The 115025-nt window shown below is 33.7% G+C and overlaps 1 protein-coding gene across 1 annotated transcript; it reads right to left on the bottom strand.

The window, feature by feature from the left end:
• Positions 1-15396: 15396 nt before the first annotated feature.
• On the bottom strand, positions 15397-77423 carry LOC139093917 (lachesin-like). The gene is made up of 10 exons (XM_070644771.1): positions 76318-77423; positions 45499-45598; positions 30476-30612; positions 22128-22198; positions 21752-21836; positions 20957-21035; positions 20108-20319; positions 19092-19134; positions 16943-17005; positions 15397-16678 (listed from the first exon to the last, which is right to left on the bottom strand). The coding sequence occupies exons 2-10, from the start codon at positions 45554-45556 to the stop codon at positions 16545-16547; spliced, it is 882 nt and encodes a 293-aa protein (XP_070500872.1). The 5' UTR covers positions 45557-45598; positions 76318-77423; the 3' UTR covers positions 15397-16544.
• Positions 77424-115025: the final 37602 nt, after the last annotated feature.

Genomic DNA, 115025 nt, shown 5'->3' with positions numbered 1-115025 from the left:
ATTCTACCACTAAGTAGGAGAAGTAGACATAGAATATAAAAAAGTTTTCAGGCTTGTACGCTTGCCATATTTGACATATTTTTTGCGTGCATGTCTATGTGGTTTTGAAAATTTTTGTGTTTTTTTAAAGTTCAAGGTCTTCTTTTTATATCGATTTTATTTTATGAAACTAAAGCACATAGTTTACTTCCATATTTGAATTTTGTTGACGTGTCTCAAGAAGAAGTCTGGATGATAAGAAGTTTCAGCTGGGGTAAGCGTTCTTGAGAATTTACTAAATTTTGCTTTTTATGGGATGTAAGCAATACACTTTGTTGGAATTGGATTTTTTGTAATGGTCTATCAAGTGTATATCTTTGGGAGTGCAGTAGGAAGGGGGAATACAAGAAGATGTATAATTTATTTATGGCACTTTACCATTTAGTCGAGTAGTCTCCGATAGCTGAGTGGGACGATCATGCGACAGAGAATCGCAAGTTGTGGGTTCGAGTCCCACTCGGAATCTGTTATTCGGAGTTTTTCCTATTCTGTACTTATTGTGCGGAAGACCGAATAATTTCTGGATTGCACGTGTTGAAAAGGATGCTAAAGTCCTCAATATCCCGAACTGGCAGAAGGTTTCGAAAGATAGAGCTGTCTTAAGACATTCCCAACGCTCGACAACGGGCCCTCGTGCGCCCCAGCCAAGGAAGTAAATAAGTATACTTATTCTGTCAGACCAACACACTTGGTATTGTAAATTGGCAAGCTATAGGTAGTGACAGAGTCTGCTACGGAATGACATTCATGGGGACGATCATTGGATCAAATTTGAACCAATTCTATTCCCTAATATTATTTGGAATTATTTAAGGTTCTACACCTTCAAATTTTTAAAAAATCTTAGTCAATTCCATTTTGTTTACACAATCATCCCCCAGCCTTATTTCAAATTTTCAAAAGATTAATGATCAATCATTGTAGCTTATTTAGAAGGCAACAAATTATATCAGTTAAAAAGTTTCAAAAAAAAGCTATGGAAAATGAGTGGAGGTGGGGTGTTTACAAATAAGAAGTTAGACTGGGAGATTCTAAATTTTTGAGAAGATGTTGTAGCGCGTTATTTTCAACACTTGGTTGGCAACTCTATCATAAGAGTTGCGGCCTTATTAAGACCATTACGTCATTTTGACGTCTTGCGACGGAGCGATGTCTTAGTGAATATGTTGAGTTTTGCGGTGAGGCTATTGAACCAACAAGCTCCTTCTGTCATTTAACAAGCTTATGACCTAGTATATGATAAATGTTAAGGTTTTGTTCGAAATTCAAAATCTATTCAAATCGAGCGAATCAAGACAATTTTTCAAGGTGGCCAAATGACCAGTTAATTGGCAATTTTTATGGAAATTAACATATAAATTGCTATCTGTACGCCACAAGGACGTATGTCTTGTACCAAAGAATAGCTTCTTGACAATGCAGCCATTAGATAATAATTCACTGTGTCGCCATGCACAACTTCAATTATCACCATCATATGTAAACGACTTCGCATCAAATGGCACCAAACATTGCAACCAGATTCTTACCATGGTCATGTTACATCCCATAAAAAATCACAAAAGCTCTCACATTTCTGTAATAAAAAATAAATTGTGTTCAAAAATTTATCAGTTGCTGCATGACTACAATGGCATCGGTATCTTAAAAAGTCGCATGCATTTTAAATATAAGAATTTTCACTGCAGTCCAACAATCTCAAAAATCACATTATAAATTTGATTTTCATTGGCAGATATTGTGAGACTCTGTGCCAAATGTATTGTAAGAAGCAGAAGAAATGAAATTATTTTTTTGGGTATTCATTAATAAAAAGAGATTTTAAAGATAATTTTACAGATTTAAAGTAAATTTATTAAAGTTTCAGGATTTCATTTTAAAATTCAAATCAGGAATGATCTCAATGGATGCTTTTTCTACCATCATAATTTATTCATGCTTGTTTCTCTACTGAATTAAAACTACTATCTGACGATAGTACGTTACATAGATGCATTGTAAGATGTTGAACTTTAGTCCTTGTGATTTTCGTTACTGACCTCGATATTGTTAATGTAATTTTCAGGGATGTTTCTAGGATTAGAGAACGGCTTGGATTCTAAACACTTTCTGGAACGGATATGAGTAGAAATGTACGAAAATCCAGCCCAAGGTCGAGTTGAATCTAACTTGAAGTCGGATTTCATCGAATTTGGTATGAAACCAGAGTCATGTTAGCCTAGGTCCTAATTTTTTGCCATTTTTGGGGTTTTTGCCATTTTTAGTGCCTTTAGGGTCTTCCCACAATTTTAGGGAAATCTCATTTTTTTTTTGGATTTTCAGGATTTTTGTGAGCGCTAGAACTGTGTCAGGTCGGTAAGAAGATGAATTCAACATAAAATTGGCATGAACTCCGTACAAAGCTGGTTTCAATCCACATTTTTCGATTTTTTGGCATTTATTCTGAATATTTATAGATAGTCAATTTGCTCCGATGCTACAATAGGGGTTACTCGAGAAACATGCATCTAGTGACTAGTCTGGATCAAAAGAACTTACCTGGATCATTCTTCTTAGTAGGTTAATGTTTAGTCTCCGTATTATTGGGTTCTCTATAATATTTATGAATATCAGAGCTTGAAGTCAATCTGAATTTTGTATGGAATAGTCGACTCAAGTCGACTCTAATTGACTCCACTAAATAATAATTCAAGTCGACTTCGAGCTCAGATTAATATCCATCAATTGACTAATGTCAGACATCTGTGCTTTCAACACAATATCTCATAAAAATTCCAACACTGCATTAATGATGAATGAATCGAATTTTTTAAATAAACTAACACTCATGATAAAGTTCAATTTTCCAAATTCACGACACTCAGTGAGAAAACCTTGACTCGAAAATGAAGTAAATAAATAAGCAAGTAATGATTTATTGGCAAATTCCATTTCCATTTTAAATATAATATAAACTTCATTCTTCCATCAACGAGACGAATTTTTACATTCGATGTCTTCCATTGTAACCGTGTATATATACATTTTGTGCTTTTCGTTCTTCGTCTCCGAAAAAATATCTGAAGAAAAGTTTTTTGTCATAAAAATATAAAATTTAATTCTTTTTTTTCAGATGAAATAAAAATATTTTTTTTATATTTATTTATTATTTGTGGCTAGCATAAAATGAGACTTTGTTGTTGAGAATGACTTTCAATAAAAAAAAAAAATTGTTCATTCATGAAAATCAACATTATTAATTATAGGGAGAGTAAAGGAGAGTCGAAATGAAATAAAAACGAATCACGTAAAAACCATAAAATCAATGCTATCGACAGCTATACAATACAATAATTTTCATGGTGCAATAACTTTTTTCTGATTATTATAAATCGACACTCATTATTTTTAATATTCGTGCATTTTCCACGAAAAAAGCAGCAGCATAAAGTGAATGAGATCGAGAGGAACAAAAAAAAAAAAGTCTCACTCCTGGTTGGTGCTGAACATGAAAGAAATAATAATTAATTAATGTTACTAATAATGTCTCTCATGTGCAATAATCATAAAATCAGATAAATTCCACATAATTTACAATTAAAATTAATATCTTTCAATGATATTCTGTAAAAGTCCATTAACAGCTGTTCATTATTCTTTGAAAACTATTGTATGTAGATTTGGACATTCACATAGATGTAGTAAATCCATTGAAATAAAAACACATAAAAAGTATTTAGCTAATAAAGAAAGTTAGAGAAAGTAAAATTGGTATGGGATGCATGGATATGGAGTTCTGTTTGGAGCGCATAACTATGGATTTTTGGGAAATAATCAGACTTCCTTTTAATTTGGATTTAAGGAAAATAATCAGACATATCGAGAAAATTAAGGTTTTCAATTTTTTGTATGAATTGAATTTTTGAGGTTAAGTTTTCAAGTTTTTGTCTCAAAATAGAGAAAATTGACTTTAGAAATTATGCTCCTGTCTTCAAAAATTGGTCAAGGTTTGAGTCAATCAGTTCTCAATTGAACCTGGTACGCTGATTAGGATCTTCTTAAACTGGAAACAAAGTTAAGACAATTTCCTCTTAGTCAGTAAGGTAAAACAATCACGTAAAAACGGCCAAAAATATAAGCTTGACCAGATTTGATGAATACCAGTCCAAGATCGGATTCCGATGGGCCTTGATGAAATCTGCCTATGGAGTCCAAAGTCAGTTTTTTGTGCCATTTTACATGTACAGCCGGAATAAATATTCATTTGTTGCATTAATAGGATTTTTAGAGCTACAAATAAGAATAAAAATATCCTAATGAGCATGTAGCACAATGAGTGATGATTGTCTGTTTACGTTAAGTTCTGTTAAGCGACTTATGCAAATTTCCCATCCTAAAGTCAATAAAATCTCAAAATTACTATTTTGAGATTACAAAAAATTCTAAACGACCCCATCCGATTTGTACAGTATCTTAAAATTGCCACAACAAAATCATCAAGTGTCTCACAGTAGGAGTTAAATTCCAAAAATTGACCATTTTAGATAATGTTTATATTTTTTTAAAATTCAGCATGAAGAAAATTAGGCACAACTGAGAAAACAATTTTGCCATTTATGTCTATTGCTTTTACGGAATTTGGTAGGCTGCACTTTGAAATTTATAGGAAATAGTCCACATAGCATCCTTGAAAGATATTTGAAAGTTGATTAATTTGACGTTTATATATGCAATATAGAATGCGATAGCCAGCCCTAAAAAATGCATGTAGCAACGAACAATGGAATTCCGTCAATAGACCATTGACATAACAAACTTTTTTCATTTAACAATATATGCATCCATAACAAAGGATCGCATCAAACATTCATCAAACTGTAAACTTTTAATTGGAAAATTCCTTTAAAAAAAAAAAGAAACCTTCAGAAATTCATTAAAACGTCAATTAATTCATATCAAGGCTCTATGTTACAGTCATATGATTTCATTTCGCTAATTTCACAACCCCAACCAACGAGTTTAGTCTACATATGATTTTGACAGTTTAACTTTTTTTATACCTGTGGAGTTATATTCAATTCATTGCACCAATTCTATTATATAGCCATCATCGACAGACATCCAATCTGCTGAACATAAAACAGATTTTTTTCTTTACGTAGCACGAATTATCCTGAATGAAGAGAGAGAAAGTGGGAAGAAAGATTTTTTGCCTCTACATATTTACCATTAATAGCTACGAATATGTAAACTTTTCTGTCGTTGTTTATGAGCCGAAACCATTTGCTAGGATGAAGGGAAATAAAACTTAATGAAATCTAATAAAAATGAATGGAAATAAAAAGAGATACACAAGAAGTAAATCCCCATGCGGTGTAAATTCATATCGACATATTTATATCACCTCATCTATTCCTTCTCATTCGGTACGATTTGACAGCGGTGGGAGAACAAAATTTTTTTCCTCCTTTACTTTACTTTCAACATACCATTCGTCGGATATATGTTACTGTTGGGCTAGATTAATGCATGTATGTTCACCCATAACCATGAATAAAAGAAAATAAGTAGAAGACGAGGAGATATTGGAAGTAAAGCAAACAGCCTATAATTAGCAACATAATTAGCTATATAGCGAATCACAATATTCTTTCGTATTTCCCTTCATTTCATCGTCATCGTAGTCGTCTTGATGAATTAAAATTATAGATATTTCTATCTATTAAGGAAAGGAAATAATATAATCGATATAAAGAAAGCTGGCAGGCAAGCAGCATCACTAAAAAAGATTGGGGAAGAGATGTTGAGGGTTGTTTGGATGTTAAGTAGCATTAATCGGAAGATTGGAAGATGTGGGGTAGTTTGAATTCTTAGTAAGTTAGGAAGGTCGTAGCGAGGTTTCTTGTTGCTTTGGGAACAAATTGGAAAACCTTCCATTCCTCACCCTCCACAACACCCTATCTCTTTTTGTTATTTTTCAGTATTACGCTTCCAAGTTGAGTCACCCCGGGGAAATTCTCATTTTCCCCTGCTTATATAAGCATCTTCCCTTTATTTACGTTTCGTGGTTATTGATTGTATAACGAGGGTGGGTTCGCCAGGCCTCACACTCACAATTAACCTCCTTCGTTAGTAACGCACCGTTTGGCGGGGAGGTGGAGTAGGTGCTTGGGTAGGAGGCTGAAGGACGATGAACCTGTATTGTGCATCACTACGCTCTTTATTCCTAGTAAGGATAATGAAGGTCATGGTAAATGGGTTGATCTTAAGGTTTTTGGTGAAGAATGTGGGTTCAGGGGCATAGTCGGGGTAATAGTAGGCTGCTATCCTTCTGTGAAGAGGTTTAATTTCCAAATTGAATGGGAAAATCAATTAAAATTCAGCAGCCCTTATGCAAAGCATACTGATAACTCAAAAGTCTCAACCTAGTGTTACCGAACATAACACTCGTCTTGCGTCGCGAAACACCGAATAAACCACAACATAAATTAAAGCAAAACAATTTCAAAATAAAATCAAAAACTAAGTGATTGAATGCGATAAGTCAGAATCCTATAAATAATTTAAATACAAATAAAATGTATCCAAACTTTGTACATAATTAAGTTAAAATTTTAATGAATAAAAAGTTTATTTAAAAAAAAAAAAAAAAATTCTGTTACCGAACATCCACACGTCTCCCCTCCACCACCGACACAAAAATAAAAATGAAAGGAGCGAAAACAGCATACAAACATTTTTCCATAGATAGAAGCGTAATGGAATCGGAAAAGAGAATGATGTCTGCCAAAGAGCGCTCTATTGTAGCATGTACTATTGTTGTTATACACATAGCATTTATAGCAACAGAGCTAAAAAGGAGATAGAAAGTGAGAGGAGGAAGAAGAAGAAAAAAATTTATTGGAATTGAGGAAATTGGTCGTTAAAGATTATATTATACACACTATGAATATAGATCTTTTAATTAGTGCTGTTTTTCTCCTTTTTTTCCTTTACTCAATAGGTTGTCATGATGGCGTAAACATCTCTCAGTGCTGCTGGCATTCGAATTAATTTTTTTTTATATTCGATAACATAAATGGAACTCTTTTTGTGCTGTGTTTTAAATTCCTTTTAAAATTTTCATTCAATTGTGTTAATTTCCTCTTCGTTTTCCTTATGTTGCACATTTTTGTGCACTAATCATTTGCATTTGCTGAATAATTTTTTTCCCTTCTTCTGGATGCACATGCATATCCACCAAAAATTGCTCACATAACAATGTGCGCGCGTAAAAACGGCAAAAACACTCGGTGCAAATTAAAATTTGCATATTGTTAGCGGTTATTTATATATGCACATTCATTATGATGCTAAAAATTGTTTTTTTTTTGGACACATTTGGTAAATAAAATGCATCTATGTGGTTGGCTGTGGCATCATGACTGAAGATAGGACTGTCAATGGATGATTTGAGATTTAATTTAATCTCTTGTATAGTCAGTTAAATAACTGATAGATGAATGAATTGATAAATGATGATCCATTTGTAAAGCGTCATCAAGGGAGTTTTGTCACAATTTGAATACATGTATCTGTTTTTTAGAAAGTTCAAAATGATCTTTCTTCAAGATTTGGAGGTATTAAGTGATGTGGATCTGAGGCATCAATGGTGACAGGCTATTCTCAAGAATCCATTATTCATAATCAGTATTTCCTAAAAAAACTTCTATATTCCGAAGAAGGACTCGAACTCACTTCCTATGATTTCGAGTCCCATGCTCATAACTCTAAGCTATCGAGTCATATATGAGCTATTTGACCATATAGCAAAATGCCGTATATAACTTATACATACATCTTGTGCATCCCACTTTTTATTGTGCACTCTTAGTGATGAAGGCCTTTACAGGAAACGCATTTTAAAAATACAAGAATCTGAAGCCATGGAGGAACTTTTGATGACGTTCTATATTCCAGAAACCCACTTATTCCCTAAAACATCCCTTCAGATCTTCTGTCAAGTACCAATTTTGTGAATACCAATATATACCATCAAATCATATTTCAAATATTATTATCAGCTTTACTTGTTCATTTCTTAGGACAACAACGTGATTATTTGCCATTTACAATAGCTGACGTAAGTCGATGCAGCTTCTATAGCCCCCCTCATAAGTTGTCCACCCATACACAAAATGTATTATTCTAGAAATTCAATTGTTATTTTATCTGATCTTGAGCCCATAATTGCATTGCGTAGGTGCTGCTTTATTCCAGTGCTGTCAAAACTGTTTTGTGGACACTTTAGTGGTAAGTCACGACTGCGCTCGGTACGGCATGCCAAGAGACAAGACTGAAGGCTGCTAATTTCGACGGAACAATATTGTGTCGCGGAACACATTTAGGACAACACTGCTATGTATTTACCAATATTGCAGCACTATTAAACTATGCCAGACTCCCATTAAGCATGTCCTCATTAAATAACCATTAAAAATGCGCTGATATCATCCTTTAAAGTACATGTTCACTAAATAAATAATTTTCTACCTTTTCATACTAAGTATGAGTCCACAAATATTGTTTACAGCTGCATGTTGGTTATTTTCTTTTGTGTGACTCACTCACAGCATCAACTTATAGCTGCACTGTGTATTCACAACAACATTTTTTTATTCGTCCTAAAAGTACACTTTGCTTTCCTCATTTCGCCACTTTTTGCTCTGCTTTTGTACTATTTTCTGGCTTCACACTTTTATGTATTTTATACATTTGCCTAAAAAATTATTTTTTTTTTTGCCGAAAAAAATGAAAACGAGACTCTTGCTGCAGAGGATTATGTTGTGGAATACATTTATTTTGCTTGCGGTTGATTCATAGAAATAAAATTGTTCACTATTTTAAGGAAGACAATTTACGATGAGTTGACAATTTTATCTGGTTTAGTTAGCTTGATATTTGAAATGATGAATTTAAAATGTTGATTGTTGCTTTTATACTTACAGCACCATTGTGGGTTGTTATCTAGAGCAACTGAAAAGGTTAAATACACAACAGATACGAGGTTTTGTTCAATTAAATTTGGAATATATTTACGAGAGTTTTGGGTATATTTAATCAAATTTCAATTTCTTGGAATTATTTATTAAAATTGTTTCTAGAATAGAGAAGATGGAACTCAAATCAGCATAGCAATTCAGTCCAGTGGTGGGGAACCTTTTATATTTCGAGGTATGCTTGGTCGCAAGTTCAAACGAAACCATACACTGCATAGGGTAAATTACATTTCTAAAGTAAATATGCCGTGACACGCAGGCTGTCCACCACTAGAAATACAAAAATGGAACACAAATCGGCATAGCAATTCAGTCCAGTGGTGAGAAACCTTTAACTTTTGCGGTACATCGTGGTCGAGAGCTTCAAACGAAGCCACACTTTGCCCTCATGGCATTTCTAAATGGCAACCAGGAGCTCCAAAAGTTACTTGGTGCAGAACAGTAATGGAATGTCAGCTCAACGTGTGCCTATGAGAATCTGTATAAACTAGGTGACTATGCTCTGTCAACAGAGTCTGTTGAACGCCTTCTGTTGTAACCTTAGCTCCACATAGAAACATGGCTTGCATAAGTAAGTATAGCATTTCCAAAATGTAAATGTGCCACGGCACACAGTTTGCCATCACTGATTCAGCCTATAAGCACAAAAAATTTATGTCATAATGACCATAAAGTTTCCATTAAATTTGCTTTTATGACGCATCAAATTGACCAAACTAAATGGATTTTCTAAAAAATTCAAAAAATAAGATACTTATGGGATTCTGAGTCAACATGATGAGCATAAACGATTATGAAATTAACTTTTGTTTACCATGACATGAGGCTTTTTTCACTGCGCCGAATGATGGAAAATTTGTTCTCTTGGAGGTCGATGAAATACAAAATAATTAATCTTGTAATAAATCTTGTTTTTGAGTCATGAAGAAGTTCTCTTTTTTTGGCTGTGCGAGATTATGGTAAACAATCAGAAATAATGAGAACGGATGTGATCAAAGTTCCGTTAAATAAATAAGAAAAATTGTTGAGAATTTAACAAGAGAGTCAGTTTTAATCTGGAAAAAAGGCTTTTTTTCTTCTTGTACCTTAATACTTTTTTTTGGGAAAATTTTGTTGTGAAAAATTGAAAATTTTTGATATTTCACAAAAAAATTGAAAAGTTTTCTAATTGGAAGGTAACTAATGAGCCTGTTGAGGAAAAAAGAAAGTTTTGAGATTATGGATTGTTCGTTTTGTGATGAAATGGCTTTTGAGTGGAAGCAGGTTCAAAATGTTGTTGCCATTCAGAGCGACACAAAGCGGCGAACCGCATTCTTCGTCTTAAATACGGATCCAAATCACTCTTCACGATGCTGTCAGAGTAACTTTGCTTCTTAACGTTAATATGACGACGAATCGGTGCACTAGTGAACAGATTGTGCTGTTCGGGCATACTTTAAATGATTGTGTTGATATTTTGTAATATTAAGCATATCCCGCTTAATTAGGGTTTGACAAAGACCCCATTCCAGTACGTTATACATTTTTGATACACAAGCTTGTATTTAAAATCTCTACTTAAGAGTTTGTTCAAGATTGCAGTCCTGCGTTTTTGGTCTTCAGTTATTGACGAACTCTACTTAGAACCGAGTGGTAGTCACTTGCCTTAAATTGCCTAGTGTCGACGAATTTTCGAGACCGAGATCGAGACTGCAAGAGAAATCTTAGAAATTTCGATCACGTCAAATCTAGATTCCGAAAACGGAAAGTCTTGGTCTTAGTATTGATAATCCTTAAAGGCATCAAATCTAATGATGAATACTCTACGCTATCTAAAAGTCAATTGCTCAACAAAGGAATTCGAGCAAATATTATTAAATGTATAGATGTGATAAGCATTCTGACATCCATTGTAGAATCAACAAAATTATTTTATTGTCAAAAATGCTTTACATCCCCCATCAATCCATGATAAAGATGATTTGATATAACAAAAATAATTTCTCATTAAAATCATTTCAAAGCAATATAAAAATTAAAAACTTTTATATCTCGACTTCCATTTAAATACAATTCAGCAACAAAAGTTCAAAACACTACAAGTCTAACTAAATCCCAAACTTTTTCATCATCGGAAAAATCATTAATGTTGAAACAAAAAGGCAACTAGTCTTGAAGCAATACAAAAAAGTTTTCGAATCAGATTTTTTGGATTTTTTTTTTCATTTTTAGGCTCGGAATTAATTAGAGGAAGATGATACAGATGTGCATGTAGAGATATTCAGCCTTAAAGTATCACGTAAAACTAATTATAGGAAAATTGAATAAAACAGTAATTGATTGATTTTTCTGAGGTTTTACTGCTTTAAAATTGGGTTGGAAAAATCAGACAGAATGTAGACTGAATCAGAGCTTTAAATATTGATACAATGATATGTAGTTTATTGAAACTTTGTGTCTCTTGGAAGGACATCAATTTAAAAACTTGTCCGGCTATCTTTAAAATTATTAAAATTTCATATGAAGACAGTTGGACAGACAGTCTGTCTGAGTACTTTTCAGACGAGGTCAAGGTCGACTCGGATTTCATATGGAAATGTTGACTCAAGTCCATAAGAACTGTATATTGAAAACTGGATTAAGAATACATTTAAAGAATGAATTGGTGCATTATTTCATTTAAAGGATGCATTGTGCCACGTCCCCGAACATCCCCCAGCAGCGTAGTTGTTAAGAGCACTTGACATGTAACGGAGAGAACGTGGGTTCGAGTCCCACTCGAATAAGGTTGTGAGGAAGTGTATTTGAACACCTGCATGCATCAATATGCAGCAACACACGTTTTATCTATCACAGTCATAAGTAGATCCGATTCTGAGCGTATCTTACCAATACAGTGACATGCCCTAGAAATCACGTTGTTGTGTTCTGGAATTTGTCCATGTAGGAAGATCAACAATCTAATAACAGGTGAACAACCTTCACTTCACATTTGAAATACTTTAAAAAATTCAAAACATATGATTAAGGTCATTAGCATACCAAATGAAGATTGACAGCACTCACATTAATGTGAGTTTGTTGGGACGAAAACATCCAGTCCGTCTGCAACTGACACAATAATTTCATACTCAAAGGGCAATAAACTCACACTCATTAATGTAATATCATCAATTCCTACCTTTTTTCCTCAGTCATTTAGATCTATAAATTAATTAGTTAGAGACAACACAAACAGGCTAAAAACCTGAAAATTGCTTAATCGACAGGATGTGGGGGGAATTAAACAAATGAAATCAACAAAATTCAAATGGCTAAAAATCGAAAAATTCAACAAACATTACTGTAAATGCTATTAAAATCAGACACAGTTCAACCTTTTGAATAAAATAGCAAGCATTTGACGTAGCATCATTTAAAATTAAAGAGCACAAAAAAACCTTTTAAATCAGGCACACGAACCTTTTCGAATCAGACCTTAGAGTGTTTTAATTTGTAATTAAAAGCCTGCCGCTTGATGAAAAAAAGACTAATTACGAAAAAATATATATATATTGCAGCCAATTGAGCATGAAAATTTTCTGTGCTGTTTACAGTCGTCTTAAGTTCGTTTTGAATAATAAAGCAAAAAATTTATGCTGTTCATCTCTGAATGAAGGCTAAAAAATTATAAGTATCAACACTTCAATTTAATTAAATGTTTTTTTATTTCTTGTTAGTCATCACTTCATGTGAGAAAATTCATCACTCTTGGGATGAGAAAAGGAAACGAAAAGTTTTGTTTCTTTTGCCTGACAAAAAATTGTGGGTGGAAAATTTCATTTGAGAGCTCATTTTAGTAGATTTCATTATGTTCTCTGTTGTACCGTGAAATAATTTAAAGTTCAAGGAAAGGTGTATATTTGGAGTAGATAACAACAAGAGGATCTTGTTTAGGTGGAGTTCAACCATTCATTGAGCTTTCAAATTGCTTGAAATGAATTGCCAGCAGATTTTAATTATTTATTCTATGTTTCTAGTTAGATGATTTATTTAGGGTTTGATGGATGTTTCTGTAGAAGGTGACAAACTGCGTGAGGGAGCATCTGAGGAAGATATACTGGTCAAGTTGATCCCTGGGACCTGCCTTTAAAAAGAAACATCTAGGTGCAGGCAATTTTAAGTCCACATATACTGATTACTGGTAAGCGGCACCGGGATAACTTTAAAACTATAATGTCAATGTTGTCAAACATTCCTCCGCGATACACTTTTCTTGAGTGATAAGATGCAGAAATCGAACATGAAGTCAACGCAGATTTCAAATAGACTCCGTACTCGTGTGGCTTTTGCATAAAGTCTTGTAATGTATTACCGCGTGATTATTGAGGCTAAGTTTGCGCTGCATAAGGCAGACTACACAATTGTGTTGTAATTAAATAAAGCATACTAAACGATAATTGTTTTGAAACACATAAGAAGGGTGTAAGACTACTGAAAATTACCTGACGTACAAACGAGGAAGATCCCAAGTGACACAATAAGGTGAACTATACATTTTGTGACAAAAATGGATCTAAATTCGCCATCATGGTAGCTTTAGGGAAACTTTGAGTCTTATTGTAAGTATAGCGACGCATTATGTCCTAGCCAACAAGGTGTGCTGTTCGGGTGTAATCGTTAACCTATAGTAATTAAATAGGTAACTAATCATCATCATGACTCACATATGAACATCAATAAATTGCAATAAACAGTCAAAGTTGAAGCTAAATTTATTTCCGAATGAATAAACGAAGACAGTCCTGCAAAATACACTCATTTCAACCTGCATGATCAACTCTTTAAATAACTACATTCCAACATGCTACTTGGCTCCTTGAAGTCAACACCTTTTAAGTAGATAAGAGGACATAGATAAGAAGTCATCACAAAAGTGTCCCAATTTTAATGAAACATCCCAAACACTTAGCATGAAGATGTACTGAAACAATAATTATATATCACACAGACACACACACATTCTCCACAATCTAGAAACTGTATGAGACAGAAGAGATAAATATTTATACTTTTTATTTTTCCTCATCTTAATCCTTTATTTACAAAAAAATATTTTTATATTATTATAAGACTTAACAAAAACAAGAAGAATTTCTCTCATTTCTTGGTTGCTTGAGATGAAGAAAAAATAAAAGTTCTTTTTTTTCCCATATCTTATACAAAAAACAAGGAGCTTACATACTTCACTTCATTGTTTTTGTTATACTTTCTTTTTTTTTACACAATAATTTAACAAAATTACATTGCATTTAAATATTCATTAGTTTATATCTCTTCATCTGCTTCTTTTTTTTTCCATACGACTTTTTTTTTTAGAACTAATTATAAAAAATTCGTCCTTTGAGACCATTTTATGTGTCAAAAAGAAATTACTTCTGTATCGTTATCATATTTATTTTTCACTTACATATTTTCATACATGATGTAGACGTCTTTGGGATGTGATGGGGATTTATTATTATACATTTGGCTAATTTTTTTTGGGGATGTCTTTGAATGTCTATGGATATAAGGAGGAATAGTGGGAAAATGGAAGGGGGAGTTGTTATTGGGATATTCACATGATGTAGGGCAATAATAGTTCAGACTCTATAGAAGTCATTGAATTTTGATTTTATAGCGTATTCAGATGGTTTACGGTACCATAAAGACCATGAATGAATGAAGCCTTGGAATATAATTTTGAGCAGCATAATGTAGTCACTAGGGTGCTGCTAGGTAGCCGCTTTGAGAACAAGACAGTATGATGCTCTTGAACTGCGTGATAACTGCTTTCTGCTTAGTTTTTCAGCTCAATTAGCTGCATTTTAACGAATCTACACCGAAAGAAGCTAATACTCCAGGCGACGGCTTGAGCTAAATTTTCATGCTTATCGGTATAGTTTCCGAATCTAGATTTCAACATGTCAAGATGAATCTATCATTACAAGTTAAAAGCCTCTGTGTCCGAGTTGGTAAGAGACCAGAAATCTGTAATCTTGCCTTCAGTGAGATCATGAGTTCGAATCTTATCAGAGGATAAACTTTCAATATATAACTTAGGAAATTACCGAGATTGAATTCAAAGTTACAAGTTCCACTTAGATTTTTAATGAAAAACTTGATTAGACTTCATGTAAAGTTCGAGTCTTAATCGAGTTCTGCTCGATAAAACTTGAGTCATTTTCAAACTTCTACAAATCATCGATATGACTACATTTCGTGTAATTTTCACGACTATTCAACTAGGTATGGATTGAAAATGAATGAATGATGGATTAACTTGGGATCTATAATGTTAATTCGTTAAGTCTCTCAGTCAAGTCTTATTTTCGACAAATTTTTGATTCCGAAGATCGAATAGAAATTCAAATCGCATCCATGAACTCACAATTTATAGATCTCAATACATTCATCTTCCAATTGACCTGATTTATATTGCAGCAAAAATCTGCATTTGAAAAGGATTATTTGACTGTCAAACCAACATGCCAGAAAGACCAGCTAACCAACCTTGAAAGCAAATTTTCCAGCATCTTGCGTAATTTCAAATTCTATTAATATCAAAAGAACCTCGACTTGCTGGCTCAAAAAACAAAAAAAAGTTGACCCGAAAGAAGAATCTTTTGGGTTTAAGAAAATTACATTAAGAAAAGAGAAAAGGGATTAATGAGCTCTCAAACCTTAAAGTTCCATCCCAACTGTCTACATCCTGCATTTACCATTTTTTAAATGTGTTTCTTATTAATTGTATTTTTTTTTTTTGAGATTTTATTTTCATTTTTAATGCATTTTTCATTTATATTTTTTTCTTTAAATGTGTAAATACTTTTTTCATTAATTCGTTTAAAGTTATTCACTAAAACATTGTTTCATGCTTAACTCATGACATTAGGATTTAAACATTTTTTTATCTGCGCATTTACTCTTTTACAATATTTGAGGCGTAGGTAAGAATAAAAAGTTTTTTTTAGTTCTTTCTCATTTTTCCACAAAAAAGAGACATTATTCCTTTATAAAACAGCAAAAATAATTATTGTGTGTAATTTATAGAGCATCCATTTGCAATGTCACACGACTGACTCAACTATGAAGGCGTTGCCATCATCATTTCTCTCATTTCTTAATTTGATTTCTGTTCCGGTAATTAAATTTTGCTGCTGTAGTGAATTTAAAAGTTGTACGACTTTTTTTTTTTTTAGTCAAACTTCTTATGCCGTACTCTGCTATGGATATTAAAAGAGATAACAGAGCACCGGAGCGTAAATTAAAAACTTTTGCTGCGTTAAACTCTTCTTTTCTTCTTCCTTTCTTATGTTCTTCTTATTTCGTCTTAAAACGGGATAAAGTCATAGGGATGAAAAAATAAGAGCAAAGAAAGGAAGAAGCAAAAAAATAATTTTTTTTGTAAACTTTTTCATTCTCATTTCTTTTTTATTTTATTTCCTCAAACTTGTGGTCTATTTCATCCAACACTTTAATGTTAATTTATTTAAGAGGACCCATTAAAATTACATTAACTATTAAAACAAAAAATGATGACAATAAAAGTCCTAATGAGTAATAACTTGAACATAAAAATGTTGTGGCTGACGATGTCACTGCTGATACTGAAGACTCATCTGTAAGAAAATAGGAATGAGCATAATTTCTTTTTTTTTTGTGACGATGAGAGCGAAAAAATGAATAATAAATTTTGTCATTAATTTATTGCCTTTTTGCGACCAAAAATTATGTTGCGGGACACAACTTTTTTTAAGCGCAAGGAAGCAAGGAAATAAATTCCCGCCTTTTTTTTCAGAAAAAAAAAATAAGAATTATTCCTTTTCACTCTTGCTATGTAGCTAAAAAAATGTACAATGAACATAAAATTTTATGAACCATACCATTGATGACATTTAGTGTGATTTGAAGTGGATAGGAGTTTGAGGGACTGCAAGAATAATTTCCTGTAATGAAGAAAAATGATAGAAAAAAAAGAGTTGAAAAATTATTTTGCAAGAAAGTTTCATTTTTATGGTTTTCAATAATCCAGTAATGGATTGGGAAGGTCTTTCATTGTGCTACTAAGTTGTGAATTATTGAAAATGTTTCTGAGAGATTTTTTAAAAATTTATGCAGATTTAAATTTGCTTTTTAAAGAGTTTTAAGAGTTAATGTAAATTAGCTGATTGACCTAATTATTTTTCATTAATATTTGTGATTATTACAAAATATGAATTTAACAGTTCAAGTAATCTAGCATTTAGCTCAAGCTCTTAAAGTAACAACAGCAGAATTTGTGAATTGCAAGAAATCGCGAGAAAGACCGATAAATTCTTGGATTGGATGTGTTGAAAAGGACGCTAAAGTCCTTAATATCCCGATCTGGCAGATTTTACATTTCAAATGCAGATTTTATATAATTCAATTAGTGGCCGTTCATTTGTTACCTAACATGTTAAAACGGCTCTTTAGAATTCTCCTCTTATTCTCCCCGTGTAACCAGTTTTTCTTGAAAAAACTGTCACATAATCAAAGACTATCATCATTTCCTCTAAAACCAGTATATATAAAGTGATGCGCCAAATTGATAGCTTATTGAAGGCAATTAATTCCCAACTTGACTGTATTGCATGACTCAGGATTAATTATTGTGCCTAACTACAAATTGTATGTTGTGTGTCACGAATCAGTGATAGAAAAACTAATTGAATCCACCTTTATATTCCGGGAATTCGTGATGTAAGGGGTCACTTGTTTATTACACGAAAATGGATATGATTGAATCTCCCTATCCCCTTCTTGTTCTATGAAACGTAACAAAACTCAAACTATACTTCCTTTACGTTACGTAAGGAGTAAGTGAACGGACCCTAAGAGGCAGGAACGAAGTTACTTTATTCATTCGAAGATGCTCTCGATAATTTTGTTCAGACCCATAACAAATACATGAAATTACTCTTATTTCTGACCAGTTTCAAAATGGAAAAGAAGCAATTTTCTTAATTGCTGCAAATTGTCGGAAGTAGGCGTGCACCTAATGCGTCTTATCTTCTATGGCTAAGTTCCTGCTAAAAGGTTTTTATATTGACCATTCTACGACTTCTTCGACTACTTTAATTTATGAATTTACACCAAAACAATTAGCCCAACCACTTGACTAATCAAGAAGTTCCCAATCTTTTTTCAAAAGTAGCTAGTAGCTACAAAGACGAAAGTTACAGCAATAAACTCCCCAAATAAAATTATGCACAGAACTCTAAAAATTATCTTAATTCTTGAACTTTACTACATTTTTTTTAAACCAACTAAATTTTTAATGAATTTTTCCTGACATGCCTGAATACTCTCTTTATCTCAACATCTCTTCAACAACTTTAAAATGAATCCAAAACCGAATTTTTTAAAGGCATCAGAAATCCTGTTAAGCTTTCAATTTAAAAATTAAAGAACTTTTTCATCCCTTCAGCTCGAAAAATATTTTTCGAAAATGAATGCATTAAGAAATTTTTTTGCGCGGTAAGCCATAAAAAATATGCCGATGGAAATAATTTCCATTTCAAGCAACAAAACTTGATACTCTTTAAAGATTTTGAGCTTTTCTTCAACATTGTTGCTATAGATGGAATTGTGTAAGTAGGTTTGGAAAGGTTTTTTTAAATTTGTCGATGAATCGATGAAATGAGCAGTTCCCATGCCAACAAAAAGCAGACATATTGCGTCAATACAGAAGAAATTGCAACCGAGCGACAACAATTTTTTTTACGAAATTTCTGCCTCAAATCTAATTGATTTTATATAACACTGCCTTTAACATATTTTGCGTAGCAATTCAAATCACAATGTAATAATGTCAATTTTTGTGCTAAGCTTATAAGTAAGCAAAGTCATAACTCGACAATTCCTATAAATGAATAAGTGACGAAGCTCGTTCGATTACTTTTAACACGAAAAGCAGCAAGAGAAAAATTTGCATAAATTTACTCATCGCTCAAAATTGTTTTCCTTCCATTCAGTTTTTCTTAATAAAAAAAAAGCAAAAAAAAAACTTACCCGAGTCACGTTTGTTGACATTGTGTATTATGAGCGATCCAACCTGGACAGGTAACGATATAAACAACAAATTGCAAGTAGCGTCAAACAAATGATTTGATAATATTGTGACAAAAAAAAAGAAAAAAGAAAAGTGAAAATGGAAAAAGAGAGAAAAAAAAAAGAAAAATGATTGTTAGTTAAACAGTTCATTAATCAAATTTCGTTTATAGGAGCAGTTATCACACATAATTAATTAATTAGTTAATTGAATGACACACGAAACTGTTAAAGCATTGAAAATAAATTTCACATTCATGTTTCATTTGAATAGCTGTGAAGAGAGAGGTTGTTCATTAATGACGTCTATCGGAAATGTGGTAATATAAGTGATTTTTGTAGAGAGGTCCCCGACAAGTCAACGGGCAGGAAAATCAAATTTCCAATATAGAAACCGTACAAGCTGAATTGTCACGGTTTTTACAATGCGGCCCGTCATTTCCCAACATTTTCCTTGTTCGTCCCTAGTACTAGACACATAACAAGTGTGCGTCCTTAAACCTAGACATACGACTAGTATACGATTTGTCCTCTTTAGAACTAGACATACAACTAGTCATATAGAAACCCGTTCTCTCGAATTTAACAATTCAGTATCCATATTAGCTCCAGATTCTGATTTATACACTATTTGCACTTAAAGTACCCTTTGCCATTATAACTGCACGGCTGCATCAGTTTTAGTGATGTGACTATACCGTATCATAACAGTACCAGAGAAATCGGACCCTTATCCTAGAGCCTCAATCCTTTCTAAACAATCTTAGGATTATTAAATTCCTTCTATGATCCTAAAGATGCCCCCTCTAGAAGCTAATCCCTCCTGTCAAAATCTAGACTCAAACACCAAAAATCCATCCCCGTAACTTGCTTTCTGCCCCTTTCTTCCCTATCCTTCTAAACGATAGACGTCGTAAACAAATGTGAAATGTCCATTCCATAAACAAATTACGTCTTTGTTGAAAGGAAGAACTTACAACATTTGGAATATCACCATCGCTATCAGGCTGTCCGCGATCTAATTTAATTTTCCATTTTTGCTGATTTTCGCCTAATAATTGATGTGCATCATGATACCAGATTATGTATGATGGTGGTTCTAAAGCTCCTCGTACAACGCAATGCAAAACCACTGTGCTGCCAGCCTTCACATATCGGTCAGGATCACCAATTAACTCCGTCCTTGGTACTATAAATAAAAGTCAAGCATGAGGATTATTTTTTGTATGCATGAACTATTCTGAATAATAATTGTACGACTCCATATTTGAAATTTTAATAAAAATTTATTCAATTAATGTGGTTTTGTTGGCCATTGCCAAAAAAATATCACTTTTTATTTCAGCATGACTGAAAAATTATACAAAAAATTCACGCTTAGATCATTGAAGTATCACAGAATAATAAACGACAATTATGTGGTTATGCAAAAGCGTATTAATGAAATTTTTATGAAAATACCATTATTTGAGGAAGCATATTCTAGCATGAATGATTTAAAATATTTACGCGCGCTATAATACCATATGTGGAGCATTAACAAAACATGACTTTTTCTCTCTTTTATATACATTCAAATTCATTCTTTTTTTTTATTTTTTGTTTCTCTGAATTTTTATATATATTTTTTTATATTCTATAGCGATACACTTACTAGCTTATAAACATATAGACACACACAATCGTTATCAAAATATGGCACTTTTCCAAAAAACAAAAAAAATTTCACATGCTAAAAAGGAAAATTCATAGGCATCGGCGTCATGTTATTAAAATTTCAAATATGTGTTTTATATTTTTTTTTTGTGTTCATATACTTTACTTACCAACAACATGCAGATGAACTCGGGCGCTGACTTTTGGTTCGGTTGAGACTTGACACTCATATAATCCAGCGTCACGTGCCTGGAAGGTACAATGAATGTTGTTTTAATGAAGTGTTTTGAGATTAACGAGAACAAGAGCTGAATAAGAAGCCATTTAGTGCATTTTGAACAGCTTTAAATGACCAGAATTGATATTTATTGGGAATACACTGAGGTAGATGTGAGGTGGGAATGTTCTGGATATTTAAAAGGTAAATGGCTATCTTCAGGATGTAAATTGGAGCGTCGTTCACTTATGGCGTTTGGAAGTCAAATAGAAATGATGAAGGCATCAGCAGCTGATTTTCCAATAGACATCATAAGCATGATGACTGAGCAGACTGGAATTTGGAATATTGAGTAAGTATTGAGTCATATGTAGTCAAATCTGTCAATCCAATAGTGGGGTCTCTGTGGCCGATTAATTAGGCTGGATATCTGCATCACTCTTTGTGAGTACGTAGGTTCGATTCTCACCAGAGACCGATCTATCAATCATTGTACTGAGTTTAGAACTCGAAGTCGACTCAAATTTTATATGAAGTTGAGTCGAATTGAGTCGACTTTTTCATACAAAATCAGTGTCCACAATTCAGAGCTCGAGTGTAGAGCGTAGCTGATAGTACAAGGACTTACATAATGCTCATCGACATTACCAATAAGTGAACGACATCCCAGTATTCTTGCACAAAATTTAGGAATCATTTAAGCACTGAATTTCCCCACCCACCCAACATTAAATACACATTTACTTACTTGAACGTATTTAATTTGTAGCGTCCATAGGCCAGTGTTTTCAACATAGAACGATTGAAACCGTTCATCTGCTATAAAAGTCATTCTGTTATAATTGTTATTATTTCACGGTCGATTGCAAAAACAGGACATCATCAATGACAAAACCATTAGCATGGAATATGAAATGAATGGGGGAGTAAAAAAAGAGAGAAGTCATTAGCATACTTTTTTTCTCGATTTAATTCCATTATGTATATGCATAGAAAATATATTGGCAAATATATATATAAAATGGAAGTCGTTGAATTATTCCACAGATCGGCCATATTTTCTATACATTCAAAGTCTCTTGATGATAATACATTTTTCATCACCACAACAATGTTAAACTTACCTATCTACAGTCAATATATGGTCGTCTCTGACGCGAACCCATGATACAGATTTATTAATTATTTGCTTTACCTACAATAACAATAACAGTAAATCAATTAATTAATGATAATTAAAAGGAACTTTATTTTTTATTTTTTATCCGAGCAGCTCTTGTTGTTGTTATGCAGCAACCTCGGATCTTGTTGCATAGCTTGACTATAAAGGATTCTCTCTCCTTTTTTATTGTTATGATTATTATGTACAACGCCTCCCATTTTTTTTTCTTCTTCGTTCTGCTCAATATACAACAGACTATATTCATATTTTGTTGCATTAATAGCACTCAACGATTCAGCGCGGGTTTAATGAATTGAAGAATTATTGTTATTTAAATTAACTTGATGGAGAGAACCCCGAGTAAAAAAAGGGGAAAAAAATATTCAAATTAACACAATGTACGTACATATTTTATATTGTTGAGTATATTTACGATGATGGCAATGATCAATTTTATAAATAACAATATATATGCAACAACATTATTACTTTTACGCTATACAATTTAATATATATGTGTTACTGACATGCTATGTTTGCGCTCAATTGTTGTTGTTGTTACTTTTCATTTGCATCATTAGCTTACATCTTTAACAAATAAGCATTTCACTATATTATTAAAACATATAAACATTAACGATAAATCGATATTTTGTAATTTGTAAAAAAAAAATATCAACTTCAGAGCACATTTCCTCTGTCGTTCAAAGAATGTAAATTTCAAGGTCTTTTTGATGTTGTTGTAACTTTTAGGCTTTTGGCTCTTGATTAGGGAAATTTTTTGATATTGGAATATTTTTTTATTTAACACCTGTCGTTGGCATGAAAATGAGAAAATTTCTTCTTTTATCTACATAATTTTAACAAACAAATTCCTGTAAGTTCAATAAACAGCCTTGAAAGCTTGTCTTAGCCAAGCAGGCAAAGTGCTTGCTTTCAATAGCACGGCATGGAAAGGGTAATGCTCGCTAATATGTTCAAGCAGTATTGTTTTGTTGGGAATTCTATCAGGTAAGAACAGGGAATTTTCGAACAGACAGGAGGCATTCTCATGAAATTTGTTACAAAATTAAGCATTCTCAATTAAATTGATTTAGTATACTCATAAGCATGCTTATGTCATTTTGATGAGTATGCTAATGGATGTTTGGATTATGTTTAGAATTGGCTGTTGTAATTTTAAGAATTAGGGACTTTTGTGGAATTTGAGTCTTGATATTCAATAAACTATCAAAATTACGTTAAAATAATCAGCAATAAATGCTTGAAATATTAATATTTCGGAACTAGTTGGAACATATCAACACGGACAGAGTCCCGCCAACAACACAGCAGATTAAAGCCTTAGTTATAGCGTACCAATACTCTATGCTTCATGTTTGTGCTATTTAAAACATGAAGGTAGTCAAAAGGGTTCAAGAGACTTACGAAGAATTTGGAATAAAAATTCAGTTGGAAAACAGTTCGAATTCCTGTTAAATATTTTGGCAAATCAGCCAGAACCCCTGAATGAAGCATCAAAAATAACTCAAATTCCTTAAAAAATTCAGGGCATTTTACTACTAAAATTTTAAATTGGTTCGCGGCTATTCTATTTACCAAAATGTTCCTAACATTTCCTACATTTTACATGTTCTTCAAAACTACAACATACTTCCAGAAAAGCTCAACTTTAAATTTAGACACAAATGTTATGATTCCAAAGTATGCCGTAAACCAAAAAGTTTACAACTACGCCTTTATAAGGAGCTTTTGAAAGTTTATGTTGTTGATATAAGAATGTAAATACATGAGCCATTTCTCAGGGCCCCAGCATATTAAAAAAAAGTAAAAGCAAACAAAACATTTCCAAGAATATCCTCAGGAAATATTATCGGCAAGGCTTTCTCAGAACTATGGCCACACAAAACAATGCTTTATATTTATTTGGACGAGAAACTTTTGAGTAGGAAAATAAATTTTGTGAATTTTTTTGAATGGTTTGTTTGTGAAGTTCCATTGAACTTGCTGGAAAATGTAATGAGCTTGAGAGAAATTTAAGTAGAAGACATAAACAGAAAGCAGGTGTTCAAATTTCTTGAATGAGATTTTCTCGCTTCGTTCCAGATTTTAATATTTAAAGCAATAAATGGAGTCAAATTTTCGGACATTGACCTACTTTTATTGTAGTTGCTTCAATATTCCTTTACTGTTGCGTTGGTTCCTAGCTTATAATGCGAGTTAAACTGTTTCTATTTAATTTATAGTCTTAAAATATTTACAAGAGCTGCTAGATATAGTTAAACGACGCAAACAAGACATATACAGAATATACAGAATTAGAATTGAGAATTTAATATTTTATTAAGTTTATTTTCCTTCAGTAAATTACGGTTTGGCTTTTTTCGATTCAGACATGGAAAGTTTTACTACATACAATCCACAGATGTAGTTATTTTAACAGTTAGAGCCATGACTCATGAGTATTAAAAAAAGTAATTAATCCCAACTGTAAATCGAGGTTATCTCAAGGTTATCTCTTATCGATGACCTCGATTAGTGTTAGAGCACCCCAGAGGTCGAAGTCGATGCGAAAAGCTCACTTTACTTCGCTTGAATCGACTCGGTTTCAAGTCAGCTCGAGCGAACACAAAAAAAAAAGAATTCGGTTTTGCCTCGACTAAAGTGAACACGTTTTTTGTGTCCACTCGAGTAGAGTTGAGACCGATTGAGATTTTAGCGAAGTAATGTGAAGTGATATCGACTTCATTTCACCAACTTCGACCTCTGGAGCACCATAACAGAAAAAGTGACCGCTTTTAGGTTCCGTAGTGGTATTTGTGTATTATGGAAGCATTCTCTTTAACTGTAAGGGATAATTTTGGGGTTTTGATCAGAAATTCATCTGAAAATTGTAATATTGAATGGCCGTTTACCTTTTACATCTAAGGAGGGTGAGGAAGGAGGATAAATTTGATCTAAATTATAGAACTTCCGTAAACGGTCTCGAAAAGTTGTCGAATATTTTGAATATTTAGTTAATTATATTTCCTTGGTATTAGTAGCCGTGCTATGGCAGTATACTCTGGGGTGTATCCAAATAGAGGAGATTTAGGGGTCAACCCTCAATCATTTTATCCTGATCTAGCTATGCACTTAGGCTAAGCACTTAAATCGCATCCAACAGTATGTCATTACTTAAATTCATTATTATTCAGTATTTAATTCCAACCCATTTTTAAAATTGTGCAGTACAACAACAGATGACTATTAACTTTAACTACTTCCCACAATAATAACTCCAACGAACCCCTTCCTCTCATAAAAAATTTGCAATCATCATAAAACAAATCAACTAAAAATTACAAATAAACTTCAAAATAACACAAAAAAATTCTCGATAGCTACATTGAAGTGGACATAATAATATCAAAAAGGGTCCTCAAAGTGACCAAACAATAATAACTTTCAGATATTTTTTATTGAGTAAATAATCTGATAATTTTTCCTTCTCTTCCTTTGTTCCTTTACACAACGAACCTTTTTTATTTCTTAAAAATAATGTTATAAGAAGCGAGAAAAAGTAATACAAGCCTTTTGCCGTTGCCAATGATAATCTAATAAAAATGGAAAATCGACTTTTAAAAATCCAAATATACATAACTTTATAGCATTTGTAATGAAACCAAAATTTACTATTATTATCATCATTACACTTTAAAGGCAATAAAATAACGACATTCTGCTGATGTGGGTCATTTTCATTCTGCCATTTCTCAAATCCTATCGAAAAAAATCAAGAGAATGAGCTTTTTTTGAGGGGGGTCATTTGGATGTTATGTGATGCTGGAAATTGATGTGAATTTTAAGAGCATTTTTAATGGTGTTTAAAGGATGTTTAAGGGTATTTTTAAGGAGGTTCGTTGCACAGATCAAATGAAATTCATGGGTTCTCTTAGATAGTGGTTCTGGCTTGCTCTATCGAGGGCTTTTGTCTGATAATTCTGAATAGTATTCATTTAATAGCTTTATATGCGTCAACATTCTTAAAACAAAATAAATCAACCTCTAAAGCGACACATAGTAGGTGAAGGGTATGTATAGGAAACCCAAATGAATTCCAAGCTCATTGTGGCTTCTGAATGGCTTTTAAATGAAGCCTTGTGCTAACTATGTCTTTTCAAATTTCTATCAAGACGTGGAAATCTCCAAAAACCTCAATAAACCCCAAAACATCTCCACAATTTCTGGCATAATATAGGAAATCTCATTGCATATCCCTAACCTCATCAACTGTATTGTTAGATATTTTGGGATACTTTGTAGTTTCCGCCCCTTGACTGTCACCCAACATCCAAACAACCCCCATTCTGAAACGTACAAGAATCAGAAAGAGGAAATAGGGAAATCATTGCCAATGGTTAGTATTGCCCCCAAAAAAAGCAAAAAAATTAAGAGAAAAAGGTTCAATTTCCCATGGACATTGAAAATAAAAAATATGTGTGTATGGATGTCGAAATGAGAAGGAATCGAGAAAAAAATAAGAATCGAAAGGAGAAGAGAGAAAATTGAAAGGAAGAGCTGACATCAGACGGGGAAAAAAAAACTTTTCGATAATTTTTATTCATTTTATTTATGGTTCAGTTTCCTTAATTTAATGATCGGTTTATCGTGTTCATTATTGTGCCATTCTTTATACAGACATTGGTTTTCTTCGTTTTAACTTCCACATTTCTCACATCTAGAATGCTTTACGTTTTGGCTGTTGTGTATATAAAAAAAAACTTTCAGTTATCTTCCTCCTTTTTAGCTCATTTTATTTCCTTTCGTGCCTATCTCATACCCTAACGCCATCGCTACAATATTCATCACCACTTAAATGCTTGGCAAAAAAAAATTTATTGCCTAATTATTGCTTTTGGGATTGTTTTTTACTCACATGTCTATTTACGAATGTGTATGGCCAAAAAAAAAAGGCCAAAGTGGAAGTGAGAAGAAACAAAAGAGGCTTATCAAAAAAAAGTGGAAGAAGAATGGAAATAAAAGCCTGCTGAATGGAATGTAATATAACCTAACTCATGACAGTTGTTGGATGCATAAGGGGATAGTATTCGTTTTGTAATCAACATAACGATTACTTCAACATTTTATTTTTCCCAAACGTAACTTCGACTCATCATTTATGAGCATGACGTTGTATGCAATGTAAATACTGAAGAATAAAGAGCTTGGTTTGTGAGTTTATATTAGCGGAATGAGAATAATGCGCATTTAGGGCATTTGATTGAGTTGTTGTTGTCTCAAGAAGTTTTTAGTGTCAATAATTTGGTTGTTGGTCAACGCCTTGGTTTCCCGTTGTGTTGGTGACTAACAATCCATTAATTTGGATTTTTGAGTTTGATTATTTTGGCATCTTTGAAAATTATGTATCAGTATTAAATTGGCACACATTCATATGTTGTCACCAAAATGACGTAAAGGTAAGATTCCTGGAAGGCACACGAAGTAAAAAAGGCGAAAAATTCGACTCTAGGCAGATCAATTCCACGAAATCTGGCTCCAGACATGAGTCACACCGACCTGTATCTGGATTTTTCACCTTTGCTACATCGTATGCCTTCTGGGATACCCTTACACACAATATACTTGCTCTCATGGTATCATGATGCGATACATGATGTGATTATGCTCATTTTCAGCTAGTGATACTTAAGTTTCGTGGTTAATCATTGGTTCTAAGTGTATTCTAGCCTCCCCATTGTAATCTTATCACTTTAGTGTGTGTCCCGAGCGACACATCATGACGATGACATTGTAAATTCATTTTTCATGACGTCTTAATCAAGTCATGATAGCATGATACATATAATTACAATGTCAACGTAATTACATGTCACTCGGGGTGTTGATCGAGATTCTAATAGAATATGATAGTTTCTGCTTGATACTTAATGAAACTTGAATTGCATGAAATCAAGAGGGCCATAAATAGGGTGGCCAGAGGATTTTCGGGGCTTGAAACCGGAACTTCAAAAGGAAAATGTTCAAAATTTGTCTTTTCAAAAATCGGGACATTTTGAAGCATTGTCGAGACACTGCAGCATGGAAGAAAAGTACAGCAGCGTCCCGGCAAAAATACAGCTGATGGCCGCTCTAGTCATAAATCAAATGTTCTGGACACCATAAATGAACAAACCATCATCAAAAACTTAAAAACTTTTCCCATGAATCATAAAAAGCTTCAATTGAAGTTTATAACAATACAGTCTGCCACTCTACAGTTTAAAGCTTTCAGACTCTGTAATCAGATTGAATTCTAATGTAATTTCAAGTTCTAAAATCTACTTGAATTTTCATAGAAATTCTTTATCCGTTAATGGAAGACAATTTCTAAAAAGCTTTCACAAAATTCACAACCCCTTAAAATTCTATTAAATTTAAATAAACATTAGAATCTTTCATACCCTTATAATTTCAAGTAATTCCATAAAACTAAAATTACAACTAATTCCAAGTGCACAAAAGCTGATAACTGCCTTTTCGTCCATTTCCAGAATTAAAATCCCCCATTACGTAATCCATTTTAGTCAATGCCAAAGCGTACAACAATGGAAATATTTTCATGAGAAAATACAGCTTTTGAGTGAGGAGAAAAGTGGATCGTAAAACAGAGAATTAAAAAAAAAATATTTTATGATGCTTCATGCAAAATTTTTCATGAATCCATAGAAATATGTGCATGTGTAGATGTTATATGTTTGTGGTTAAGATGTTAAGGCATACATTTCATTTTCAAATATATATTTTTTTGTCGGTTACGCTCAACAAGTCTAGCTGCATTGCAAAAATTTGATAAAAAAACACAATTTTGTCTGTTGTGCATGAAGGCATATGATGAGTGCTTTTTGTGGATTATATCAAGAGGTTCAATTGATTCTTTTATGCTGCAATTTTCTATGATAATAGAAAGAGCTTAATAGCTTGATGAAATATTTTCTTGATAAATTATGAAAATTGAAATTTAATTTCAGTAGCTGGAGCATGAAACATTAAAGCTGGATGTAGATTGATGATATATCAAGCCACACCATCCAATCTACGCGCTTGAATCTCAGACACTAATGAAAAGTTGCTTTATCTTTCATTTGCTGCCTTGTAATTCCATTCGATGCAATATAAACGTAATAAAATTGAAATACATGTAGCCAGAGAAACAGCACAAATCTTATAAATACGTATATCTCTCGCCTCAGCAATAAACCATCCGACATTCAATTTTTTTTTCTTCTTTCTCCTCCTTTTTTCTGTGCCTTTTCTCTCTTTTCGTGTGTTAGATATTTATTTAGTTTTTCAGCATCAACCACCGAAAAAAAAAGCCAGAAATGAAAAAAAAAAGTTTCTAATAAAAGAAGAGAAAGGAAAAAATAAATGCAAAACCCATAAATTGTGTGCGGATGTAATTTATGGGTATTATACACTCTTTTTTTATAGTTTCTTCAGGCTTTTATCTTCCCCCTATATTCTTTTGTTTCCTACTATCTTCACTCACTGCTCCCTGCCATCCACGCACAAGATTTTGATGGCATAAGGCTGTGAGATGAAAAATATACAGCAGCACTTATTACTAAAGCTTTTTTTTTTTCATCTGTTTGCTTTTTATTCTTTCATTTCTTTTGTTTTTTTTCCACACTCACTCGTGTCTGTCTTTTTATTAGAGTTCAGATTTTGACGCTTGTTTAGAGAAGTGAAAGATTTATTAGATTTTTTTTTATACTTTTTTATTTTCTCTCCATTTCCACTTCTGTCAATGTCATTTGTCTTGTTTGCTATATGAAATTGCTCTCTACATATTTTTACACTGCGGCAGTGATGGGCAACCTTTTGTTTTTCGAGTCATACTTGGTGGGAAGCCTCGACTTGGTGGGAAAGCATATGACACAAGGTTCGCGGCACACTTTGGTGTGGTTAAGCATCGACTGAGATTACGCATGACCCAAGATTCCCCAAGATTCCCCTTGCAAGCAAAGAGCATGCTTTCATGGTACAGAAGGACCAGGCACACCTTGTTGGTAATCATTGATCGAAATCGCATATGAAGTAAGGTTCTCGGCATACTTTGGTGAAGCTAAGCCTCGACTGAGACTGCACATGACACAAGATTCTCTTAACAGGCAAAGAGCATGCTGCCATGGTCCAGAAATACCACTAAGGTACCTAATAAAAAGTCTCATTTCTGATAAGGTTCATGGCATTTTCAACAATTTTCTGACGACCCACAGGTTGCCCACAACTGAACTAAATATCGTATGTGATGAAAATTCATATATTTACCTTGCAAGGAAGATAAGCATGTGTTCCTATTTGTGTCGTGACATTGCTAACAAGACCCCATTTCGGATGTAAGTCGGTGTATGAGTTGTAACTATTTTTTCCTAACGATGATAAACTAATGTCTGCACATATAAAATCTGTAAAGAAAGTGAAAAAGAAGAGATTTACACTTGGGGTTTACAAAAAAGTTCTTGTTCTACATAATAAAGTATGTAAAGATAATTAAAAATCGATGTTAGTGTATGTAAAACTAATAATTTGATTACTTGAAGGCAAGTTCAAGGTTAGAATTTTCGTGTGATACTTAAATTAATTCAAAAACTAATTTTTAAAAGCTATATTATAATTTATGATTTAATTACATGACGATAATTTATATTAAAAAGCTTTTAAGCCACAAAAAATCAATTGGCTTTTGTGTATTTTTAGGTTGAAAAACGATCGTGATGAAAAGGTGGTAAAAAGTTTATTTAAACAAATCAAAAAATATAAAAAAAAAAGTTTGACGTCACTAGGTGACTATACAATTAATAATTAAATATTCTTCGACTAGAACACGTTCAAACTTATTTTTGCTGAATAATTTGTGCGAATAATCGTGTTTAGGAATTTTTTTTTGTTTAATTTTCTATTACCTAAAATAATATTGAGAGTATTTTTAGATTTCTATTAAATTCACACCTTTTATAAGGTTGAGAAATCAGCATTTTTTCGGAGCTAAAGTCTGGCTTCTGACTTAAATTTTATATGAAGTCGAAATTTGAGTCGAATTTGAGCATAATTGGCAAAAAAGGGCTACAATGTTTAAACATCTAGTTGGACTTTCTTGTATGGAAACCCTAAAGAATCTAAGCGAGTATCTCACCAGTTCAGTGCATTTGTAGTTGTAATACACTCAAGTCAAACCCAAATAGACAAAAAAACCGTTGAAACTAACCATTGACTTGCCATTGATCCGTTATAACGTATTTTTGTCATATCTGGAAATTTACTAGAGTAACTCAAAGATCAACGATTCAATTCCTGTCAAATCAACGATTTTGACTAATTTTTGAGAACAAGACTTGAACCAAGACAGAAATTGACAAGGGATTCCTCAAAATATCTCCAAATCGAGACTGAAAGTCTTGGACTTGGTATAAAGAACCCTTAGTTTCAAATAAATTTTGACAGTTGGATTTTTGTTTAATTTTGGATTCAGGAATGAATTATAAATTTAAAGCCAAATTGCAGATATAGGAACGAGAGCTGTTGTATTAACATATGGACATTTTGTCAGATTTTAAAAAATAAATTCAATTTTTCATAGATTTTTTACCATATTCTAAACAATCGTTGAGGATATTAAACACTTTATTAAGCAATGCTAGCATATGAATAAATCTGCACAATTTGTAGTAGTTCCTCCCAATTGTAATATATCATACAAATATAATCAACAACCGGAAATTAAATCCTTGAATTGATTCTTCATTTCACATTATGTCCATAAAAATGTATGACCTTTCTAATGTAATGCCAACCATTAAGAACTGAAAAGTTTGAAATATTAAGAAACTCCAAGACAACATCCTGTAAATGTAAAGAAAATCTCCATGTGTAGTTGCAAATGCATAACGATAAAAAACAAGTTTTTTCATTTTTTTCCATTTCAAATGTGGTTAAAAAGGAAGCTTTTTACGGTCATTGTTGCAGAATGTATAAAATAGATGTATCAATATAGATTCATAGCAATTGACATAGGAAAGTTAAAAAGAGGAGAAACTTTGTAAGATAAATTTCTTTTTTATTGTCGTAAAATGGAAAAGAAATGCGAAAGCTATCGTCATAATATATTGAAATTTATAGTTAAAGAATTGAATTGAATGGATGGGGCAGGGGTGGGCAACCTTCTTTTTCTTGGGGTGCATCTTGAAGGCTAGGCTTGATCAAAACCGCACATGGCATACAGTCCTGAGCGACACAAATTTAGAAGGCTCCGCTCAACCTCTTTTATTATTACCAAATAGCGTACTTATGGCTGCCAGACTGAGACGGCTTACAGACGGAGATGGCTTCCATTTGGTATTAGTAAAAGAGGTTTAGTGGAGCCTTAAAACCTCTGTGACGGAGCCTTCTTCATTTGTGTCGCACGGCAGTTCATGCCATTTCCAAAAACCTTTGACGGCACACTGGTGTAGTACCGCGGCACACAGGCTACCCACCACTGGTATAAGGCATACAAAAATATTGAAAATGATGGAAAAAATTGAAACTTTCTCGCTTAAATTGGGGAAAAGCATAAATAACAATGTTCCTATATATTTGACGGCAGTTTTCCTTCTTAAGCCATTCCGATGCCAAATATTTGTATTTTTATTATTTTTCTATTTGAATTTATGCCATAAAAAATATATTCCATATTCATGGTGAACTTGCGGACGGTGGGGAGGAGTGGGAAGCCTCACAACGCCACATTTGTTGTGTTGCTGTGTGCTATTGAAAGCGCACTTAAACATCAATAATATAATTTATAGTTTTCCTTTTTTTGTGCATTCCAAATTTAGTTTTATGTGCCACACATTTCCATTACGATCCACACCAAACCGATATTTGCTTTTTTTCAAATTAAGGAAATGAATGTTTTGTATGTAATCAAACATAATTAGTGAATTATAATTAAAATACAACAAAAAAAAAAATAATCGATAAAGTCACATTAAATATTAAATGCGGCATCAAATGGCAACTTAAATGAAATTATTTAATTAATTTGGATTAATTATGGAAATTGACGCAGTCTATATTCTATTTACGATATTAAAACGTTGTAGGTATATCCAGGAACATTAAGATACGAAAAAGAACTGTGTATTGTTAGATGTCAGTGAATTGAATTATATAAATTTGTAATTTCGTTCACATTACGTTTCTTCAAACTTCATTAGTACGATGTATAATGAGCTGTGGTTGAGACATACATATTCATAATATTTTATGCTACTAAATTCATACGATTAATACATTGACTGTATATATTCGTGGGAAATAAGCGAGATCGTTATCATAAAAATCTACAATTTAATAAATTCTTAATGTGGCATAATTTAGACTCCTACAAGCTATGACGGCAGCAATTCCTCAACACAGGTGTTAAGACATTCTACCCACTACGTTCCCGAAGTAATTTCTCCAGTGTGAAGATCCAGCCATCATCCTGAAGAATTATGTGGGATGCGCTGTTAGTCCGCAAATAATTTGACAATTTCCCTCGTGATTGTATTTGATATATAGCCAATAACAACGAACAAAAGAAAAATGTTCACTGAAGTACAATAGGTCACTCTCATTGTTCTGTCAAACTACTTATTCAGGGGGGATTAATAAGCAAAAAATATTGTTGGAAATAGAAATTCACAGCAGATGCGACACTTTGGAGTCATTTTTCTGCATGAGTTGTGTTCGGAAATGACGTCGGTTATGGTTTTTTAGATTTGTTGGATTCGGTTTACTCTCGGCATTGGGTCGGCGTGTCTCTGGCTTGATGTCGGAGTCAGAGTCATGATACCGTTTGAAACTATTCTCGAATCCCGTCGGTTTGTCATTGAATTGTTTAAAACCGTTTATCCCAACTCATTCCGATGTGACTTTGACTTTCGGATTCAGTTTAAATCCGGCATCATGTTATAGTCAAGCCGACTTGGTGCCGGATTTTGAATCAATCAACCGATTTGTGCTATTCGAGCTAGATCAAACCCCATTTATGAATCACCCCATTAAAGGAAGTCAAATTCCATAAAACTGATAGTTTATGGCAAACTTTAAGTGCTTGGCCAATTTTTTGAGCACTGCGCAATAATAAACAATATGAAATTATCGCAAATACAAATGATAATCCTATCCCCCCCAAAAAAAAATTATGAATATAATATCATTATGCATCAATATAAACTTATTATTAGACTAACAATACATCATCAACGCCCATACAATAATTGCCTAATTAATCACAAACATGTTTGAATTAGATTCAATTACAAGTCAATCTGTGTTGAAATTTATCATATTCCCGATCATTTCGACACACATTTCATGCCTTTTACCATTTGTGGATATTTGGATAATTTATTATAAACACATAAAATTGAATGTCAATAAATTAGAATAATTAAGAGCAAACAAGGAACTTAATTTCAATTTTCTGTGACATAGAAAATCTCTCTCACTTCATCTCGGTCGAATTGGTCTCCTTTTTGGGAAAAGGAAGAGTGCACTAAAAATTCCATTAAGAGATTTGAGATGGCACCCTACCATGATAAATGAAATTATTACACAATGAAGACTATTTGGAATCAAGTCAGAAGGAAATTTCCTTAAGTATATAAATTTGACAACTTATTGTAGACACAGAGGGTGAGGAACGAGAAGAGAAATGAAATTGAAATGAATTGAGTTAAGTTATTTGTAAAATGAAATGTTGTAATGCTATGATAGAATATGCCAAAAAAAAGCGAAGGGAAGTTAGGGGCTGTTTATTAATGATGTTGAATTTTAAAATTGGATTTTTCGATACTTTCATTCATTTGGCTCTCGGCGCAGTGCGGTGAGAATTCCAAAGCGCTAGCCGGATGGTGCTGCGATTCTGATCACTCGCACCTCACTGTTCCTTGATACAAGTATGTTGCAAAATCCTTCAGGTGAATTATGAAACGTATTTGGACTGCGAAATATACTAGAATTGTGCTTTACTGTCTGGAGCTCGAAAAAGTATGAGAATCACTGTCTAAGAGGCACAGCAGTTGATTCTATTCATAAAATTAGCATTTTTAACTTGAGTTCATCCCTTTAAGTGCGTCACAAATGAAGTATGTTTAGACACTTAGCTTCAAAGAGTCACGTAAGATCTTCTGTATAAAGATAACTTCATTGAATCCAGTGTCATCCATGTGACATTCATGTGGCATCCATATGACATCCACGTGACATTCTTGTGGCGTCCATATGACATTCATGCGGCATCCAAGTGACATCCATGTGACATTCATGTTGCATCCATATGGCATCCATGTAGCACCCATGTTGGATACAAATTCTTTCTTGTGGTTGCCAAATTGAGGTGGTTTCCATTTTATGTTCATAAAGAGCTTTAGCAGAGCCTAATAGCTCCATAGAGGAGCTTTCTTTATTTATCTACTTCGGGCATGCAACGTTCATCCTCAAGATCCCCAATAACAGCCTCAATTCTCAAAATTCTCACTTGACCATCACATAAATGCTAGACGTCACTAATGCACAACCCCTAAGGATATTCTTATCTATCTTAATATTTCTTTTTCAACAGGCATTCATTCCAACAATGAAGTCGCATATTTTTCTTGCCTTATAATTTTCATATTCCTCCTTTACAAATGACCATTCCAGATTACATAAATAGGAAGTACAAATTTCAATTGGATGTTTCCTTTTTCATATTCTGAATGCAAAAAAAAACTATATTATATAGTTGAAGCAAAAGTTTTCTTCCTTAACGTTATGAAATTTAATAATAAAAGTATAGCATGCTTAATTGAATTTGTATGCGAAAGCCAAAATAGCACAACAACATAAAAAAAAAATATCATCAAAATTATTGAATAAATAATGTTCTTTTGGCACGTAAATAATATTTTTGCAGCATTTTCTTTTTCTTGCTTCTTCCTTTCTATTATTCTATAGTATTTTAGGTATTGCAACACTCCGTCATAGATGGATTATTATTTCATATTTTTTATCGGTCTGTCTATATGCATAATTTTGTGGTTTAGATGAAATTGTATACATTAAAATAATGAATGAAAATTATAAGCAAAGTTAAGGGGTTGCTTTTTTGATTTTTCTGATGTCATAATTTCATATATGGATGTGCTGTTAGCCTCAATATTAGTTTAGATAGCTTAGAGGTCGTTTGGAAATTATGGAAAGGTTCTGGGTGATTTCCTGGGTCGGTTTTAGGTAAACCCAAGCATTTTAAGGGGTTATTAGCTTATTACATCATCAAATTGAACGGTTCTCATATGATTGTATGTCTACGATCTTGGCTGTTTTTTGAACTAAACATACAACGGGTCAAATAAAAACTGTCTTGGACACTCAAAATTAGTCTTCAAATTCGAAAATTCAGAAAAATATCAGTTTTACTCGAAATCTCGAAAACAATTGCTCGAGCCCAAGACTATCTGGGAAGTCTCGAGAAGTCTCACTCTCGATCTAAGTTATAGACTCGGACTAGGTCTCGACATCGGGAACTTACTCAAAATACCTGACGAGCCATATCGAATACTTGAAGCTGTAGCGATTCCGGACTGCCAGAATTTGAGGGAATTTGTTGGTTCGCTCAGGAATTTATGGAAATTTTCGGGTTTGAGTTCTGTACATTCTGTGAATCCTTGTCACATCGACAACACTCTCTATAATGCTTTAGAGAACAATTTTTGGTGAGATTCGAAACCATATCTTCACAGAAAAGTGATTCAGATATTAGGTCAGTTGCATAGCTGCTCGGCTACAGAGACCTTAGTTTCGCATTGACAAAATTGGCTATAAATTTTAATGCAATATCTCTTCTATACAAGTCATCCTCTAAAATCGTTGTACAAATAGCTTTTTTCAGAAATGACAAAAAAAGTGACCAAAAATAAAGAAAATTTTAGGCCTAAATATTCAGGATATTTATAGTCGGAATATACGGATATTACCGGTAATCACCGGTAATTACCGGTAAATATCCGTTACCGTCAAATCCCGATTACCGGTAATTTTCGGACCCCTAATCACAAGCATCTCGCTTTGTGTAGAATATGATGATTTTAAGTAACTTCTTTCACACTTTATATACATTTCTTACAGAATCAAAGATGATAAATCTCTCTGAAATTGCTCAGAAGAAAACTTCGAGATTGAATTCTCCACAACATGTTCTCAACTTAACTTTAACTATTCGACATGATGTTCTGTGCAGCACAATATGAAATAATTTCGATCAGTCATATTCATGACATGATTACCTCTCATGCAAAAGATGATTTAATTTTATATATTTTTCAATAACCTTGCATTTCATAAAACAATGATTTGAAAAAATATAATTTTAAAAGGTTAAACTGCTCTATTTATTCTGTGCCTGTCAAATTGTCAAAAACTTTTGAAAATTGAAAATTTTCATAAAATAATCTATGCAAAAAAAGAACTTATTTTTGTTCATTTTATTTAAGCTCCCGGGGATTAGCGTAGATGAATATTATACAGAACAATGAAGCAGAAAAAGTAGAGATACATTTTAAAACAATGAATGTCTGACTATAAGCCATTGATGCTATTAATGCACCTGTTTTTGATTGGGAAAATGTTAATGCATTTAAAAAAAAGACAGCAACTTGGAAACCTTATTGCTTATGTTAAATTAAAAAAATTATTTGGAATTTAGTAAAAATTTTAATTAGTTTGAGAATTTTTAGGGATGTCTGATCCTTTTTTATAAATTGGAAGAGCTGAAAAAACTGTCTGAAAAGTTCATTTCCTTTGACTTGCTTTAATTTGAAATTTAAATAAATTCAAGAAGTTTTTACAGTCTGGAGCTCAATATGCAATTAAGTTCAATATTGAACTTAAGAGGTATACTGCATATTCATCATGATTGCGTTAGTTTTTAAGAAATTTTAATCATAATCATATTTGAGGTTGTTCACTTATTGATCCTCACTCCTTTTTTTATAAAAAATAGGATTGTGTCTCTATATAGTCCCTATTAGGGGCGTACTCAGACATTTCTTCACGAAAAACAAATGGCTCCTCCACGAAACTCATTCGGCTTCAACAGAGTTGTCGATCGATTTTGTATCAATGGCCAAAATCTTTTACAGTCAAAGATTGGACGCTAAAAGGCAAATGCTAACATGATGCAGTTTGGTACCTTTCTAAAGTCACCTATCTGACAGCTCTTGGCCCCACATACCCTCTTTTATTATAACCAAATGGAAGCAGCAAATTTTTGGCATCAGCTGTATGGACACCAATCGGGCCTACCATTAGATGCTATTGAAATGTAAGTTTGAAGCTCTGTGGCGGAGTCTTCTTCATTAGTGTCAATCTTCTTCATTCTGATCTTTATGGAATGATCCTGCCGATAGAATTGGTAATGCACTTGGCATCGGTAGTTGGCAAGCGGTTTCCAGCGAAAGAACACGCTTCCGATGCAATCTAAGATAGGCATGATTCACAATTAATCTGTAGAGTCAGCAAATCAAACGAACGAACAACCCTTGGTGTTCCCTAAACTACACATTCTAAAAAATTTCAATCCTGCCTTCAAAATTATGTAAAATTATGTCATTTCAAATTTATATCCATTTTCTTCTCATGTGACTATGCATAAATTCCATCCCATACTAATGCGTCATGCAGGATAAATAATATATCTAATGATAACGTAATGCTAGACGCGAAACATTCATTAATTATTTATTCATTTATACTGCAACTCTTTTCCCCCTTTTTTTTGTCTCACTGCGTGGAAAAGGTCGACACAGCCAAAAAAAAAATAAGCTTAATGAAAAATATTTAGCCTTGCTGCGCTCTTGTGAACACATAAAACATATACACACTCGTAATATTCATGGCTAAATTGTTATCATCATCTATGATGAATGATATTTAATTACGCAAGTTGTATCCACTTTCGTATAAGCACTTGTTCATTTCGTGTACATGCTATTATAATCATAATAATGTTTTAATAATATCACAATTATTAAAAGCGCTCTCATGAAACTTTCCAACCTATGTCATTAAAATCAAATTTTCATTAACATTGTTTATGCTTTTTTGTTGTTGCTTATTGTTTTATAAGCAGGATGAGAATTAAAATTATATTTTTATTATTTTTTCCGTTCTCTTTTTCTCATTTTCTTCATCCTCGATACATGTATTCATGTGCATTAACATATATTATGATTATGTTCCCTTTGTGATCATAATTTAACTTCTTTTTTTGTTGTTGTCTGGATTATTTGGATCTCAGTATGAAATCCAACATGGAATTAATATCCAAAAAGTATACAATACCTTATCTTTTACTGATCAATTGTAAATAATAAATAAGGTTTATGAAATTTTGGGTTGTAAAATGGTATGGATCATATGAAATATATTTTTTAATGCACTTTTTCTTCATCGTTGGTTTGGAATCTGGGATGGTCGAACATTTGCTATACCTAAGCTATACCTTAGCACACTTTAGTATCTATTGCTGTAACAGGGGACAAACAACTCAGGTGACAAAGTTTGTCACTTTCGTCAATATTTTGTCATTTGTCACATAAATTCGTTCACTTCTTGATGAACATAAAAGCCAAAGATTGAAGTCTACTCGACTATACTCTACTAATAACTATCCCGAATAGGACATATTGGTAAATTGATCAAAAATCCGTCCAAAGGCCATTGTGACTCTGACACACCGAATTTAAATCAAATTTAAGACCGAAAGTGACACCGGATTTAAATCAAATCCAGGATCGAATATGAGAATATCACGACTGATAATGGCACGGCTTTTATCTATGTGCTATTATCCGACCTGTGCTATCTATTGCGACCTATGCTATTTATCCAATCTGTAGCTATTTATCCAACCTTCCATATTTATACGGCCTGTGCTATTTTGCTTTCTAAAATTAATTCTCACTTCATTTGTATTGAGCATTTTTGGAGCATTAAGACCTTTTCGAAATTGAATGAGTCATGAAGCCATTAAAGCTCCTTTAGGGAATTCCCAAGTTTTTAAACGATTTTCCAGTGACTAAATCAGGAACCAGTTAACTTACAATGAAACCTTCAAAACTGCACAAATCACCTGTTCCACACAGGTTGGCCATTACTGTTCAAGATTCAACAAAAAGAATCCAATATATTTCGTTTATTGTTATGAGTTGCTCAATAGAGACACTAAAGTTTATTGAAATATTTTTTTCCATTTTTTATTGCCATAAAGCTTCATAGATTTTTCTTTGGATATGAAATTTTTATTGCAGATGTGGATCGTATATTAAAAATTTTGAAATTTTTCTTATCCCTTCCAATATGTCATTCATATCAGTTTATCAGGAGCTTATTCATAATTGAGATCTTGAAATATTTGCATAAGATGGTCAAGTTATCGAAGTGGAATCTCTATTGTGAAGATTGTAAGATACATACAAGATTGTAAGATGATGTTCAATGCTGTTATCCAACGAGTTGTTGAAGATTGTTCAAGTATGCAAATAAACTGGAAAGTTTTATGTTCTTGTACAGCAATTTTTTCATCTCCAATTACTTTATTGAAAGCATATCCATTAGAATATATAAAAATTTTTAAATTCAATCCAGCTTGAAGCTATTTATTTAAGAGCATTGATATAAATAGAGATGATTATTTTTTATTCAAGACAGTAATCACAAAAATTTTTGTTATTTCTCATCCCTGAGGGCATCAAAAATTCAAGATATCAACAGATTTCGTAAGTGTCAATTTTCACAGCTAGTTAGCTTCTTTTGTGACATTTAAAAACTTTTTTTGGAGTTGTTTAGATAAGGTTGAAGGAATTTTCTTTTTAAAAATTTATTTATCATTATTAAATTAATGATGAGATTGAGGTACTGTTGCCTTGAGCGGTACGACACCAATGAGTTGAGTGTCATGCAAATATATCCCTGTTATGATAACCTGATTGTGAGTTTATTGGTTTTTTGGTGGGAATTTATTGTTTTAAAAAGCGTAAAAATTAAAAATTTACATTTTTTCTGGCTAGCTGCCTCCCTTAACGGTCAGGAATTAATTAACGCTTTTGGATAAAGAAGGTTGTTCACGATTTGGTAATGGAGTATAAATGTTGGTACACAGTTCAAATCAGATCTCACCCCTTTTCCATGAACGTAATAAATGACCGAACCCTTATCATTTAATAAAAATTAATATCATTTTTAAGATCTATTAAGTTTGTTTTGAATCTTGCGCTAAGGAGACACTTCGTTAAGTACAATAATTATTGCAACACTAATCCAGCGATCATAGGTTTGAGACCCGACAGGAGAAATTTTTCAATTGACCTTTTTTGAATCAAATTAGGTAGAATGCGTTTCTTAGAATTCCACAGACAATAATGTCATTAAAGGAGTGGTTATGATCTCACTTTAAATTGCAGGTCTACTGAGTGCAGTGGTCTGATGCACCCTTACTTGTTAAATAATTATCAGCCGCAAAACGCCCTAGCGCAGCTCTGGGCTTTGATCAATGATCAGAACAGCTTAAGGTTGTTTTAAAATATTAAAATTAATTGAAATTTGTATCAAATTCCGAAAATAATTTTAAGCAAATGTTATTGGATTTTCAACATTTTTAGCGAACCAGAAATTAACCTGACTTTAACTTTTGCTTTAATTAACATTTTTCTATAAACAATTCTAGTAGAAATATGTAATTTAAATCTAAATACGACATAATCACCATCAGCCTTCATTATTATTCATTCATACAATTTTCTCAAGTAATGCTTTCTGTACATTAATCATAAGAAATAAATCCTTTATGAATTTGTTTTTGTCAAGCTCCGGTACATAGCTAACATGACGAGTCATTCTCATATATTTAATGTCATGAATAGCTTTAATGCATAAATTCCATTCGAATAAATTAGCCTGTATTTACTGTACACCGTTGATTAATTTCCTTCATTGAAAATTTCCAACATAATTCAATCATATTTTGTTGATGAATTTTTACAAAATAATAATAAAAGATTTCAAGGATTCGTTCAGTCAAAAAGCTATTCAACGAACTGTATAATGCCCTTGTTACGAGCAATTATAATTCATGAATATATGCACAAAAAATGAAAATTTTTTCATCCATTTAATTATGGAAAAAAATGAATATTTATTTGAATAATTATCACTGGCTACCGTTCATTCTGCTCCGAGTGCATTTTATTATTTATTTTAAATCAATTAAATTTTATGTAAAGGCAATTATAGCAATCCTTTTATCGTACCTTACTGAGAATAATAATTAAAAAGTACTATAAAATTGCGGTTGAATATCAATTCTGTATTTAATCGATTCTCATGCGTGTATACATTTATAATCCCATTTACAATGCATATACAGGAGTTTAAAATAAGAGAGGCAGTAACAAACATAAATTGTATCCATTTATACTTCGGCCAACGACAATTTTACATTTTATATGTAAACATTAAGTAAAATTTAATATGCAAAATGAAAAACTTTTTTTTTTGGCATTTGTTGGAATGTTTTTACTTACTTTTGTATCTTTTTTTGTGGAAAATAACCCTAGCATGCAAAGAGCGTGCTTTTAAGAACTGAGTCAGGTGAGGTAACGCTCACGATCTTGCTAATGTAGTTTATATTTAATGTGAGCAAAATTTCGAGATTTGGTTAAAAATGCATCAGTGGGCGAAATGATAGAGCGTTGTTCTTACGAGACAAAGATGCTAGGGTTCAATCCCAGGTCAAGTCTAATTTTGGAAACTCTTTTTCCATTTTCATAGTTTTTGTTACGAAGCTTAAACTAATAGAAGTTGATGCAGTTTTGAGGTCTTTGGCATATAATGTGACTCCACTGCTAGGTATTCAAGGATAAACTAGCACTTACTTACTTTGATGGCCATACAGATCAACTGTGATCAATTACTTTCTTCAGATGACGCCTAAAGCTGGTTCTATCTTCGGCTTCCGCCTGACAATTGCCAATACAAAATGCAATACTGTCAAAATTCAACAGCTTCCTTTTAGGAGTTTTTTGGTCTACCACGAGCACTGTATTGTAAATGGGTACATAAGGTCTTATGATGTACTCGTGTCTTTGCAATGTGCAGAGCTTTCAAGTGGTTCAAATCTCACTATATACTGTAAGTTTAAAGGATGTGGTACAACAGATTATTAATCACAGTGCCTCCATCTCATAAGGTTGGATTCTTCAATCATTGCATATAACCTTTCAAGAGCATACTCTTTGTCTGTTAGGGTAATAATCTTCTACCAAGGCAACTGTGCATTTAAAACTGCATTTAAAAAACTTAATGCTTCCATTTGTCAATTAAAGCCAACTTTATAAATGAATGAAGTTAAAATATGTTAAAAACTTTCTAATTTAATATAATTTTGACAGAACAAAAAAGGAAAAAAAAGGGACAAGATGTATCTGTCGTATTTGTCAATGTCTACATGTGAAGCTTTCAAGTAGAACATAAACTACAGAAAATTTTTTTTCACACATTTGAACCTCCCACATGGAATTTTTATTTCCCTTGCTTTCATGTTCCTTGTAGGTACATAAAAAATTATGTCGGTAATATAATTTTTTTTATAAAAAGAATTTTTTTCATGCTATTTTCATTAAAAGGAAGCTTCTTTTGAAGTGTAATCTGGATTATCGTCAAGGTGTCTATTTGGGTATATTTTTGGCTATATGTGTGCTATGAGTCTGTGTGGGATTTGTTTCCAAGATTTTAGTTTTACCTTCGCAGCATGATATTTTTAAGGTTTGTGTGGATATACAGGAACATATTTAGGAGGTCATGCAACTTACTAGTATTTTAAATAGATTTCTATTCAATGCTATATTTTGGATTGCACATGGTGTCTAAACTGACCAAAAATCCGCCCCAAGGCTAGGGTGACTCGCTCATGCATGCTTTAGGCTAAAATTCTATGAAATCCAACTTCAGACCAGGATCAAGTCGGCCTGGATTTGAATTTTCGTAATTGTTCTTTTTGGCGATTCTGATAAAAACCCTAAAAATTCTTAAAATTCTCAAATTATTCAGAAAAATTAGAGCTTTTAGTTGAATGTCCCAAACTATACTTCCCGGTGCCAGACAGGTTTGTTTCTGACTAGGTGTTGGATTTGGTTTAAATCCTAATCCAAGTTAAAGTCAAGCCGATAGGCCAAGCTTCAAATGTTTGAGGGATCAGGCTCCAGCGGATAGGCCTTCGCTTGGCAAATGGTTTCAATGGCAATTAACAGACATCATTTAAGTATGAGATCATTTGGTATCGGTAATTATCTGACGGAAGTAAGCGATAGAGCCAGCTTTAGGAGACATCTAACTGAAGTCATCGATCCTAATGGTTCTAAACTACATACGAAGTAAGCAAATAATCGACTTGTGTTATTCAACCTCAATGATGACTATTCAAAAAATTCTAATTCCGACTCTGCTTCAACATATGTAAATCTAGTCATTCTCATTCATAGAACTAAAAAGGCCTGTTTATTTTTCTTTCTTTTTTCCAATGGACTATGTAGAGCATTCCATTTAAAAGCATTTCGGTAATCAAAACAAATGAACAAATTTTTTTGTGAGGTTCATTTTGTTGCCTTCTCAGTAGGACAACATACATATCCATAATGAGAATCATATGAGTATGTAAAAATTCAACAATTTTTAATGATCTATCTCTTTAAAATATATGAATAAATTATATTTATGAAAAATAACTTCCAAGAATGTCGGATATAGCTTTTTTCCGAAAGATCTTGTTGCTATCTTTTCAATTCAGCAAATAACAAAGAAAAAAAAATATTCAGTCGCTATTTATGGCTACTCATATGTCAAATAATTGGTCAATCAAAAGTGAAATCGTCCAATTAAGAAAGAAAAGTTCTTCATCACATCTAATATTGATTGATTTATGGCACTATCTAATGACTCGTAAGAATGTCCATTCATACGGTATTTTAGTACATATTTTGCTGTATAAGCTAGGCACACTCATTGTGACGGTAACAATGAGAGTCACAACAAAAATGCGCCTTCATTATTAGCATCATATTAACTTTCTTGTTATCTTAAAAACATTTTCGACAGAACAATGAACCTTAATACGTTTTATGTTATTGTTGTACGTTAGTGCCTTCCTTTTGTAATCAAATTAATAGCTTTAACTATAAAGAATGAAATAATTTTATGGCATACGTGTGTATGTATATAAAGGAACAACCTACCTTGTAAAATTATTGTTAATATTTCTAGAACCAGATACAATTTACAACCAATTGACATTTTGACCTTTTAACATTTTTCTGTGCAAGTTACTCATTGAACCTAAAAAGTAAATATAAAAAGAAAGAGAGAGAGAAAAATATGGGGTTATAAAAGGTTTATTTGATGATGAATATAAATATTTTTTCAAGATATAAATTTCCAAAGGCTTCGTTCACTGAAAGTTTGAGTTTCATTTCTTATTTATTAGTAAAGACGATTTAGGTGCGATTCGCGAATGACGTTGAATCATTAAAGATGAAACTGAATGGTTTTTATTAATTTTTTGTAACTGTTGACTACGTAAGATTTCATTTTATGATGAATTTCATCCAAACAGTTCAGTGGAAGGTGTTCACTGAGGCACCACTATGATGCCGTATTAACGGTCAGACGCGAAGTTGACATAATGCCGCTGAATCGGCAGATTCCAACCCATTTTTTTGATGAAAGATATGGTTTACTGAATGGTGATGCTTAGGCGATTAGGAACAACTCACTAATTAAGTTACAAAACAACGAATTTGATGAGCTTCAATTCCTTAAATCAGATTTAACTTACCAGACCAACCAGACCAACCAGACCAACCAGACCAACCAGACCAACCAGACCAACCAGACCAACCAGACCAACCAGACCAACCAGACCAACCAGACCAACCAGACCAACCAGACCAACCAGACCAACCATACAGTGGGCAAAAAGTGAAGAATATTACAAAAATTCAGCTGATGTGCTCATGTTGTGGACACTGATCCCTAGTATGTAGGAATAATACCTAAATAACTGCCATTCCTCTAACATTCCTCTCCTCATGAGTCAGAACATGTCAAAGAACCCCAAACAACCCCAAAAGCTTACAAATTAAATTTCTCACAAACATAAATTACTTATTTATTTTTATTGCAATAAACTTTATCAAGCGTCTTGAACTTTTGATTGTAATTGACGTTAAAGGCAGACATCGAAAAGCTTCAAAATAGCAAATTTCTTTAGAAATTGTTAAATATTATTTTTTTCTTTGTTTTCCACTCAGCAGTGACGTTTTTGCAATAACAAAAATTGTCTTATCATCATTTATGTTGTCAAGACTGGCATTTTGTAGCTTATAGGTGTGGAATAATCAAATATTATACATTGCAAAATATTGTCTTAAAGTTCAATATTTTCTTAATGTTAGTGCTCATCAATTTATGGAAAGTAAATGTTTGAGGGTTTATTTTTGTTGAGTTTTTAAAGTTTAAGTAGCCAAAAGCTGTTTAGTCTGCTATAAAACAATTTTCATGAACCACACAATGTGTTTGTTAGGAACCGCAATGACGACATCTTGAAGGCTAAATTCGATTATTAAATGGCGAAATATGCGGTTGATTACAATTTGTTACTCAGGTTTATGGATGATTTTGTATTGAAAAGTAGAAACTGAAGGCAATCGACGTAAAAATGGTCAGAAAGTCGGCACCAGGCCATTGTGATTTTAGACTCAGTCCAGATTCGATGAAATCATGCATTAGGTTAGATTCAGAATGAACTAGGAACGGATTTATGGTCATTTTTAGTCCATTTGCTTTCTGGAAGACTTCAAACTCATAAATCCTACTAAAATCTTGTTCTATTAAGACATATTGTCTGGTGATGCCTACGAAAATTGGAAAATCAAGCAATGAAAAGGCTTTCAAGTTAAATCCTCAATTTAAGCTTTTCTTGACAAAAGTTGAACATTTTTCAATAGAAAATCTTAATAAAATCCACAAAAAGACTTTCGAATTTTGTCAAAATTTCCTTTCAAAGCTTTGTGAAATTTGAATTTTTCAGCTTAAATCACAATAATTTTACAGAAGCTTTAAAGTTTTGAGAATAAACAAAATCGATTGTCATAAATCACCCCAACACGTGTAAATTTTCCAACTGATTTATTAAAATTTAAAGCTCTAAAAAATTAGTTTCCTGTCGATGCCAACTGAACCATTAAAAAACCCTTCCAGCATCATGTAAATTAAATTTTACTAAATAATATATGCAGAAGTTTGTTTAGCAACACAAACAATAATTTTCAATTAATCTGATTATGATATTATAACAAGTTTAGTTGAAAATTTTTGCACACAGGCTCACCGAATTTTTTTATTGTTAGTTTATTAAGCATAAAAATAATTTATTCATCAAGCATTTTTTTTGACATGTTCTGCAAGAATCAATATTTTCCACATCAAAAAAAGTTAAATGAATTTGATTTGAAATTGATATGAAAAATTTACATAAATTTTCCATCAAATGATTGAATTATAAATGAAAAAACCTAAAATTTGATTTAAATTATTCGAAAACAAATGCAAATCAAATGAGCTTTTTTTACATTTCACTACTCATGAAGAGTAGATAGCTGAATAATGAGTAAACACAATTTAATTTTCTTGGAAATTTCTTCAGGTTTTTTGTGTTAATTTACAATAGTTTATGGTAAATGGAAGCATATCTTGGGTAGCACATGACGACTAAAATGTGCTGTAGATGGGAAAGCACTGAGCCGACTTAGTGGAAGTTCTCTACAAATTATGGCTTTCTATCGATTTGACGTCGGCATAACAACCGTTTTCCAGGAAGCTACACTCTTGAGCGAATGAAGAAGACTCCGGCACAGCTCATTTATGAACTCTAAATTCAAACCACCATTTTTACATCTGTATGGAAGCCATTTACCCCTCACATGGAAGAGGCTTTCATTTGTTGCTGATATAACAGCTCTAATAGAGTCTGAAAAGCTCCGTGTTGAAGCCTTTTTCATTTTGTCACACGGGACTGTTTTTCAGAGAATCTATTAATAAGGACTGTTATGGAATATTCTAAGATTTGAAATTGAATTCCTAAGATTTCACTAAGACCTACTTCCATTATAAGAGACCAACTAACTCATATGTTGCACAACACCTTGACTACATAAGTCTTCCTCTCTATCGAGTTGCCAAAACACCATACATATGACACGACATCCTAAATACAAATATGAAGTGTGATAAATTAATGATGTCTTCCTCATAAAACACACAATCTCGCCACTCCAAACAAAAAATTAAAGAAAAAGTTCTAGAATATCAAATTTCATTCACTAATCTCTCAAAAGAATTTTCTTTCAATTAAGCTTCTCAAGTGCGTAACAGAAATCAACAAAAAAAGGCATTATAAAATTAAGAAGCCATACTCAAGACACGCCAACTCCAGATAAAACAATTACTTACGCTTAAAAAACCAAAAATATATTAATTAAGAGTGTTGGATGCATTATGATGCTTACACAAAAAAATTTATAATTAAAAATTAATGGTAAATGCGAGGTTTTTATGGTGAAAAATACAATAATAAAACGCCTACGATGAAATTTGCAACAATAGTGTTGACCTTTGGCAAAATATTTATTGTTCTGGAAATATTAGCTTCCTAAAATACTACAACACAATAAGAGATTGAAAGGTCGTGGCTTCATATTTTCATCCTAATGAGATAACAAAATTTTCCAATTATGTGGAATAATTAATTTCAGATTTGCCTTAAAAAGTTTGATTTGACTTGTCAAAATAAGTGTCCCACGCTTCATAGATTTGATTAATTTATAAAATATGAATTGGTTCCGGGGGATGTTTAGGAGTAATGTTTTTGGGAAATTTATTCATCTTGCCATTTTATAGATTGAGCGACGATGTTTCTAGAACTCTTAAACTCATCAATTTTGTCCTTAGTAATATTTTTTAAATCTTATATCATGCATAGAGTTTCTGACATCGGTTGACCATTGAATGACAGCGGTTATGGAAAAACGCGGTTCATCAGAAACTCCAATTATCCACAAAGAGACAGTGAGCATTCAGATGAGTATACTCAATCATATAATTGAGCCTCCCTCATATTTGTGAATATACTCATGAGCATGATCCTTGTCTGCTCGAATTATACAATCAATTTTGTATCGCAAAATCATCTCTAAGCATTTGCGTGTTCAGCAGTCAATTTAAAACCTCTTTTTACACCGATAGAACAATGTTCATGTCAGCTCTCGTTCCAATTATTCAATAAATTGAAATCTTTTCTCATTGAATCTCCTGCTCTCAAACTGTTCTTATTTCAAGCTTCAACATTTATGACCTGCTCTTACGGTCTGCAGTTGTCTAATTCTTAAGCTGCTACACTTAATAACTCGGAATATCTAAGGAGATGAAAAGTCACTAGGCTGATGCTGAGACTTGAACTCAGGAATTCAAATTCAATAGCAACTTTCATGACCCGTACTTTGCTAATTGAGCTTTCGAGGCTTTTTCACTTTTTTTGGGAAATTGGGTTGTTTCGGTCTACTACAATCCTACACCTACAGATAATAAACAATGGACATAACTTGCAAATAAACCTTTTCGAAATAATCCAAAAAAATTTTGACATCCATAACAAGAAAAGACGAATACCAAAGAGTACTTAAATTTTAATCAATTCAAGCGACAAAAGTTTTATCAAACGATAAAGACAACAGAAAAGTTCATAACGATGGGAAAGAAAAAGAACTGAACACAAAAAAAAGTTTTGTAACTTTCTTTTTTCCCAGCTTGAAAAAAAAAATCTCCATTCTTGCTAATAACAAGCGAATAATGTCTTAAAAGAAAAGCCGCAACATTCTTGGAACGGAATACATTAGAATAATTTGTGTATATATAAAAATTTATTGTATATGATATAAAATAAAGTAAATTTTAATGTAAGCCAGAAATTCTTTATTCTCACATACATTCACACTCATACCCTCATACAGGGGGGTATACGCTCATACCCTCAACAACAATCGTCTACACACGCATTACAAATATTGATTTTTCTATTTAATGTACATTAATGATATAATGAATATGAATTTTCTCTAGGGCGGCCATCTGCTGTATTTTAGCCGGGACGCTGCTGTGTATTTCTTCCTTGCTGCTGTGTCCCGACAAAGCCTCAAAATGTCCCGATTTTTCAAAAAGTTGAAAACTTCATACAAATTTTGGAATTTTTGACAAATTTTGAGCATTTTCATTTTGAAGGTCCGGGTTCAAGCCCAGGACTGAAAATATTTTTTTTTCGGAATTTCAATAATTTCTGCATTAGTTTCTTACGTAATTTGACTAGTTCTTTGAATCTTAAGACTCAAAATAGTCCAGAATAATTCCAAAAGTGCGAAACTTAGAAATGTCCCGATTTTTTCCAAAAGTGTCCCGATATTTTGCGAAAATCCTCTGGTCACCCTAATTTTCTCCCAAATAAAATAAAATACAGAAGGAATAAGAAGGAAAGAATGTATAAGTATAAATAAATTCGTTAAGAGGCATAAAAAAATGTAATATATGCGTTGAGCTCAGTGGAGAGATGTAAAAGTGAGATGGAGATATATTGAGAGCGAGTATGATGTTAATTTTTTATGATCCTTCTTCCATTTGACTAATAAAAAAGTACTTTCGCATGGGAATTTTTTTGCGAGAAGCTGAGAAAAGGAAGCAACAACAAAAAAATAAAGCACATTGAACGATGGATGAAGAAATTTTTTGAGTGACGTGCCAAATCTAGATTTAATTTCTCAAATGATAATAACAACAAAATAATAGGGAAGTGCTAAACGAGAAGGAAAAATGTGATGCTAATTAGATTTCAGCAGATTTATTCTTATCCAAAGTATTAGGGAATTGATTTTTTGAAAATTATGTAACATCGAATATGGCATAGGCAGGGAGAAGACGGTTGATGGCTAAATTGGATTTGCTGATAAAATTGGATCAAAATTGCTGCTTGGTCCAATAGAATGATAAGAACTGAGCAATGAGTCGTGCATAGAGAAGAAGGTTTGAGCAAGCATTGTACCACGGTCCTTAACAACCCTCGGTAGCTCAGTGGGTAAGAGCACTTGACATGTAAGCGAGCTTGAGTTCGAATCCCACTCGGGCTTTAATTCTGAAGAAGGATACATTTTCTCAAGAATTTTGATAAGAATAAAGTTCTCGAACGGATTGGTGTCCCCCTAGTCCAGTGACTTTAGTGGATCCTAATGTACAAACATATGCTCAAACAGTAAGCATCTGAATGTATCAATGAGCATGCTCACTTGAGTACTGGTACCATAAGATGCTCATTTGGTTCCTTAAGATGCTCATTTGGTACCTTATGATGCTCATTTGGAACCGTATGATGCTCGTACCCTTTGATGCTCATTTAGTAACTGTATAATGCTCACTTGGTACTGTTCGATGCTCACTGAGCATATTCTTGTATGTTAGGGGTGGTGAAGCATTTCGTCAAATTCGACTTGAAGTCAGAGTCTTCCCAGCCAGGAGACACCGTCTGCCTTCCAGAAAAGTCATATCTCCTTATCTAAAACAAATTGAGTATTGATACTGCTCTAAGGACTCTGTTACAAAACATCCAAACAGCCCCACAAAATCCTAATGATCTTAGCGATCCCCAAATTATTGAAGACTATAGCACTTTTTTTCCGAATGTCGACGCCTATTAATTTTGAGTGTTGAGCAAATACGTGGGTGGTATTGTATTACGAACAATTTGTACTATTGGTCTTTTGTTACAATTGTTCTTTTTTTCTATTCTCAATTCACGGTTGATTTTCTATTTTCTATTAAAAACACTTTACACAGTCAATTTACGTAAAATGATTTTCATGTAATATGGCTTCTGTACATAAAAATAATATGTAAAAATGCAGATACATGCTGATACATACAAAATTCAACTAGCTTGATATTATCCACTTCTGTAATACAATGAATAAAGACGAGGATAAGATGAAGACAAAAATGATTTTGCATTTTTTAAAAATGTGGGGTTAATTCAGGAGTGACGTCGAGATATTGAATCATGCATGGGTATATCACCTAAAATAGAATTGCATTCTCAAAGTAATTGTGAAGAGATGACTCAAAAATCTCATTTTTTGATGGACGTAACTTACAATCAACCCCATAGCAACTCCTTTTCTTCTTCTTTGTTATCTTAGCATTAATCCATAAAATCTACCATCGCTCTATTTTCATATTTATTTTTCCACTCATTTCCATCTCTCCTTCCACTACCGTCATTGCCTTTTTCTTTCTAATATCTAGAACATTAAGTTAAAACGATCTAAGAAGCAAGTTTGGAAGTCACCCTTGGTGGACGAGTCTAAGTACTTTTTACTTCTTTTTTTGTTCGATTTGTAAATCAACTTAACGGCTGCAGTGGGTTTTCACAATTTGCTCTTCGTTTTTACTCAAAATAATCAACCTTAAACATTTAAGGAACATACTTTTCCTACCTCTTTCAAAATGAGATCGTGATTTTTCTTGAGAAATAATTTTTACTTTACAAACATTTTTACCTTAGAGGCAGAAGTGAGCGGGAAGTACTTTATCGAAAAAAAGGACAAAGGTAATGTAAATGTTAAAGGTGCGATGTAGGATAAAGTGTGTGAAGTATTGGGGATTTAATGGAAAATGTTTGTTTAAGGGAGTCTCTTTTCTTGGGAATATTATGAAATTCAATTCCGAGTATTTGTATTTTGGAGTACTGATGGCAAAAATCTTGATATGGAGTGATGTTTGTAGTAAGTTGCAAAAGGTAAGGCTGTTTTGAGTTTTGGGTTTGGAAAGGTCTAGTCTGAATAGCACATCGTGTTTGCTAGGATATCGGTATGATGCCGTATTGACGGTTAGATGTGAACTTGCGCTGACGACACAGAAATGGCAGATTTTAATACATTTTTACGACCAAAAAATGCATTTTGTCGCATTGTGTAACTAGGGTCTTCCGACTTTTTACTAACAAGAGATAGGTAGGCCAAAGAACTCATGGAATGAAGCTGTAGATGGAGAAAATTTCACACTTGGAATTGGTAATTGGCAAGCAGTAGCCAGAGATAGATCCGACTTCAGGAACTGACTGAGGGAGGCCATGGATCATACTTGATCTGTGCGGCCAGCGGTGTAAGTAAGTAACTAGTATAACTCGGATAGGTCTTGTTTCTTTAAAAGTGATGATGATTCACACCTCAATAAGGTTGCATGTCCCATTTTTGTCATTTATCAGTCACCATTCCGTGATTTCTATAGTAATTCTTAACCAAAAAGCTATGAATTTCACCATTCAATTAATCACCAAGACAATCAGCCATTCGAAAATGAACAATCCTCAAAATTCCCTTCAGAGATAATCGCGCTAGGTAAGATAAAGAATTTCACTTTAACCATCAAATTTAATTGAATTTATCAACATCGAGTCGCTCTCAAATATTAATAACTCGTGTCAAGATGAATAATATTTTATGAAAAGCTCTTCTAGTTCTCCTTTTTTTGAGCAATCGAGTCATTTATAATTAAGAAAATTTCTCAACAATTCAAATTCTTATTTTCTGTTAAAGTTAAAGACAGGAGATGCGTAGGGGTTGCGAAAAAATGTTTCTCACTCTATTTTTAATACAGTAATTTCCTTTTGCTGCTGCTCAATGAGACCTTTTTAAGCTTGAAAAAGCATGTAAAGAAACTCAAAATTTAATTACAAAAATTTTCCTTTTTTTTTCGTTTTCATCTCTTTATACTCGAGTATAAGAGGAGATACGCTTGCTTACTGGGAGACTATAAAGGATGTTGAAAGTAAGAATATGACTCAATTTGTTGAATTTTGCTAAGGAAAAAGGAGAAAAGAGTAAAAAAATCTACGTCTTTATTTAAAATATATGGAAGGAAATTTGTCATTGAAGATGAGTTGGAAGTTATGGGGTGTGGGGATTTAGCATGAAATTAATATCTTTTCTCTATCCTCACACTACAATTTATGTGAATGAAGCAGAAATGCTACCAACATTTATTATTAATTTGACAAAAAAATTTTATAACCTGCAAATCCTTGTAAAATTTAAAGAATTAGTATCAGCAAGTCTTCATTTTACTGAATTTATAACTTGAATAATTTCTTTCAACCTTGTGTTTATATTTCTTTTTGAAAATGAGGTATTTCTACGAAAAATAATTAGTTAAAATTAAATTTTAGAAAGAGAAAATCCTCAAGAAAATTATGTTGTGCTATAAACTTTCTGAATATCTTCATTTTAATGTTGGATCTTCTTATATCATCACGTAATAAACTTAAATATTGTTGAGTAAATATTTCCTGAATTCTCGTGAACATGATTATGATTATGACTATATGCCCGTGTGATATAAATGAAGGAAGCTAACCCGAACAACATACATAAATCTGTTAATCGACCAAGAATCCGGCCTCAGGTTGTCATGACTCTGAGTTTATATAGAATTCGATTTAAATTTGGTATCATGTCAGAGTCATGTCGTCCTGGTACCTGATTTTGAAATTAAATCGAATTCAGCTTCAAGTCGGAGTCATGTCGACCTGGTGTCGAGTTTGGATCGATTAACCGACTTGTGGTTTTTGAATACGTCACGGAACTATTAAGGTTACAAAAAAAAAATCATTTATCAACATCAAATGGAAGTCGCATCACTGTGACATCCATAAATGTACTCAATAGAGCCACACGGAGAGGGTTCCGTGTTTGATGAATCTTTGGCAGAAGGTTTCGAAGGATAGATCTGTCTTTAAACATTCCTTACGAGCGCCAATGTACTCTTGCGCCCTAGTCAAGGAAGTCAGCAAGGAGTTGGTGAACCATTAAAAAACTCTACAACAATGGATCTTTCTTCATTTGTGTCGCTAAGGATGAACAATTTAATCATTCACAGGTGAAGCAAAAGTGGCAAAAATTCTTGTTAAAGTATTCATTAAAAATTTCGTCTGAATTCTCAAAATTTTCTGTTTCTAAGTTCAATCATAATTACTCTTTAAGATTCCAAAAAATTCTCAAATGTCAAATCATTGATATAGTTTGTAATTGATTCTGCTGAAAAAATACAACATTTCCACAAAATTTTTAATGATCATACAACTTTCATTGATTTATTTCGATTCTTAAAATAGCTCAAAAATCAAAATTGCATCATTTGTAGCTTCCTAAAGTGAAAGGGATGAAGTTTCATTTTCATTCTGTATTTCTCAGACCAAAATCTATTTTTAAAAAGTAACCAATTTATAGTCGAATTGACAACAATAATCTGTCAACTCAACATACAATCATAGACACATTGTCAGTAAGTATAATCCACAAATCAATGTAATCGTGTAATGTATATTTAGACTGAATGAACTCGTGTCTGAAAATCCAAAAATAATTCTATATCCACCCCACAGAGAGTTGAATTTATTCTTAACATAGAACAATCCTATTTTAAGAAATTCGCTCTTTTAATTAGTACTTCCAAATATCACAAGGCAAGCTTATGAAGCATCAAGTGATTCAGCATTTTAATTAACTCCATTTTAATTATTTTAACTTTAATGTCTTCAATTTTATGTGAGGAAAATGCCAATGTAACCTTTTTAAATTGCTGATGTAGGAATTCAATAGTGTCAAAAACTTTTTAATCTCACACCCCAACTGCTTTAAAGTATAACAAAGTTTAATTTTAAAAGGCTTACATTTTCCCACCCTACCCCCATCCATGTCCATATCCCCCCCATATGAGGATAGTATTACAAAAGCTTGCAATTGCAACTTAGACACTTTTGTTATTAACCTGAAAGCCCCTTAAGTGTAACTCATAATCTACTTCGTAAAAACTTTCCTTTTCCTCCTTTTTTCACCATTTTTACTGCTTTTTTTTCTTCTTTTTATTTTACATTTTGAATAAGTTCTTTCGTTTTATTCCCAAAAGATTCATAACTTTTGCTTGCTCATTTTTTTTTCGAAAAAAAGAGGAGGAAAGGAAAACTACAGATATAATCCATTGCCATACATTTCTGTTGAAACGCGGAAAAGAATATTCTTGTGTGCTGCTCGCCCCGAGCGACACAAATGTCAGTTTAAGGTTATGTCAAGGAGTCGCTATATTTAGTGACAATTGGGATTTTCTGCTGAGAATTAGGTCTGTAATAAGATTGGAGGCGACTTTGCATAATGACCTACTGGTATCCGTATCAACTGTCATGTGGCACAACGCCAAGTTTAGGCTTTGTCGAGAACAAGACTTTGTCAAAATTGTAAAACTTATAAATAAGATTTTGGTCATTTTTGATCGCCTTTTCCACTAAAATCCGAGTAAATTCGGAACTCTGCATAAACAGAAACAACGGTTTTGGTGAAATCAAGTGCTAAGTTAAGGAATGAAGCTCTTTGAATACCAAAAAGAGCGGTTGCAACCAGGAACCTCCACCTTCTTTTCTGAATACGACACTTGATGTCTCTGTTAACCGACAAATCTGAGATTTATCACGATTACTTCAGTGTGCCTAACTACCCACAGGCTACCCATCGTAGTTCCTTGAATGTACCAAGTGTAAAGGATCATAACGCCCTAGGGGATATGCAAGCAATGGTAAATTAGCATATAGACTTTGTTATGAATGGTGGGACAGAGTAAGGCTCAATAAGTAAGTTTCTCCTGTTACGTAATGAGTTACCGTCTCTTTTAAGGAGTTAACAGGATTAATTCACTAAAAATTATTGCTACATCACTAATGCTACAATAAAAATAACCCCAAATGTGTACTGCACAGATGTATTTCCTCCAGAAAAGAAATGTGTAGCACAGCACACAATGAAACACAAAAAAAAATAAAAATGTCGAAAAGAAAAGTCGTTGCGATAAAAGTAATTCAAATTATTCACTAGCAAAAGCAACATCATATCCATTAAGTCACACAAATGTGTTAAACTGAAACAGTAAGAGAGAGAAAAGTAAGTGGATGGCAAGTAAAAGTTTGGGGTGGCCATTTACGATAAAAAAAGGTATAAAAATGTTTGTCCGCCTTCTCATTCCGTTGATGCAGAAAAAGTTTTAATGGATTATTTTGTGAATAATTACTTTTGACTGCGAATAGAAAAATAAGAAGTAAGGGAGGCAGAAAAAGTTTTCATTCCCATCTGATATCAAATGAAAAGAATCTATACGCACAGATTGAAAGGTGAGTCTGCCGAAAACAGCCTTAGGGTCACGTACATTTCATTCTCTATCTCATCTACTGTTCCTCAACGAAGCATAATCAAACATAAAATTCTAAACTAGTATAGACGTAGTCACACGTGATAGACGTAAGCGCATTTGCGGCGCATAGTGTCAAATAATTAAATAACTTCAGAAAGGCTTAAACTGGACGAGTTTTCTTGTGAATCGCTTGAGATGGGCAGGTCATGTGAACAGACGACCATAGGATGCCCCAGTATATAGAGGAACCTTTGCAGACTTTGTGATGGCAAAAGATCAAGAGGAAGACCGAAAATGTCCTGGATTGGTTGTGTTGATAAGGACGCTAGAGTTCTTAATATCCCTAATTGGCAGAAGTTATCGAAAGATAGAGTTGTCTACAGACTTTCTTTAAACGCGGCAATGTGCTCCCATGCGCCCCAGTCAAGGAAGTAAGTAAGTAAACTGAAGGAGTAGTTCGGCGACAGACATACGAACGGACAAAGTGCGGACAATAGCGTCTATTCCTTTAAGCAAAATGCGCTAAAAATCAAGAAGAAAATGATGATGGGGGAAAGATTTAATGTGTGAATTCGAGAAAAAAACTTCCTTTATTCCATAGAACAATTCGAATGTGGATATCTATCTATGTGTGTGTGTGTGTCTTAAATCTATATAAATTCTCATTTTTATATATCCTGCAAAAAGAAAGAAAAAAATATCTTTTAACACTGTACTTGTCGTGCCTTCAACTTGATGATAAATGTTGTAAAGAAAAAGAAAAATATTTTTTTCTCCCTTTTTATTATAGGAAGCATTATAGACATGAAAGTTTGGATAGGATAAGGTCAGGATTGCTGACTTATATTTTGGTGTGAGGATAGAGATGATGGCTGATGATGTAGTATATAAAACAAAAGGCAAGGAAAATGTAAGATATAAAAGTAAAAATGGGAATCTATTCCTTTATAGTGTGGGTTATCACAATATACAGCTATTCGGATTTATAGGGATTCTTGAGTCTCGTCTAGTTTTAAAGGCTTATAAACTTTAGCATTTCAATTGCTGACTTTTATAAAGATTCAAAAAATCTTCTTTTTAATAATTCTTCAACCTTGCATTACTTCAGGGAATGATGACAAAGAATTTGCCAATCTCTTGATGCATACTGGATGTCTTTTATGATAAGTTGGTGAATTGACATCAAAATGGCTTCGTCAGAGGAGATCACAAATAATTCCTTCAATGTCTTTTGCATTAAAATGTTATCAATATAAACTGACAACAGAAAGCTGAAAAGTAAGAAGACTTTAGCGTTACCAAACTACTTTGTCTTCAATCCTACGCATTATTTCCGTTAAAGACTATAAAAAGAATATTTTCGGTTCACCTTGAATGTTTTGTTTTGGCTCCGTCAAGGTTAATGTTGTCGAATTTATTATTGAAAATCTCAAATGTCATGCAAAAGTTTTGGTGAGTTTATAAAAAATTTTGGCACAAGAAATTGTATCATTTGCTCCAAAATAAAGTATTATCAAGTTACATTACTTTAGGTACTTTTTAGGTAGCTGGATGGTGAGGATAATATTCATTACACTTTCACTTTTCATATATTTTGAATTATAAATGTAATTGATATTATGCAAAATATTATGTCTAAAATAAGAAGATTTAAAGGTGATATTCATGGTACACGTGAAGTCAATAAATGTATTTTTTGATGCTATGAATACATATTTCACTTGAAAAATTTAGTGTGGGTTTTTGATGTATCAACATATTGAAGGGTTCTTGAGAATTAATCTGATCTTGAATTTGCGATCGGAGTCTATTATTAAATCAATGCAGCTATGCTACCAGCGACGTAGTTATAAATTGACTTGTATGGAAAGCACAAATGAAGGAGGTTGAAGGGGATGTGGGTTTGGATTCTTGTGTCAGAAATCTCTAGGAAATTAAAAAATTGTTGCCAAAATGAGGGATTGACCTTAATGCGCCTCCATCCTCCTTTCTAAGTGCTACTAATTAAAAAATATCAGGTTTTCTGAAGTTTAACTATTTCATAATTTGCAGAACTCGAAATTGACTCGAATTTTGTTTGAAACTCTACTCAAATCGACTGGACTCAATACAAAATTCGAGTTCTGCTATTTTGTCGTTAACTAAGAATCAAAAATACTCTTTCTTGATGTGGTGAAGGGGCCAAGAAGAGGTCAAAGAAGAGGTTTCCTATTTTTTAGGGTTCTATACTCAAAAACTCTAGTAATCTGAGTTTATCTGTATATTATTACCACAAAAACCTATCCTTTAGCTACGTGACTTACAAGAGAATCTGTGTTTAGGGATTGATAGTTTACTATGTTCGCATTATACCGAGGTGAGCTGAAGAAGGGAATTTAGTGGTCTGAGTGAAGGGTCTGCAACGGTTCATACAAAACAATTCTTTTAACATGCAAAATTTGTAAGGAACAATATTGAAAATTGGTTTTTCTTTTGCGTTACGTAATAGGGTAACAGTTCCTTGTTTGATTTTTGATAATCCACACTTCAGTGAATGCCCACCATGGAAATTCTACTGTAATTCCTACAATCCTTGCCACAGTAAACCTCGAATAAAACTTGCTTCCTCAAAAACACTTGAATATATGCCGTCGGATGTTACACACTCAAAAAAATTCCATCAAATAAATATTGATTATGCAAATTTTTATTGCCAAAATTATACAATGTAAATCTGCGTTTAAAATTTCCAAAAAATAAAAAAAAATTTTAAACTCCATAAAATTTTAATAAAAATTCTTATTTCGAATGTTCAAAGTTTTTATTACACGCTTTTATTTGACTTGCTCTGTCTGTCTTTCTGTCTGTCCTTCTGTCTGTCACGTTCAAAATTTGTGACCCTTTTTTCGACCACTTCTACTGGTCCGATCAAGCTGATTTTTTTATACGTGTGTGTTCCGGAGGGCAATTTGATATTTTGTCATCATTAAATCGCTAACTCGCTTCCTTATATTTTAATTAATTAATTTAAATTTTTATATGGGAAAAAATTTGAAAAAAATCCATTGTCAATTATGTGTATTTTTAATTTTCATTAACCAGACTGTATATCGAACCGGAAATTAATTCATATGATTAACTAAACATCGATTAATAATATAAATTGTTAACTATATTATAATATCAATCTGTTCAGGATATTTAAGTAAGACAAAAAATATAACAAGTGATTTTCTCGCGGATATTCTTAGCAAAAATTTGAATTCTAAAAAAACCGTTATATTCAAATCTTCAAAATCCGTTAATATTGATTGAATTTCATTATGTATAAATATGGTTCTGGGTGTTACTGGATCTTGATAAACTGGATAAATATGGTTCTGGATGTTACCGGATCTTCTTAAACTATATAAATATGGTTCTGGATGTTACTGGATCTTGATATACTGTATAAATATGGTCCTGAATGTTACTGGATCTTGATATACTGTATAAATATGGTCCTGGATGTTACCGGATCTTCTTAAACTATATAAATATGGTTCTGGGTGTTACTGTATCTTGATAAACTGGATAAATATAGTTCTGGATGTTTGTGGATCTTAATATACTGTATAAATATGGAACTGGATGTTACTGGATCTTGACATACTATTTAAATATGGTCCTGGATGTTACTGGATCTTAATATACTGTATAAATATGGAACTGGATGTTACTGGATCTTGACATACTATGTAAATATGGTCCTGGATGTTACTGGATCTTAATATACTGTACAAATATGGTCCTGGATGTTAGTGGATCTTAATATACTGTACAAATATGGTCCTGGATGTTACTGGATCTTAATATGCTGTATAAATATGGAACTGGATGTTACTGGATCTTGACATACTATGTAAATATGGTCCTGGATGTTACTGGATCTTAATTTACTGTATAAATATGGTCCTGGATGTTACTGGATCTTGATATACTGTATAAATATGGGCCTGAATGTTACTGGATCTTGTTATACTGTATAAATATGGAACTGGATGTTACTGGATCTTGACATACTATGTAAATATGGTCCTGGATGTTACTGGATCTTAATATACTGTATAAATATGGAACTGGATGTTACTGGATCTTGACATACTATGCAAATATGGTCCTGGATGTTACTGGATCTTGATATACTGTATAAATATGGTCCTGAATGTTAATGGATCTTAATATACTGTACAAATATGGTCCTGGATGTTAGTGGATCTTAATATACTGTATAAATATGGAACTGGATGTTACTGAATCTTGACATACTATGTAAATATGGTCCTGGATGTTACTGGATCTTAATTTACTGTATAAATATGGTCCTGGATGTTACTGGATCTTAATATACTGTATAAATATGGAACTGGATGTTACTGGATCTTGACATACTATGTAAATATGGTCCTGGATGTTACTGGATCTTAATATACTGTATAAATATGGTCCTGAATGTTACTGGATCTTGTTATACTGTATAAATATCAATATTGTTGACTTCTCAATGGGAAAACTAGCAATTTGAAGGAAATTTAAGAAAGTATGGAAATAAGTATAATACTGTTGTACGGTTTTAATACAAATTTGATTATACTTCACAAGACAAAACAGTACGTTTTGGAGTTTTATATATTGCTTTCGAGCGAAATTCCAATCCGATCCAAACATTATATACATAAATATACGAAAATCACGAGTAAACCGAGCACATATAAAAATATGTAGTTTTTAGTGCAAAAATATACTATTGTGTTTTAATAACAGTCGGGCGAACGAAGCGAAGCGACGTGGAGTCGGACACTACTGTGACTTAATAACAGTCGGGCGAACGAAGCGAAGCGAAGTGGAGTCCGACACTACCGTGACCTAATAACAGTCGGGCGAACGAAGCGAAGCGAAGTGGAGTCCGACACTACCGTGACCTAATAACAGTCGGGCGAACGAAGCGAAGCGAAGTGGAGTCCGACACTACTGTGACCTAATAACAGTCGGGCGAACGAAGCGAAGCGAAGTGGAGTCCGACACTACTGTGACTTAATAACAGTCGGGCGAACGAAGCGAAGCGAAGTGGAGTCCGACACTACCGTGACCTAATAACAGTCGGGCGAACGAAGCGAAGCGAAGTGGAGTCCGACACTATTGTGACCTAATAACAGTCGGGCGAACGAAGCGAAGCGAAGTGGAGTCCGACACTACCGTGACCTAATAACAGTCGGGCGAACGAAGCGAAGCGAAGTGGAGTCCGACACTACCGTGACCTAATAACAGTCGGGCGAACGAAGCGAAGCGAAGTGGAGTCCGACACTACCGTGACCTAACAACAGTCGGGCGAACGAAGCGAAGCGAAGTGGAGTCCGACACTACCGTGACCTAATAACAGTCGGGCGAACGAAGCGAAGCGAAGTGGAGTCCGACACTATTGTGACCCAATAACAGTCGGGCGAACGAAGCGAAGCAAAGTGGAGTCCGACACTACCGTGACCTAATAACAGTCGGGCGAACGAAGCGAAGCGAAGTGGAGTCCGACACTACCGTGACCTAACAACAGTCGGGCGAACGAAGCGAAGCGAAGTGGAGTCCGACACTACCGTGACCTAATAACAGTCGGGCGAACGAAGCGAAGCGAAGTGGAGTCCGACACTACCGTGACCTAATAACAGTCGGGCGAACGAAGCGAAGCGAAGTGGAGTCCGACACTACTGTCGGGCGAACGAAAAAAATTTCCAACACGTAAGAACACTCTATGCATCATCGTTAGTAAAAAAATAGTTCGAGCGAAGCTCGAACATAAGTAGTTCGAACGAAGTTCGGACTTGGTTGAGCGAAGCTCACAAATTTTTGCGACCTGAACGGAGCGAAGCGAGTGAAGGCGTGAAAATTTTCCAACACGTAAGAAAACTCTATGCATCATCGTTAGTAAAAAATAGTTCGAGGGAAGCTCGAAAAAAGTAGTTCGAACGAAGTCCGGACTTGGTTGAGCGAAGCTCACAAATTTTTGCGGCCTGAACGGAGCGAAGCGAGTGAAGGCGTGAAAATTTTCCAACACGCTTGAAAACTGAACATTTCTGTTGATTGTAGAAAAATAGTTTAATAAAAATTTTCCTTGGATTAACAAGACTAAAAAGTAGTTAATAAAAAAAAAACGTTAAAAAAACTTTTTAAAAAACACGCTTTTAAAAAAGACTAAAAAAATGTCCTAAAAAGTAGTAAATAAAAAAAAAACGTTAAAAAAAACTTTTTAAAAAACACGCTTTTAAAAAAAGACTAAAAAATGTCCTAAAAAGTAGTAAATAAAAAAAAAACGTTAAAAAAACTTTTTAAAAAACACGCTTTTAAAAAGATTAAAAAACTTAAAAAAAAAATGTTCTAAAAAGGAGTAAATAAAATAAAAATCACGCTTCTTAAATAAAACATAAAAAATATTAAAAAATTTGAAATTAAGAAAAGTAGCTAAAATATTTTTCCAAAATATCCTGTGTAGTACAAGAACACTATGACTTAAAAGCGTGGGGCGAAATTACTATGCATTTAAAACTAACTTCTTCTTTCGAACGCCCCACGCTTTTAAGTCATAGTGTTCTTGTACTACACAGGATATTTTGGAAAAATATTTTAGCTACTTTTCTTAATTTCAAATTTTTTTAATATTTTTTATGTTTTATTTAAGAAGCGTGATTTTTATTTTATTTACTCCTTTTTAGAACATTTTTTTTTAAGTTTTTTAATCTTTTTTAAAAGCGTGTTTTTTAAAAAGTTTTTTTTAACGTTTTTTTTTATTTGAAACTCTATAACGAGAACATGCAATAAAATAGCGAATATACAGAACCATCCAACAAATAAAATAGAAAGAAAATTTGCGATAAAGAAACAAGAAATGGGGAAGAAATATATAAAAATAAAACTTTTGTTTCTTCGGATTTCTTCTGCTTTGTTTCTCGTTCCTATATTTATGCCACAATAATAATGAGCTACAATAAACTTTTACACACGTAATGAATCAGATTTTCTTGTGAGTAGTCCATATATACAGCATAGGCACAACAACAACAAAAAAATAGGAGCATAAATCAGAGAATTTGATTAAAGTTAATCGATGTTCGGCTCTTTAATGGTTTGTTCCGTGGCATATACATTTATATTATATATAAAGTTGTACGATAATCCAATTTTCGAGAAAAGAGCAATGATGATTATGGCTTGTGTTGTTCTGTATATGTACAGAATACTCACAATTTATATAAATACATTGGCTTAGTAGCTCAAAAAGAATAAGCAGCAAAAGCAATTTTATGGAATAAAAAAAAAAGAAGAAAAATTTCATATGAGAATTCCAATTTCCCTAAAAGCTTCGTTTTCACTTATTTTCGGTAATATACACACACACACAAAAAAAAACCGAAAGTTTTATGGTAAACTTTTGCATCATCAAACTATCACACGATAAAACATTTGCTTGTTTTTTTGTTGCCCTTTTTTTATCGAAGCTCTCCCTTAAACAACATGAGTCGATATCTTTCATGGTTTTCTGATACCATCAACCTTGTGATGTGTATTACATACATACATATCATGCATAAGATTTTTTTCTGTTGCAAAGTCAGTTTTTTTGACTTACATTCATGACAACATGTTTATGGCTTTTTATTTTTTTTGAAAAGTTTTTGATGAAAACTCGATAAATCCGATTGGTATAAAGTTTATTTTATTTTTGCCCGGAAACCATATGACGTTAAAATTGTCGAAAATCTGATCACAACCTGATTGCGGCTTGAGGTCGGATTTCATCAAGATTTCATCGAATATGATGATAAGTTCCTATTGATCCATTGTGAATTGTAGGGCGTTAAAAGTCGTCGCCATTAGGTCCTATCCGTTTCTCTTTGTTAACTTTTCAGTTGGAAGTGAGTTTCTTTTAGTGAAATTACAAGCGTCACGAATATATATACTGCTTGAACAGCTCAGCCTTGTGACCTGGAGGCACTGCGACTAACAATCTGTTGTACCGCACCCTTTATACCTTCAGTTTATAGTAAGATTCGAGCCTCTTGTGTCACTTAGCTTAGCCTGAAGCTAGGGTAGCCAGTTAAGACATCCGAAAATGTCTGTAAATCTCTCTTCATTTGTTCCAGTTAGACCAGTTAACGGAGTCCACCATGAGAAGATAGACAATTGTGTAAGAGAGGCTGTTTTCAACTGGCTGCATGTATTACACATCAAAACCTTCCCTAAAAGGCAAACAGCATGCTCTAGAAAGCTTGCTCACCTGAAATGTGCTGGATGAGCATGCTAGTAAGCCTTGCTCTTAGCTTGCTCTGCTCATGAGGGCAAGCTCTATGTCTGCTAGAACTTGGAAATAAATCATATCAAATATGGTTTTGAGAAATAGTCACGCTATCTTGGATCTGAATGAATAGCCATTTTTACGTCATGTGTCTCCTGGGATGCTTTATACTTGAAGTGATTTAAAGTTTTTTTTTTTGAATATTCCGAAATTGAAATTAGTTTTTGGAATTGTATTGATTCAGAAACCACAAAATTTGTTTATTTAAAAACTTTCGAACCATCACCATAGTGAGGCATACTGAAAGCTTCATTAAAACAACCGCAGAATGTCAACTAACAACTTTTATGGCAACAATTTTGCCGTCTATTACAATATATATTTTTAATAATATGTAAAAAATCATAATTATTATTTTATAAACTAGATTGAGATAATTACTTTTAATAAAATTGCCATAAAAGCGATATTATAGTGTATATTTCTGTAAATCTGACCATAACAGTTTGAATATAAATCTAGCAATAATGAAAAGCTTATGGTTGGTTTTCAATATCGAAACAAAAGGGGATTTGGGAATGTTGCGATAATTAAGTATTTATAGCATCCATTAAAACAAAGGATTGATATAAATTTGAATAATGACTTTGTGGTGTTGAACATAATTTTCTATGTTAAATCGATCTCAATTAAAGGGCGTTTCATTATTTAAGTAATTTATAATTTAATGGGATTTTTTAACGTGAACCTTTTGTGATGGAAGAAAGTCCAATGTGTTAAGTAGTGACATAATTTCCCTAAAATATTACGGCTTAACGATTTCCTGAATTTTAAATTATCCAATTACATTCATGTCGGTCTGTCAATGCGCTCTAATTCTTCGTACTCTTTGCGTTCAAAACTTATTTTAGTTCTTTCAGTTGACAAGTACGAGAGCAATTAGACGCGTTTAGTCCGAAACGATTTGTATGTCACAATTTTTTGTATTAATTAAATGAATTACATTAATTTTAAGTATCATTATACTCCTCAGGAATATAATCTCATCCTTATAGGAATTATAATCACCCACTAGCCCTGAAATATATCAAATGAATTGATAATAAATTAAATGAACTAAAACAGAAGGCATTGTGAGTGATTTTATTGATTTATATCTTTTCACACGGAAGTAGGGACCACTTGTTGAGGTCTAGCGTCGAAAACCAAAAAATTATATTCAAATCCACGATAATTAAGAATTTCCACATCGTCGAAAAACCAGTTCCAGATTCGAGTCGCAAAAATAAACAAAGAATTTTTGTAAAAACCTAAAATTTTTTGAGAAATAAAATTTATTGATTTATCTAGAAAAATTAAGCTTATTAATTTTTCTGTAGTATGTCGGCGATCATAAAATTAAATGAAGATGGAATGCCTGTAATTCCATACAAATGTCTCATGAAAAACTGTCCTAATCCTGAAAATCCAGAAGTTGGAATTAAATGTAGTTTTTGTGAACGCATAGTTCATTTAAATTGTTCCAGTAAGGCAGGAGAAATGGATATCGATGAATGGTATTGCGTCAATGATTGTCTTAAGAGGGCAAAAGAAACGAGAAAAACGAAAGACGAAATTTCATCTTTAAGGAAACAGTTGGAGGCGAATCGATTGCTTTTGCAAGGCATAACAGAACGTTTTGCAGCTAAAGAGCGTGAGGATAATGCCCGACAGGCTGAACTGTCGAAGTGCATTGATAAAATTAAGCATTTAGAGGAAGAGAATCGTCGATTAAGTCAATTTCATAATAGTGCGACAAAGGTAAAAATTTTAGCCTCGACATCTACACATAATGTCGGTCTGGAAGAAGATGCTGACGATAAATTTACTGAAAAGGATGCCCTGGAAGTATTTACGATTAATGAAGGTGATGAGGAATTTAAACGGCGTTTAACAGAAATATTTAAGCAGCCGACTCTGTCAAAAAGCGACAGCAATATGTCCTTGAGTCGTCATAAATCGAAACAAAATATCGATGCCATGAGTGAGACTGAAAAATTGGCTTATTATCAGCGTCTTCATGTTCAAAGACTCGAAGCTCCCAAATTAATGAGATATTCAGGTGACCCAGCTGAATGGCTTACATTCAAAGCAAGTTACGAACGAATGAAAGAACGAGGCGAGTATGACAATGAGACGATGGTGGATAAGTTACGAGACTCGTTATATGGCGAAGCTGAACGGTATGTCAAGCCAAGACTTAATCAACCTTTCGCAAATGCTGATCAAATTGTGGAAAATCTTCAAAAAAGATTCTTTCAACCGAAGGAAGCTGTCGCCAAGGCATGGGAAAGACTTGAAAACTGGACGCATATTCCAGACAAAAATCGAAAGTCTTTAGAAAATTTTCTCGTTGAAATCGACAGTTATATATTTCTGTGTAAGGATCTAAATTTCCAGCCGGAATTGCAAATTGCTATAAATTCAAGAATCACGAACAAATTGCCTTATGCGATCGAATCTAAGTGGCATTCTCACATTCATGACAAAGATTTACGTGGAAATATAGTAGAATTTTCTGATTTCATGTGGTCGTTCGTACCGAACCTTCCAAGCCGGGAAGTTTCAACGCCGTCTAATGGAAATCAGTCGAAGGCAAAAGCAGCAATCAATGTTGTTCATCATGAAGGATCAGATAAATCCAAATTATTTGCGCAAAAGAAAGCAAATAAGGATAAACAGGATTGCTGGTACTGTGGTAGAGACAAGAAACATCAGCTTTATAGATGTGAAGAATTTAGAAAGCTGTCATACGAGGAGAAAGCTAAATTTCTCGCAAGTAATAAGATATGCTCAAAATGTCTTGCATCGAATCAACATAATTGTACGTCTTGTCCAAGATCCAGTAGGATTCCAAAATGTTACAGAAGAAATTGTACTGATCCTGCTTCACACACAACAACAATGCATCCGCCATCGTGCGATGGAACTAAACAGCCTTCAGAACCGTCAAGCAGTAGTGCAACTGCTAATCTTGCATACAAATCGAACTCAACTTACTTTAAAGTTGTTCCCATCTTCGTGATAGATGGATATGGTAATAAGATTGAGACGACGTTGCTGATGGATAGAGCAGCAAGTGCCTCATTAGTCAACAAAGAATTGTTTGACAAGCTTCACATTCCTGGTACGCCACATAAACTCGAGTTAACATGGCTGGAACCGGAAACAGAACGTTTAGAGTCAAACGCATTTCTTCATGACTTAATAATTGCCCCAGTAAGTGATCCTGATAAACGCATTAGTTTACATGGAATGATTGCACTGCCAAAGCTTTCATTGCCAATTCAGGAACAGGATCCAGATGCAATAAAAGCGGAATATCCATATCTTAGGAATGCTTTAATTCCAAAGATTACAGAGCAAAGACCGCAAATATTATTAGGGCTTCCTCACGCCAAATGGATGATCTCGCATGAGACCATAGTTGATTTTACGCAAGAATCTGCGCCCATAGCAGAGCGTACGCCATTAGGTTGGACTATTTGTGGCGGATTGGTAGCCTCTAATTCAATTTTTCATTGTTGTACGTCTGATACGCCATGCATTCACAAGCTTGAAACTGATCAAGAAAAGGAATCACTGCAGGAACTCCATGATCTAGTTAAATACTTCAATAGTTTTGAATCATTGGGCGCTGTAGACGCAAACAAGGAATATTTAAGTATTGAGGACATCCGAGCGAAAGATGTCATGACAAAAACAATGAGAAGACAAGGATCCAGATATGAGATCGGGTTGTATTGGAAGGATGATAAATGTTCATTGCCAAATAACTATAGCACAGCGTTAAAACGTTTGTGCGCAACTGAAGCACGTTTAAAGCATTTAGGAATGACTCAATGGGCCAACGATCATCAAAACTCTTTGAAGGAACAAGGTTTCGTGAGAGAAGCAACTCAAGAGGATCTTAATCCGGAAGTCCCTCATGGTCGTATAAATTATGTAGTTGGATTTGTTACATTCAACAATAATAAGCAGCCACCAAAGCCTCGGTGGGTGGTAGATACAGCGTGTAAGCACGAAGGTGTTTCACTTAATTCAAGACTGCTCAAAGGCCCTGACAATTTAGTTCCACTTACGCAAGCTTTGTTCCATTTTCGAGAAAGGAGAATAGCAATAGTAAGTGACGTTACGAAGATGTACCATCAAATCAAAATAAAACCTGAAGATCAGCAAGTACAGAGATTGCCACAAGAGTCAATAGATCGAGATTTACTGCTGGATCTAGGATCAGATGAAGATGTCACATCAAGAAAAGTTCTTGGTCTTTTTTGGGATCCAAGAAAGGATATTTTTACATTCCAAATGACTAATAATTTGGAATTATTAAGTTTATCATTAGAACATGATTATCGTCCAACAAAACGCGAAGTGCTTAGCTTCGTAATGAAGATATTCGACTGCTTGGGTCTAATATCACATTTCCATATCAGGGGACGAATGATCTTGCAAGCAATTTGGAGACGAGGAATTGGATGGGAGCAGCATATCCCTGATGACATTTTTGATTCATGGATAAAATGGCTGAAAAAATTTGATGAAATAATCAAATTAGAGATTCCCAGACATTATGGATATAGCAGTACTGAATCCATTAATATTTCACTGCACGTTTTCGTCGATGCTTCACCAGAAGCTTATGCTGCAGTAGCATACCTGCGATTTAAGACAAATGGTCACGTACAAGTTGCTCTTGTAATGGCAAAATGTCGAGTAGCTCCAGTCAAGTATGCATCTGTTCCGAAACTAGAACTTATGGCAGCTGTAATTGGTGCTAGGATTTCTATCGTCGTTAAATCGCAGCATAAAAGAATCAAGATACCTTCTACTACGTTTTGGTCGGATTCAATAACTGTCCTACGATGGCTCTACTCTCCTAGTTTGAAACTACAGCAATTTGTGGCACCAAGAGTCTCAGAGATACAGGAAATTACAAATATAAACGATTGGCGCTATATAGCCAGTAATGATAATGTCGCAGACGATGGAACAAAGTGGAATGACATCGATCAAAGCGATGTCAAAGATCCAGTTTTAGACGTAGAAGAGCTTGACGATGGTGAAAAGCTTTTATTTTCATGCATCCAGCAATTAATTATTTAAAATTCAGCAGGGGACGGTGTTAAGTAGTGACATAATTTCCCTAAAATATTACGGCTTAACGATTTCCTGAATTTTAAATTATCCAATTACATTCATGTCGGTCTGTCAATGCGCTCTAATTCTTCGTACTCTTTGCGTTCAAAACTTATTTTAGTTCTTTCAGTTGACAAGTACGAGAGCAATTAGACGCGTTTATTCCGAAACGATTTGTATGTCACAATTTTTTGTATTAATTAAATGAATTATATTAATTTTAAGTAACATTATACTCCTCAGGAATATAATCTCATCCTTATAGGAATTATAATCACCCACTAGCCCTGAAATATATCAAATGAATTGATAATAAATTAAATGAACTAAAACAGAAGGCATTGTGAGTGATTTTATTGATTTATATCTTTTCACACGGAAGTAGGGACCACTTGTTGAGGTCTAGCGTCGAAAGTCAACACCAATGGTTATTGGTTTTGGAGTGGAATTGGCTAATGACATGAGTTTGAATTTAAAAATATACATTTAAATAAATTAGATTAATTCAATTTAAATAAGTTTGATACGATTAATTTATTCTTAATTTGTTCCTTAAATCAGGGATAATGCTTAAAATCGTATTGAATGAATTTGTCATTTTTTGTGTTGTGTCTTGGACATATTAATTTGCATGTAAATCAAATAAAGCATATCAAGACTAAGACCGGAACCGAAACAAGGAATTAGACCGAAACTTGAACTGGAACCGAAACAAGAAATTAAACCGAAAATTGAACTGGAACCGAGACTACAAGAAAGTTCGGAAGACTTGTAAAATCTCGAGACCCAGATAGAAAAGTCTTGGTTTTGACATCGAGAACACTAAGTGGGAAGCAGGAAAAGAAGAATCCAAAAGATTCTTGGAAAGCAATTCGATCTAAATCGAACTCGGCATCAAGTCAGAATCACGCTGACATTAGGTAAGATTGTTAATCGACTATTTGATTTGAGCCTTTTGGGATGTTAGATATGAATCTATCCTTATACAATTAAAAACATTATTTGTTTTATAAGTGAGTGACCTTAATCGATAAGCATGGGAGCTGACTTACATACATCAGCTAACCAACGTCATCGTAATAAAAGCTTCATTAAGGTAGTAATGAATGCTTAGATTTCTCAATTCATCATAAAAGCAATGAAAATTTTATTACCTAAAAAGTAGTTTTATTTAAAAATCCATGACCCGTCAACAACTCTACAATCATGCATACAAATGGAATGAAAAATAAACTTCAAAAGCCTTTTTTTGATAATAAAATTTTTTGATTGTCCCCCGCATACTAGAGTTTATGATTGTGGCTTAATATTAATTGTAAAACTGTGGTTGTGTCATAAAAATGTCAATTTAAAGCCGTAGATGTGCGGCTATTCAAAACATTGATTTTTTGGAAATATTTTGATGAAAAGTGTCAAAAAAATTTGAGGACTTTTGGATTTAAAATTGTTTTTTGGGAGATTTATTCAGGGTGATTTAGAATCGATTAGAATGAAGGTCATGGAACATGGTTGATCTGCACGGGATCCTGATCGGAACAAATTATTCGTGACAGCAAATTGGTTGCTTTATGTCGTCTAAGTGACAAGTTCAAATTTTATGTTTTTTTGCCAGAAAGATTGCTACTTTGATATGCGGCCGTCTTCTGGCTGCCATAAAATACTTGAGTCGATCGAATACCTTTTAATATAAATTTAGTCAAGTATTTTAGACGAACAGCATTAGCATAAAATCCTTCTAAGTGAGGGTCTACTCAGGAAGGGGTTTTCTGAGCTCTCTACTTGGCTAAAACTATGTTTTCGACACAAAATTGAATCAATCTGCTAAGGTTTGTTGAGAAGATAATTCAAAGAATAATAAAATCCTATAAATTCCTGTCTCCACCTCTACTTCTTTATCTTAATCATCATCCAATAAAGACACCCAAGCAACATTGTACACCCTAGTTAAAGAACTAAATCCCCCTTTTAATCCATTTACACCATTACTAAGTATTTACTTTGCGATAAATCAATTTAAAATTGTAATATCCATGCTGAAGTTAATTCATTTTTATTTCAGGTAAATAGAGCATAAAATGATTGCAATATCGATGCTTCAACCTTTAATTAAATTTAACTTCTTTAATCTCCTTTTATAGATTATCAGGACAAACAAAGTAAATCTACAGAATCAGTCACGGATTATTTTCTTTTTTTTTGCAGAATAAAATATGCTCCGTCTGCATGTCCTAGATTCACTTAATCTAATTCTTAAAAGAATAAAAAAAAAAAGTTCACAGCTAAAGCCATCAAAGATTATGTCAGGATTATAATTTTTTTTCTTTCATGAACATCACATCGTCGTCCGAAAGATGAACATTGTTTGGATAGAATTTATTGAGAGACTTCCTTTGTACATTTAGTGATAAATTTATAAAAGTGAGTTATTTAAGGCAGAGGGTGGGATGTTGTGTGTTGTGGCACATAAAATGGCATAAACCTCCCAAATGGACAAAAATGTGTTAGAACTAGTCATCAACTAGATATTAACCTGCCGTCAACTGGTTAAAACGTATTTTTGTCCATTCAGGCTTATACCATGTGCAGTTTCGGTCATGGCTTACCACCAAGCTATCCCGCAAAAAACAAAGCTTCCCTACCACTGACATTACCGAAATCCTAAAGAATTTAAGGTAAAGCGATCGCACAAATGTAAAATATTCCACATATTCAGCAGTTCCACATATTCTGATCGTTTATCATGCCATATGAATCTTTTATTATCATGCAGCAATGCGAAGCATTTTGAAAAGCATTTTTATACAAAAGAAACAAACATATGTTTGGGTTGTTTGTTGATGAACTCAATAATAATCATTGAGACTAACAAGATTGTAATGAACACATGAGTGGAATTTATGCAATGCACATATGGTGAATGCTTGACTTGTGCATGATACAATAGGATAGAATTGTAATACAAAAAGTTATTTTTCGTCCTTTTTTGAGGTGATTAAGCATTTCTTCGAAACTTACGTCTAATTTTCTCAGTTTTAATGAGCTTAATAGCTGAAAATAGCTTATTGATTCATTGGTAAACAAAAAAAATTGAAACATTAGGCACAAAAATAGAAAGAAAAAGTTTGTTTAATTAACGAAACTTAATGTCAACTTTTTTGATTATTTTGGAATTGATTATAGTTACTAATAGCTTCATTTTGTTGTGGATGTAATTGGACAATAATTTAATTGAAGATTTGATCGAATTAAATACGTAATTTTAACATTATTAATATAATTCTCGGAAAATTTCGTAGTTCCGAAATGTGTGTGTCTAATAATCATTATAGATAAGCTTATTGAGTAATTAAATCCATTGTTTGCGTGGGCAAACGGGGGTAAATTTATTTGATTTTGTGATAATTGTGCTGTTCACGCAAGTATGTAGATTGATGCTCCTTTAATTGTTAGTAATTTTACTTGACTATTGACTTTTTCCTATTGTTTTAAATGGCACAATTAATTCAACGGCATGCATAGAATCATGCAGCAGCCTTTTGTGCAATTGAACAAAAGAAACATTCAAAATTGCCTACAAAACAGCATTTGATGATCATATATGATATTGTCTCTCTGGGGAACCGATTAACATGAATTAAAATGTTATGAATACTGCGGACAAGTGGGCTGTACAATCAGGGTGTAGCTGTTCATGCTTTGAGTTTATAAGTTTTGATATGGACTTGGAGTAGATAAATGAATATGGAAGATAGTCAGTCAGAGGGCGTTGATTGTTTAGTAACAAAGACTTCAAGAATGTGAAGAAGTCACCCTTTATGCAGATACTAAGATTGATTCCACCTTCCCTTTTTTACGTTGCAGAATAACCCAGAATAGCTCAAATAGGTTAATCGATCTAAAATTTAGTCCCAAGACGATATGACTCTAACTCAATGCTATATTCTGTTTGAATCCAGCATAATCCTAGAGCTACGCCGATCTTGTGATGGATTTTGTATTATATACCCGACTTGTGTCATTCGTTAACGATCTTTTTTTCAAAAATTAACAATAGAGTTCTCGGAATTTCAATTTTCTAAATCAGATCCCCTTTCCCTCATTCCTATCCTTTGAACCTAATAACATAATAAGTGAACATCCCCTAATTTATTTTCCGATTGATCATTATTTTCCAAAAAAAAGAATAGTTAATGTTATAATTAACAATAATAAGGAATCTAGTAATTTGTAGATCTGAAGCTCATTGCTTGATAAATATGTAGCCAAATTTGCTTTTAGACACGAAAACAAATAAAAATTATTCATGCAAAATTCACATCAATCTCCCAAAAAACCGTTATTCCCGCACATATCTGAAAATAAAACGCACTTAACTCCCACCAAAAAGACTATTTTCATCCCTTGTTATTTAAAAAAAGCAATCCTTAATTATAAATGAATCAAATGTATATAATTAAAGCTGATACTTAACATTAAAAATTATAGACCGCCAACAAGCAGTCATTGAGCTAATAATAAAAGGTTATGAACAAACTATGACATTTACGATTCTCTCCCTAATATTTATGGTCGTTACCATAAGAATTAATGATTCTTTTTTTTACGTAAGAAAATCTCATAAAATATTCAACCAGAAAAATCAATTTCCCCATTTTAAATGAGAAGCTTCTCATTGAGTAGCTTTAAAAAAATACTAAAAAAATTTGAACAAAAGTCCTCAAATTTTATTGGTGGTAAAAGGAAGTAAAAAATCATTCAATTTGGACATAATCAGTTTTCATCAGCAATTCACAAATTTCCACTTGAAAAATCCAAATTCAACATCAACACATTGAAGCAAAGGGATCATAAAACACAAGGATATGAATGACTGAGTGAGCAAATGATAAAAAAGAATAAAAGAAGTGAAAAAGAAAACACTCTAGGAAATGAAAAGCGAAAGGCAAGAGCGGTAAACGGAAGGATAATCTAAATCTAGTCATATTTCATTGTATGTACATGAGCGTTCTGCAAGGCATTGTCGCTTTTGTCACATTCTATAAGTTGAGTGGTTCAGCGAGCCTTTAAAATTCTTCGAATTGCCAGAAAATGGAATTTGAACCTTTTTTGCCCTGCGGTGCAAATAAGAAGATGAAGATTGACTGTCACGTGTCTGTTGGAATTTCAAAATTAGCTGCCATTACTCAGTCAGTGTAGAAGCCTTGGAAACTTTATTTCCTTTAACTTTTAGTACAACAGCATCATTATTTACCTTTCTGTATTTATGTTTGCACATTTTACTTTTTATTTTTGGCCCTGGTTACATAACGTCTTCCTCTCCGGCAAAATGTTTATGTATATAAAACATCCCACACTCTATTTTATTTTTATATGATTATACTCCAAACATGATATTCATGAATTTTATTTACAACATACAATGTGCTGTTTTTCTGTGTTTTTTTCTCTTCCTTATTCACTATATCGATTTCTTATCATAATCTGCCACGCTCTCTATGTACTTTTATTTTGGCCACACGGAAAATGATATTGTGCTTTAAATATATATATTTTTTGGAAATGAAACAAACACACTTGCTTATTCACTCGCGGAGCTTGCTTGCTTGCTGTATATTTATTATTTATTATATTCGCGTATTTATTATTTGTTTCTTCTCTTATGACAACAAATATGAAGAGAAAAACAACAACATGGATATATTATTATGATATATATATATTTTGGATGTAGCTATGAGCTTCTCCCTTTCTACTTCTTCTTTACTTTATTATATATTTTTATATTTTTTTCCTTTTGTGCTCTTCACACTCACAGAAATTTTTCTCTTCTTTTTTATATGCTGTATATTTTCCTTTTTTATTATGTTTAGGCTAAACTTAACCTAGAGCGGTCTTCCTTTTCAACACTTTCTCTGATTCTTCAAGAGTACACACAATATATTATTGCACATAAAAGTTGTTCCTTTATAAAAAAAATATCGAGTTTCTTTCCATTAATTATTATTCCATTCACTAAAGCCTTGCCTCATTCGATATTAACATGACACGAATATAAAATCTATACTGAACTATTTTTTGTTTCTTTCACTTTTTTTTACCGAAAAAAAAAAAATACTTTTTTTTTCCCTTCCTAAACTTGACAGACACTGTGGGAAACTATGAATTAAAATGACTCACGTCTATTTATAATCGTAAAATTTTTTTCATACAGAGATGAATGAATTTTTAATCAATTTTTCACAAGCTTCACTACTATAACGCCTTACTTTCTGTTTATTTTATGATAAATGTGAATTTTTTTTTTTATTCTTCTTTTTTTCAATTTGCAGCGAGAACAAAAACGACACTCATTATGTCACGTCGCGCTCGTATCTGCTGATATTGTTTCATTCACACACAATCATTCCCCTATAGCGAGGATTTAGGATAAAGCGTTCGTGCAAGACTATGATAAATTCATAGTCGACGCTTTTGCCGATGTTGTGTTTTTGTGGATAATATGCTCGTGAGGAGCTGCGTCGTATGGGAAAAAACATTGACAGATGTTGCGCATGCACGATAAGCAATGGCCGAATTCCGAGTACTTTTCCAGTTTCGGTTTCTCGACAAGATGAACGGAAAAAAAATGTTCTTGTTGGAGTCGCTAAAAATTTTCTTCTTAACGTACACATGGTAGTATGTAGTGCTATAGAGTGGCGCTCATCGTATATCCCCCATTTTTTTTCTTATGCAAACTAATTTTATGCAGCACCTGATTCGGGGAGCATTCATTGACGATGACGGGTAGGAGTGGGATATACGAGAGAAAAGTCACAACATATTTTAAAATAGGCATGAATAATGTTGAGGATTATGTAGGTGAATATTTATAAAGCCATTTCTCATATTCTTTTCTCACTCCATTTTTTCTTCTTATTTTCTTCATCTGCTTGTGTCGTTGTAGCGACACATCTATATAGAGTGTTTTGTTGCAAATGCCATACCAATTCATGTATGGTAAAAAATGAAAATATATGCAATTATTATTCAAGAGTTTTTTGGTGGATGGAGGGTGAATAAGTGAGTGAGAAAAGCGTCATAAGTACGATTATACATTTCATGTATATAATGCCTTATTTCAACATTGGGATTTAGATAAGGCATATATGACGATGAGAAAGCTCTTTTCGACTGTTGCTATACCTTTTTATTATATTTAATTTCCACAACCACTATGCGTACATGATTGTGCTTCTTGTAAACATACAATTTAAAAACATATTGAATTATTGATTGAACTTATTAAGACTCCAGCTGATGGTGATATATATTTTTGACTCTAGTCGATAAATTTTTATTAGCATAGTATTAAAAAATTGAAAGCGAAATTTTTTACTTTACTGAATGTGAACTTTATTTGGTATTTATCTGGGAGTTGCTCCATTTCACGCTTTTCTGCAACAATTTATTTGTATATTTTAGCCAGATTGTATGAAACCACTTGTGTCATTTTGACATACTATATTGGAAATTAATAGTTTTCAAAATTTGATTAATTTTCAATTCTTATTTTGATGTATGCTTTAATTATTGTCTTGATCTCTGGATTTTTATAGGTGTTAATACAGAATTTTGAATAAAATTTAATTTAGGGTATGCTCAAATGTTGGGCTTGCCCCTATAAAATGCTTAAATACTTGATGAAATCATCGATGTCCAGAAAGTGCTTCCGAGTAGCATAAGCCGGCTATTGGTTCCAAAATCCAGCCATAAACTGACGTTATTCTGGCATACTTACTTACTTACTTACTAATATGGTCGTACAGATCAACAGTGAGCCATGGTCTCGGCCGTTTATTCTGTCATTGTATCTAATTTGATTTGAATACAGCATCAACTCAGAGTCAAGCCAGCTTGGGACAGATTTTTGATAGATTAACCAATTTGGGCTATTAGGAACTGTTTGAATTTATTATCAGCAACAATCAAATTCATTTCAAAGTAATTAACACTCTTTAGGTTCTGGTTTTCATTAATAATACTCTAGAGTTCTCAAATTCCCACCAACTCCCTTTATGACACCATTGATAGGCGTCCTATTTGATGACTCATCATCATTGTCTGTAGTACACAGTTCTATGTGCAATGTTGTCTGAATCAACATCATTAACGAAAGATACATGGTAAAATTAGGAAAAAATTACAGCTCTTAATCAGTCTATTTTTGACCTGGGAAGAATCTAATCAGTTCAACCAGTCTGATGTCGGTTCATTAGCCTTTTCTTATGGTATTGCTGAGTTTCTCTAGAAATTTACAATCATTTTCAGTCTTATAAGGTCTCCAAATCCGACTTTATAGATGTTAAAAGAGCACGTGGAATTAAAAAGAAGTCTTGGATGGAAGATGTTGATATAGTATTGCACGTGGTACTAGAAATTTTCAGACAGAAGCCAGCTTCAGACGCCGCCTGAGGAAGTACACGAGTTATGATTGTTCTGGACAGTCAACAAAGTAAAGTAAATAGACTTTAAAAAAGAGGTCATTCACTTATTAAATTACAATAGTAACTCGCAATTTCAGCTGTGGATGCTTCACCGAGTGACACAAATGAAGACGGCTCGGCAACGGAACTTTAGAGCCTCCGCTAAATCTCTTTTGTCAACATATTATCAGCTACTCAAAAAAGTTCCGGTACGGAGCCTTCTTCATTTGTGTCGCCCAGATTCTAATATGTATGTAGAGGAAAATGCGCTTTTGGACATTAACCTAGGTGTCTGCTTACTATTTCTATGCATGTATATTTTATTTTTCCACACCGCGATTTTAGCAACCGATCGCAATTGAAATTGTTGTATATAAAAAAAATAAATCCGTATGAGAAAAATGCTGCAAAAAATTTGCTCCTTTCTGCTCTTTTGCCTTTTTTTCTATCCAGGCAAATTTGTCAATAATTTGAAAAATGAAATGGTTTCGAAAAGTTTTTCATGTGGAAACATCAAATTTGTATCAATAGCTTGTGAATATTGTGTGAAAGATGAATTCATTTATAGAAATTTGCAGCACAAAATTTTCTATTTTTTATTGCAAAAAAAAAAGTCGTGAAAATTTTTTATTGAGGTTTCGTCCCAAAAGTCAATTATTTGTTCACGCTGCTTGTTATTTTACAAAATAAAGCAAATTTTCTTTAAATGCTCTTATTTTCTTCTGTTTTCTGACACACCGCACATAAAAATTAAAACTTTTTCTCATTCTCTATCCTATTTTGTGTATTTTCTCTCGAGTGCTGTATTATTTTACACTTCTACTCATTTTTTGAAGGAATAAAATTTTATTAGGGTCATTGCGGAATTATGTAACATTAAAAATAGTAATTATTGGGGAGATTTTATGACAAAACTATGGGGTCTATCAACAACATAGAGATGACAACAATGTTGAACTTGGTATTGGTAATTGTCAAATCAGGAGCTTGTGATGAAGAAGGCTTGAGGCATCATCTAAGGAAGGTCTTAAAGATCACAATTAATGAAGCTATACATCTAAGATGGTAAGTAGGGATGTGTCTTTAGAAATGCAATGTTGTGATTCAATTTTACATGTATCAGCACACATTCAAGTGTGCCATGTACAAGGACTCATGTGATCAGGGTGGGGAGAGTTTTGTGAAATAAATCAAAACTCAAAACTCAAAATGAGAGTTTGATTTAAATTCATTGAAAAAATGAGTTTGAATTTGAATTTGAGTTTTTTTCATTTCGAAAATGAGTTTGAGTTTTTTTTTAAACTCAAAACTCAAGTTGAGTTGAGTTTTGAGTTTGAGTTTAAACTCAAATCCAAACTCACCTTGAATTAAAAATTCTCTTATGGAGATTTCTTTAGATTTTTCATAAATTAAATTGAATATTGCAATATGATCGGAATTGCACCTGGCTTTAAATTTGATCCTGGATCTTTTGGTTCCAAAATATTTAAAATAAAAATTACAGCAACCAATGACTTTCCGAACTTTCATGAGAAAAATATTTTTTGTTGATTCTTCTGTTGCTTGTGGCTTATTGCTTGCAGGAAATGGCTGAATATTATGGATTATTGCTGAATATGATCGCAAATGAGGAACTGGCCACTTCCAGTGCTGAAAAATCTTTTTTCATGATTTTCGCCAAGCAAATTTGACAAGTTGTTTGTTATCACTCAGAGTACTGAAAGGGCACTGGAACTGCCTGGTTCCTCTACATCCACAAAAAAATTTTTTGTTCCTTTTTCATCAAGGAATCACCTCTGAAAGTTTGAAAATTTTTGTTGGAACTGACCGGTTCCTTTGGTACCTGATAGTTCCATACATCTGAAAATAATTCTGTATGATTTTGGAACTTCATAAAAGTTGCCAATGTACAGCAGGTACCAAAGGAACCGGTCAGTTCCAACAAAAATTTTCAAACTTTCAGAGGTGATTCCTTGATGAAAAAGGAACAAAAAATTTTTTTGTGGATGCAGAGGAACCAGGCAGTTCCAGCGCCCTCTCAGTACTCTGAGTGACTAAATTCAATTCAGAACACTTTGCACAATCAAATGGAGTAAAAAATATTTTCTAGCATTGGAAGTGATCTGTTTCTCACATTCAGCTACTTCCAACCATCTTAGATCAAGCTCATCCATGAGTGCTCCATTTTCTGCAAGCAATAAGCCACAAATCACGAAAGAATTAACAAATATTATTTTCCTCGTGAAAGTTCAGAAAGTCATTGGTTGCTGTAATTTTTATTTCAGTTGGAACTCCAGAAAACCAATTTGTTGGACATGAAATGCATAAACTAACCAGGAACAGATGAAATGTTCAGCAAATCATATTAATTCACAGAAAAAGTGAACATCTCTCAAAATTCTTTAGGAATTCAATTAATGAATTATTTATTCAAGGTGAGTTTGATTTGAGTTTAAATTCAAACTCAAAACTCAACTCATTTGTATTGAGTTTGAATTTTTTTAAAAAAACTCAAACTCATCTTCGAAGAAAAAAAACTCAAATTCAAATTCAATTCAATGAACTAGTAATGAAGCGGATCACGCTTCATGAAAATATTCACACAATACGAAGATCAGAAACTGTACAGAAAAGTAAAAAATAAAAATAAAACAACTTGAACAATATAAGAGATTTATGAAATAAAAAATGATAATGTGCAAGTAATTAACTAAAATTATTTACATGGAGAATAACATGTACAGTTACTACTTTCGAACTTTTAAAGTTCGAGCTTCGCTCGAACTGTTTTTCTTCTCACGGCAACATATTTTCATAGATATGCAGTTTCTAATGTTTGAGAAAATTTTCACGCCTTCACTCGCTTCGCTCCGTTCAGGTCGCAAAAATTTGTGAGCTTCGCTCAACCAAGTCCGAACTGCGTTCGAACTATTAATGTTCGAGCTTCGCTCGAACTGTTTTTCTTCTCACGGCAACATATTTTCATAGATATGCAGTTTCTAATGTTTGAGAAAATTTTCACGCCTTCACTCGCTTCGCTCCGTTCAGGTCGCAAAAATTTGTGAGCTTCGCTCAACCAAGTCCGAACTGCGTTCGAACTATTAATGTTCGAGCTTCGCTCGAACTGTTTTCTTCTCACGGCGACTTATTTTCATAGATATGCAGTTTTTAATGTTTGAGAAAATTTTCACGCCTTCACTCGCTTCGCTCCGTTCAGGTCGCAAAAATTTGTGAGCTTCGCTCAACCAAGTCCGAACTGCGTTCGAACTATTAATGTTCGAGCTTCGCTCGAACTGTTTTTCTTCTCACGGTGACTTATTTTCATAGATATGCAGTTTTTAATGTTTGAGAAAATTTTCACGCCTTCACTCGCTTCGCTCCGTTCAGGTCGCAAAAATTTGTGAGCTTCGCTCAACCAAGTCCGGATTGCGTTCGAACTATTAATGTTCGAGCTTCGCTCGAACTGTTTTTCTTCTCACGGCAACATATTTTCATAGATATGCAGTTTCTAATGTTTGAGAAAATTTTCACGCCTTCACTCGCTTCGCTCCGTTCAGGTCGCAAAAATTTGTGAGCTTCGCTCAACCAAGTCCGAACTGCGTTCGAACTATTAATGTTCGAGCTTCGCTCGAACTGTTTTTCTTCTCACGGCGACTTATTTTCATAGATATGCAGTTTTTAATGTTTGAGAAAATTTTCACGCCTTCACTCGCTTCGCTCTGTTCAGGTCGCAAAAATTTGTGAGCTTCGCTCAACCAAGTCCGAACTGCGTTCGAACTATTAATGTTCGAGCTTCGCTCGAACTGTTTTTCTTCTCACGGCGACTTATTTTCATAGATATGCAGTTTTTAATGTTTGAGAAAATTTTCACGCCTTCACTCGCTTCGCTCCGTTCAGGTCGCAAAAATTTGTGAGCTTCGCTCAACCAAGTCCGAACTGCGTTCGAACTATTAATGTTCGAGCTTCGCTCGAACTGTTTTTCTTCTCACGGCGACTTATTTTCATAGATATGCAGTTTTTAATGTTTGAGAAAATTTTCACGCCTTCACTCGCTTCGCTCAGTTCAGGTCGCAAAAATTTGTGAGCTTCGCTCAACCAAGTCCGAACTGCGTTCGAACTATTAATGTTCGAGCTTCGCTCGAACTGTTTTTCTTCTCACGGCAACATATTTTCATAGATATGCAGTTTCTAATGTTTGAGAAAATACAGTATTTATATAGATCACTATACGAGCCGGGCTGAGCTTCGCTCGCCCGACTTGGGTAGATTACAGTACTTATATAGATCACTATATGAGCCGGGCTGAGCTTCGCTCGCCCGACTTGGGTAGATTACAGTACTTATATAGATCACTATACAAGCCGGGCTGAGCTTCGCTCGCCCGACTTGGGTAGATTACAGTACTTATATAGATCACTATACGAGCCGGGCTGAGCTTCGCTCGCCCGACTTGGGTAGATTACAGTACTTATATAGATCACTATACGAGCCGGGCTGAGCTTCGCTCGCCCGACTTGGTTAGATTACAGTACTTATATAGATCACTATACGAGCCGGGCTGAGCTTCGCTCGCCCGACTTGGGTAGATTACAGTACTTATATAGATCACTATACGAGCCGGGCTGAGCTTCGCTCGCCCGACTTGGGTAGATTACATTTAATATTTACATTTTTTTTTTGTATACTTCAAGTATTCAAAAAAAAAACTCAAAAAAAATGGAAAAAAAAATTTCAGAATTTCATAGGATTCGATCTAACGACCTGAAGATTTCAATTACTTGTAACCAAATGCAATCAGCCAAATCTCAATAAAAATTATTATTAATAATTTGGATAAAACATGTATATAAATTAATGAATTTTAGATCATGAAAAATATAGAAGAAATACTTTTAATTGTCTGCGGCCGAGCGAAGCGAGGCCGCAATTTTTTTAAAACACGTTTTTGGAATAAGCGGCTAATATTTAGGGAAAAAATTTCAGTTTTTTGCATTTTGTGCCTCAGTGGATGCATCTCATGACCCCAAAAACTATACAGCTCGTGTGATAACCAATATCTATCGATAGAAAAAACCGGAAGTCTTAACTTTGTGTTAAAATTGAGTTTTCGCGGAAACTAACTAACTTGCTAAAGGACAGAACGTGATTTTTTGCGATTTCTCGGCACTGGAAGCACCAATCATGAAGGAGTTTTTACCATTTGATAGGTAATACGAAGCACAAACTTTGAATGACCGAACTTTTTTATAATTCGGCAAGGCTGAGGCAGTAAATCGAAAAAAGTAGATTTCTGTAAAACAAAAAACAATATATTCACACAATTTTGTGTGAATATGATTAAAGAGAGATGAAGAGATTATGATTTTAAACTTTTGGGGATGGTTTTTCATAGGATATAGGAGATTCCCTATGCAGAAAAAAAAATTTTTATGTGCACCAAGGGGAGGAACAAGATCCAGTCGGATCCAGTTCACTTCCAGACCTTCAAAACAAGATCCAGTAGGATCCATTTTACTTCTAGATACATAAAAACAAGATCCAGTAGGATCCAGTCTACTTCCAGACCTTCAAAATGAGATCCAGTAAGATCCAGTGGACTAAATTTTTATTTGTGATTATGACTTTATTAATTGTGATTATGACTTTAAACTTTTTGGATGGTTTTTCATAGGATATAGAAGATTCCCTATGCAGAAAAAAAAATTTTTATATGCACCAAGGGGAGGAACAAGATCCAGTCGGATCCAGTTCACTTCCAGACCTTTAAAACAAGATCCAGTAGGATCCATTTTACTTCTAGACACATAAAAACAAGATCCAGTAGGATCCAGTCCACTTCTAGACCTTCAAAATGAGATCCAGTAAGATCCAGTGGACTAAATTTTTATTTGTGATTATGACTTTATTAATTGTGATTATGACTTTAAACTTTTTGGATGGTTTTTCATAGGATATAGAAGATTCCCTATGCAGAAAAAAAAATTTTTTATATGCACCAAGGGAGGAACAAGATCCAGTCGGATCCAGTTCACTTCCAGACCTTTAAAACAAGATCCAGTAGGATCCATTTTACTTCTAGATACATAAAAACAAGATCCAGTAGGATCCAGTCTACTTCCAGACCTTCAAAATGAGATCCAGTAAGATCCAGTGGACTAAATTTTTATTTGTGATTATGACTTTATTAATTGTGATTATGATTTTAAACTTTTGGGGATGGTTTTTCATAGGATATAGGAGATTCCCTATGCAGAAAAAAAAAATTTTTATGTGCACCAAGGGGAGGAACAAGTTCCAGTCGGATCCAGTTCACTTCCAGACCTTTAAAACAAGATCCAGTAGGATCCATTTTACTTCTAGATACATAAAACAAGATCCAGTAGGATCCAGTCTACTTCCAGACCTTCAAAATGAGATCCAGTAAGATCCAGTGGACTAAATTTTTATTTGTGATTATGACTTTATTAATTGTGATTATGATTTTAAACTTTTGGGGATGGTTTTTCATTGGATATAGGAGATTCCCTATGCAGAAAAAAAAATTTTTATGTGCACCAAGGGGAGGAACAAGTTCCAGTCGGATCCAGTTCACTTCCAGACCTTTAAAACAAGATCCAGTAGGATCCATTTTACTTCTAGATACATAAAAACAAGATCCAGTAGGATCCAGTCTACTTCCAGACCTTCAAAATGAGATCCAGTAAGATCCAGTGGACTAAATTTTTATTTGTGATTATGACTTTATTAATTGTGATTATGATTTTAAACTTTTGGGGATGGTTTTTCATAGGATATAGGAGATTCCCTATGCAGAAAAAAAAATTTTTATGTGCACCAAGGGGAGGAACAAGTTCCAGTCGGATCCAGTTCACTTCCAGACCTTTAAAACAAGATCCAGTAGGATCCATTTTACTTCTAGACACATAAAAACAAGATCCAGTAGGATCCAGTCCACTTCTAGACCTTCAAAATGAGATCCAGTGAGATCCAGTTCACTAAATTTTTTTTTTCACCAAATTAAAATATGTTTTGAAATAATCGTTTATTGAAACACGTGTTTTGGAATAAGCGGCTAATATTTAGGGAAAAAATTTCAGTTTTTTGCATTTTGTGCCTCAGTGGATGCATCTCATGACCCCAAAAACTATACAGCTCGTGTGATAACCAATATCTATCGATAGAAAAAACCGGAAGTCTTAACTTTGTGTTAAAATTGAGTTTTCGCGGAAACTAACTAACTTGCTAAAGGACAGAACGTGATTTTTTGCGATTTCTCGGCACTGGAAGCACCAATCATGAAGGAGTTTTTACCATTTGATAGGTAATACGAAGCACAAACTTTGAATGACCGAACTTTTTTATAATTCGGCAAGGCTGAGGCAGTAAATCGAAAAAAGTAGATTTCTGTAAAACAAAAAACAATATATTCACACAATTTTGTGTGAATATGATTAAAGAGAGATGAAGAGATTATGATTTTAAACTTTTGGGGATGGTTTTTCATAGGATATAGGAGATTCCCTATGCAGAAAAAAAAAATTTTTATGTGCACCAAGGGGAGGAACAAGATCCAGTCGGATCCAGTTCACTTCCAGACCTTCAAAACAAGATCCAGTAGGATCCATTTTACTTCTAGATACATAAAAACAAGATCCAGTAGGATCCAGTCTACTTCCAGACCTGCAAAATGAGATCCAGTAAGATCCAGTGGACTAAATTTTTATTTGTGATTATGACTTTATTAATTGTGATTATGACTTTAAACTTTTTGGATGGTTTTTCATAGGATATAGAAGATTCCCTATGCAGAAAAAAAAATTTTTATATGCACCAAGGGGAGGAACAAGATCCAGTCGGATCCAGTTCACTTCCAGACCTTTAAAACAAGATCCAGTAGGATCCATTTTACTTCTAGACACATAAAAACAAGATCCAGTAGGATCCAGTCCACTTCTAGACCTTCAAAATGAGATCCAGTAAGATCCAGTGGACTAAATTTTTATTTGTGATTATGACTTTATTAATTGTGATTATGACTTTAAACTTTTTGGATGGTTTTTCATAGGATATAGAAGATTCCCTATGCAGAAAAAAAAATTTTTTATATGCACCAAGGGGAGGAACAAGTTCCAGTCGGATCCAGTTCACTTCCAGACCTTTAAAACAAGATCCAGTAGGATCCATTTTACTTCTAGACACATAAAAACAAGATCCAGTAGGATCCAGTCCACTTCTAGACCTTCAAAATGAGATCCAGTGAGATCCAGTTCACTAAATTTTTTTTTCACCAAATTAAAATATGTTTTGAAATAATCGTTTATTGAAACACGTGTTTTGGAATAAGCGGCTAATATTTAGGGAAAAAATTTCAGTTTTTTGCATTTTGTGCCTCAGTGGATGCATCTCATGACCCCAAAAACTATACAGCTCGTGTGATAACCAATATCTATCGATAGAAAAAACCGGAAGTCTTAACTTTGTGTTAAAATTGAGTTTTCGCGGAAACTAACTAACTTGCTAAAGGACAGAACGTGATTTTTTGCGATTTCTCGGCACTGGAAGCACCAATCATGAAGGAGTTTTTACCATTTGATAGGTAATACGAAGCACAAACTTTGAATGACCGAACTTTTTTATAATTCGGCAAGGCTGAGGCAGTAAATCGAAAAAAGTAGATTTCTGTAAAACAAAAAACAATATATTCACACAATTTTGTGTGAATATGATTAAAGAGAGATGAAGAGATTATGATTTTAAACTTTTGGGGATGGTTTTTCATAGGATATAGGAGATTCCCTATGCAGAAAAAAAAAATTTTTATGTGCACCAAGGGGAGGAACAAGATCCAGTCGGATCCAGTTCACTTCCAGACCTTTAAAACAAGATCCAGTAGGATCCATTTTACTTCTAGATACATAAAAACAAGATCCAGTAGGATCCAGTCTACTTCCAGACCTTCAAAATGAGATCCAGTAAGATCCAGTGGACTAAATTTTTATTTGTGATTATGACTTTATTAATTGTGATTATGATTTTAAACTTTTGGGGATGGTTTTTCATAGGATATAGGAGATTCCCTATGCAGAAAAAAAAATTTTTATGTGCACCAAGGGGAGGAACAAGTTCCAGTCGGATCCAGTTCACTTCCAGACCTTTAAAACAAGATCCAGTAGGATCCATTTTACTTCTAGATACATAAAAACAAGATCCAGTAGGATCCAGTCTACTTCCAGACCTTCAAAATGAGATCCAGTAAGATCCAGTGGACTAAATTTTTATTTGTGATTATGACTTTATTAATTGTGATTATGATTTTAAACTTTTGGGGATGGTTTTTCATAGGATATAGGAGATTCCCTATGCAGAAAAAAAAAATTTTTATGTGCACCAAGGGGAGGAACAAGATCCAGTCGGATCCAGTTCACTTCCAGACCTTTAAAACAAGATCCAGTAGGATCCATTTTACTTCTAGACACATAAAAACAAGATCCAGTAGGATCCAGTCCACTTCTAGACCTTCAAAATGAGATCCAGTGAGATCCAGTTCACTAAATTTTTTTTTTCACCAAATTAAAATATGTTTTGAAATAATCGTTTATTGAAACACGTGTTTTGGAATAAGCGGCTAATATTTAGGGAAAAAATTTCAGTTTTTTGCATTTTGTGCCTCAGTGGATGCATCTCATGACCCCAAAAACTATACAGCTCGTGTGATAACCAATATCTATCGATAGAAAAAACCGGAAGTCTTAACTTTGTGTTAAAATTGAGTTTTCGCGGAAACTAACTAACTTGCTAAAGGACAGAACGTGATTTTTTGCGATTTCTCGGCACTGGAAGCACCAATCATGAAGGAGTTTTTACCATTTGATAGGTAATACGAAGCACAAACTTTGAATGACCGAACTTTTTTTATAATTCGGCAAGGCTGAGGCAGTAAATCGAAAAAAGTAGATTTCTGTAAAACAAAAAACAATATATTCACACAATTTTGTGTGAATATGATTAAAGAGAGATGAAGAGATTATGATTTTAAACTTTTGGGGATGGTTTTTCATAGGATATAGGAGATTCCCTATGCAGAAAAAAAAATTTTTATGTGCACCAAGGGGAGGAACAAGTTCCAGTCGGATCCAGTTCACTTCCAGACCTTTAAAACAAGATCCAGTAGGATCCATTTTACTTCTAGATACATAAAACAAGATCCAGTAGGATCCAGTCTACTTCCAGACCTTCAAAATGAGATCCAGTAAGATCCAGTGGACTAAATTTTTATTTGTGATTATGACTTTATTAATTGTGATTATGATTTTAAACTTTTGGGGATGGTTTTTCATAGGATATAGGAGATTCCCTATGCAGAAAAAAAAATTTTTATGTGCACCAAGGGGAGGAACAAGTTCCAGTCGGATCCAGTTCACTTCCAGACCTTTAAAACAAGATCCAGTAGGATCCATTTTACTTCTAGATACATAAAACAAGATCCAGTAGGATCCAGTCTACTTCCAGACCTTCAAAATGAGATCCAGTAAGATCCAGTGGACTAAATTTTTATTTGTGATTATGACTTTATTAATTGTGATTATGATTTTAAACTTTTGGGGATGGTTTTTCATAGGATATAGGAGATTCCCTATGCAGAAAAAAAAAATTTTTATGTGCACCAAGGGGAGGAACAAGTTCCAGTCGGATCCAGTTCACTTCCAGACCTTTAAAACAAGATCCAGTAGGATCCATTTTACTTCTAGATACATAAAACAAGATCCAGTAGGATCCAGTCTACTTCCAGACCTTCAAAATGAGATCCAGTAAGATCCAGTGGACTAAATTTTTATTTGTGATTATGACTTTATTAATTGTGATTATGATTTTAAACTTTTGGGGATGGTTTTTCATAGGATATAGGAGATTCCCTATGCAGAAAAAAAAAATTTTTATGTGCACCAAGGGGAGGAACAAGATCCAGTCGGATCCAGTTCACTTCCAGACCTTTAAAACAAGATCCAGTAGGATCCATTTTACTTCTAGACACATAAAAACAAGATCCAGTAGGATCCAGTCCACTTCTAGACCTTCAAAATGAGATCCAGTAAGATCCAGTGGACTAAATTTTTATTTGTGATTATGACTTTATTAATTGTGATTATGACTTTAAACTTTTTGGATGGTTTTTCATAGGATATAGAAGATTCCCTATGCAGAAAAAAAATTTTTTATATGCACCAAGGGGAGGAACAAGATCCAGTCGGATCCAGTTCACTTCCAGACCTTTAAAACAAGATCCAGTAGGATCCATTTTACTTCTAGACACATAAAAACAAGATCCAGTAGGATCCAGTCCACTTCTAGACCTTCAAAATGAGATCCAGTAAGATCCAGTGGACTAAATTTTTATTTGTGATTATGACTTTATTAATTGTGATTATGACTTTAAACTTTTTGGATGGTTTTTCATAGGATATAGAAGATTCCCTATGCAGAAAAAAAAATTTTTATATGCACCAAGGGGAGGAACAAGATCCAGTCGGATCCAGTTCACTTCCAGACCTTTAAAACAAGATCCAGTAGGATCCATTTTACTTCTAGACACATAAAAACAAGATCCAGTAGGATCCAGTCTACTTCCAGACCTTCAAAATGAGATCCAGTAAGATCCAGTGGACTAAATTTTTATTTGTGATTATGACTTTATTAATTGTGATTATGACTTTAAACTTTTTGGATGGTTTTTCATAGGATATAGAAGATTCCCTATGCAGAAAAAAAAATTTTTTATATGCACCAAGGGGAGGAACAAGATCCAGTCGGATCCAGTTCACTTCCAGACCTTTAAAACAAGATCCAGTAGGATCCATTTTACTTCTAGACACATAAAAACAAGATCCAGTAGGATCCAGTCCACTTCTAGACCTTCAAAATGAGATCCAGTAAGATCCAGTGGACTAAATTTTTATTTGTGATTATGACTTTATTAATTGTGATTATGACTTTAAACTTTTTGGATGGTTTTTCATAGGATATAGAAGATTCCCTATGCAGAAAAAAAAATTTTTTATATGCACCAAGGGGAGGAACAAGATCCAGTCGGATCCAGTTCACTTCCAGACCTTTAAAACAAGATCCAGTAGGATCCATTTTACTTCTAGACACATAAAAACAAGATCCAGTAGGATCCAGTCCACTTCTAGACCTTCAAAATGAGATCCAGTAAGATCCAGTGGACTAAATTTTTATTTGTGATTATGACTTTATTAATTGTGATTATGATTTTAAACTTTTGGGGATGGTTTTTCATTGGATATAGGAGATTCCCTATGCAGAAAAAAAAAATTTTTATGTGCACCAAGGGGAGGAACAAGTTCCAGTCGGATCCAGTTCACTTCCAGACCTTTAAAACAAGATCCAGTAGGATCCATTTTACTTCTAGATACATAAAAACAAGATCCAGTAGGATCCAGTCTACTTCCAGACCTTCAAAATGAGATCCAGTAAGATCCAGTGGACTAAATTTTTATTTGTGATTATGACTTTATTAATTGTGATTATGATTTTAAACTTTTGGGGATGGTTTTTCATAGGATATAGGAGATTCCCTATGCAGAAAAAAAAAATTTTTATGTGCACCAAGGGAGGAACAAGTTCCAGTCGGATCCAGTTCACTTCCAGACCTTTAAAACAAGATCCAGTAGGATCCATTTTACTTCTAGACACATAAAAACAAGATCCAGTAGGATCCAGTCTACTTCCAGACCTTCAAAATGAGATCCAGTAAGATCCAGTGGACTAAATTTTTATTTGTGATTATGACTTTATTAATTGTGATTATGATTTTAAACTTTTGGGGATGGTTTTTCATAGGATATAGGAGATTCCCTATGCAGAAAAAAAAAATTTTTATGTGCACCAAGGGGAGGAACAAGTTCCAGTCGGATCCAGTTCACTTCCAGACCTTTAAAACAAGATCCAGTAGGATCCATTTTACTTCTAGACACATAAAAACAAGATCCAGTAGGATCCAGTCCACTTCTAGACCTTCAAAATGAGATCCAGTAAGATCCAGTGGACTAAATTTTTATTTGTGATTATGACTTTATTAATTGTGATTATGATTTTAAACTTTTGGGGATGGTTTTTCATAGGATATAGGAGATTCCCTATGCAGAAAAAAAAAATTTTTATGTGCACCAAGGGGAGGAACAAGTTCCAGTCGGATCCAGTTCACTTCCAGACCTTTAAAACAAGATCCAGTAGGATCCATTTTACTTCTAGATACATAAAAACAAGATCCAGTAGGATCCAGTCTACTTCCAGACCTTCAAAATGAGATCCAGTAAGATCCAGTGGACTAAATTTTTATTTGTGATTATGACTTTATTAATTGTGATTATGATTTTAAACTTTTGGGGATGGTTTTTCATAGGATATAGGAGATTCCCTATGCAGAAAAAAAAAATTTTTATGTGCACCAAGGGGAGGAACAAGTTCCAGTCGGATCCAGTTCACTTCCAGACCTTTAAAACAAGATCCAGTAGGATCCATTTTACTTCTAGATACATAAAACAAGATCCAGTAGGATCCAGTCTACTTCCAGACCTTCAAAATGAGATCCAGTAAGATCCAGTGGACTAAATTTTTATTTGTGATTATGACTTTATTAATTGTGATTATGATTTTAAACTTTTGGGGATGGTTTTTCATTGGATATAGGAGATTCCCTATGCAGAAAAAAAAAATTTTTATGTGCACCAAGGGGAGGAACAAGTTCCAGTCGGATCCAGTTCACTTCCAGACCTTTAAAACAAGATCCAGTAGGATCCATTTTACTTCTAGATACATAAAAACAAGATCCAGTAGGATCCAGTCTACTTCCAGACCTTCAAAATGAGATCCAGTAAGATCCAGTGGACTAAATTTTTATTTGTGATTATGACTTTATTAATTGTGATTATGATTTTAAACTTTTGGGGATGGTTTTTCATAGGATATAGGAGATTCCCTATGCAGAAAAAAAAAATTTTTATGTGCACCAAGGGGAGGAACAAGTTCCAGTCGGATCCAGTTCACTTCCAGACCTTTAAAACAAGATCCAGTAGGATCCATTTTACTTCTAGACACATAAAAACAAGATCCAGTAGGATCCAGTCCACTTCTAGACCTTCAAAATGAGATCCAGTGAGATCCAGTTCACTAAATTTTTTTTTCACCAAATTAAAATATGTTTTGAAATAATCGTTTATTGAAACACGTGTTTTGGAATAAGCGGCTAATATTTAGGGAAAAAATTTCAGTTTTTTGCATTTTGTGCCTCAGTGGATGCATCTCATGACCCCAAAAACTATACAGCTCGTGTGATAACCAATATCTATCGATAGAAAAAACCGGAAGTCTTAACTTTGTGTTAAAATTGAGTTTTCGCGGAAACTAACTAACTTGCTAAAGGACAGAACGTGATTTTTTGCGATTTCTCGGCACTGGAAGCACCAATCATGAAGGAGTTTTTACCATTTGATAGGTAATACGAAGCACAAACTTTGAATGACCGAACTTTTTTTATAATTCGGCAAGGCTGAGGCAGTAAATCGAAAAAAGTAGATTTCTGTAAAACAAAAAACAATATATTCACACAATTTTGTGTGAATATGAAAATGAGTTTATTTTTGAGTTTTGATTTAACTCACCCACCCTGCATGTGATATCCAATCAGCAAATTTGGTTGTGTTCACTAATCGGCATTCAGACGCCCTGGTGCTCAAAAGGCAACTTGGCGTAGAACAGTCATGCGGGAATGTCAATTAGATGTCAAAACAGAGATGTTTTACAATCTTTGTGATGTGGCCAGTAATAGAGTAGGATGGAAGGTCTTTTGTTCCAGTCTCCAAGTCAGAATATGGTTCCAGTAAGTAAGTAAGTAACTAATCGGCAGTTCCACCTTGTTATCTTATAAGTATACTGTGTCTCTTTGTGGTCATGGATGCAACATTTCAATATGCTGTTCATCAAGTTGTAATCGAATACATGTCATATTGAGTCGGAGATTGACTTCTGATGAGAATCGAACCCTCATCTTCAGAAAAAGTGTAATAAACATATTTGTTCTTTGCACCAAGCTATTGTCCTCGGCCACTTGGGATTCAAGAATTCCCGTTCCCATGAAACTTCGGGAATCGGGAATCGGGAACGGGAACTCCCATTCTCGGGAAAATTCCCGTTTTTAAAAACCTATCGGCCACAGAGGCTTTAATCTCACTCTGACATAATTGGCTTTATTTGACTCGATATCCTAGTTTCCATCTCGCTCAGATACCACCATAAAGAAGCTTGAATCTTCATTTATCTCCGCAAAAATCAAAAGAAGGAAAAACTTTTGTCCATCCTGAACATTTCTGTCTTCTTCAACTATTCCTACTCCTTTTTCCCCCTCAATCTCGTCACGTCAGCAACCGAGACAGCCCCTCAACAAAAATGTTAAAGACGATTAAACAAAAATTTTCAAAATATTTAACGCAAAACCGATTATGAATTGTACAAAAAGTTTGATTTGTTGAGAAAATAAGGAAGAAGTTTTTAATAAAAATTAATTTTTCCCAAGTTTTTTCAAAAAAAAAAAAAAACTTTTTTGTTGATTTTTCTTCCTTCCTGCAGAAGTTCCTTCTTTAATAAACGATCCTGTTAAAGTTGTAGATTATTTCTCATTAATTTAATTATGGCTAGATATTTACCAAGTCTTAAAATAAGCAAAAGTATTTACCTTCTAGGAAAAAATTTATTCATTAACATGAAAGAACTGCGTACATGTGGTAAAATGAGATTAATTCATAGTGAAGTGCCTGGATTGAAAAAAAAAAATTAAAAACATTTTTCATGCTCATGAATACTTTTATAACTTATGAGACTTTTTAAGGATTTCTTGATTACTTTATGCAGAAATATTGTTTTAAACATGCGGGAATGGCTTGCAATTGAGACAAAAAATTGTAATTAAAATTTAATTAGTATGAAACAGTTTAAAGTAGTTATGGTGATGAAATGTTGGAAATAATAAATTTCGCTGTGGTTTTATCTTACATTAAACTTATCTGGGAAGTAATTTTTAATTGAAACAAAAAAGTTAGTTAAATGCCGTAAATATAAAGCTATTAGTTATATTATTATTATTATTTTATAATGGAAAACTTCATTTTATTTTTAAACTTTTGTAATATTTTCATGATATTTTCAAGATAATTTAAGCCTTCAAGAATTGTGAGCTGTAGTGGGTTTGTAATAAGGATGTAATCTTCAATGTTAATAATAGATTGATGTTTTTATTCCAGAGCTTGAGTCGACTCCGATTAGGAATGAAAAAGTTGACTCAACTTTCATTAAAAATCGACCCGACTTCGAGTTCTGCTTCATTCATACTTGATTCAGAGTCAGTAAATGAGTAATAGAAAATCGATTGATTACCAACCCGTGTTCTCAATATAGCAATAATGGATTTGATGCACGACAGATGCAATCTATGCTGCGTATTATGTGCTCAAAAATGACAGATAAAGATACTTCATTCTTGGTTACAGACAGAAACATAGCCTTAATACAGTATTATCCAAACTGTGTGCTATAAAACAAGCGTATGTTCATAGTATGCTGATTCATAGTTTGGACAACACTGTATTAGTAGAATAGCCTCTAAAAGTAAATATTAAATAGGATTCGCTGTTAAGTAAATAGGTCCCAATTTCATTTATCTTTTTGGCCTTCGTTGTTCTACAATACGATTGCAAAGTTCTCGAAGTCACATATAATAAAGTGAAAATATTCATTCTCATCTACATAATGACCTGCTTTTGACTCAGTTGAAGTATGTGTCTGACACCTAATATTCTAAAACTTTTTCGCGGACTGCTATTCATTCAATTTTCCAGTACTCGAGTATTGAGTAATTTTTTTGAAAATTTTTGACAATTTTAGTTTAGCTTGAATTTTGTATGAATTCAAGATGACTCAAGTCGACTAATTAATACAAAATACGAGTCAACTTCGGGCTCTGGCTTTAAATATGATAATACCCTTACCAATACTTTATAAACCGCAATCTTAAGTGCCTAACGGTGAAAAATACTTGAGACAAAATTTTCAGAATTTTTGAAACATAATTTAATACAATCCTGAATATGTATGAAGATCATTTAAATTTATCAAGCCACACAAAATGAACACACCAACTGAAGCATAGCTTAACAATCAACGCTCATCATCTAACAAAATTTACCTTCCATTCTTCTAACAAAAAAATTTAATTACAAATTCATTTTTCGCTTTAATTTTATGCTTAAAAATCCACAAAGTGTTAATCTTGTTATGAGACATAAAATAAAAAAAAATTTATATGAGTGAAAAGACTTAAAATTGTTAAGGGAAATGAGAGAGAAGAGAATGAGGTGAGTGGATGAAAAGAAAAGGAAATAAAAAGTTGTAAATAAAATATTTTTTTCATTCATATTTCCCAGCATGAAGCTCAATATAATAATTTTTTGAATCAGGAGAAAAGCCATGCAATGTTTACCGTAAAGAACATATTTTGTCGACTGCCACAAATATTTTATGGGATACTTTGAGTCGTAAATTTATGATAAAAATGTGGTAAATATTTGAAATGCAGTCGCAAATTTTTCATAATATTTGATGACATCATAAGATTCCTTATTCGTACCTCAGACTTATTTAATGCGGAAGGTATGAATATGTGTGTGGTATATAGCACATGTGTTCAAGTACTTAACATCCAAATCATTTATGCTACACATTGGTCGTTCTCATTTTCTTCTGATCTTAACATAAAAAATCATGATTTGCAAGCTTTCCGTTGCCAAATTGGCATAAAAGTGTGAAAAAAGATGCCAGCATGCAAGAACGAATGTGGTTGAGTTCTCAAGGTCGTTCAAATATGAATGTTTGATGGATAGATCCCAAAACGCCTTCGTAATGCCCATTCAGATTTTACTTCCACTTCTTCATCATTTTTTTCACTTATAGAAACTTAATGAGATACAGTATCGTTCAAAACTGTTTCCATGTTTTGAAAAATATTTTATTTTTGATTTATTTCCACTAAAACTTAAGAAAGTCCCAACAAGTTATATACTGTTTTAAAGCTTGTACATTAAGCTATTCAAATATGCTAAAAAGTTTGGGAAAATATTTAATTATAGTAGAAATTTTTCACAAAATGGCCGACATCACATGGAAACAGTTTTGAGCTAAAGAGAAACTTTTAATAATTTTATTACTAAAATGCACAATTCTGTACAAATTTTAATTTTTACTTAAAATACATTTTAAATGTGATATTTTGATACATAAATCATAAAACTATGTCCAGTAAAAACATCAAAATTATGAATTTTAGAGCAGTACAATTGTTCTGATTCATTTTGACAAAAATTTAATGATTGAAAGGTTTTGGAGGTTCCATTTGCAGCATAAGTAACTATTAATAGTATAAATAAGACTTAAAAATGCTTTAATTAACATTAAAGGCCAATTAAAAGCGAAAAATTTGAAAAAAGTTTATGGAAACACTTTAAAAAATTTCCTTCTTAACAAAAACATTGAAATTTTTTAATTATTTACAACCATATGCTGAACTTTTATTGCATATTCTGATAGATATTATGTTAATGAATACAACTATACCTAATTTATGTAGTACTCATAAAGATTTAAGCATTTTTTCTGACAATTTCTATTGCAAGTGACAGCCATATTGAAAGAGTTTTTGAAGCAATTTTAAAAATTCAATTTTTTTGCTTAAATATCGATATTAGAAAGCTTAATATGCTTAATTAATATTAATTTTTGAATGTTTAGGCTTTTTATTCACTTCAATAAACATTAATGGGATATTTATGCAAAAAAATTAAATTTTTAAAATTGCATATAAAATTCTTCCAATATGGCTAACACTAACATTAGAAATTGTCAGAAAAAATAGTTAAATCTTTATGAGCGCTACATAAATTAGGTATAGTTATATTCATTAACGTAATATCTATCAGAATATGCAATAAAAGTTCAGCACATAGTTGTAAATGATTAAAAAATTTCAATCTTTTTGTTAAGAAGGAATTTTTACAAAGTGTTTCCATGAACTTTTTTCAAATTTTTCGCATTTAACTGACTTTAAACGTAGATTAAAGCATGTTTAAGTCTTTTTTACACTATTAGTAATTACTTATGCTACAAATGGAACCTCTAAAACCTTTCAATCATTAATATTTTGTCAAAAGGAATCAGAACATTTGTACTGGTCTAAAATTCATAATTTTGATGTTTTTACTGGACATAATTTTATGATTTATGTATCAAAAAATCACATTTTTAATGTAATTTGAGTAAACATACAAATTTGTACAGAATTATGCATTTTAGTATCAAAAATGTGAAAAGTTTCTCTTTAGCTCAAAACTGTTTCCATGTGATGTCGGCCATTTTGTGAAAAATTTCTACTATAATTAAATATTTTCCCAAACTTTTTAGCATATTTGAATAGCTTAATGTACAAGCTTTAAAACAGTATATTACTTGTTGGGACTTTCTTAAGTTTTAGTGGAAATAAATCTAAAATAAAATATTTTTCAAAACATGGAAACAGTTTTGAACGATACTGTAGCTAGTCTAGTGGGATATCAATAAAAATCTATATCTATATATATATATATATATATATATATATATATGAGTACGGATATCTGTTTATTTATTTTCTCAAGATATAATGTTAGATTCATTAGCAGTTCAGCAACTGTCAATCAATCAAACGTCTCCTTTCTTTTTCCCATGCTTATTATTTCTTTCCTTCCTTCAAATATTTTTTAGGGATGTCACAGTCTCGTCTTCATTTTCATAAGCGCGAACAGTCAAAGAGCATGATGCACTGATGCAGAAATACTGTTACTTACTTACTTACTTATTAATGCTGTACTTGCTGGTCGTACAGATCAATTGTGATCCTTGACCATCCTCGGGAGTTGCCTGAAGCTGGCTCTATAGCTGGCTTCCATATGCCAATTTCCGACACCAAGCGCAATACTGTCATGAGGCTTGTTAATTGGCAAGCGGTTGCCGGCGATAGAGCCAGCTTCAGGAGCCGACTTAGGGAGACTATGGATAACACTTGGTCTGTACGGCCACACGACAACTTCCTTTCAAGAGTCCATATAGTCAGCTTTGAATACCTTAATTAATGAAATTTCCACAGGTGGTCAAATATCATGTCCGGCCCAGAAGTATCACTACCATACCCAAAATCGATCTCTTTGCCTGCTCTGACCCTTCATAAAAAAATTTATGACTGTCTGATGTGAAATAAAACTTCTTCATTACCTTATTTATTAAGGTTCTCTTTATTCTCACGTATTTATATGACTCGACGACTGGTGCTGAATATTGGAAGCTAAGCACTATTTACTTGACCTTCTCAAAATGAAATTCAATCAAAAAAAAAAATTTTTGTGTCTGACGTTCAGCAAATAAATTAATCTTTTTCCTTTTTTAGTTTATCTAATCTCAATTTTTGACAGTTTTATATTTACCTGTAAGGGACTTGTGTCTATAATAATATCGTCTGTAGTTTGTAATACAATCAATCATAAATGTTGGAAAAATTTCAAGATAAAAAATAAAAATTATTTCAAATTGTCTAAATCCAAATGTTAAAGTTTTTGCTACGTGTCTAGGTCAGTCATAAATATTAGATGATGCCGAAGGCGATTTGATAAATTTTATTATTCTACTTTTTCAGTCTTTCTATTGTAGAATGAGGAGATAAAAATATATTTTTTTGCAAATATTTACCTTAGGTGATATTTTTAATAAAAAACGACAATATTAAGAGTTAGTTTTAAAGTACCTGAAAATACTTTAACGATATCATGTGATTCAAACTGTAAATCACATTCATAATTCAAGTTCACGGATTTCACATCTGGGGTTTAATGTTGAATTTATTGGTTTTCAGCTGTGTGCTCCTTACTCTGAATAGTTTGGAACAGAGCTGGCAGGAATTTAGAATTTTGGACTTCAAAAGTCCACAAAGACATCTCTATTGGTGAACGGGCTTTCACCGGTACGTGAAAGGAAGCAAAATTACACGGAGTATGAATTGGATGATGCTCAGTGAAGTCATCTTATCATTGGAGTCTTATTTACTCTGGTTTGGAACTTAATCAGTTAATAAAATCGTGGAAACTTCCAAATATGCCCCACTTCCCAAAATATCATGATAACTTACCATTATTTTTAAAAACATATGGATGTCATTACTACAGTTAATATTTAGCTTAGCTTGAGCTTAGCAATATGCAACGACATCTTCAAAAATTTTCAAGAATGGTGTCAGGAAGAAGTGGGATTTTTTTGAATTTTTGGGATCTTTCATGCCTTGAATTATTGGATTTTTGTTGAAATTTGGTGACATCGAGCATTGGAACATCATTTATCTAAGATATCTTGAAGTCTCAATCTTGGCAACTTCTCGAGAACCGGATTGAGACCAAGACTTCTCGATTTTTTCAGGAAGTCAAGGCTTTGGCCTCTGTCTCGACATTCGGAGTCCTTATTCTTATTTAAAATGGTTCTTCCTTATTAAAAAATGTTCCTATTATTGCTGTCGAATGCTTTCAAGTTATCAAGGAGCATAGCCATCTCAATTTTAGACATAAAACCTAACTACATAGATTATAACACCTACAAAATTGAGTATAGAGTCGTAATTAGGGTAGGTTTTGACTCCAAAATCGCCAAAATCCAAAAACCACTCAATTCTTTAGGGTATTTTAGAAGCAATATTCCAAAATCCTCTGAAATTCCTCTCAGAACCCCTATACAGAACCAAAAATATTTTTCTTCTGAGGTTGAAGCTTTATGGAAATTCATCAACAAATCAATCAAATTCAAAATAGATTTTTTTCCTTTTTTGCTTTCACATGAAAGAGAAAAAAATCCTTCTTTCTTATTTTTTCCTCTGTTCATTTCCTGTTTCGGTAATTTTTCTCGCACTTTCCCTTTCCCCATTGTTCACTCAATAGTTCATTCCTTCAATCCATCTCCATGGTATGTATGAAAAAAAAAAAACTAAATAAAACTGAAATGTTGAGTAGTTTTTTTTGTGGCCTACATTTGCGTCTGTAAGCTTTTGGGGTGTTACAAATGCTTTATTATGAAAGTCCATAGTGATAAAATCTAGTAAAATTGGTTGAGTCATTATTAATTCATATTATTTCTTTATAATGTTGTGTTATCATTCATATAGTCGTCAGTGAATTGTATGTGCATATTGATTCAATAATCATAAAATAATGAATGTGTAGTGGATGTATAAGTGAGTGCTATATATGTCAATAAATGCCTATACATATAGTAGTAATATGATGAAAGTATTAAATATGTTGGTACATCATTAACATGGGCTTATAAATTTTACGATAAATTATCATCATGAACACAATTGCGTTGAAAACAGTGAGCACTTAATGAATCGTAATTACAATCTCGGAGGTTGCAAGTAAAATGCAAATTATGATTATATTTATTGAAATTTAATCTACCTAGAAGAAGTAAAATTTTGTTGGAAGTTTGCACGTTTTAATGCTGTCATCCATAATAAGTTATTCATTATGTAATATTAAAATTTTTTTTTATTTGTTAAGCACATGCTGCATACTCTTAATTTTTCTCATCATTCAATCTTTCACTTGAACTTTATGAAAACGCACTTCAGGTTCAGGTTGAAGTAAGATTATAATGATATTAATAAGTTGCTTGTTATCAGTGGTGGGTAATCTATGTGCCGCGGTACTTGAGTATGCAATAAGGTTTTCTGAAGTCTCGGTCTTGGAAGACGACTGACTACCCGAAAAGACAACTGACTATCCGGGAAGACGACTGACTGCCCGGGAAGACGACTGACTGCCCAGGAAAACGACTGACTATCCGGAAAGACGACTGACTATCCGGGAAGACGACTGACTATCCGGAAGACGACTGACAATCTGAGAAGACGACTGACTATCCAGGAAAACGACTGATTATCCGGAAAGATGACTGACTATCCGGAAAGATGACTGACTACCCGGGAAGACGACTGACTATCCGGAAGACGACTGACTATCCGGAAGACGACTGACTGCCCGGGAAGATGACTGACTGCCCGGGAAGATGACTGACTGCCCGGGAAGATGACTGATTATCCGGAAAGATGACTGACTATCCGGAAAGATGACTGACTACCCGGGAAGACGACTGAATTCCCAGAAAGACGACTGACTATCCAGGAAAACGACTGATTATCCGGAAAGACGACTGACTATCCGGGAAGGCGACTTACAACTCGGGAAGGCGACTGACTATTCGGGAAGACGACTGACTATCCGGGAAGACGACTGACTATCCGGGAAGATGACTGAATAACAGGGAAGACGACTGACTACCCGGGAAGACGACTCCCCGGGTCTTGGTCTCGGTCTCGGCATAAGGAACCCTAAGTGTGTTAAATTATTTATATAATGAAGCATATGCCGTATGCAGATTCGGTTGAGGTCTACCATCAAGGTGTGCCACATCAAACAAAAGTTTACCCATCACTGCTTTACATTGAAGTAATAATATGACGTAGAATGATTACTAGGCAACAGCCGACACAATTTCATTCACATTTTCCACCCTTAAGAATCTTCTTATAAATTAAATGCCGTAATGTTTAATGCTCTCGATGCGATGCATGACAGAGAGAATTTTTAAAGCTTCAATTTATGACTTAGATATATGCACTGAAAATTGTTAAGCTCGTAAATACCTTCTATGAACACACACAGCAGAGCCTAATGTGAGGATTTTAAGAGCTTTTGTTGAAATATTGACGTCGTAAAAAAAAATTTTGCAGCTTCTGTTTTTAGAGTTTTTAAAAATATATATAAAGTCATGGGGACTTTCAATTTTACTTGTAAATGCTTTAAAAATAAGCTTATTGTCAAATTTTAGTCGATACTTCCTTACCGCTGTTGTTTTGAGGTACAAATTCTTGGAAAATAATTTTTAGTCGTTGACCTGGCTACATTACAGTTTTGTCAACATTGTTCAGTAGGTGGAAAAAAGAAGCTTTTTCGATTATTTCTTTGTAAGATTTACATTGCTTCTTGCACGAGTAACTTTCTAGATTCTGTATTTTTTTACGACACGCTTTTGCACATTTTACGTCATTTTAAATTTTGTTCACTGAATTATTTGGCTAGAATAAAATAAATGCGGAGATGATGAAGTAAAATTTACAAAAGAAGAACAAAAATTAATTTTATGCTTCTCAAGAATTTGCAATCTCCGTATTTTTATTTCTAAATAAAAATTGAATTCAGAGATGCAATAAAATTGTAACTTTGAAATTTATTGGAAATTTATAATGTTTTCGTCGAAAAGGCTGTCTAAGATGGTATCGGAAGTTAAGAATGTAGACAGAATTAGAGTTTATTTCAGAATTGGCAGGTATCCATGCGCTTGGTTACAGGAACTGGTAGGTGGAAGCCAGCGGTAGAGCCATTTTCAGGGGACTCCCGTGGGAGGTTATGGATCACAACTGATCTGTACGACCAACGAAATATGTAAGTAAGTAAGGTATCCAATTTGGAGTCACCTTAACTTGAGTGTGGACACTAATAAAGGCGTCTTTTGAAAAGTTTTCAAAATCACCCCCGAACCCCTTCCACTCACAAAAAAGTGTCTAGCTTGTTCCCTTGATTTCCTATTAGGAATTTTACGTTGTATTTTCTACAAAACCATTACGAAATAAGTAAACTGCTTCTGTCCCTTCTTATTCTAATGTGTTACTGACAATGTTCATGATCGATGACTCTTTTAAAGCTATAAAAAGCATTTGTTGATATTCCGCAAACTTTTCCATTATTTTACAACTTAATTGCATCCCAGATCGCACTAAATGACATCTTTAGCAACTCTGAATCCTTAAAAATACTCATCTACTTACATCCTAATAATTTAAGCTTTTAAAACAATTTTAATTGCTAAGGAAATTGAATCAAAAAATAATTCATTTTCGAGAAGATTAAAGCTTAGCAGGTTCTATTTTAGATGAACACATTTGACGCAAATTTGAGCCTTTAAGCATGCAACGCAATTTTTTTCTAATTCATAAGTCCTTCTATTTTTGTAAATATTTTGACGTGAATTCTTTAATTCTATTGAGCGTCTAAAGGACGTCTTTCAATGGAAGGACGCAAATTAGATCAATCTCCATGTCTCGTCCTTCAATTGAATTTTTTTTTTTCATTTCACGGAAAATACCTCGAATTGTGTCATATTCTTAATTCAAGGTTCTTGCGTTCTATTGATAAAAAATAATAAGAAATTCATAATGACAGACGTAAAGCTCGCATTGAGGCTAAACACAGCGTGACTAAACATTTCAATGCAATGTTATTGGAAAGGTAGAATTTGATGTATGTTCTATTAAAATAAAATTTATCATCATTAAAATTTGCTGTAAAAATAAATTTTAAAAATTTTTTTTTATCATTTTTACAAAGTCGTGTAAGCAGCAGCAGCAGCAGTAGCAGAAAAAAACATTTACTCATGGGAAGAGATAGAAAATTGTGAACGAAATAAGATTAATATCACTTCCATGCAAATTATAATATCGCTTTGATTTATTACCTCCACTGTGCTCCTTTAATAAAAAAGGAACGAAAGACGAAAGAAGAAGAAACATTGAAAGATGATGAAAGAAGAAAAGAAAATCACAATTTTTCCCCTTTTTTTTTTTCTTGTGCTTTATTTCTCGCACATTTTAACACAAAAAAAAGAAATTGAATAGAAAGGAGAGAGGGACAGAATAAAGAGCCTGAAAGCCTGAAAGTGACACTGAAGTGAAAACTAATTTTTCTTTTTTAATAAAATCGTGGAATGTATAAATGAATGGAAATTAAAGTCCCGCGTCTATTCACCATACACTCAAGAGAGAGAGAAATAAAAAGGGAACAGAAGTAGCACTAGCAGCAGTAGCTGTAATATTTGACTAGAAAAGAGTTTTTTTTCCCTTTCTTAGAGATTTTCATCTTATTATTTTCCTTCATAACTTGAGATTATTATATGAAAAAGATGAAAGAATGGAAAAAGTTCTGGGGCGATTCTGCAAATCTAAAAAATTTTTATAGCAAGTTGTTAGTTTTTTTATGGTAAAATAATTATTTTTCAACAAGATTCTTAAGGAAATGAAACTCAAATCAAACAATAACATCATTTATTATTAATTGGAAATATAAAGTTTTAGTTCTTAAAATTTAATAATTAAATTGAACCCTAAAGCATTTGTCAACAAAGAATTTCAAAATAAGCTGAGATGACGTAGGTGTCCAGTTTCTAAGCCACTTCACTCATTGATGAGTTGTGGCTCTCTTATCACTCACTTGATAAGGTAAGACACTAAAAGACCAAAAAATATTCGTTCGGGAATTAAATAACAAAACCAATAACCGAAATTTGATGCCATACCAAAACCTTCTCTCCCACTCCCTGGGCATTATATAATTTCTGAACGTTCACTGTTCTGAAAAATGAAGCTCCAAACCTTCTTTCATGATCTGAAATCAGGAATGCCACCAAAAGAGTTTTTCAAATCCCAACTTAAGTCTTGGTCTGAGTTAAAATTGATGTCCAATAAATCCTTACTCGTTAAACAATCATTCGAAAAGCACACTGCTAAAAACATTGGGATGAAGTGTCCCCAGAGACCGGTTTCTTGGTATAAACCTTCTCCTACAATTATGTACATTTGGTGTATATCCTAGATATGCTTTCTCGTTATTGGGATATTTTCACTGTTAAACTGTACAAAAATCTTCCCTATAGTGGTAAAAAATTAGAATTTTGGTGTTCCAAAAAATTTCCGAAAATTTATCCGGGACCGGATCCGAATTTATCCGAAATCCGGGAACCGGGATTTCGAGAAAGCATAATCCTAGGGTGTATCATAAGGGAGCAGCAAGGGTAAATGTCCAGTAAATGTTGATGTACATCTCGGGTAGGTAAAGGGATAGATCTATGCCGGGAAACTGAATCCAGTTCAGCGTGAATCTAGCGTAGAGCTAGATTTTGCCGAATTCGATCCAGAGTTAGGCTAATCTGGTTACATTATTTCCTGAATATTTCACGACGTGTCCCATTCACGCACATAACAAATGTAGCTATGGATCTCAAAGTACAGTATAATTTTTTTGGTTTTAAAATTATTGTCTTTATTTTGACCAATTTGAATAAGTCTCAGTTTACTTCCTACATCTGATATACATCATACACTCACCATATACACAATTCAATATGTGTCGAGATATTCCCTTTAAACTTTCATTTTAAGCAACAATGTTCACAAATGTATTTTTATCATCTCCCATAGAGATTACAATTAAAAATCCTAATTAAAAATTTCCAAGAATTCAGCATGAATGTCAGTCAATTCTTTTTTTTTTATTTTGCAGAATTTCCCCCGATGAGAGCAAAAGCGAATGTGAGAGAGCGATGATATAAGGCAGGGAGGAATGTGATTGTTGTACAATGAAAGCAAATCCTTTTGCTGGTTATTAAATAATTTTTTTTTTTTTTTATTCACACCGTTTTCACGTGTGAATGTATTGAATTTGTTCAGATTGAAAAATCAGTTTTTTGGATTTTTCAGCAAAACTAAGCACAATGGCAAGTTTTGTTCTATCGCAAAAAGTTTGTGCCTGAAATTCCTCACCATAATCAAAAATAAGATTTGAAATTGGTTGAGGCGTTACCGAGAAAATCAAAAAATTCGCTTTCTGTAAGCAAGCAAACAAACAAACAAGCAAACAAACAAACAAGTTAATCAGCAAGAAATCTCAATAACGAGACATCGCAGAGACTTCTAGTTTTTTGCAAACGATCCGTGCTGATCTATAGAAGAGCTGATTAGATTTTGGGCATGCCAGGAACAGTCGTTGCTTCTAAAAAAGCAAAAAACTTTCGTTTTCATACAAAATTTCAAAATCAATGTTTACCACGATTTTTTGAAACATTGAACGTTGTATGAAAATTATCAAAAATTTGCCAAGCGAAGCATGGCCTACCCGCAGGAGCTTGATTCCTCAAACAATTGCCAAGCGAAGCTTGGCCTACCCGCTCGAGCCTGATTCCTCAAACATTTGCCAAGCGAAGCTTGGTCTACCCGCTGGAGCTTGATCCTCAAACATTTGCCAAGCGAAGCTAGGCCTACCCGCTGGAGCCTGATTCCTCAAACATTTGCCAAGCGAAGCTTGGCTTACCCGCTGGAGCTTGATCCCTCAAACATTTGCAAGCGAAGCTTGGCCTACCCGCTGGAGCCTGATTCCTCAAACATTTGCCAAGCGAAGCTTGGCCTACCCGCTGGAGCTTGATCCCTCAAACATTCGCCAAGCGAAGCTTGGCCTACCCGCTGGAGCCTGATTCCTCAAACATTTGCCAAGCGAAGCTTGGCCTACCCGCTGGAGCCTGATTCCTCAAACATTTGCCAAGCGAAGCTTGGCCTACCCGCTGGAGCCTGATTCCTCAAACATTTGCCAAGCGAAGCTTGGCCTACCCGCTGGAGCTTGATCCCTCAAACATTTGCCAAGCGAAGCTTGGCCTACCCGCTGGAGCCTGATTCCTCAAACATTTGCCAAGCGTAGCTTGGCCTACCCGCTCGAGCCTGATTCCTCAAACATTTGCCAAGCGAAGCTTGGCCTACCCGCTGGAGCCTGATCCCTCAAACATTTGCCAAGCGAAGCTTGGTCTACCCGCTGGAGCCTGATTCCTCAAACATTTGCCAAGCGAAGCTTGGCCTACCCGCGAGACTTTTTATGGACGGTGTGAATATATCCGCATTGGGTTTCTACCCGATACACTAGTTTTCTTCCTTTTACTTATTCTTTACCATGGATATAATACATAACACAGTGAGAAGAAATAACCCAGTTGTCGGCACAAAACGCTACGCTACATGGGAAGATATTTCGCTCTTTTTTTTTTTTGCTCTCCTTTCAAATCAATGTGTTGCATGATATATGAGCGATATAATTGCTTTCAAAAACATCATATTTTTTTCATTAAAAAAAAAAAAAAATTGTGGAAACGAATAGAAGACGTGTGAGTGTGTAGATGGATGTAGAATGAAAATTGTGAAAATCTCATCTTAAATTAAGCTATTACATTATGATGGTGAATTGTGAATGAAATATTTCAGATCAAAATTGCCTTTTCTTTCATTATTTTGAGCTTTTATGGCTAGTGCTTTCAGCTTTTCGTTTTAGGAGCTTTTGTTAAGATCATGACTTACCTTTAAGGTATTTTTATCGACATAATATCGACTTTGAGGGGTAATTTGGAGGATTGAGCAAGTTCATGTGCTATTCAAGTCGATATTCAGCTCCTTAAGTCAAATTGAACTAGTATATGTGCATTGTAAGGCGGTGATTGCTTCTCAATCCGATGAGCAGCCTCCCAAGTCGGTAAACAGCCTCCCAGTCTATGACCAGCCTCATAAGTTGGTGAACAGCCTCCCAAGTCGACGAGCAGCCTCCCAAGTCGGTTAGCATCCTTGCAAATCGTTGAGCAGCCTCTCAAGTCAACGAGCAGCCTCCCAAGTCGACGAGCAGCCTCGCAAGTCGGTGAGCAGCCTCGCAAGTCGGTGAGCAGCCTCGCAAGTCGGTGAGCAGCCTCGCAAGTCGGTGAGCAGCCTCGCAAGTCGGTGAACAGCCTCCCAAGTCGGTGAGCAGCCTCCCAAGTCGGTGAGCAGCCTCGCAAATCGGTGAGCAGCCTCGCAAGTCGGTGAGCATCTTCGCAAGTTGATAAGCAACCTCCCAAGTCGGTGAGCAGCCTCCAAAGTCGGTGAGCAGCCTCCCAAGTCTGTTAGCATTCTTGCAAGTCGATGAGCAGCCTCCCAAGTCGGTGAGCAGCAACTTCAAAATTTTCATCCCTTCCTAAACTTCACATAAAGATTTGATTTTAAAAGTCACAAGGAAGACGTTCCACATGCAATTTCCTTCTAAAATACTATAAAAATCTTTTTATAGTTCACTAACATCCACCTCAACCAGAAAGTCATGTAATTTTTAACATAACCAAAAAGTTTCGGTTAGAATCGCTACTTCTGATTTTCTGGTGTCATAAAAACGAATAATATGATGGAAGGCGAGGATATAAGGGAGAAGAATTTGTGTCATATACGATGAATTATTTAGTTCTCTTGCCTCCCATTTTATATATTTTTTTATTCTTTTATGCTATTCATTCGGTGAATAATTTGAAATTAAATCTGTTGGAGTTTTAGGTGGTTAAATATGCGGCAACAGCAGGAAGTACCTTCACAACGATAATTGAATTCATCTCGTTCTCTTTTGTCCTGCGGATAGGTGTGTATGGTTGAGATAGAAGAAATGTGTGCTTATGATTCCTTAATAAAATACATATTGTTCTTTATACATACATATAAGCATTGACGACAGGGGTGTAGCCAGGGAAGAGGAACGGGGAACGGGGAACGGGAGAGGATGGAACCAGGGCGGAAATGGAGGGGAGAGAAGGAAGAAGAAGGAGGGCATAAAGGGGTGAGAGATTGGAGGAGAAAGAGGTAGAGGGAGAGAAGGAGAGAAAGAGAGAAGGAGAGAAGGAAAGAAGGAAAGAAGGAAAGAAGGAAAGAAGGAGAGAAGGAGAGAAGGAGAGAAAGAGAAGAAGAGAGGAGAGAAGGAGAGAAGGAGAGAAGGAGAGAAGGAGAGAAGGAGAGAAGGAGAGAAGGAGAGAAGGAGAGAAGGAGAGAAAGAGAGAAGGAGAGAAGGAGAGAAGGAGAGAAGGAGAGAAGGAGAGAAGGAGAGAAGGAGAGAAGGAGAGAAGGAGAGAAGGAGAGAAGGAGAGAAGGAGAGAAGGAGAGAAGGAGAGAAGGAGAGAAGGAGAGAAGGAGAGAAGGAGAGAAGGAGAGAGAAGGAGAGAAGGAGAGAAGAAAAGAAAGAGAGAAGGAGAGAAGGAGAGAAGGAGAGAAGGAGAGAAGGAAAAAAGGAGAGAAGGAGAGAAGGAAAGAAGGAAAGAAGGAAAGAAGGAAAGAAGGAGAGAAGGAGAGAAGGAGAGAAAGAGAAGAAGAGAAGGAGAGAAGGAGAGAAGGAGAGAAGGAGAGAAAGAGAGAAGGAGAGAAGGAGAGAAGGAGAGAAGGAGAGAGGAGAGAAGGAGATAAGGAGAGAAGGAGAGAAGGAGAGAAGGAGAGAAGGAGAGAAGGAGAGAAGGAGAGAAGGAGAGAAGGAGAGAAGGAGAGAAGGAGAGAAGGAGAGAGAGGGAGGAGAGAGGGAGAGAGGGAGAGAGGGAGAGAGGGAGAGAAGGAGAGAGGGAGAGAGGGAGAGAGGGAGAGAGGGAGAGAGGGAGAGAGGGAGAGAGGGAGAGAGGGAGAGAGGGAGTCAGTTCTGCCTACAACCCTGATCATCCTATATTAAGAAATAAATTTTTTGTACATGACAACTCCTAATGAGTGCAGGTAATATCCTCAACTTTTATACGAAAACTAAAAGTCTTAATTTTATGTGTCCATATAGGCCGGAAGGAGCACAATAAAAAAATGCTATACTGCTTATCCTTTTTATTATCAACATTTCGTTGATCATAAGTGTTATTTGTGCATTTTAGTCCATCTGCTCATTTCCCACACTTATGAATTTTTATTAGAATTTTATGTACATCATTAGACAGTTCCGTTGTTTTTGTTTCTATTCGAATCTATACTCTATTTATGATTGATATACAAAATAAAGCATTACGACATTTTAGTGGCTTTTAAGGACATCGCATTTACTTCTACTTGATAGACTTAATTTAATACAAATGACTTTCAATAAAAATAAAACAACAAAAAAAAAGGCATAAAAGTTAATTATCGAATGATACTCGTTAGTGAATAATGATATACAATTTTTTTTGTGTTTTGTTGGTTCTCGTCCGAAAATAAAACATCGAGACGTATTTTATGCTTAATAATAAAATGTCAGCATTAAATCATTTCAACCATTTAGTGGTTGATATGGAAATTTAGCTAATTAATTTCGATTTTTTGAGCATGTTATTGTTGTTGTTGTATTTCCAATTCAGGTTTATTTGCTGTAGAAATGAGAGTGCTTAGTTCTAATAAAAATGACAATAACCCTAAGATCTACAAAAATAAACTTTTTAAACAAGTCTCATGTTCATTTATGGAAACAATATAAAGACTCTTGAAACTTTTTCCATTTAACTTGAAGCTTTTTTTTTTCGAAAGCATAAAGTACATACATTGTTAAATCCTGCTCTTGACAATTTCTTTTTAATGAACAAACTTGACAAAAGATTTGTTGAAAAAAATAAGTATTTATAGATTTGTGGAATTTAAATTAGTTTGAGATCAACAAATTGTTGGAAAATTGAAAAAAAGAAAGTCTTGATTGGAGTATATTCAAATTGTTGTCATTGGTCTTTGTTATGCTTGTTATTAGTTGATCAGAGATTGAGGTCGACTCGGATTTTGTACGGAAAATTTTGCATTCTAATGACAAATTTTATATTCATTTAAGTTGAAAATACTTTTTTTTAAGCATCGTATCCTTCGTGAGCATCCTGAATGGACAATAATATGTTAGAACTAGTCACCAACTGGACATTGACTTGCCCTCAACTAATTGTAGCCTATTTTTGTCCACTCGGGTATAGCCCGAGTGTCCTCGTCAATTATATTTGCAACATTCCATTATAATGATTAAGAGATTGGGTCTCTGGGATTTAAGCCAAGAAATTCACAAAAAAGTGAAGCAAATATCCGGTCTGTTGCTTTACTACTCGACCAAATAGGATTATTCTCTCGCACTGACAGCCTCACCCATATATCTCTCGATTCTTCAGATCAATTCTCTACTCAGACACACACCTTCTCAAATTTCTTAAGGATCGTATTAATTCATTTTCAATTAGTATATGGCTTGATCGACTGACATTATAATATTCTAAACACGGCGATCGAACAGATAGTTTTATTAGAACTAATTAGCATTTGATTGACAGTGACAGTTATTTGATAGCCTCTTGATTCTAATTATTCGAAGTGATTATCACTGCCAAGCAGATGTCGCTTGGTTTTAATTAAATATATTGTCAGCTAAAGTGCAGCATGATCAACATTTCTGCAATGGACGTTTGGGTCACAATCAAATTCTGAACTAATTAGCTTGAATAAGCTTATAGCCCCTAAAACTCCCATTATTCTTTGAAAAACTCCTTTGAATAATGTCCAACATTGACGTCCAAAGCAACACATCATCACGATGACAGTTGGAAACACATTCGTTATGTCATTTTGATAACCATCGTTATGATATGTTGCTAAGTTCAAACACCCCCAAAAATGCGATTCTAAGAATAAAATTCCTTCAACAATTTCCTTGATGTCTCAAAAAAAGAAGAAATTCATTTCCCTATGCAAATACACAAATTAATATGTTACTGTAAAATTTGTCATGCATCAACATTGATTATAAAGTCATAAAAAATTTCTATACTCAACCCACACCACCTACATTCCATGTCATTCATATTTATTTCCCAATTTTTGTTTACACACGAAAAAAAGAAGAAAAAAATGCTCAAAATGACTTCCTTTTATTTCCGCTCTTTCAACGTCATGAAGCTTTCATTCAACGCTTTTCATTTTTAGACTAAAGGAACAAAAAAGTCTTTTCTTACTGCCAAAAAAATATTTTTGTCAGAACACAGCAGAGTTAAGGATGAACAAAATAAAAAAAAAATTTCTTCATCTGCCTCAAAGTTTAATCTTTTATGATTAATGATTAAATTCGAAATAAAGTCGAGTTGGTATGGTGTGAGTGAATAAGAGAGAGTGAGCGGGTTTACGCATAGGCATGGAAATAATTAATGAATAAAATTTTTTTTCGCCGTAAGTTTATCAAAAGCAAATATCTTTTTTTATTCTTTAAAAATGCTCGCTTCTTATTTATTAATGAAGCCTTTCCATGTGGCTGTGAGGTTAATGCGGATATTTTTCAAACCAGCAAACTACATCCAAGCTTATTAGATGAATGGAATTGATTGTATTTGCTGAAAAAATTTACGACATCGTCTTGCCATTAAAAAGAATTTGCCATCATTTCCAAAACATGATTAGAATTCCCCTGTGTGCTTCATAAATTCTTTTTTCCCGGTAAGGCCATGTACACGACTTAAAACGACAACATGATACAAATGATACGATTTGCTATACAGCTATAGCATATTAACATTTTATTTCTTCTTCTTCGTTCCTTAATTTTGCCTACTCTATCCGCTATAAGGAGATGCTTTAGCTTTTTGTGTATTAAAATACTCTGTTGATGTCGTAAATGTCATAAAAACAACTTTAGCGAAAATTAAAATGAGATCAATTGCGATCTCGAATAAAGAACAATATGGATTTCATTAAAGGAGCTAAATTTAATAAGTTTTAAAATGTGAGGAGGTGAAGAAAACAAAACATTTATAAGAATTTCTAATTTGAACAAAACATGACTCTCGAGTTACTCAAAACAAGTTCTTTACTTTCAATTTAAAAGCCATACGCATTCACATATTTTTGAAACAAGATGCTTTTTGGATAAGGATGAACAGGGACTGATTTAGGGGTTATGGAGGCTAAGTCTTGGATGACTTGATAAAGTTCTTGAGACCGAGACCAGACTGAGCTTTGGAGACCGAGACCGAGCTCACGAGACTGATACTAGGTTATCGAGTCCGTCACTGAGCTGTCGAGACCGACACTGAGCTGTCGAGACGGACACTGAGCTCTCAAGACCGAGACTGAGCTCTCAAGGCTGAGACTGAGTTCTCAAGATCAAGACTGATCCTTCGTGACCGAGACTGAGCTCTCAAGACCGATATTGATCACTCGAGACCGATACTGAGCTTTTGAATCCGAAACTGAGCATTTGAATCCCTGACTGAATTCACGATACTGAGACTGATCTCTCGAGACCGGAACTGGGCTCGCAACATTTATTGACACCTAAACTTCGGTCTCAGTCCCGGTCTCGATCTCGAAAATTCTTCAAAACCCAAACTTCCAGAATCCATATGGCTGATTTGGGATGCTATTGTAGCAATTGTACTCAAATGTCATCTGCATTATCAAGGAACTTGGATTTACTTAGATAATGGTTCAACAGATCAACCCTCTTTGTCCCTCTTCTACGGGGGGGGGGGGGGGGGGCGGCGGCGGGGGGGGGGGGGGGGGCAACGTACCACGGCGGCGGCGGTGAAGAAGAAGAAGAAGATGGGCGGCTATATTCTTCTGGCGGCTGTTGGTGACGAAGAAGAAACCACGTGTTGTTCCAGATGTGTTTATGGCGTTTGTATTATGTTGGGTGTTCTGAACATCCCCTGTCTTACTGTGTGAAGAAGGTGGTGGCGTGTGTTGATGTAC

This window comes from Chironomus tepperi, unplaced genomic scaffold (genome assembly GCF_022539635.2).
Source record: "Chironomus tepperi strain 1889 unplaced genomic scaffold, CSIRO-AGI_Ctep_v1 contig_346, whole genome shotgun sequence".
In the NCBI taxonomy this organism is placed as follows: domain Eukaryota; kingdom Metazoa; phylum Arthropoda; class Insecta; order Diptera; family Chironomidae; genus Chironomus; species Chironomus tepperi.
Note: the sequence above shows the minus strand (reverse complement) of the source record. Positions and strands in the feature narration are given on the sequence as shown.

Coding starts and splice junctions, on each gene's coding strand:
- LOC139093917 (XM_070644771.1), bottom strand. CDS start 45,556: ATGTCAATTGGTTGTAAATTGTATCTGGTTCTAGAAATATTAACAATA. Junction 30,613..45,498: donor ATTAACAATAATTTTACAAG/GTAGGTTGTTCC, acceptor CTTTCTTTACAG/ATTTTATATGTGCAGACATT. Junction 20,320..20,956: donor AGTTCATCTGCATGTTGTTG/GTAAGTAAAGTA, acceptor TTTTATTTATAG/TACCAAGGACGGAGTTAATT.